Source organism: Python bivittatus, unplaced genomic scaffold (assembly GCF_059951505.1).
Source record: "Python bivittatus isolate LINGU-HERP-01145 unplaced genomic scaffold, Pbiv_v1 ctg000590_np1212, whole genome shotgun sequence".
NCBI classification, from domain to species: domain Eukaryota; kingdom Metazoa; phylum Chordata; class Lepidosauria; order Squamata; family Pythonidae; genus Python; species Python bivittatus.
This window is the reverse complement of record NW_028277086.1, coordinates 23,919,720-24,055,792: the sequence shown is the minus strand read 5'-3', so window position 1 is coordinate 24,055,792 and position 136,073 is coordinate 23,919,720. Positions and strand designations below refer to the sequence as shown.

The 136,073-nt window shown below is 38.2% G+C and overlaps 4 protein-coding genes and 1 long non-coding RNA gene across 15 annotated transcripts; 2 read left to right on the top strand and 3 right to left on the bottom strand.

Annotated features, from left to right (window-relative positions):
• Positions 1-17,414: 17,414 nt before the first annotated feature.
• Positions 17,415-73,870, bottom strand: RAD54B (RAD54 homolog B). 2 transcript variants are annotated; one of them, XM_088149125.1, is made up of 15 exons: positions 73,746-73,870; positions 72,482-72,615; positions 71,036-71,210; positions 42,109-42,291; positions 39,090-39,362; positions 37,464-37,626; positions 34,242-34,467; positions 33,161-33,368; positions 32,505-32,644; positions 31,315-31,605; positions 28,364-28,539; positions 24,351-24,612; positions 21,020-21,086; positions 20,669-20,869; positions 17,415-19,540 (listed from the first exon to the last, which is right to left on the bottom strand). In XM_088149125.1, the coding sequence occupies exons 2-15, from the start codon at positions 72,605-72,607 to the stop codon at positions 19,359-19,361; spliced, it is 2,673 nt and encodes an 890-aa protein (XP_088005251.1). In that variant the 5' UTR covers positions 72,608-72,615; positions 73,746-73,870; the 3' UTR covers positions 17,415-19,358. The 2 variants fall into 2 exon arrangements, with proteins under 2 accessions (XP_088005251.1, XP_088005252.1); XM_088149126.1 differs by lacking the exons at positions 71,036-71,210; positions 72,482-72,615; positions 73,746-73,870 and adding an exon at positions 43,812-44,864.
• Positions 43,558-59,072, top strand: LOC112542965 (uncharacterized). Of its 3 annotated transcripts, XR_015797592.1 has the most exons (4): positions 43,558-43,770; positions 44,952-45,042; positions 56,935-57,684; positions 57,765-59,072. It is a non-coding gene; the product is annotated as an uncharacterized LOC112542965 (long non-coding RNA). The 3 variants fall into 3 exon arrangements; XR_015797593.1 differs by lacking the exons at positions 56,935-57,684; positions 57,765-59,072 and adding an exon at positions 47,938-48,502; XR_015797591.1 differs by lacking the exons at positions 56,935-57,684; positions 57,765-59,072 and adding an exon at positions 46,467-48,502.
• On the bottom strand, positions 56,677-62,348 carry FSBP (fibrinogen silencer binding protein). Its single transcript, XM_007444501.3, has 2 exons — positions 61,908-62,348; positions 56,677-57,277 (listed from the first exon to the last, which is right to left on the bottom strand). Exons 1-2 carry the CDS (start codon positions 62,276-62,278, stop codon positions 56,749-56,751), a joined length of 900 nt encoding a protein of 299 aa, XP_007444563.1. The 5' UTR covers positions 62,279-62,348; the 3' UTR covers positions 56,677-56,748.
• A 118-nt stretch (positions 73,871-73,988) lies between the features above and the next one.
• LOC103055463 (E3 ubiquitin-protein ligase NRDP1-like) lies at positions 73,989-114,607 on the top strand. 5 transcript variants are annotated; one of them, XM_025169511.2, is made up of 6 exons: positions 73,989-74,853; positions 83,870-84,094; positions 85,727-85,866; positions 86,429-86,591; positions 90,560-90,680; positions 96,878-98,549. In XM_025169511.2, exons 2-6 carry the CDS (start codon positions 83,889-83,891, stop codon positions 97,109-97,111), a joined length of 864 nt encoding a protein of 287 aa, XP_025025279.1. In that variant the 5' UTR covers positions 73,989-74,853; positions 83,870-83,888; the 3' UTR covers positions 97,112-98,549. The 5 variants fall into 5 exon arrangements, with proteins under 5 accessions (XP_025025279.1, XP_007432870.1, XP_025025280.1 ...); XM_007432808.4 differs by having other exon boundaries at positions 73,990-74,801; XM_025169512.2 differs by lacking the exon at positions 73,989-74,853 and adding an exon at positions 74,870-75,011.
• VIRMA (vir like m6A methyltransferase associated) lies at positions 100,843-135,813 on the bottom strand. 4 transcript variants are annotated; one of them, XM_007432804.3, is made up of 25 exons: positions 135,717-135,813; positions 130,566-130,681; positions 129,359-129,445; positions 128,364-128,412; positions 127,247-127,415; positions 126,753-126,875; positions 125,890-126,204; positions 123,375-124,524; positions 121,732-122,223; positions 120,943-121,097; positions 118,729-118,811; positions 117,798-117,891; positions 116,990-117,534; positions 115,770-116,005; positions 114,836-115,088; positions 113,534-113,620; positions 112,646-112,863; positions 110,329-110,461; positions 109,194-109,346; positions 107,123-107,283; positions 106,071-106,167; positions 104,964-105,130; positions 103,120-103,451; positions 102,527-102,688; positions 100,843-101,170 (listed from the first exon to the last, which is right to left on the bottom strand). In XM_007432804.3, the coding sequence occupies exons 1-25, from the start codon at positions 135,777-135,779 to the stop codon at positions 101,013-101,015; spliced, it is 5,598 nt and encodes a 1,865-aa protein (XP_007432866.1). In that variant the 5' UTR covers positions 135,780-135,813; the 3' UTR covers positions 100,843-101,012. The 4 variants fall into 4 exon arrangements, with proteins under 4 accessions (XP_007432866.1, XP_007432867.1, XP_007432868.1 ...); XM_007432805.3 differs by having other exon boundaries at positions 102,527-102,670; positions 135,717-135,812; XM_007432806.3 differs by lacking the exon at positions 113,534-113,620 and having other exon boundaries at positions 135,717-135,812.
• Positions 135,814-136,073: the final 260 nt, after the last annotated feature.

The following is a 136,073-nucleotide window of genomic DNA, read 5'->3' as shown; positions in this document are numbered from 1 at the left end:
CAGAAGAAGAATACCTAGTTTCTCAGCAACATATCCAGCATCTAACCAAACTTGAATTGGGGAAAGGGTGATGGTTTCAAGTGATGTTAACATAAAAACAGCACTTTGATAAAGTCCTCTTTGTTATTCTTTGTTAAAACCTAACTAAAATTAAAAGCACCTCCCAAGCACACTTGATATGAGATTCTGATTCTGAAATAGTACTAAAAGCCCAGGAAAAACTCACACAGCCATTCAACAAGGAGTCTAAAGAAATATAGTAAGGACATTCTCTGATGCCAGTCCTTAAAACGTTGTGAGTATTGTTACAGGCATGCACCCAACTTCCAAGCAGTGAAAACTGCCAGGGGTGCCATTGCTTACCCAGAATTATGTCCTTGTGAGGAAATAACTGGAGGCTAATACTGTGCCTGTACACACACGCACACACACGCGCGCGCACACACAAGGGATAGGCATATGATAAGTGGTTTGCAGCATTAACACTCCACCTAATTCCTGTTCCCCATTAGATATATTAGATCACTGAGGAATATTGCCAGCTGTCTTCCTCCTCTCTGTTCCACGCTGAATTGCCTTTTCACTACCTCTCTCTCTGCACATTTGCACAACCCTCGTTCCCTCCCTCCCCTAGACTTTTGGAAGCAGGAAGGTTTGTTAGTTTTTTAATTAAAACAAAGGTGTGTTTTTTAAAAAGGTAATATCCATGAATAGACTGATAATTACCAGTGATACAATGAATGCTCAGTTAGAACATTTGTAAACATTAATTTGTTAATTAAAAATTTTAATTAAAAATTTTCTAAATTTTTCAGCTTAACCCCAAAATCTCCATTATATTATTATTTATAAATGTTAAAAAATGAAAAGGGGAAAAAGAAAAGAAAAACACTCCTAAAAATAAATAAAGATAAATATTTAATTTCTGACTTCCCTGATCCCAATCTGAAAAGACCCACAGCTGGTGTGCCAGCCAGAGCTAGGCAAAAGCCTGCCTGGCCATGGCTGCTTGAGTAATAACCCAAAGTTCAGGAAGACCCCCAAGTCACAGTCCTGTTCTTTTGGGGAGAATGACACGTTGTCAAGAGCCAGTGCAGAGACTGGGAGTAAGCCAGGGCAATCACCTACAAACAGCAACTCCATCTTGCAGAAATTGAACTTGAATTTGTTTTAACCTCTCCAGCCCCTTACAGACTCCAGAACATAAATCAAGACTTCCACAGCACCCCCAGCCCAGCCTGTGATGGTGATATACAGTTGTCAGCCTTACTAGGTGGACCAGACAGGAAACACGACCAGATGAGCTAATTTACTTTATTGTAAGGCTACATTAACAGAATCCTGCAAGTCTGAAAGTACAGTTCTCTCCCATCTCCTTTACACCTTGAGAAATTAGGGAGGGTTTATTCTGAGCCTCTTGCCCCACCCATCATCCAGCTGCAGACTATGCTGTCTCTTCTCTGACCATTCCCTGGGCATCATCTCTGGGCTCAGTCTCCCAAGGTCATTCCCACATGCCATTACATCAGTTTAGTGTATCATCTATATCTTCATCGAAGCACATGGGTGGCATCCCCCAGTGATAAATATTAAAAACAGACAGGGAAAAGGGCTGAGCCCTTTGAAACCCTACATTAAAGGAGCCAAGACATGACCCCTTTGGTTAAGACTTTGACCCAGGACTTGGTAAGAGAGAGTGAAGCCCCTCACTTCATCGCGCTTGTTGTTGTTTATCTTTTGTGTTTTATTGATTTGATTGTAATTTCTTGGATTGTTGTGAGCCACCCAGTGTCACTGAGAGTCAGGCAGCATACAAGTTTAAATGATGATGATGGTTGGTCACACAGTCAGTCAAATGTTTAGACTGGATTTGGCATTTTTGTCCACCGATCAAATCCTTCCCAAGGACCTGGGATAGGCAGATGCTGTTGTTTGATGGTGTTAAAGGTATCATTGCAGGATGTAAGCTGTTCCAAGTAAAGCTGCCTTTTGCAATTGACTGATGGTGATTTTGTCAATGATGGTGTTCAAGTGGTGCTCCAGATGTTTTGGGATTGTACCCAAGGTACTATCTTTGCTTTCTTTTGCCAACATCATTCTACTTTTATTTGCAGGTCTTTATATTATGTGATCTTCTCCAGTTCTCTCTCTTCTATTCTGCTGTCTCCAGGTATTGCAATGTCCACTATCCAGACTTTTTTGTCTTTCTTATCAACAATTGTTAAGTCTGGGGTATTGTGTGGCAGGTGTTTGTCTGTTTGAATTCTAAAGTCCCAGAGCACTTTAGCTTCTTCGTTTTCTATTACTTGATCTGTTTTGCAGTTCCATCAATTCTTGCTTGCAGGCAAATGGTATTTCTTGCAGATATTCCAATGCACCATTGTTGCTACTTTGTCATGCCATTGTTTGTAATCAGTCTGTGTGATCTTCTTGCAGCAGCTAACTAGGCGGTCCATTGTTTCTTCAGCTTCTTTGCAGAGGTGGCATTTGCTGTCTGTTGCTTCTTCTTGATTCTGGCTTTGTATGCATTTGTTCTTAAGGCTTGGTCTTGTGCGGCCAGAATTAGCCCCTGTCTCTTTCTTCAACTTTTCTGCTCTTAGCCATATTATTATTGTTATTATTATTATTTTCCCCAGGCACACTACAACTTGAATTGTCTACAGTGTTCCACAGAATGGGGCTTCCCACTACCAACTTTTGCAGATTACCCCAAAAGTATACTATGATTGCTGGTATGAATGCTGGTGAAAGGTCTAAACAGGATCAAATGCTCCTCCTGGATGCCCTTGCACTCCATCCAGATCCCAAGTTAGATGATTCACCAGGGCAATCAATGCTGTTTCTGTACCATGCACAGGTCTGAATCCAGACTGAAAGAGGTCCAGATAATCCATTTCCTCTAGGATCCTCTGTAGCTGAAGGTCTATCACCTTCACCAAAGCTCAGAAAGAGAAACTTGGAAATTTGGAAGAAGTTGTCCAATATGGCTGGATCAAGAGACAGTCATATTAGGAAGGGGTACATCACCACAGAACACAGTATCTATTTCCTCAGTCACTACAGACTCAAAAGAGTCCCAGATGATCTCACACAATGTTGCCAGAGTAATCGTGCCAGATGCTGCCCAAGTAGTGTCTAACTCTGTGTAAATGCAAATCATTTTTGTCAGCAAAATCCATTATTATTTTAGAATTGCATTCTGCTTTTTCTCTCCAGGAGCTTATGGCAGCATGTATAGTATTCCCTCCCTGCAAACAACAGCCCTGTTAGATAGATCAGATGAGAGATAATGATTGGCATATAGTTACATAGTATACTTTTATGGCCAATGGGAGATTTCAGCCTGGGATCCCTGGTACTAGTCCAACATCTTAATAGCTACATCACACTGTTTCTTAAGATTGCATACACTATTACCCAGCTTTCTCTCATTCCTTTAGATCCCAACTGTGAAGTTATTTCCAAAATCCCAGAAAAATGTATTAATGTTATGATGTACTTAGACTTAATTCCATTAAAGCTAGATTAATGTGGGGCTAACACAAACATTCTCAGTCAGTTGTAGAATACACCTAAAATGGGGTTGATGTGGATATCTAGGATTTGCATTCGTAAAGCCTTAGAATTAAGAAAGCATCTTAAAACCAACTTTTAACTTTGAAAATACTTGAAAGTTGCCAACTATACACAGATTTGCTGATGCAATGGGGACTTCTAATTTTAACCATTATTGCTGGCTTGATATCTCTCTCTCTACACTTTCTCAGAATTGCTTGTCAACATCTCCTCTAGAGAGAACATTGGTATCATCCTGAATTCTTCTATCTAGCAGAATCATGCCTTACTTTGAGTGGCCTACAGTCCTCCAAGATAGTAATAATAGTAAAAAAAAAAAAAATCTAAACACTATAATATCAATAGAATAACAGTATAATTTCCGAGGCCCTGAGGAGCAAACCTAATCATTCTCCAAGAGAGACAAAACAACCTTTCTGATCTCAAAGGCCCATTGAAAACAGCAGGTCTTAATAACTTTAAGAAAAAATTAATAAAGTTGGGACCCTTCTGATATCAGAGGGAAACCCTATTCCAGAGAAGTAAACTAAATTGGCTTGACTTCAGGATCCCTGCAGATGACATTCCCTAAATGCCTGTACCTGGAGGGAGCCTTATCTTCCAGATCTTCAAGGATAGACAGACACTGCTGGGAGAAGATAGTCCTGCAGATATCAGGACCTGAGCTATGAAGAGCTTTAAAAGTGATAGAAGTGAATTGCTCCTGGAAACCAATTGGTAACTGGTGGACTTCTTCAAGCAAAGTATTACATGGGCAAATCAGTCTATGTCCATAACTACTTGAGCTGCTGCATTGTAAACGTATTGTAGTTTCTAGGTCGTCTTCAAGAACAGCCCAGGTGCAGGCCCATGGTTGTCAGGGAGGCCATGAACTCACAAGCCACCTCTTACCCCTACTTTTGAGAAAGCAGATTAAAATCCTCAAGCACCATTCACCTAGGGAACTCCACCAAAAACTCTAAGCTGAGATCCAACAGGGATCAGGCTGTGCAGCAAGAGAGATGGTACAACAGCAGCAATCCCAGCTTATCCCTGGAGCCCAACTTCGAAAACAAGGCCTCCAGATCTCTGATCACCTCCAAAGCTTTCCACGTGACAGCTGCCACCCTGCCCTTCCTCCCCAGGGTCTATGCCTAGTGCTAAACCACAAACCCAGATGGGTACACTCCTCCTCACTCATCCAGGTCTCAGCACTGTAAGACAGGTCTGCCCTTTCATCCACAATCAGACTGTGGATGAGGAGAGATTTATTACAGTCAGACCTGGCATTAAGCAGCAGCAACCAGATCCCAGGACTTCCAAGGACATGATAACCTGGCACTACGGTTGAGAACGGGAAGCCAGGAGTGGGACCTGGTTTCAAATGCACAGACCCCCTTCCCCGACAGCAGTCTGCTCCCTCCACCTCCATATCTCACTAACACTACTCAACCCATCACTACTGCTATCCCACCTCCTTTGCTCTCCTTTGCTCTTCTCTAGTTCAACAGTGCCTGGTCCATCAGTGAACCTGCAGAGTTCGCCTTAACATCCTTTCCTCTTTTCCTCTAACCACTTCTGATATATACCTCCTCCTCCTTCAAATCACTCCACACCAGCGGGGTGCATTTGAGAATCAATAGGTCATTAGGCAACCCCCTTGGGCTGCTTTCAATTACTTCCAGCCTGATCTAATTTACACAGAGGTCCCTGAACCCCAGTCCAAATCCTGGGTCTAACGTGGGACTTGGAGGGATTTAGTGCATATTCCCTCCTGGATTTTCAGTTCAGGAGTCTGAAGTGCCACTATATATGGCAATCAGTTTTGTTTTTGTGCCATTTGTCTGGAAAACCATCCTCTAAGTTTTCACAACATCAAAGGGAATATACATTTAAAATATTCATTTCAAGATTATTTTCAGCAATGATAAGACAATAAAGTTTAAATATACAAATACATTAGAAGGTATGCTAAGATTAATAAGTGCAGTAATAATTAACATTTCTATTATTCTAAGAAAAGAAACGGGTAGAAATGAAACAGTAGCAATAATAATAATAATAGTCTGGATAGTGGACATTGCAATATCTGGGCACAGCAGAATAGAAGAGAAAGAACTGGAGAAAATCACAAAACACAAAGGCCTGCAAATAGAAATAGAACGCCTATGGCAAAAGAAAGTGAAGATAGTACCAATAGTTATAGGCGCCTTGGGTGCAATCCCAAAACATCTGGAACACCACTTGAACACCATTGGCATTGACAAAATCACCATCAGTCAATTGTAAAAAGCAGCTTTACTTGGAATAGCTTATTTTATTTTATTTTATTTATTTATTTATATTTCAAATTTGTCACCGCCCATCTCACTACAGAGTGACTCTGGGTGATTTACAGTAAAACCAGAATAAACTAATTAAAATAGATAAATATTAATTAATTAATTAAAATATGCTAGAAAACAAACTTCCTGTATAATACTTCCAAGAGGCTGATGTTTATTAGGTGTTAATAAACTCAGGGAGCATCATCAAGGCGCCAGCCATCCCCAGGGTCGGTTGTATCTTTCCTCACCTCCCACAAGTTGGCAGAGCCAAGTCTTTAATTGCCTCCGAAAAATTGGGAGGGTAGGGGCCCGCCTCACCTCTGGGGGGGAATTTTCCATAGGGCAGGGGCAATGGCAGAGAAGGCTCTCCTCCTAGGACCCACCGATCAACATTCTCTCACCGACGGGATCCACAACGTGCCTTCTCTGCCAGACCGGGTGGGATGGGTCGATATAATGGGGGTGAGATGTCCCTCAGGTAACCTGGGCCCATGCCATGTAGGGGTTTAAAGATGATAACCAACACCTTGAATTGGACCCAGAAACAAGCTGGAACCCAGTGCAGCTCCCGCAGCAAAGGTGTTACATGTGCCATCCTTGGGGCACCCAAGATTGCCCACACAACCACATTTTGAACCAGCTGTAGCTTCCAGATATTCTTCAAGAGTAGCCCCATGTAGAGCGCATTGCAGTAGTCTAAACAAGAGACTATTATATCCTGCAATGATACCTTTAACACCATCAAACAACATCTGCCTATCCCAGGTCCTTGGGAAGGACTCAATAGGTGGATAAAAATGCCAAATCCAGTCTAAACATCTGTGTGACCTACAATAATAAAAATAACAATAGATTGCACAGACTGACTACAACAACGTGACAACAGCATGGAAAAGTAGCCACAACGGTACATTGGAATATCTGCAAGAAATACCATTTGCCTGCAAGCAAGAACTGGTGGGATCACAAAACAGACAAAGTAATAGAAAATGAAGAAGCTAAAGTGCTCTGGGATTTTAGAGTTCAAATAGACAAGCACCTGCCACACACCACTTCAGACTTAACAACTGTTGATAAGAAAGAGAAAAAAATCTGGATAGTAGACATTGCAATATGAGGAGACAGCAAAATAGAAGAGAAAGAACTGGAGAAGATCACAAAATACTGAATAAAGACCTGCAAATAGAAGTAGAATGATGTTGGCAAAAGAAAGCAAAGATAGTACTTTGGGTGCAATCCCAAAGCATCTGGAGCACCACTTGAACACCATCATTGACAAAATCACCATCAGTCAACTGCAAAAGGCAGCTTTATTTGGAACAGCTTATATCCTGCGACAATACCTTTAACACCATCAGACAACATCTGCCCATCCCAGGTTCTTGGGAAGGACTCAGTAGGTGGATAAAAATGCCAAATCCATTCTAAACATCTGGCTGACTGTGCAACCAACCACAGCCATAATAATAATACATTTTCTCCTAAGCTAGAGGGAGCAAGTATGGATGGAAAAACAATGGAAATTAGGGTCCTTCAGCTGGAACATAAATGATTGAACAAATCTGTTCTTTTTTAGCTCCAAAAGACAGAATCCAAACTAAACTGAGTTCATATTTTAATAAAAGATTTTGAGTAAATATGAGTAAGGCTTCTTAATGGCATGAATTGTTCAGTGGTAGAACAAACTGCCTTGTAAAGTGAGGACCTTCCCTTTGTTGGAATTCTGAAGGCAAAGGCTGGAGGACCACCAATTGAAGGTGCTGTGGTAGATTATCCACAATGGTAGTAGGGTGGACTTAAATCAATCCCTTCTACTTTTCTAGGGACATCAAAAGTTGTAACGCAGAATCATCTTATCAAACCATACACACCAACCCCACATTGGGGATGATCAAAGGAATCTTCAAAACATGATCCTGACAAACTGAATTAACAGGATTTTTCATAATTGCTAGCACAATACGCTAAGCAAATCTGTCAAGAGGAAGTCTAATCTAAATACTAAGAATTGGGATAACAAAATTAAAGCAATAAGAAAACTTGAGACAAAGCCTAGATGCTAGGGAAAAATCTTTCTCCATGTCTTTGTCCTCAACCCCAACCTCCGTTGCTTAAAATTGCAGCAGTCCAAAAGTTTGCCTGGAGTTGTTTCAACAATATCAAAATCCCAAAGCATGTCATGTAATTAGCATGTTCTAAGCAGACTTTTACAGTTCCTGAATACAGTTGCTTATTACACCATGTCACCAATGATATGATCCTTTCACCCAGACTTTCACCACCCACATGTCTCCAGAGAGTCTGCATTAACAGTCTCACCACCCCTGCCCATAGTGGTGGGGATGATGGGAATTATAATTCAATGGCATCTGTAGATATAGTGGATAAGATTGTATAAAGTATTTGAATCCTTTAAGGAATAAGTTATCTAATTGCAAAAATTATTTTATCTGAGAGAAAGGATTCTAGGAGCTTAGTTTTCAGATACTATTCCTCCAGTTACATGGTCTCCAGATGTGAGGGTTTCAACTCACAGAATTCTCAGCAATAGCCATGCTAGCTGCTGAATTCTGAGAGGTCCAGACCTGGAGGGCCCCCAGTTTGGAGAAGGCTGCATTAGGGAAACCATTCTTGCTTGTAGAATTATGTAATGTAGGCTGAATACTTTTGCCTATATTGACCTTGACCTCAGTATTAAAGTCTATTAGGATGATGTTCTACAAGACGTAGCCTGCCAAAGTTGTTAAATTTCTATTCTCCTTATTCCCATGCTAGATATAGATTATGGATACTGAAGTCCAATACAGGGAAGGCTGTTGTCCATTATCTTCCCTTGTTTTTAACATTCCTGCAGGACCAAAGCTATCATTAGGAACTGAGGAAGCCACATCAGAGTGCAAATGTTGTCACTCCATTCAAATTGCCTCTTTATTTTCTGAACACTGAAGCTTTTATTTCCCATACAACTTTTCTCCCTGATTCTTTAGCACTCAAGGAAAAAAGCCAAGGGCTCGAACAGAGGCCAAGGTATTTTGACAGCAGCAATTCACCTTCCTTTTCTGGAAGTGTCTGGGGAAATCCAGCTTCAGATTTACTGCAGCCTGCAGAATGGGTTCACACTGGCTGCTATCTTGCCAGAGTGTTTATTTCAATAATCCCACAAACCGTAAATATTAGACAGTCGGCATTGTCGGCTAGAAAAACAATGTTATAAACCCCAATTTAATATGTTAATGTTATAACATATACAATGTTATAAACCCCAATTTAACATTCTAATGCTCCTTTTGAATCAGTAACACATTTTCAGTTAGATTTTTATAACCCTGAGCAGGCAATTCATATAGTAGGAACTCCAGCCTGGTCATTCTCCACGTTCAACTCTGCCATCTTATTCATATCTCAGAGCCTTGTTGCAGCGTTTCATTCAGACGTATACTGAACAATGGACCTGAAATGATGTCTAGTTCTAATTCACTTTCAAATGGAGATTCCTCAAGCTTTCTACAATTCTTTTTCTACTGAGACCCTGAATGAACCAACTTATTCTTTGACAGAAGACTAAAAGTATAAAGATGCCATAGTATCCCTGAACTATTCAAAAGAAGCCTCTGAATCAGACCAAAAGTGTATAGTCCCCAGCCTTCCCAACTGGGTGCCCTATGATTGGGTTGGACAGCATTTGTCATCATGGCCCAACCAACTGCACTTGGGGGAAACAAGATTGGAAAAAATGAGTCTAGGCCAGTTTCCTGCTTCTCATAATGGCCAGATATTTAGGCATGTCCTCAATCAGAGATATGGAGCAAGAGCTGTCTTCTACTATTGCTTTCCAGAACTTGCTCTCAAGACAAGTGGTGGCTGAGCATGAATTTTCTTTAAAGTTAGCAGTCTTGGCAGCACACTGCAGAAGGCAACGTCTAGCTGATCCTGCTTGATCACAAACAAATTAAGCAGGGTTAGATCTGATTAGAACTTTGATGGGAGACTACTAGGAAATCCCAAGGCTATAGCTTATGAAGTCATCAGGAAACGGAGTTCAACTTGAGGGAATCCTAGGAGTCTTGATAAATAGTCAATAATGTAACTGACCTCCATGAATTTAGAATTATTCTCAACCTTTCCAACCCATGATATTGTAGACTAAGGCTCACATCACATCTGCCAGGAAGGTCAATGGTAAGGAATAAGATAACTGTAATCCAATACCAGTTTATCTTACAGCAAGGCATTCTGTATGCTCTTTAAGCAATATCTCAGCAGATTGAACAGTTTGCTGTTTAATCATATACAGATGTAAAATGGGGAAGCTATAGGGTATTATCCCCTGCTATTTGATACCTCCCATTTCATTTTTTGAATAGTTTTCTTTTTCATTAAGATAGGATTAAGATAGGTAGGGAAGCACATGATACAATCTCAGAAACAATCAGGAAGAAATTGGGGGTTCAATTTAAGGGGGAGTAATTTAAGTCAGATATCCATAGAGCAGGATTTCAGTTTTCTGTTCTAGTTCCTGGCTAGCACAATAAATTATGCAGAATATATACAAATAAGTTGGATTTTGTAGGTTGTAAAATTCAATTTTTCTTTCTGAATTCAGCTGTTTCACCAAAAAAAAAAAAAATGGTATAACAGTATAAAGCTAGCAATATTTGACAAAAGCATCAAGATATATAAATTGAGTGTCAATGTAGAAAGCAGTGTACAGGCAATGAAAAAATACTTTGTGCAAGCATCTTCATGCTGACAGTAGAAAACAGTGCCTTCAAGAAGCTCAGGAGAGCATATATACCAAACTTTATCTTTAAATCAATCCTCTGAGATACTGTAAACTGGAGATGATGACTAGCTTCATCATGGCGCAATGAAGATTTTAGTCTAATTGTCCTGGGATTTAAAATAATGTCTCCTATGAGTTGAACTAACGCAATTTTCTTGATAAAAGTAAGGGAGTGGTTTGCCATTATCCTCTTCTAATTTTTTTCTTTACTCCCCAGTCTAGCCTAGATTTTCTGGGGATTTCCCATCCAAGTATTAACCAGCATTTTGAGAGCAGCCAAAGTTAGCTAACTCTTATTGCAATGCAAAACTTTCATGTAGGTGACTAGCTGTTTATATGAATCTACATATACCGGCATACTTATATTTGTTTCCTTATCTCTGTGGTAACTAAAGGCAGCCCCAGTGGTTTCTCTTAACAGCAGCAGGGATTTCGGCCTGGAATTCCCCATGTAATTATAGTACTGATACCAAGCAGAAAGCAGATTACCTAATTCACGAAGTATGAATAGCATTACTTAGCCAAGTGGGGCTGTTCTCCTTGTTAGCATTCAGAGGGTCAAATGAGTGTACATGTGAATCACTCAGATGAGTGTACATTTGAATATACAACAGGATATTCACAATAATTTTGTGTTCATAAGTTTGCAAGAGTTGAAAGGAAAGCTGACTCATCTCAATCAGAAAAGGCCATCTGCAGCCGCAGGGTCGCATATCGTCTTGAAAATATTATCTCTGGCCATAACTGTGGAAAATGGACATGATTTCCTGCTGTTCTGAGGTATGAAACACACTAAACTGAAGTCAAAGTTCTAAACTAGGTTTAACATAATGAAACAAGGAAATCCCACCTCTCCCCATGTTCATAAGACAGCCCCACCTACTGCTGATGTTGGTTGTCCATTCCTGAACTAAGTGTACTTCCATCCAAGTTCTTACAAACACTTACTCTGGTGCAGACAACTTAGTTGGCTACAAAAAGGCAACTTAGATGGCTCTGATAGCAGGGGAATTAGGTCTTATTACCAAAGGATAGATTCTCTTGCTCTTCCCAAAACACTGTTTATTTTAATATCTTATAATATTGTTCTAATTCTAAATAAAATGGTATTTGTAACCACTTGCTATAATTAAACAAGTAAAATTGCTTTTGGTCAGGGGTAATAACTGGTAAGTGAATGGAACAGGAGACATACACAATTTAGATTTAAGTATGCAGAGTCTTCCTTCCATCCATTAGCAAGCAAAGACTTTTTAAACAAGCTGATCTCTTAATGTTCAAAAGTTTCATTTTCTTGCCCTGCATAGAAACTCTTAAAACAGAATCGTATTATATTAATTATTGCTAAGGATTGGTTGGTATACATACACTTAGGAAAGAGAGCAGCTTGAAGGATAAAAGATCTACAAATAGTATTAAGATGATGGTGAAATAGTACCTTTTAAGGCTGGCGGGGAGAATGAATGGAACACTACAAATCAATTCCTTCAAGAAAAGTTAAGGGGTAGAAGTTAATAAAAGAAATGTATAGTATCCAAGAACTCTATTCTTTATGAAAGAGACTGACAAACTTTAACTATTGAACCACAGACTGTGGTTTAGGAATTGGCAGAGGTTAGTTACCTAAAACTGCTGTATTACATAACATATATCAGACATGTGAGTTCAAGCATAGCACTAGATACAAGATGAATCTCCATAGAATACATGCTAAATCCCAAAGGAAAATAGAGCATTAAAGTGTGAGTTTCCTATTTGTTACATACACACACACACATTTTCTCCTGGAATCCTCTATATACTATAGAATTTATTTATAGGTGGTCCTCGCTTAGTGACTACAATTGGGACCAGCAACTCCATCGCTAAGCATCATGGTTGCTAAGCAAAATGTCATGTGACCATTACTTCTAATTTATAGCCACCTTCCCCAGTGATTCTGCTTGTTGCAAGCCAGTTGCAAAGCACACAAATAGCAATCACATGACTGTAGGATGCTGCAACAGTGGTAAATACCTGTGGCTGCGAAGTGCCCAAATGTCAATCACGTGACCATGGGGACACTGTGACAGTCATAAGTGGAAGGACTGGTTGCAAAGTTACTTTTACAGTGCTGTTGTAACTTTGAATGTTTGCTAAATGTAATGGTTGGTGTACCATATTTACTGTATTTTTCCCAGTTTATTGTAATCTACATGGGATTTCCCCTTCATTTTTCCCCAAAGAGCAGCCCTCTGAGACAGGTTGGGTTGGGACAGAGTAGCTGCCTCAAACTTACCCATCAGCTCCATGCTCAGATAAGACCTGGACCTGTTTCCTTAGTCTCACTTCAACACCATACTGCCTTTCCTCTCTTTGTATGTGGCTTTCTCCCCTTTCTCTTGTTCTTTCCTTGGTTACTGTTCCTGATGACTGTTTATTTTTTTGTAAGTAACCAACAATCCTGGTTATGTCAGGATCAGGAATGGAATTGGGGCAAGGGAGACTAAATTTTAAAATGGCAGGTTGCCAGTTTTCAGCAACTGTGGTTGCAAAGAGCATTAGAAGCTGCAAAATGAGGGTGGGGAGAGATTTCAGGGGTGCACAGATACCTGGGCCCACGAGTTGTTCATCTCCGAACAAAAGATTCCCATGTACCTATGACAAGAGTTGCCACATTTAAGACAGTAATAGAAATAATTAAAATGATGGCTGGCTTGCGAGTACTTGTGGCAAGCTGCGAAAAAGGCATCTGAGGGCTATAGGCAGGTTATGGATTCCCTCACTTTTTTTATAACCTGAAAACATTTGACATGTCTGCCTCAGGGCAAAAAGAAACTTTGTTTTGAAAACCTTCCTCTTATGAATCGTCTTTAACCAAGAGTATCAGGTTACTCTGCATAGTTGGTGCAAGAGTGCAGGAAATACAGATGTGAAATTTCAGACGCATTCAACTGATCTCTGCCAGAACAGAACTGACTAGTCACAAGTGATTTTTTTTTCCTAGGAAGAGGACTCTTTAAGGTTTTAAATGATAGCCGAGGGAAAAGAGGTGCAGATTAGAAAAGATAAGGAAAGCCAGTGCAGCAAACTTCTACTTGAACAAGATGACGCAACTCTGAACTTATCTCTAACTCCAATAAAACCTGAAAGACCAGTGCAATAACGCCCTGCTGCTGCCACCTTCCGTTCACTCTAGGGAAAAAAGGATTAAATTGTTTCAGCCCTTGAGTCTGATCTACAAGGAAATCATGAATTACCTTCGCTGGACAACATATTCTTATACTGTATATACCTCAGCGATAAACTATCAGGCTTTTGGACAGAGCAATTTTACGCATGTGTATTACAAACCTATATGAATGTGAGAAAATTTACTTTTTTTGAATCACTCTAGGAGGAAAGCAATGTTCTCTGTGGTGGCCAGAAATCAGGAGTCACTTCATTAGATGCACAGAGTGACTAAATGGATGTAGTGACTGTTTTGGAAAAATGAAATTTTAACAGTATGCTTGACCGAGCAATTGTTGACCTTACATACTCGCATACGTCAAAAGATTTCAGGCAATCTTAGAAGGTTTCAACCAACACAATGGATTTTTAACTTGTTACAACTGTTCATTGATGAGGTGCTTGTCATCTGTCTCATATATAACCTCATTGGAACCAACCAGTCTTCACCCCAATTTAAATCCTACATCAATCTAGCCACACCATGCATCTGATGAAGGGAGCTGCGTATGCTTTTAATAAAAACTGACTTTTTTCTGAATTAGGGAAACTATGAGAAAATGAATAGCTTGAATTATGGAATGTGTTCTGTGAATATGGAGTTGAAGGTTGAATGCTGATGAAAGTGATAAGAGTGTATGAGATGGAAGAAACGTGCACACGAGAATAAACGGAATGCTTAACAAATGGTTCAGTGCTGAGCTTGCAGTAAGACAAAGATCTTTGGTGTTTCTTTGGTTGTTTAATGCATTTATGCATAAATATGTGAGTAATGTTTGTGGTGATGTAAATGTGTATTTTTGTAGGTGGATGCTGTGTTGTTGGCTGAGAACCCAAATTATCACCTGAGAATGTTAGACTATATGATGCAACAAGGAGTATGGATCTGAAAATGTATGCATCCAAAACCAAGATAGTTGTGTCAGACAGGGAAATTGAGTGAATTGCAAGTCATATATAAATGGCAAAAAATTAGAGCAAGTTGATGAATTTGTGCTTCTAAGTAGGATGTTTATTAAAGACAGAACAACAGATGGAGGCATCTCTCTCTCTCTCTCAACAATACACACACACACACACACAATAAAAACTAATACAAACTAAAAAAAATAAAAGAATAAAAATAAAAAATAGAAAAGAAAAATATTTTATATTTATATTATATATATATATATATATATATATGAGACTTCCCTCAAGTATAATCAATTTTAGTCACTTATCACCTTCTCTTAAAATATAACAAATAATCTCTTCTTTCCATATCCCATCTCTTATCTACAGACAAATCCTTAAAGTCTCGTCATTTCAGTCCTGATTGTCAGCAAAAGTCCATTAAGGTTACCAAAAATAACAACATATCTATTTTAACCTTGATCAAATAAACCAGCTTTACATTCCTTCCTCTTACTTTTAACAATCTTGATCTTTAGTCCCTTCAAATAATGTCCTAGAATTTGATTTTTCATTTTTTTTTGTCCCTTCTCACAAAATTCTTCAAAGCTTTAACAAGCCTCTTTTGTAAATCCAATATACTAAGAGTATTTTCCAGGTCACTCTTGGTTTGTTATTATATATCCCTTGTAATTATTAAGACATTAGTCGGTTCCTTTTGTACATCCAGTGTAACATCTTTTTTCATGTCATTCTTGTAGCCTGTCATTTTTAAAGCCACTTTCAAATCAGTTTCAATCTTGTCAGGTAAAACATATTCTTATTCCATAACATCTTTTAAACAAAGTCTATCTATAGAGCACACACTCTTAAAATTAACTTCTGGGTCCATTGTTCAAAAATATCCTTCAATATGTCCAATGTTAAAATATTTTGCTTCATTCTGTATTTGTAAGTCAAATTTAAGTGTTCTTCTCCTTTAATTATAATTTTTAGTTCCTTCTAGTTCCCTCTAGTGTCCAATTTTTAAAGCTTTATCTTATTATTAAAAAAAAAAAAGAATTCAAAACAAAAGCATTTTCCCATGAGAAGAATTCTTATAATTAATTCCAAATTCTTATTTCAAATTTATCTGGAACCTTAGTCCATTTGTAACTTTCTAAAATCAAAGTTTAAATCACCCTTTTGCTGTTTATCCCCCCCCCCCAATTTTTAAAGTCCTTAAACTTGTATTTAAAACTTCTTTTGCTAAGGATAGAAGGAAACTCACCCAGTGCTGTCAAACCTATCAATCCAAAGGTTTCAAATAGCTGAAAAGCAGTTCACAAGCGATTTCTGAAAGTGCATAGAAAAGGAAGTATGCAAACTTAGTATCCTTTTAAAGGCACCAACCATAGTTTGAGCAAGATGGCTATTCCATCATCTCTCAGAGCTCTAAACCTGCTGAAGACCACTGTCTTGTGGTCTCCTCACAAGAAGCAACTGTCTGGAGTACTTGTGGGTGATCTCCTCTCCTTGTCTGGAGAGGTTTCAAAGAGCCCGGTCTACTCGCCGGCTCTTCATTCCACCGCAGTCATCAGTTCCACTTTTTGTGGAGCCATCTTCAGTCCACCCTTTCTTCCCTGGAAGTCAGTTGAAGGCATTTTAAGATGTTCAGATGGTGATAGAAAGCTAGTAGTTAACATATTGTCTGCTGCAAGTAATGAACAACTGTGTATAAATCTATGCTTCTTTGCACTTTTTATATGGAAGGGTATATCAAGAGAAACATAAAGGTTGAACAGTGTGAACAGGTTACTTAAGAGATGTAATCAATAATGAATGGGTGCTGAATGAATGTGGACTGAATATAAAAATTGAGTGAGAAACCACAAAAGTATGTTGAGGAAAGGTCATGTACAGAGAATGAATGAGGACTGAACTGCACAAATATAGGAAGCTAGAATGAATGGGTGAAGAAGGGGTAGGCTGAGAAATTCCTATTTGGATAAAATTGGTCAGTTTCTCAAAAAAAGGTGAAAAGTTGAAAAACAAAAGGCATTGTGTGAATTGCTTTATGGACAAGGTGGAAGTAAGTTTGGTTTGCAAAGAGAGAAAAGTATGAAGAAGTATCATGAATGGTATTAGTGTAAATTAGATTTAGATATATTTTTCTTTTATGAATACTTTTACCTGTTTTTTCTTACTCATATGTTTCGCATACCTTTGTTTATGCTGCAGGGGAATAATGTGATAGGTCTGTATGCACATGTTTTCAGCAGGCCCTACTCTCAAGTAAGCCTGTGAAAGATTGCAAACTAATTCAATAATATAATCTGTGATGTAAATATCTGTCTGACCTGGTTCGCACATCAAAAGCTATGGACTGTTTGCCCAGGGTTTAAAGAATAAATGACAATGACTGTTTTTATCGTATGCCACCCAGAGTCACATTCGTGAAATGAGTGGCTATATACATTTGACTAAATAAAATAATCAATGGGTATAGAAAACAGTTTGGTTCACAAAACAAACTACATTATGGTTTAGCTTACTGCATGAATCAAGCCTATTTCCATTCCAATCCATGTTTTTATTAGATGAATGGTACAACTGAACTAATTAGATCTCTTAGTTTTAAACAGGTCAAAGCAAGTGTACTTTTATGGCATGATTATGCCAAACAATATAACATTATTTATTATAATTTATTGTACATAGTGTATTTGCAGTTACCACTGGTTTAAATAACTGAATCCAATTAATAAGTTTAGATAAACTGGAGAGACACTGTTTGTACAAACGGGTCAGGTATCATTTGAAAGACTATTAAAAACAAATGAACTTGTTCTCTTTTATGTTTTAAAAATTTTATTAGTAGCATAAACACTGTCTTAACTTGTGGTTAAAAGCATTGGATTAGGACAGATATGGCTGCATGCTGTTGTCCTGCTTGTGAAACCTCTGTCCAGGTACATGGGAAAATAGCCACTTGGTCATGGCTGTGAGAAAAAGTCTCCCAGCTGGAATATTCTTGGCCAGGATCAATGGTCATGAGATGAGATATAAGAGGATTTGTCCTCCCAGCACATCTCCATAAGGCAGTGTTTCTCAACCCTGGCCACTTGAAGATGGGTGGACTTCAACTCCCAGAATTCCCCAGCCAGCCATGGAAGTTGAAGTCCACCCATCTTCAAGTGGCCAAAGTTGAGGAACATTGCCATAAGGACTTCAACAACTTTTGATTTACATTCCCAAGAGACTGTAGAGAACATTTGAGGATGGAAAATATTTGTTGACATCTTGCTGATGTAACTCACCTGAAGCCTTGAAAGTTATGCAGCCTATAAATAAGCCTGTTCTAATAGCCACTATTACAGCAACCTTTGGATAGAAATAAACATGTAAAGGGAATTCCAAACAAATACAGGGATGGATCTCTACATGAGGGAATGGACCCGTCAGTGTATTTTTTTTAACCTTTGCCTCACCTAATCATACTTTACAAATCTCTACATATTCAGTTGTCTTAACAGATTTACTTTACCAAATGGTATATCTAAGACATCAGATGGGAAAACAGAACAGACCAGCATAAATCAGAGAGGGCTAGCAGTTTGGGGAATGTTTAAGAATCTCCAAACAATCCTTTTCTGTAGATACCACCCACCCCTGCATTTTGACTATTTCAATAAAGACTGAATAGAATCACTGTATTTAAAGAGGTAACGTATTGTGGAGTCAAAGCCATAGACTTTCAAAAGAGTTTGGCTTTCTGCAGGCCAAACATCTGTTCTCCCACTGAGCAACAGCCTTCTTCCTAATACATATAACAGGAGTGGAATTGAGAAGCTAAGATTGGGATATGAAATCCCATAGCTTTAACTGTGTCTAGTGGCCATAACTAAGCATTGGGCACTCGGATCAATGGATAGAAATAATGTATTATTTGCTATTAACTCATTATTACCAGGATGATAGAAAAAATACTAGTGAAGGATTGGTCCCCCGCCACCCCAGGAATGGATGCAGAGAAAAATCATGCCAGTCCTCATATACTGCATCAAAGGCACTATCCAAGAGATACATATGACATAGGAAAATTTCCCATTGTGGCTGTAATAGTATCTGATGAAGTCTGAGTTGCTAGAGGGACAAGGGCAGAGATATTTCTTCACCTAAGAAGAAAATAGTGCTTTCCCACTATTTAGAAAATATAATAATCTCATAACTATATCATGCAATATATCTTCTTTGACATACCAATTCTGAGAACAAATCCAAGCTTATTTATTGATGAAGGAGGAAAGCAACCATGATTGAAAGAAAGCCTCTTTCTCAGTTTAAGAAAGTGTCTTGGATAGGTTAGATTAAAGTATAATTTATTGCAAAATTGTTATAATGAGGTGATATTGTGAGAATAAGTGGTAGCAAAGAATATTTTCCCCTGGTTTATCTTAAGGATTAAAAGAATAATACAGTGTCAGCCTTGATATATGCTCTTTATCCTCAGTAATCCTATTATTAATAATGCTGCTGCCACCATTAAAAAAACGATAATATCCTAATGAATACAAGCTCACTGTGACTAAGGAGAAGCTAACTTGCCCTCAACTGGTCATGTTTTGGAAAATGAATGTAATGTTGTCTTTTATCCTGTCAAGGAAGGGATCAGGGAGATTTTTGTGATCCACACAAAAGTGTTTCCATTGCATCAGCTGTGACATAGATAGAGACTTTTTGGATTTCACATCACTTTGGCTACTCTGGCAGTCTTCTTCTACAGGACAACCTGAGAAAAATAAGAGGAAGAAAACATAAGCTGGTGAGAAATATTAAACACTACTTGAACATTTAGAAATAAAGATGCGTATGCCTGTGAAAAAATCCCTTTGTTTGAACTCAGGTACTCTAGATGTATGAGAGAAAGAGCAAACCATGATTAAGAGCCTTGTTGGATTAGTCTTCTCTAATCTGACATCCTGTTTCCCAGAGTGCTTAACAAAAGACCAACAGTCCTCTCCCATTTTTTCTCCCTGCAGCGGGTATCAGCTGATTATTCTACCCAGTAGACATCAGACTAGTAGATCCTGGTAGCTTATTTTTCACGACTTTGTTAATCCCCCTCTGAAACACAGAGGGATCCCACTGTTTTGCAGCTCTAAAACTCAAGACGAGTTACCAGATGAGTAACACTGGAGGGATTTTCTATGTTTTGGGGGCTCAAGAATAAGTAAAATAGAATGAAATCAGCATATATCATCCGAAATTTCTACTTTTAAGAATCAAACTACTAAACTGGAAAAGTAACTAAGTATTCCAACCCAAACCTCTCCAGTGATATCACATTGCCCATAGCCCTGCAGCCCTGCAGCCCTGCAGCCCTCAGTGTCTGAAAATTGTTTCTGAAAGTGCAGCTGCTGGCTGTAAAATGGCTACTGACTCTTATTTTGTCTAGACCAGTGGCTGTTATCACATCTGGAACATCAAATTCATCATTTATCTAAGCACAATGTGAAGAAATATTTCCTTTTGCCTGCCCTGAATCTATTACCTATAATTAAAACCAAGTTAAATATTTGCACAGAATAACTTAGGTTTCAACCCTCCATAAAGAAACAATATATCAATGTTATAAAATTGCTCATCAAATCCACCAACCCCAATTTCTGGAACAGAGGGGCCTGTAAGGAGGAGGGGGTCAAAAAAGTCAAGATGGCAGCCACAACCATACAGTCAAAGCTGTACTCTTTTTTATATGCATTGTGGCTTTGATTGTATAGTTGTGGCCACCATCTTGACTTTTTTGACCCCCTCTCTGCAGGCAACCGTTCTGCAATTTGGACAGAAAAAAGTACAGTTAGCACTAAAACTGTATCCCATGTATGAAATAAGACAGGAGCAACTCAAAAAAGGTCACCTTGATTATCTTTCTTTCCCATACAATTACACTCCAGCAAATCATGGGTCACGCAGTTGGAATCTTCATGCAACGTAAAGAGGTTTCTAAGTTCTTCAATAGAAAAACGGATGTGCTCAGATCCCTTGGAAAAGTCTACCACTGCCCCAGAGAGGCCCTGCTTACTGATCTGTCTCTGATAGATCTTCTCCTCTATTGTGCCTGCATTAAAGGAAGCATATGAACATTCATTATTCCTGAAAATAATGAGCAGAAATAAGCAACAAGTATACATTCAAGAATGGTTGAATCCAAAGTTACTTGGTACTAATCTGATGGGGGGAAAAGCATTACGATTATGAGGTAACAGACCTGTAGTGAGTAGTCTGTAAATGTGCACTGTATGCCTCTGTCCATCTCTCCAGACTCTGGCCATTGCCTACAAGAGAGAATGAGGCAATAAAAATGATTGGTACGGCCTTCCAGCTAATATGCTTGGCAATATTATTTCACTCTGTTTGCTGTTTCCTAAAATTTGGTTGCCAGATCTTGCTACAGCCAAGCGCCTGTTTTACTATGAGTGACTTCATGAAGAAAACAAGGAAAATGTAATTTTTTGCAAGTTTTTGGCTGATTGACTAATTGTGTGCCATCAAGCCAGTGTTGACTCTTAGCAACCACATAGATTGATTTTCTCCATGACAATCTGTCCCTAACCTGGCCTTTCAGGTCTTCCAACAGCATACTCATCACCAGTGTAACTCAGTCCATCCACCTTGCTGCTGTTTGTCCTCTCCTTCTCTTTCCTTCCATCTTTCCCAGCATTACAGATTTCTCAAGAGATGTTGCAGGTTTACTCAAAATTAAATGGATTTATCCTTGAACTAAACACCAAAACTACAGGTAACATGAGAATTCCATTAGTGGACATCTCAATTTCTTTTATTTTTCTGTTTTTCCGCTCCCCAGAACATGTATGTTGGGAAGGATTTGAATGGAGGCTGAAGCTGAGGATGTTTAACCATCTGATAAAAATCAGTGCTTCTCACTGAAATGTCTATTCACTACAAGGAAGAAAAATATATACTGCATTTGCTAATAGAAGCATCAAGGAAGAGGGAAGTTATATCAACCCTACAACATGAATGGTTAAAACTCCATGACATAGCCCCACTCCAATCAAGACTCCCCACAGCTGCAGTTTGCAGAAAGAAGTGGGAATCTCAGCTGAGGGAACTTTTAACTCTCAAGTGTTAACAACAAGGAGGGTTCAAACTGAGAGCTCCAACAAATTCCCCCTGCCTGATTTTGCACATAACTTGCATACCCCACAAACTTCACACACAGAACTTGGATGAGTACAGAGGGGTGAACATCACATTCATTTGCACATGTGAAGGCTTCCCTGTGGGCCAGAACCCTGAAAACACATGGTTCCAGGCAAAGTGGGGCTCTGAGAAAGCACCCTTGCTACATTATTTTGTGTTCTAGGCCTATAGTTGGAATGGTAGATGTAACCCAGGGGCTGGAGCTACTGAGTATAGTCCCACTTGCATATAAACTACCTACTTTCATGAGTGACTGAATAGAACATTAGAAAGACACTAATAATATCAGTGGAACCCCATGTCATAGTTGGGTAACAAGTTCATTAGGATCAACCAAATCTTAACATTGATTCCAACTGCAACACACCCAAATCACCACAATTTTGCAAACTGGATTGCCAAACTCAGTTTGACATTTCCTTTATTTTCTTCTTTTGAAATGACAGAATCTGTACTTTTTTTTCCTTATCCCTTCACTACTCTTGGGTAGAAAACCATGGAAATGCACATCTCCACGTGATCACGGCAATTTTTTTCCCCCACACATCCAGTTTTCACATTGAGTTTTGCCTTTACCATAGGTAATCCTCAGCATGAGGCAATTATGAAACAGAGGCTCCTGGCCACTATGTGAAATACTATCTGGGATTCAAAGAACAACTTTATGACTAGCCTTACAGTTCATGTTTTCTTAACCACAATTTACTGAAGAAACCACAATTGGCAGGGTTCATACATCATGCTAACTTCTAAACAAGCAACTCACATTCTGGTTTAATGTAATGTGTGAATCCCTGTCTATGGATCAAAGGACTGGACACCTCTTGTAACATTTATTCCTTTCTTTAATAGCAGGTTCCAATACCAGAAACCATCCATTGCTTTTCAACGTACTTCATTTTCAAAAGCAGCTTGCTTGGAGACGTGAGGTGTGCAAAAATAGCTGCACTATTTTGGGCTCTATCCAATATTTGCTGATCAAACAATACCGTCTAACAGGTTTTTCTTACTGCTGGCACTGCTACTGATATTTTTTTTTCACCTGGTGAGAACCAGGTGTCATTAGACAGATGTCTGTGTTGCAAGACAACAGAACTATCAAAGGACAAACAGCAGGTGAGACCCAATTGAGTGCCTATGTTTATGAAAATACAGCAGCAGGATCAAAGACAGGCAAAAAGGGTTTGATTTGTGTCTCAAACGGCAATCAAATTCTATATCACACTATAACATAATAGCTGTAACATAGTTATGGGAGTTCCATGGAACCTCACTTCTATGTAGGCCAAGAATAAACAACTACAGCCTTCATGTTTGTCAAATGTGTTACTAAGAACATCTGGTTATGAATATACTGATCCATATAGCCATTATTTCTGTTTACCTGCTTTTGTAAATGGTAGGATTTTAAAAAATAGTGTCTAATTTCTCATATTAGGGGGACGCGGTGGCGCAGCGGCTTAATGACGCTGAAAGTTGCCGGCCAGAAATGGTCGACGCTTCAGCGGTTCGAGTCCAGCCTTCGCGTTAAACAGGGTGAGCTCCTGTTTCCTCCCCAGTTCCTGTCAACCCAACAGGTCGAAAACTCACGTGAGTAGATAAATGGGTACTCTCACTCCGGTGGGAGGAAAAATGCTGGCGGCACCTTGCAAAAAGGAGTTGGGAGCAGTTGCCGGTAAGCGCAAAAAACCGTGCGCGCCCAAAAAGGGCGCGAAGCAACGGAAACCCCGCCTCCTACGCTCGCCAGCTGGACTCTGCTCTAGGAAGGAGGCTCTGGCAAACCACTTCCGAAAAAACAATTGCCTTGAAAACTGCAAGGACTCGTCCAAGCAGTCACTGCAGGGTCAGCAATGACTGAGCGCAGACAAAAAAAAAAAATTTCTCATATAGATGAAGGGGGAAATTAAAAATCCCAGTAGATATGCCCAAGCCAAAGTAGCCAAAGTAATTTTTTCCCCTTAAATTCTATTAGTGAAGACAATGCATAATAAACTAACAATATCCCATGAAGTTAACAATTGTATAAATGGCTTGGTTCAAAGTGTGATTCAAAGATGGAATGGAAGAGGAATGTTTAAGTGTTTTACATTATTAAAAGATCTGCATAAAGCGATTATAGTTCTTGTTTTCTCATAGCCAAAGTTTCCTCCTGTGCTGCTACTTCTTCCTAAAATTACTCTTGATAAACAAAAGCCTGACTGATTCAATTTCTTCTAAGAAGTCAACCCTTGCCATAGAAATAGCAATTTCACTCACATTGGCCTTTAATAAATATATTCATCTATCTAAATAGGTTTACATCATTAAAAGGACTTCAGTTGATTATGACTGATGCTAATAGTCTTGCGGTCCCAATAGTAAAGAACGTAACAAACCTGAATATCAGTTGCTGGATTCCAGTCAATATCATACAGGATTAAATGAGATGCTCCGACAAGGTTCAAACCTACACCACCAGCCTTTGAACTTAACAGAAAGATAAAGGCTGGGCAAAATTTACTATTGAAGCTATCGACAATCTGTTGCCTCTGGGAGACAGGGGTGCTGCCATCAAGTCTAGTATAGGAATATCCACAATGTTTGCACACTTCTTGTAATATATTCAACGTCTGTGTATAGTTAGATACCACCACGACTCTGTAAGCATGGGACATGGAAAATTTGTTATTAACAGACTTCATCTTTGTCGACGGAACAAAATTACTCCAATATCAGTTTTGTTTATAAACAAACTTATAAACAACTTATGTAAAAACAACTTACGCTTATAGTACAGTAAACAAAATCTTTCAGTTCTGTGACAGGAAATACCAGATGAATTATGGACTATCAATTATTCTAAAGGAGGAGGAGGGCGGAGCTGGCGTCGTGGCGATACGGCGGGCGATCCTGGGCTCCCAGGATGGCAGCCGATATCTCCTCCCCCGGACAGTCCCGATGGACCTAAGCCGTCCCGTAGAGATGGCGATCGCAAAGGGCACGTCCCGCGGATCTCAGGGACGCCGCAAGTCCCAGATTGATCCGGGGAGAAGCTTTTGAAGCCGGTGGAGGAGAGCCAGCCAAAATGGCTGCGAAAGCCGGGGCAGCTCCAAAGGAAGAAGGAAGAGAAGGGTGTCAACTGGGTGAGATGGACTTTTACTATTCAACTATTCTTAGAGAACACCTTAAGTAACTTAAAGAGATTTTTAAAAGTGAAGAAAAGTGGATTAAGCGGCGAGATCAAGCCTTATAAAAAAAGGGGGGAAAATTTTTTTTTCTTTTCAACTTTCCCTTTTTAGTGGAATTGGCAAGATGTTTTTCTCTTAAAAAAAATATATTTTTAACTGGATTGGCTTTTTCTTTTTAATACTCAATAACTCTTTATCTTAAGCCTTTTTTTTTTTGACTAAGATTTCTTTATTGTTGTAAGAAATTTATACTTTTTGATTTTGAAATGGGGAAAGTGGAGTTAAGAGAAAGTAAATGAAAGAAAGTTGCACTGCCATCTAGAGGCTCAACATAGTGCTCTTTTTCTTCTATTGTGACGCATGCTCAAGGTCCCTGTGCTTTCTAAAAAGATAGTGGGATGTGCATGTTTATACAGGTGCCATCCGTAACTATAAACAAGAAAGTGGAGTTGAAAGCGATTTTGAAAATATTAAGATGGAAAGTTTGAGCTAGTCACAAGAGCCCTGATTAGTGGCAGTAGCTCTTCTTTCTGCTAGAAGCTCTGCTTTGCTCTCCATTCCCCCCTCAGTTGGATTTTTTTAAAGAGACTTAGTCTTTCCCTTCCTCTCCTTTTTTTTTGTTTTTTTTGTTTTTTTGTTTCTTATTTTTGGCAAGAACAAAGATAAAGAATCCTTTGACTCAATGAAGGTTTATCAATATAATAAACTATACGAGAAACACAATGCAGAAAAAGATCTTTAAACTATTGAGGATGACTATAAAAAACTGGAGGAAGAGCTGCAGAAATTCCCGCAAAAAAAAAAAGAAAAAAAGATATTAAAGCTAAAATGGATTTAATTAAACATAAAACGGGATCAATGGAAAAGGAAGAAATAGTACAAGAAATCAGAAACATTAAACAGAATTATTGTGAGGCTTATAAACTGAGAATTAAAAGGGTTAATCAACTGATAAATGAAGAGGGACAGACTTGTTCTTGGCACTGAGGGTGAGAAAAAGATTATACAAGATTATAATGGAAAATCGTACTAAGAGAATGCACAAAAAGAAGAAGTAAAACAATATTGAAAGAAACTACTTCAGATGTTTAAAGAAAAAACGAGGGGAATACAACAGTGATGGAACTGACAGAAGCTTCAAAAAGCAGAATGTTTGAAAGGACATTTATTATTGCTTTCTCTTATCCAATAATATAGAAAAAGGAATAAACAGCTAGATATTTTGGGATATTGAATGAAAAGGGTGAACTCAAAATTATGCAAGCGCTGGAATAAAGTATAAATCTGAGATATATAGTTAAAAATTGTGTTTGATTCTAAATGTTTTAAGAGATTAGACATTTATATATGGTTGAATATAGTAACATATAGATTTTAAACTAGAGATATTTTTGTTGAAACATGTAGTGAAGAATCTGGTTAGAACTGTAACCCGGTTAGAACTGTAACTGATATTGTAACTGATACTGGTTAGAACTGTAACTTTTAAGAATTGGAAAAATTAAAAATTACTTATGCAGGAGGAAGTTATTGAAAATTATGAAATGTGCAGAGATGAGTTAAACTGAGATTTGAAATTAGAGTAAGAAGATACGTAACTTGTTTTTATTAATGATTGGATGAGAAAATATAGTAATGTAATGGATTAGGAAACTTTATAATAGAAATTTGATATTAATTATTATATATATACACATATAATCGATAGATGAAAATGTATTACTAATCCTATTGAAAGTTAAAATTTCTTGTAATAAATGATTTTATAGATTAGCTATGAATGATTAATAATTGTTAATTGATAAGTATACAAGTATATTTTGAATAGATGATATGAGAATTTAAGATTATGAAAGGGGCACCAACGAGTTGGTAACTGGTTGACACACGCTATAAAATGGAAGATGTTTTTTTTTTATGCCTTTTTATGGTTTTGTTTGTCCATGTATGTTTTGTGTTTGTTGTAAAAATAAAAAAATATTTAAAAAAAAAATTATTCTAAAGGAGATTGTGCTGAGGGAAAAATGTACTCCATACGTTTTGTGTACTTGCTATTTATTCATATGAAGGACTGAACACTGGAAGTTTGAAGCAAAGAGAAGATGTCATTAAACCAAGGATGTACAGCACTGGTGCCTTAGTGGACTTCGTAAAATGACAGGGCTAAGGGTATTAGAAGGCCAATGGGAAGCCTTGGGGACTTTTGGGGGCAAGTCAAGTCCCACCACAGTGAAACGGGCAGAGTCCTGAGGAGATAGCACAGATGCAGTATACTTCTTTTGTAACAGACATGAAGCAGGGAGGGCATTTCTGCTTTTGTTTCTGTAAGGAAGAACATTTGCTCCTCCAGGAAGCCCGTGTGAAACCAACCTTTATTTGATCTGTGAGATTAGACCAGAAAGAAAGAATTTGGTTTTAGGGAAAGAATTTGGTGGGAAATGCCAGAGATAGTTATTAAAAGGAAGTTAGCTTGTATTTTACATATGGAATGGCACATCCTCAGCTATCTTTCTCTCACTACTCCACCTACAATGTTTGTTAAAGTTATTAAGCACAAACACCATCTGTTTATATTTCCATATTTCTATGTACGCTTTGTTAATAATGAATTGTCTTTTGCTGTATTTTAGATTCTGCCTCTCTGCCATCCATTCTCCAACACTGAAGTAACATGCTATCAAGAATGTAGGAAAATTACTGGCAAGGAAATATTGGGTTTTTAAAAGACAACGGATGGATCTTTTTTTTCCTGGGACAGGTTTGAAATAAATGTACAATCCATCCACAAACAACAATCAGACAAGAACACAGAGAATTGGTAACTGATGAATAAAGTTCACCCACGTTTCCTGAGCAAAAATCTAAAAAAAGGTATGAGAATTTACCTCAGTCTTCTGAAGAGATCAGCTTAAAGAAAAGTAAGAACAACAACTACCAAATTCCTTGGCACTGGAGGTGGTTAGAACAATAGCTAAGAACTAAATTATAAGCCATGATGTGTCTTGTTTAATCCAGTATGTCATTAATTCTTCAAATGACCTTTGACAATCCACTTATTAGCATTTTGATTCCACCCAGAAGTTATCTGTATGGGTGAGTGCTTGTGTTATTCCCAGTATACAAAGTGAGTGTGTCTTAACTAGCATAACAGTTGAAAAAAGGCCTAAACCATAAGATTCGACTGCACTCAAAAAATGCATCCAATTAAATCTCCTTCCTACCTTTCTGAAGGTCCAAGTTCATGAATTGCTGCCAGCATCTGCATCAGCACCTTCAACTTTCCTGAGTCACTCTCACAGGAATTTGTTTGAGCACTTTCTTGAGAAAAAATATCACATAAACCACCATAATGGTTTGGCTGATCTTGATTATCACAAGAAGATTCAGATTCTTTCTTCTATGGAAAAGAGAATTTTGGAAAAGTTTGCTGGCTGTTCCAATGACATTCCAACTAAAGCCAGATCCACACTTTCTGCTTGCCCCATTGTCAGGACACACCACCCACTATTTCCTCAATGCAAGAATGGACTACTTCATCTTCCACGTACTCTGAGCCCATTGCAAATGTGTCTCCCAACCATGTTTTGAAACTTCACTTCAAAAGTTCTGTTTTCCATCCTGATGCATCTGGAGCCCTTGCAAGCAGTTAGGCTACCATGCTTCGTTCCAGTCTAACGATATCCCCAGCTCCGATCACCTACAGAGCCTGGCACACCCCCTCCTCTTCAGCAGCTGGTCACTGCCCTGTGTGGCTATTTCATCCTGGGCTGCTATGTTCTCAGCTGCTCAGCAGCTTCCTTTTTTTCCTCTTCCACTTGTTCTAATAATTGCCCATAAAGATCATGAAGTATGGTAAAGTCTCCTAACCACTGTGTTTTCCCCACGTCTCCTACCAGTACACCTCTATTCTAATCTTACATCTCCCAGCGCGCACTCTTTAAGTTGCAGTGTGGGCACATTGGAACAAAGCGGTAAAGTTTCAACAAATACTATTTCTTGGCTTCTATGAACTGAACTATCCATTCCGTGTTGCCATAGTTTCTATAGATCCACAACAGAATGAAGGGATAAAGAACATCCTGTTCTCTTTGCTTGAATCATTGTAGCATTCAAGCAATGATGGTACAATTGGGAAGGGGTCAGGGAGGGAAGAAAGGGTCTGTGTTAGGGCCAAAGGAGAATGTGAGAAGGGGCATAAAAGCATCCATGGGTACAAGCCTCTGGAAAAGCAAAGAAAAAGAATGGGAATAGTGAGAAGGAAGCAATTCCGAAAAGGAAAAGGCAGACTATACAAGAGATAGCCAATGAGGCTTAATTTCCCTGCATGGACAGGGCAAGAAGCAAGGGAATAATTAATCAGGGCCTGCAGCTGCCATGGTTCGGACTAAGCACCAGCCCAAACCGCCACCAAACCACTGAAACATGGATTGGAATTTTTTAAAGTTGGCTTCAGGAAATGCCAAGAGCAATACGGGAGAGAAACCGCTCAGACTGCCATGCCAAATTGCTGCAAGATGGTCCCATGCTTTTCAGTACACAAACACATATACCCACGTGCACATTTTTTAAGGAACTTTTTTGCAAAAAGTCACACAAAGTCTATCCACTTTTCTTACTCTGAAGTAAAATCAAGCACAAATTAAGCCATCCTTGAGGAGTGCAGGTAAGGACCACCTGAAAAATGGCAGATCTACCATATGTTTTACATATCCATTTCAATTGATTATGTGCCATCAAGTTGTTTTCGACTCCTAGAGATCACAGAGATAGATTTTCTCCATGATTTACATATCCCTATGAGGTACTGTCAACCTTGTAAGGTAGTCCAGACAAGAAGCACACCCAGATGAACTAACTCTACTCTATTGTAAGGTTACATTAATAAAATCTTGCAACTCTGAAAGTACATTTCTCCCCATCACCTTTATAGGCCAAGAAACTAGGGAGGGTCCCTTCTGAGACATTTGCCATGCCCCCCCCATTCCTTCTGCAGGCTCAGCTGCCTCTTACCTGACTGTTGCCCTGGCTGTGGCTCTTCTCCCTGTCTCCCAAGGTCATTCCCACATATCATTACAGGTACAAAATCCCATGTCAGAAGATTGGATTACATATACTAAATATGGTCAGCGATGTATGCTTATGCAATGTTCCCAGTTCAATACCAGTTCATTGATTCTTAGTCAGCCAGACAGTGTCAACATTCAGCAGGAAGAACAAAAGGTATTTCTCCAGATTTTATGCTATTTATTTGGATGTCATTGATGACAGCCATCTTTTTTTTTTTTTTTTGATAAATAAGCAATAGCATTTGTAGGAAAAGGGCTATCAATAGGGTAATGACTCCACAAGAATTCACTTGTGCAGATGAGAACAGGCTATGAAATGGCAATCCTGTCAGTCTATCTGAAAATAAGGGATTTTGGCTTCAAGAAAACAGGAAAATGGTACAGCTGTTCAACCCCCATTCTAGGATATTATGAACATGGCAGACTAGCCAAGATCAGACTTTAATGTAGAATGACACCAAAAGGAATTATATCCTGGAGGTGGTCTCAGGGCAAGAGTGCTACTATTCAGATAGTAATTCAGGGTAAGGGGAAAAGATTTGAACCCTCAGTAACAGCTGAGAAAAGGGCTGAAAGGAAGGCCCAAATAAAAGAGAGGTTACCATAGTAAAATGGGGCCATCTTTCAATAGATGCACATAATTTGCATCATGTTGATCTTGCAACTGACCTTTCAGTTGACCTTTCAAGTTGGTATTTATTTCTTACTTTGCAGATATGCTTCTATTGCAAGGTGGTTCATCTGGATCTTCTTTTGTATTTTGTTTTTTAATCAGATTTTGTTAACATCATCTTGCTACAGCATTATTGTTTTCAGTTTTACTGACAATTAGGAATATTTATACTGTTTATTGATTTTTATGATGAACTATTTATTGGCATATCATTGTGATTTTGGATATTGATGTTTGATTTTTATATTGATTGAGAGGTCATGTATGACTTTTTCATGGAACTGTTATTGCCCCTGAGTCCTTCTGGAAGGAGCTGGTTGGAGAAAGCAATGCATATTTTAAATCAGATCAAATCTATAATGATTGTAGACTTAAATGCCCACCAAATAGATTGTCTAAGAATCTATGTTCAAACAGAATTCAATATGCATACCTGTATTGCTTTCAAAAGAAGGCAGGGATGATTGCAAAGTTTTTTCAAAGCCCCAATGCATATTAAATGTGGACTATTCTCTAAACTTCCTTGTAGGCAATTTCTAACAACCTGAGAGTTCAACAGAGCTCGATAAAGAGCAAGTTGCAATGGTGCTGGACGACAGAAAAGTATGCTCTCCTTTTTTGGGGGGAGGAATTTGTTGATGACCTCTTGTGTTCTTCTAAGAATGAAGAATCCCGTTAGATGCATGAGCTCTGCTGCCCTCCTCTCACCTAGATCAATTTCTTCCTAGGAAATAACATGATTATCAATTAGTTCATATGAGTAAATTTCTTGCCATGGCCCTCTATTTGTTCTTGCTTACCATCAAAAGATCTCTTCCTTCACACAGACTCCTTAGAGTCTGAAACCCTGTCCATGACTCTCCTCCCTCTTCCCAAAGTTCATGAATTCTCCTTCTGGTGTCTGCCCTTGCACTCTTGTATCATTTTCCCTTTCTCTGGAGTTCAGACAGAACATAAACTTCTAATTAGAAATCCCAATCAGTTAAACAAAGTTTTTATGCCTAAATTATTGGGAATAGGATTGCAGTCTAAATTACTGTTCTTTAAATTTTATATTTCCTTGCTCCTCAGATTTGCACTTAACAATTTTGCCATAAACTCAGCATCTCCTCAATGTCTTAATCTGATTTATTCTTAAATTTGTACCCTGCTTTCCTAAGCAATCAAGGCAGCTTAGAATAATAAAACTAAGTACAAAATATAAAACTTGACAATAAAATCAATAAACTTGTTAAAATCACTATAATTAAAACCAGTTAACACCTTAAAAGCTTGGTGAAATAAATACTTTTTTGCCATTTTCCAAAATACTGGGAGGGTAGGGCTAAACACCCTACCTTGGGAAGAACACTTCATAAGTTGGAAGCCATGGATGGAAAGGCCCTCTTCCATGTACTAGATGATCAAGGTTTTGGTAACAGAGAGCTTCCTCTCCCTTTTTTAAGAAAGCCTTCAGTGGTTACTCCTTGTAACTGTAGTTATATAATAATGCAAATATAAGGTTTGCATTGCCTCTAACAACAATCAATTACTTATTCCTCCAGTAATAAAGAAACCCTGCATGCCTCTTAATTTTATCCACTCCGTCAGAAATCTCAAATTCCAGTTGTAGTGATAACAGACCTTAGCTGCTGAAGGTTCTCGCGATCTGAGAATAGGCTCCTCATACACCTTTTTGTATGCAGACAAAGGACCAAGTATTCCAGGATTTACATATTCTATTAAAGCATAAAACTCCTGCAGATCATTTTGTACTGGAGTACCTTGGGAGGCAAAACATAATTTAGTAAATAATACAAGAGAGCCAGTTTGGTATAGTAGCTAAGGCACCAGACTAGAAACAGGGAGACCATGAGTTCTAGTCCCGCCTTAGGCACAAAGCCAGCTGGGGCCAGAGACTCTCTCTCAGCCCTAGAAGCAGGCAATGGCAAATGCCTTTAAAATCTTGCCAAGAAAACTGCAGGGACTAGTCCAGGCAGTCACCAGGAGTCAACAATGACTCGAAGGTACAAATACACACACACACGGGCCTCCTTCCCTAATTAGAATTTTATTCATTTTTATATTACCACGTTATGAGGGATCAACAAATCTAAAATTCTTATTTACTGTAGGTTAAACAACAATTTCAGGTCACACCACAACTTTGTATACCAAAGCACCATTTTCAGATATAATCCTGAGAATGTTTTGCTTTGTTTCTAGCTATATTCTTCATTGTAACAAGCACTTTTTGTATTCTCCAAAAGCTCTTGGCAAGTGAATAATGATATACACACCAGTAAGAATAATTCTTCTTTCACAGGAGAGGCTGATAAGAGCAGCAGTTGTCTTAATAGAACTGTTTTTCAAACGATGACCTTCATCACAGATGACAAGGCTGAATTCTGTCTTCTGAATTTGGTCCACAGACCGTAGAAACATCTCATAACTAAGGATCAGGACTGAATAAAGGGGGGAATTGATGAATTCTTCCACTTTGTGATCCTGAAGATCGTAAAGAAAATTGAATGTTTTGTGGGAATGGAAAGGCTGGCATTCTAAATAAAAATGAATCCATGCCTAAATGTAGGTCTTACACATACACTTAAATGCATGTATTACTCAGAGTTAATTTATGAACATTCATTGACAAATAAGACAATTTATGAACATTCACTGAAAATAAGATGGAATGACTAGCTTAATTTAGTTATTAACATTAGTTATTTTTCTGCTGCATGCCTCCAATGTCTAGTTTCTACTTCTGAATACCAATGAAAAAGACTTCTGCTCCAATATCCAACTTGGGGACACCTTTAGGTTCATTTCTTTCCTATCCACTTTCCTACTAATAACAACTGGACATTTCAGCACATACAGTATTCCCATGCCACTGCTTTTAGGAAGAAATGAAAGAAGGAAAATGTCTGTACTAAAAAGTTATTTTTTAATCACAAGCACTGAAAACAAACAGGTATTTTCAACCAGTTGAGTTGCAAGCCTGGAGTGGCTCCATTCATTTGACTACCAATGGATAATTCATACACTGAGTTAAAACTTAACCACAGTTTGTTAAATAAACTCCAGTGGCTGCTCATAATGCTAAGCTACGGTCTCCGCATTCTGGCTCAGTGCTTCCCGTGAGCCCAGGAAGTAGATGAAGAGAAGGAATGTAAAGTTACATTTAGATTATATTGTCCCACAGAGGGAAGTAACAAAACAGAGGGCTCATGACAATGAAATTAAATTAAAATGGTCCTATATAAATATTTATTTACATAATAAATAAATAAAAGATGGACTGAACTTCATCTAAATATTTGAGAAGTATCTAAAATAGTTATTAAGGATATGAGTGCAATTCCTTCCTTGGTTCACCTGATCAACTAAGAACACTTTGATTCTCTCGTTTCCCAACCATTTTTGAAATTCCTTTCCCCAGTTCTTCACCAGACTTCCAGGAGTAACTATCAAGGCTCGTTTTATTACAGGCTTGCATGCATAAGGTCCTTGACGCAGGAGTGTCCAGATGAGTGAAATACACTGCAGTGTTTTTCCTAAACCCATTTCATCTGCAAGAATGGCACCAAATCTATTGCTCACTCTAAAAAAAACAGAGAACAAAGAAAAAGAAAGCAATTACTGTATATTGTTAATATATATATTTTTTAAAAGCCTTGGCCATTTAATGGAACATCATAGGTATCTATACTGTTTGGCAATATAGCAAAAGAGTCTTGCATTCACCGAGGATGGATTAGCTTTTTCATTTAGTAGATTTATTGTTTTTTTATTATACCATGTCCATACAACATAAAAAAATAGAATTAAAGACGATTATTGATGGTTATATTTTTAGGTAATGTTATTCATTTTTGTTATAGGGTTGTATTTTGTTGTGCTTGTATGCTGGTTAAATTGATTGAAGTGGCATAAAAGTACTTGTAGTAAAATAAATAAATAGGCATATATACTCAGACATGAACTCAGAAGGGTTAGAGAAAGAGGCTACAAGTTATAGTCTTCCTTCACTCAAATTGCATCCTTGAGAAAATATGCCGAACTTGTCCACTTGAGGATATTACAATATAATATTTTAGGTGAGGGATTTTTCTATAAAAGGGTTCTGCTTGATAAATGAAGTTTGAAGAAAAAGAGCAGAGAATATGAAAATTTGAGGGGGGCTGATGGGTGATCCAGAAAACCCAAGATAAACATAAATGTTTCCTTCATGAAACTATAGTACTTCATTATTATCTGTATTATCTTCCAAAACCTCCATCAAATTTGGCAAAAGCTGTCCCATTTTTTGGAGAATGAATAACCAAGCTATTTTTGGCAAAACGTGAACCAATAGAACTGCTTTGTGCTCTTCCTTGTGGTGGATGAAGTCCCTAATTTGGTTGCAGAACTGAACACAATAAATTATGTGGAATTATTAGGTCACATTCACATCATGCTTTTAATTTTGCTATAGAGTGGTCTCACCAGCTTCCCTGTTAATATACAACATGTTGAACAATATTGCTAATTATTTCTCAGAAGGCAGAATTTTCCAGGGGAGAAGCTGTTGCATTATTCATGAACAGAACCTTCACTTTGCAAACAGTCCCAATACAATTCAACAAAAGATCTGCCAGGGCTTCACTGACTTGTTGCTTGTATACTATGACTTCTAAAAGCTTATTGGAAGTAGATTTCAAATATGTCCATTTTTGCCATATTTTTAAAGCTTGTTTGTAATATGCAGGGATGGAGGTGGAAGAGACAATTATCTCTGTCAAAAACATAGGTAGAATTACTTTAGTTTAAAAACATTATAATTATAGGATTTGGAGTTTTCAACCAAACTAGATAACAAGTAACTTCTCCCCAGCCTAGATCTCCTTGTTTTCTACCCAAGAGAGAAAAATGCCTTATAGAAAAGCTTTAGCAAAGCTGCATAAATAAGGTAAAAAAGATAGATTCCCCCAAGCCAAGTCCAACTGCTGGTGACAACATGGACAAGATGATACAGTTTTCTTGGCAACAATAGGAAACAATCTGCCATTGCCTTCTTCTACAAAGTTTATGGATCATCCAGTTACAATTCTGGCATTCCTGCTGGTCTGTCACCCAAATACTAACCAAGCCCAAGCCCTCTTAACTTTTTTGAGATCAGCCAAGATTAGCTAAGTATGACCCCTGGGCTCCAGTGTGCCTGTGTGACTTTTTTTTAACTTTCAGAAGGTCTTTTAATTTTTTTAAAAAATGGAAGTTAGAATGCTGGAAAGCAAAGCATCAGCTTCCAAGATCATGTTTATATCCAACAATGCTAGTGTTTCCCCACAGCTGCCATTTTGTAAATGAAAAGGCCTCCAGCAGTCATTTTGTGACACTGCCCATGAGATACTCTGGAAATGCCAAATGTGCCTACCAGCTCAGAAAGATGATTTATCAGCTGTGAAGGAGGCAAAATCTGCTGTTTTCCATAGGCCAGACAGACAAAAGCTGACAGGTACATGTTGAAGCAAATGTTCTCCCTTGACTGTATTTAACTGCATTATACATCTTTGTTCATTTGGTTTGAGTTTTCTTGTGTGAGAAAGATGGTATGCAGTTTTAAGATGATATGCAGATTTTATACAAACCAAGAAACCGCAATAGTTCATATAAACATGCTATAGGAGTAGGCCACTATTGTTAACCATAAATTGCAGATAGGATGATGCTGAGAAAATGGTAACTTGCCAAGGGACACTTAGCAAAAATGTGATTAAAACTGGGCAGGGGCAACCATTTTCCATACTATAAAAGGGCACTATTGGTTTGCCTTCAGATATGGCAATTGCTATAGAGAGCTTTTCTCTCCAAGAGCATTTGAAGATGCAGGAGTCCCTAAAGGAGGACTTTCTCCAAAATGTATTAGGCTTCATATAAAAAGCCCACATCATCCTCACTCTCACTCTCCTTTTTTTTTTTTTTTTTGCTATTTGCAATCTGCACAGTTGATACCCTACAGAAATTTTTGAGGAATCAGGAACATCTAGGACAAGTTTTGCACAAATGGTGTTTCCCAGCACTATGGGAGAAAGCAATATAACTCTACATTTAAGCTAAGACTAAAGTTAAATACATCAGCCCCTTTGACATAGGACAGGTCAGGAAACAGACTCCATAAAATCTGACTGAAACTACTGTATGCTTTACTGATGTAGGCTGTAGTAACTGAACCTTGAAAGTCTGACTGAGTTGCCCTCTCTCTCCCTCTTATACTATAGTGAATTAGGGAGGAGTCAATCTAAGCTTCTTTCTCACACTTTTCACTGTTGCCCGGGCTTAAAGTTTGCTTTCGTTTTTGTAACTGTTACCACCTTTGCCTAACAAAGTCATCTCCCTGGTTCTCTACAGACTAAAACTGTCTCAATACGATCATCACAAAAATGTTGCTGAAAGTGGCGCCTAGATGGCATGCCCCTCCCTCCTCGGTTTTAGCATCTGCAGGTTTTTGCACGTTCTCTGTATTCCAATGGCAAACTCACTGACCTTTCCTAAAATCTTCCAAGGTTCTGAAAGACTGGGAGATGTAAATCAAAAAACAGAAAATCATCCTCTTCTTACCTCATTCCCATCACACATTCATAAAGAAAGAGAATTCCTTCTCGCTGATGTGGGCGAAGATGGCTTGCAATGTAAGGGTCTACAACGACATCCACAACAGGCAAACCTGATTTGTTGAACAATTGCTGGTGACTTGGGCACGGATATGGCATAACTAAGGAATCTTAAATTTCAAACATAAGTGGTGTCAGTGCAAAAGCATTGCTTTTTAAGCAAAAACAACCAGTTTTCTAGGTGAAAGACAAAAAACCCCCACTTATTGGCCAAATTCAGACCAAAACATGCAAATAAGCCTATCCTTTTAATGCTCAAACTGACAGAGTAGTTAATTAATACATAATTAGCAGCATCACATAAACAGCCTTCACTGAGGTGTTTAATATTAAACAAAGGAAAAATGTTTATAACAGGTATTCTGAAATATGTAGTGAAATTTGTTCAACAATTTCTTAAGATGAAACCATCATTTGCTCTGCTACGTAATAAATGGAAGATATACCAGATTTGCGAAGCAGGTCCCATTCATGGCAAAACAGCATTTATCCTGACTTAATTGGAAGTTTTCTTCCAACTGTAATTGACACTCCAAATAATCCAACTTTTAGAAATGCATCAAACATTTTGAATGAGAAATGGTCTCTTCCAATTTTCCTGGAAGTATTCTGACCTTGAAACAGGCTGCTCGGACCTCTGTTTTTAAGTGGGTAGAGTGTTTGAGTAAAGTTGGAAAAGTAAAGAAAACTTTCTGGTTGTTCTGACTTTGGAAAGGTCATTCTTAAGTTGCAACAGGATGCCCCCAAATGACCCCACATTTCTACTGACTATTCCATTTGGTTAAAAGAAATAATACTTGCAGATACATGGATATCCTAACTAAGTATAGGTTGAAGACACTAAAAGCGCTCTTGTTCCAAGATCCATTTTATTGAACAACTAGTTTAACATTCTACTGTACTATGGCCTGAGTTCTCAAATGTTCACTTTTGACCCCATTTTCCAGAGGCTAAGCATGTTGCTCCAAAATAATTATGAGGGATCTCAGGCCTATACTGTACTCTAAGTGAGTAGCAACCTAAAGCAAAATGAGTTCACAACTGACTAAGAATGACACTTGTTGAAGAAGCAACTACATTTCCCATAAGTCTTGATCGCTTTGTTCCTGGAATTTATATTTGGAGGACGATATGTTGCATACTCATGAGCTATTGGCAAGTTTCTTATCTTTGCTGCAAGTGTGATGGCATCTTCTCCAATCTATCAGGTGGGGAATATCCTCTACTTGTTCCGTTTAAATTTGATTTCTGTTTTAATATATGTAGTTTTTCAATCCCTCTAGATTTCATCATAACCACAGTGCCTAGCTTTGTTTTATACCGAGATTCTGAGAACAGGAGAAAAAAGTTAAATTTTGGTTACCTAATTCACCCATTCAACTAGCTCTGCCATCCCCAACTGAATTTCCTCTTTATATTATGAGACTATGACTGGAGTGAATTTCAATATTCTGAGCGCAACAGTCTGAGGGAGCATGAGTTTGATTTGGATTACTAATTCACCTCCTTTAGAAGAGGATAAAACAGAGGTAAAGACAGATTAAAGCATATAAACTCAAAAAGAAATCCTTACTTGGAGCCAATGGATCATGACGTGGTTTATAGTTAGGCCAATTTTCTTTAGTATTGGGTTTGCAAACATTTTTGAAAGGATTACAAAATCGCTTTGCAGAAGCAACTGGGGAATTCCAAACATCCTCCGTGCTCTCCAGACCAGATTGAAAGCACTTGCCACTTTTAAAATCCTCTTCCAGTATCACACCCATCACTTCAATTTCTTTGCTTCCAATCATCAGACTTTGACCTTCAGTGAGTTTTTCTAAGTCTCTGATTTGAGATCCAGTGCCTAAGAGAAATTGCAAAGGCTATGTTGAGATCTATGGATGTAAATAAGTCAAGAAGAAATTTGGTCAAGTAAATCTGACAATTTTAACAAAGAAGGCATTCTGGCCATATTGTGCAAGAAGTACAGCCAATTTTTTTCAACTAAAAAGCTGAATACTGATGATTGTTTATATCTATGACCACTACCCCATTAAAAAAAAAAATTAAATAGTTCTATGGGAAGGAAATCTTCCTCCCGCCATACTGTCTTCCTCCCTCCATACAGTCTTCCCGCTGTAGTCAGGGCAAAAGTTGAGAAATTACAATTAGAATGGGCTCAACACAAAGATTAAAATGCAGCAAGAAGCGCCAGTCTGATCGGGTGAACTTTCCTTTCTGTCTGAGCTTAAGCAAATGTTTCCTTGATTAAATAAGAAAAGATCCTTTCCCTGAAGAGACTACCATCTCAATCGACAATGCTAAGTAAGTAGAAACCGCAGAAACCACAACTCAGCAGGGTGCCTGATTGCAGAGTGCTCCCTCTCTGGGCAACGACTAAGTGTGCTTTTTTGGAATTCCTAAGGGGTGCACTTTTGAGGAACCAAAGGCAAGGTTTCCCTATATAAAGGGTTTTCAAAGGAAGACTCACTGCGGCCACCTCGACAGCTGACTCTGTACATTTGCTCTTGGAAATAAACTTCATCTCTGATTCAAGCAACTGCCTGTGCATTTTATTCCCGGCTTGGAAACAAACCTGGTAAGATTTCTTTCTAACAGTTCCATAAGTTTTTGAAGGACATCAAGAACACCCTTAACATGGCTCCTTTATTTTTATGGTGCAGTACCATTAAAAAAAAAAAAAGGCAAACATTAACCCTGCACTTTGAGAATATGTGGAATAAAAATTAGTGACTCAAGATACCATTATATGACAATCCACATTTGATGCCACAAGACTCACTGCTCCAAAATACAGATTGCATGCTAGAAACCTTCCTGGGGTCTAGTGCTCATGAGTGATGGAAAAAAACAAAGAACCTAACCCCAAAGTCACAAAGAATAGCCCATAATTTGAACACATTCCTGAAAATATCTGACATCCTCCTGTTGTTCACTAAATGAATTCCTAACTTATCCAATCCTACCAGCAAAAAGAACAAAAAAGGGCCCCAAAGCTTGATTAACAAGTTAATGAATAATACTTGAAAGCTAGCACTCGTTGCTAGGCAATACAGTGCAGGAAACGGTTGATCTCTCTTTTATTTATGATTGTGTTAGCAGCACCTATTATTATTTTTCTGAAAACAAAGAACTTTGTAGTACCTTACAGACAAACACATTTATGGAAATAGTTGTGGTGAATGGGTCACTGTGCTTATTGCATAGCCATGTAAGTTTTGATTGAAATGTTAAGAGACTGTCCTTGCTACCTAATAATACCCTGTACGGATCACCTCCCATCCACCACTCACCTTTCCTGGCTACTGTAATCTATCACCCTTCCCTAGAATAATGCTATTCAGATGTAATAGGCTTGGATACCCTTGACTCCCAGTTGGGAATACTGACAGTTGAAACAAATACATATGCACTTGCCAACTGAGAACTGAACGTAAGGCATCTGATGAAATGGACTTTACTAGACAAAAGATTTTGTCAAAAGACTCTGGTGTTATAAAGAAATGGCTTTAAGGCAAGCCTCCTTGTATACTGTTTTCTTGCATATTTTTGCAGGGGAAATCTTTATAAAAACATTTGCAATTTCACTGAGCACATGCAGACTGTTTTTCACCCCTGTGAACTGGGTTTAATTTGCAAATACATAAATGTAGGGAGGGGTGTTGTGGCTATGACAGATGTTAAATTCTATTATTTATCAGAAACATTCTTAAAAGGCTAGCAGTAAGAAAAAATATAACCAGACTGAAATAGAATATAGTTTGGGGGTGTGCATGTAAGACAGAAAGACAGAGAGAGACAAGTGGTGGATAATACTCTGTATATGGAATGTTCGGGCCGTATCTAATGGTAGGGCAGTACTTTGGATTTGATTTAAAAGATGTATTTCAGAACAGGTAGCTCATAATAATACTTTCAAAATACTCTTTTTATTGAGAGAGTTCTGTTTATTCCTTCCTTTTTAGGGGATAATAAATATACTCTATTCATGCACAAGGAATTTTAGTGCACATTGAGAGCATTTCACTACTATTTAAATCTTTCAGCTGCATTTGCCATCTCGGTCCCTAAGCTGAGTCCCCAACCCACTTATGCAAAGATCTAATCATTGCCATTTTTCCTCTCACTTGACCATTCCAACTCCACTGAAATACTATTTCCCCAGCTAGCATAGAGAATAGCTGTAATAGCTGGAGCTGATAATAACTGGGGTGATAGCCCAATACATCTAGAGGACACAAATTTGGCCAAGCCTGGCTAAATGGATCATTCATAGGTTAGCCATCACAAAACTACCTCTGAACACACATGTTCCAATTAGCTGATGTGGCTATGTAATACTCTATCTACCAATAGATAAATAATTCCTTCAGAAATTCACAAATCTTAAGCAGTGGAAGGTGCCATTTGAACCTCTGAGCTCATTTCTTGGCAGCTCCACCTCCTTTATATTCCTCTACCTCCCTTCAAAGTGTGGCCCCCAGTTATCAAAAGGTACCTTTTTCTTCTTTTGGTCAAAAGTTGCACAGCAATATTTTTTCCCATATACATCCAAACAATTATTTTCATTTCATTCTAATTTGTCTTACCTCTTCCAATGTCTTTGCCTTCCATATCCTTGAGCATCACTGACTTTCCTTTCGCTATAAGAACAGCATCACCTTCCCACTTCTTATGCTTTTTCTTTGAGGCCTTGCACCATACAACGCTGAAATATTTGGTAGGGCAGACAGGATCCTCTGGGCGCCCTGCTTTTTCTGTGGCTGCTGGATCTGTAAGAATGAAGATGCACAGGTCGTCTCTGAACTGCAAGACTCACCCAGGGGTGCAAACTGAAAGACAGTTGTGCAGACCATGAAGCTGAATACTAGTTCAGTTTTTTAAGTCTATTCCTTCCTGCATGCATTAGGAGGCAGCACGTCTTTAAAAAGAAAAAACGAAGTTGCCAAGGAACTCGTCTGAAAGCATCAGTAACACAGGCTCCCAAGTAAACAGCTATATAAATCCAGAATAGCATTACACAGTTTATATTTCTTCGTTCATATCTATATATGTGTACATAAACCTATTTCTGCATATACCGGTAGGTCGGTAGGTAGGTAGGTAGGTAGGTGGGTGTATGTGTATGTATATATGTGTGTGTGTGTGTGTGTGTGTGTGTGTATGTATATATATATGGAGGAGGGGAGAGAGAGCTAGAATCAATGTACCTATAGCAGAATGTGTATACAGAGCAGTGTCTGGGTTACAGCCCAAACCATTTGAAGGGCACCATGTTGCCTGCTCCTCCCAAAGGCAAGCAGCCTTGATGCATAGGCAACAGGTACTTCTGGCTGGAAAGGAACATAATGGCAGAGAGAAGGAGCAGCTGAAATATTTCAGGATAATATCCTAGGTCCCAATGCATTTTGCCCTGAGATTTAAATTCAGTCAGCTAAGTAAGTATTTCTTGAGCATGTCTATATCTTCTGCCCTGTCCCTTCACCTTGCTCTGCCCTACTGCCTTCTTGTTACAGAAGACAGAACCAAAATAGGAGCTGAATAGCTTTGCCTTCTGTTCTAGGTAGCAGTTTACATTCTTTCCTGAGATACTAGTATAGTGATCCTTTTCTCTTCCTTTTATGCTGACATCCTCCTCCTCCCATTCTATTGCTTCTGTTTCCTTGGAACAAATTGGATCATTTAGTTGTGACCTTAGTTCATACCAGCCGGTCTCATAACTATTAAATCATAATTGCCTTTCTGGACTAAGAGTGCAATCTCATGTTTTTATATCCTATAGTCAAAGCATTAGTCTATAGATAACAAAGGCTGTAAACTTTATGCAGCAATGTTTTCTCATTGAGGAGTTTAAGGGCCCGATTACAGAAACAGTTCCATTTCTTTCTATAATACACACATTTTTTTTCCTGATGTCTTTATCTTTCATCTCCAATCTCCATTAAAGCCCTTCCAATCAAGTTCTCCATACTTCAGCCAAGGACATTTTCCCCAGTCCTTGTGAAGTACACCCTTCTTGTGCCAGCAAACCAAATCTCTTCCATCAACTGTTTGATAGCCAGGCATTCATGTGCAGTATTCTTTCTTTTTTCAATACACTTCTATGGAGTAGAAGGAATAAGGACAACCCCACCTGAGCCCAAAGGTGCTGAGCTTCCTTCAATATCCATGGGGATATCGTTATAAGATTTTTACAGCATTTTCCCCCCAAACAATGGATTAGCAGAAAGGAATAACTAGCAGTGGACCTGGTAAGTCTTGGAAAGTGTTCGGTGACATCCCTAATCCTTACTTTGGTCAAACAGGGCACTTTCTATGATTCTCTGCCTTATGAAGAATTGCCTCCTTCTTTCTGTGATCTCTTCATCTTCTTTCATCAATCTTTCACTGTTCCAATCCTTTGTTTGCCACCAGCTGAAAATAGAGGCTGGATTCTTTTCAGGCAGGAACAGAAACATGCCACAAGCATTACAGGTCACAGCTGCAAACTTCTGTCCATCTGTCTTCATTTTTTTAAGGTTCCACCAGTAGAAGATGTTTTGTTATTTCTTGTTCCCTTCTCAGGCTTTCAGCTAAAACTATCAATTTAAAGGGAAAGATAATTAGAAAATCACCTTAACTCCCCTCCTAAATTGCACTGGCAAAGTCCTGTTTGTTCTCATTGTTTGCTTGCTCAATGTTGCCCAGGCTTTTCATGAAACATATGTTGCAAAGTCATTTGCATGTTTCTGTAGTTGAGGTCATGATCCTGTGTTATAATTTTAACTTTCTAATTTCGTATGGATTTTTGGTTTGTTCTATTGTATCATACTTGGGATTTAATAGGAAGGCTAAAAATCTATATTAAATAAATAAATCCTCCAGCTTGAGTATTTGTGCCAGACAGTATCATTCTTTTCTTCCGAACGTTTCAGAAAGAAGCTGAACTGACAGCTGCAACTTAGGAACAAGCCTTGTGTATAACGTATTATCATAAAATGGACATTGTAATTTGATTTCTTGCTTATCAGCTTCCCTTTCACAGTCAGACTTAAGCACAGATAAGTTCCCAAAGCAGTTCATGGGGATTTTGGCAGGCAATGAGCATCAATATAAAAGAGAATCATGCAGCTGAGCTAAATCTTGTACGTCTTTTTCAGGCATTTTTATGCAACATGATCTATATATTGTTGTTATAAGGGGAAGAAAAGACCAACATGGGAGGGAAACAAAAATTTCAGAGCCAGCTCAAGCTGGACTTTCCCCTTCCCTTTCAGGCAACTGCTCATTTAAGAAGGAACCTAATAATGTAGGTTTTTCATTGCTATTTTCACTGTTTATTATAATTCTATTATTGCATTTTTATTACAATTGGTAAGCCACATTAGAAAGTTCTGTACTGTACGTGTAAAGACAAGGCATAAAATAAATTTCTTTTATTTTTATTATTCAGATGTGAGCTTTTCCAAATCCAATGAAATGGCTAAAAGTTTGACTTTGTTGCACTCACAACAGCAAATATGCCCATGAATAGCTTGCAAACAGTAAGTAGGAAAAACTAGTATTATGAATAATTAATATTAGCATTTAATGTTAGCATGCTGCTGGCAACCTACTAAAGATCAAGCTCATTGCCCAGAGCTTTCATTGATCTATCATTTACAGCAAATATATTTTCTTACTCATGACAAAGAAAATAATTTCCAAAGGAGACACCTCAAAACACACAGCACACAGACAGACATATCATTATCTCTGCTGTAGATCTGAAATAAGCAATGCTGCAATAAGCCATTTAGATTACTGAAATATGGTTGCTTAAAATTCATGAGCATTAGAAAGATTTGAGCCTTGTTATGTGATAAACAGGAATGATTACTTTTAGATAAGCTGAAGACATTCTTGGAAGGAAAAGATGTAATCCTTTCAAGCCACATTACATAAACCCAATTTACAAAAATGCAATGTATTCAATAATTCAAGCAGGACAAAAACATGAGAGGTCAAATTTAATAGGGACTGTGCAACTGTAGTTATACGTATTAAATACATATACATACATATTATGCCCTAGCAGAGAGACTTTTTTATGATCATGATTACTTCAGTGCATTTTAACAGAGAACATGTCCAGAGTTAAGTAAATGAAACATTATATATACAAATATTACTTAACTAATTAACATGCAACTTGGTTAAATATCATGCAGTAAAGTGAGTTTATTATTTATTTATTTATTAAATTTATAAGTGGCCTAATTCCATCCTGTAGTTGGAAAAGGTCTGCACTATTCCTATCCACATGAATTAATTCTTTGATTTTACTTGCAGAAATAGTTCAATAACTTGAAGTGAAGAAATGAGAGAAACACATGGATATTGGGATTTTATTTTCCAACAAGAATTGCTGTGGAATGTTGTTGTGTGAAGTTAGCTTGGTCTGTTCCACCCCGCCACCAAAAAAAGATTGCTTTTTGATAGAGGTCCCAAACTTATGAAATAATTTTCCAGAGGAATTGTGATAAAGCATTTTTCTTCTGGCTTTCTGAAATGAGTGAAAGATATTTCACTTTAGGAAAGCTATGGGTAGTCACTGACATTGGGAGTTATTAGATGAGTTATTAGATGAGTCAAACTCTGGGCTGGCAGTTTGTATGACATTTTATGCCATGCAATTCTCATGATATTTGTATAGATTCAGGAGCTGCTGCACCTGGGCATGACTGCAAGAGAGGCAAAACACAAATATTTCAAATTTAAAAATATATGTACTCTAAAGGATTTTAGAGTTTGTAGAAGGATGAGGCTACATTTGCACACAGATGAAACAGGCTTTGTTTATGCTCCTGAGACAAAATTGACTGTTCCAAAATGTTTAAAATCTGTACAGTAGTCTGTCACAAAACAGGAAAAACGAAGTGTTCCTAAACTGATTACAAACTTTCTTAAAAGCCAGTTTCTTTCACAGATTAAAGTAACAACAGAAAAATAGGTGAATTTTAAAAAAATCAAGAATCCTCCCTAAGTAAAGGTAAGAGGAATCATGGATGAAAGACCAAAAGCAATCTCTTTTCCTATCTCTTCTATATACAGTATAGCAATAGCCTCTGTGCATATAAGACAGAGAAGAATTATTGAAAAATAGGGGTTCCCTGCGCAGAAGCCAAATTCAAGAGTCACATACCAGCTAGCTACTTATAGCTAAAGAAGTCATTCTATCTGACTTATCTAGAAGAAGGAGGCGCTCTTCATAAATGGTTCATTTTCTATTATTAGAGAAGTTGTGTTTGTAAAACAGTGAAAATCTATACAGCCATTTATAACTGACTGGCATTTCAAAACTGGGGGCTTGGAATTTATAAAAATACCATCACAAGAGTACAGAGCTATACAACATTCAACATATCAGTAAAAAGTGGGTAGTATCATACTGTATTTAAATTTCTCTTTTGGAAAGACATATTTAAAAGGATGTGAGATAAATTAATTTTATTTGTTGCAAATTCAAGTTTCTTTTTTACTTCCTTTTTTATACTTTTGATGAATTAAAAAAGAATCACAATCTAATTTCACAATTTAGCTGCATTATAAAGCACCTTATTTACTTCAGATTTCCCCAGCAAATCACACTCCAGGTAGGTTGAACAGTTATAATCCCATCATCACCAGTCTCTTGGACTGCCCGTCAGGTTGGCCGAGGGTGATAGGAATTGTAGCCCACTATATCCAGGGGACCAGGTTGGGTAAAAGCTGAGCTGATGTCAGGTTCAGCCCAAGAAACTCAGTGGGACAATTCAGGAACAGTTCAGTTACTTTATTAGCTTACACCTACTAGACAGAATCTCGCCAGACTAACTCTAACCCCAATGACCGCAACTAAACACTCTGAATTCCTTAGGGTGGTGCCAGTCTCATCCTCTTAGTTTTCACACGCTCAGGTTGCAGGCTGAGGAGATGCTTGAGATTCCTCTCCAACTCCCAATGACCTTGGACCTCCTCACTCAAGTCTTCCATCACATCTATAATTTATTACAAGTTCAATCCAGGCCTTTTCCCTAAGGCTCATATGCATCTTCACAGCACACATTTGATGCTGGAGGGCTCATTTGGAAGGTTGAGAATACTGTATGTCTGGAGCAGTGTTTCTCAACCTTGGCAACTTGAAGATGGGTGGACTTCAACTCCCAGAATTCCAAGTTGCCAAGATTGAAAAACACTGTTCTGGAATGTTCTCACAACATGGGTGCTGTGGTAGGAGTGGCTAGATACCAAATTGCCTTTTGGCAACTGGGTTGTTGGTAAGGTGAATGACTTTGAATAAACATGCCAGTTAAAGAAGAGGAACAGGGAAACCCATGTTCAAGATCATCCTCAGCTATGAAAGCTCGCTAGGTGACTTTGGATCAGTTGCCCTCTCAACTGAACCTTGTTTTCCTTAGGGTGAAATGGAGGAAGGATTGCTATGTTTGAGGCCCTAAAGGAAAGTTAGAATGTAAGTCTCATTCATGGATGGATGGATGAAAATATTTAACCTTTTTTCTTTTCTTTCAGATTAAAAATCACATTTAGGCACCAACCTGGGAAGGAAATCTGGGGGTCAGATGTATGTTACCTTCAGACCTCACGTTGCTCTCCCCTGCCTTAACAAATTTGGCCAACTGTTAATAGCTTTCTAATTTTTTCCTGTAAATTATATGCCCCACTCCCACCCCCAAAATACTCAACCAAATAGAGAATAAATTACCTCTGCCAAGTAGAGAATCTGTCACTTGTGGCAACTACATCACACATTAACTACAAGATGGCTGAGAAAAACAGCTGATGTCCTATACCAGTTGAAAGAGACTAAGGGATGACTCAGTCTAGTCCCAATAGAAGGGAATATGTGTAGCTCAGAGTTGAACTGTGGAGTGGATGCGCTCTGCAAGCCTTCTGCCTGTCTGTCCTACATAGTGGTTGTTACAGTCCTTACACTGTATGTTGTAGATGACTCCTGTTTTTTCTTCTTGGGGTGCTGGATCTTTAGGTTTGCTTAAGATGTTTTGGAGGGCTTTAGTTGGTTTGTGTGCTACAGAGATGCCATGTGGTTGTAATAGTCTGTTAGTAGTTTCTGAGACGTTTCTGATGTATGGCAGTGTGATCCTTTTCATAGCTTGTGTTGTAGTAGGTTGAGTGATCAGGCACTTTGATAAAGTTTCGTGGATATCCATTTTGTTGGAAGATGTTGTATAGGTAGTCTGTTTCCTTTTTCTGCTGTTCTGGATTGCTGCAATGCGTTTGTGTTCATCTGAATAATGTTCTTACACAGCTCCTCTTATGGGAGGTTGGGTTGTTACTTTGGTAATGGAGTACTTGATTAGTGTGCCTAGTCTTCTGATAGACTTGGGTTTCTAATTTGCTGCTGTTTCCTCTGCTGATGAGGATATCTAGGAAGGGTAGTGTGTTGTTGTTTTCTTCCTCTCTGGTGAATTTTATTCCTTTGAAGATGTTGTTGATGGTTTCATGTGTCTTTTCTAGTTGTTCCTTTTTTAATATAACAAAGGTATCATCTATATACTGGATCCATACTTTAGGTTGTATGTGTAGAAGTGCTATAGCTTCTAGGCACTGCATTACAATCTCTATGAGTCCTGACAGTGGTGATCCCATGGGTGTGCCTTTGATTTGTTGGTATATTTGTCCATCAAACTGAAAATAGGTAGTGAGGCAGAGGTTGATGAGATCCATGATTCTGGGTATTTCGATCTGGGTGTATCTGGTTAGGTCATGTGTGTTGTGTAGTACTGCTGATATGGATTCTTTTGCTAGTTCTGGGTTTATGGATGTAAAGAGTGCTGTGACATCAAATGAGACCATAATTTCATCTTCATCTATGTGTACATCTTTGATTTTCTGGAGGCACTGTAGTGAGGAGTTGATAGAATATTCACTCTTCTCTGTGAGATGTCCAAGCTTTTTTGTCAGTTCTTTCGCTATGTTGTATGTTGGAGTCCCTGGTAAAGATACAATTGGTTGGAACGGTATGTCAAGCTTGTGTATTTTTGGTCGTCCATAGAAACATGGGAGGATGGGTCCACTGCTTTTCATCTGCCACTGTTCTTTTGTAATCTGGCCTTTCTTGGTTAGGTCATTAAGGGTTCTCTTGATTAGGTTGTCTAGTTTCTGTATTGGGTTGGTGTTAACTGGAATGTAGGTTTCTTTGTCCTCTAATGACTTTATGGCTCTTTGCAAATACAGTGGAACCTCGGTTTACGAACTTAATTCGTTCCGTGACTCTGGTCGCACCCTGAATTGGTCGCAACCTGAAGGAAATTTCCCCATAAGGTTCAATGTAATTACCGTTAATCCGTTCTGGCGTGGAGGACAGGGAGGCGGCTATTGCTTGGAGGGAGAGTCCCCCTCCCTACGACCACGTGTCAGGGGCGGAAAATGGCCGCGGACCACGTGTAAGGGGCGGAAAAATGGCCACGGACCACCTGTCAGGGGCGGAAAAATGGCCGCGGACCACGTGTCAGGGGCGGAAAATGACCGCGGACCACGTGTCAGGGGCGGAAAATGGCCGCGGACCACGTGTCAGGGGCGGAAAATGGCCGCGGACCATGTGTCAGGGGCAGAAAAATGGCCGCAGACCACGTGTCAGGGGCGGAAAATGGCCGCGGACCACGTGTCAGGGGCGGAAAATGGCCGCGGACCATGTGTCAGGGGCGGAAAATGGCCGCGGACCATGTGTCAGGGGCAGAAAAATGGCCGCAGACCACGTGTCAGGGGCGGAAAAATGGCCGTGGACCATGTCACGGGAGGGAAAATGGCCGCGTATCCTGTTCGTACCCCAAGGCGGAGTTCGCAAACCGAGGTAAATTTTTGCGGCCGGAGCTGGTCGTAACCCGAAAAGTTCGTTAACAGAGGCGTTCGTAACCCAAGGTACCACTGTATTGTGATTTATCCATAACAACTGTGGTTCGGTCTTTGTCTGCTGGGAGTATGATGATGGTTTGGTCCTTCCTTAGGCTATTGAGGGCTGCTCTGTCCTCTGCTTTGAGTTGGTATTGATACTGTGTTCTTCTGATCTGTGGTATGATTGTCTGCCTTATGATTTCTTGGGTCTCTGTGTTTAGTCCTGTAGTTTTAAATGCTTCTTCTAAGGCTGCACAGAATTCTAGCTGATTAGCATTGTCCATGTTATAGTTGAGGCCTTTCTGGAGGATATTGCGTGCTGCAGTGGACAGTGGTTGGCTGGACATGTTCATTACCCATTCTGGTTCAGGTACCTCTTTGTTTCTGGGGTTTAGTTTGAGCAGTTTAGTTTGAAGTTTTGTTTTTCTTTTCTCAGCTTGTCTTAGTGATGTGTTCTTGATGGTGGTTGTCAGTATATTTGTATCCTCTGGGATCATGGTTTGTTCCAGTTGCTCCTTGAGGTTGTCTATGGTATGCTGGTATGTGTTAAGTCTGAGGTGTGCATCCATGATCATTAGTCGTAACGTTTTACAGCCGCTTTGTTGCACTATTTTCCATCCAGCTGTGCAGTTTATTGAAGGTTTATATTTGATGCTGGTGGACAAAGTATGCTATCTTAGGCATTCATGTAGAAAGAGTAGTTGTTCCTTGGTGGAGGTTTGCCTGCGTGCAAATTTATCCCATCTGCATGCTTTCTGAGGCGCTTGACGCCCATATGTGGTACCACAATAGGTACCACATATGGGCAGAAGGCGTGCACAGCGCATCCATGAACACCAACTAGTAGTCATAAGACATGATGAAAACTCCTTAATCTCACTACACATGGACAGACTTAACCATAGTTTCAACTGGGAAACTCAGCATCTTAGACCAAGCTAAATCCAAAAATGCGAGGGAATTCTTGGAAGCTTGGTATTCAGACAAGGCAGCCATCAGCAGGCACATAGAGATAAACAACATCTACACACTATTCAAAAGAGAGAATAGAAAGGAAAACAAAAGACCAGAACATCTCCTCACCAGCAATCATCACCCAGAGGAGCAGAGATTAACACCAAGATTATCACCAGACATACAATCAAGCAGTAAACAATACCCTAATCAAGGAACTACCAAAGGGAAAAAATAAAACAAAACAAAACCCCCACCCCCACCAACACTGACAGGGCATGCCATAGTATATAAACAGAGAGCAAACCCCATTCCATTCTAGCACTGACAATGTTACCTAGCCCGGTAACAAAATGTTTGCAAGAAAACACCAAGCTCAGAGAACCCCAAGGACTGTCTAGTCCAGTGTTTCTCAACCTTGGTAACTTTAAGACATGTGGAGTTGAACTCCGAGTTGAAGTCTACACTTCTTAATGTTGCTAAGGTTGAGAAACACTGGTCTAGTCCATCATCCTGATTTCACAGTGGCCATCCAAATGGCTCTGAGAAGCAAGGACCCTAAAGCAATCATTCAGCCTTCCTGTAAACTGGTGGTTTCCAGGTGTATGGGACTATAAATTCCCATCATCCTCAGCCAATATGCACATTCTGACACTGGATATTGGAACTGTCCAACACAGAGAAATGGCTGCTGGAGTAGGATGCAATACATCATTATGGACAGCCCCTCACATGCAACATGTTTCTATCTTTCTTAATGCCTCAGGTTGGGTCATCTTAACTTTCAAAAATATGCCAAAGAGTAGTTTATATAACAGGGCTGTACAGCAGTTGGATTCAGTCTCCAAAAGATGGTACAGAGCATATGGAGCATGAATGTGGCACCTGTTTCCAGCATTTTAAAGCAACTATGACCATAACAATTCTAGGAAAAGGAGCAGTTCCTTTAAGGTTCTAAAGGTGGGTGCTACATTCCCAATCAGAAGTATTTTTTTGGAGATAGAATCCAAAGCCCTTCACAGTTAAGTTAATATACACGTACAATAATACATTTTTATCATGTTTGATTAGAAAATATTATTTTTTAATTCTGATTCAATTCTCTGGGATTTCATTACCTACATGCCCATAACAGCAACAACCAGAGGCTAATGGGCAGTATCATCAAATACAAGGTAAAGAATAGCTAAGATTAAGAGGCAGAGAAAATGCAGAACAATTTTGATGGAAATAAAGAAAAATGTTCTGGAAGTAGAATCTCCATCAGAATGAATGCAGCCTCCAAAATGAATGGAATTAAAAATAAAAGTGATGAAAATATTTGGGATTAAATTAAAGTGAGCAAATATTGGAAGCAGTATTTAGAGATCTGCAAGGGAATGAAAGTGATTATGTTGAAGGATAGAACTGAAATGTTAGTGCTAGAAATGTTAGTGTCGAAGAAAAAAAAATGAATGAAAAGTTATAGATCCTGTAACAATGTGATGCAGTTGGTATAATTGGAGAAATATAAAGCATGGAAGTAAGAAAAGGATGTGATATCCCCTAGAGCGTTTAATGTATTTATTGATAAACCTATAAGGAATGTTTTGTGGTGAACTGGTTGGATAAATACATATGCACCTTTTTATGCAAGCAATATTGTATTGTTAGCTGAGATCCTATGTGATTTGTCATGAAAGTTATATGGATTGTATGATGCAATGCGTACTTTGGATCTGAAAATTAATATAGCAAAGACTAAGCTAGCTTAGCTTAGAGAAATGGAAATGTAATGAATGATTGCAAGTTGTAAATGGCAAAAACTAGAGCAAGTAGTAGAAATGTAATGAGTATATGTGGTTTGCTGCAAGGAATATTTGTCAAAAGAAGCAACTATGGCTGTGTATAAAAGTATGGTTTTTAACTCCTTTATTATATGAAAGTGAGAGTTAGATATAGTCAGGTCCAGAAATATTGGGACATCAACACAATTCTAACATCTTTGGCTCTATATACCACCACAATGGATTTGGAATGAAACAAACACAATGTGCGTTAACTGCAGACTGTCAGCTTTAATTTGAGGGTATGTACATCCAACTCAGGTGAACGGTGTAGAATTACAACAGTTTGCATATGTGCCTCCCACTTGGTAAGGGACCAAAAGTAATGGGACAATTGGCTTCTCAGCTGTTCCATGGCCAGGTGTGTGATATCCCCTCAGTACCCCAATTACAATGTACAGATAAAAGGCCCAGAGTTCATTTCAAGCGTGCTATTTGCATTTGGAATCTGTTGCTGTCAACTCTCAAGATGAGATCCAAAGAGCTGTCACTATCAGTGAAGCAAGCCATCATTAGGCTGAAGAAACAAAACAAACCCATCAGAGAGATATCAAGAACATTAGGTGTGGCCAAAACAACTGTTTGGAACATTCTCAAAAAGAAGGAACGCACCGGTGAGCTCAGCAATACCAAAAGACCCGGGAGACAATGGAAAACAACTGTAGTGGATGACCGAAGAATTCGTTCCCTGGTGAAGAAAACACCCTTCACAACAGTTGCCCAGATCAAGAACACTCTCCAGGAGGTAGGTGTCTGTGTGTCAAAGTCAACAATCAAAAGAAGACTTCACCAGAGTGAATACAGAGGGTTCACCACAAGATGTAAACCATTGGTGAGCCTCAAAAACAGGAAGGCCAGATTAGAGTTTGCCAAACGACATCTAAAAAAGCCTTCACAGTTCTGGAACAACATCCTATGGACAGATGAGACCAAGATCAACTTGTACCAGAGTGATGAGAAGAGTATGGAGAAGGAAAGGAACTGCTCATGATCCTAAGCATACCACCTCATCAGTGAAGCATGGTGGTGGTAGTGTCATGGCGTGGGCATGTATGGCCGCCAATGGAACTGGTTCTCTTGTATTTATTGATGATGTGACTACTGACAAAAGCAGCAGGATGAATTCTGCAGTGTTTCGGGCAATATTATCTGCTCACATTCAGCCAAATGCTGCAGAACTCATTGGACGGCGCTTCACAGTACAGATGGACAATGACCCAAAGCATACTGCAAAAGCAACCAAAGAGTTTTTGAAGGGACAGAAGTGGAGTGTTATGCAATGGCCAAGTCAATCACCTGACCTGAATCCCATTGAGCATGCATTTCACTTGCTGAAGACAAAACTGAAGGGAAAATGCCCCAAGAACAAGCAGGAACTGAAGACAGTTGCAGTAGAGGCCTGGCAGAGCATCACCAGGGATGAAATCCAGCGTCTGGTGATGTCTATGCGTTCCAGACTTCAGGCTGTGATTGACTGCAACAGATTTGCAACCAAGTATTAAAAAGGGAAAGTTTGATGTATGATTATTATTCTGTTCCATTACTTTTGGTCCCTTAACAAGTGGGAGGCACATATGCAAACTGTTGTAATTCCTACACCGTTCACCTGAGTTGGTTGTACATACCCTCAAATTAAAGCTGACAGTCTGCAGTTAACGCACATTGTGTTTGTTTCATTCCAAATCCATTGTGGTGGTGTATAGAGCCAAAGATGTTAGAATTGTGTCGATGTCCCAATATTTCTGGACCTGACTGTATGTCAAGAGAAACAGGAAGGTTGAATGCAGTGGGCACAGGGTACTTAAATGGAGAAAAACAATTGATAGAATGTGAATTGGATAAGAACAGTGAGTGATCAATACAAAAATAAGTACTCTGAGATGGTTGGTCACACAGAGAGAATGAATTAAAGTCAAATTGTAGAAAAACACATGAAAAGTGAATAGGTTGAAGGAAAGGAGAAGAATGAGGAAGCCATGATTGGATGGAACTGATGAGATCCTCAGTAAGACAGGAACAAGAAGTTTAAGCAATAAAGGCAATGTGTAAGCAGTGGATGGACATGGGAGAAACAAGGATGGTTTTTAAGGATCCAGAGATAAGGAAAGCTACAGTGAACAGAACTGGTATAATATTTCCTTTTCTTTTTTTCATATCATGCATTTAATTTCTTTATCTATTTACTACTCCTTTTCTGCACTCCATATAACGCTGCTTAGCCTGAAAGGGAATAGCACAATGGGGTATATATATGTATCCTGATACTGATTTCATTGCTTCTTATGTAGCCAAAATACAAAATTCATCCAAAAGAGAAGTACTAGTATCATCAAGCTTGGGGAAAAAACAGTTTTGCAGATGCATAAGATGTTTTGAGGAAGAAAGGTTGTTCCTAACAAGAGAGAAAGGGCAACAATGATTAAATGTGCTAAATGAGTACAGAATTCGAATTATTTATTGGGTAAGAAATGGAAAGTTCTATGCAACAAAATGGAAAAGGTAGAGTTCTGAATGGTACATCAATTGCAACCTTTAAAAAATTAATGGAATACTCTGTTCTCTCCCTGAAGTATCTACTTGATTGCATACAGATATATAAACATTTATGTTTATACACACACACACACACGTTTATATATATAAACATTCAGATGAGCCCTACATGTTACACTGTTACGCATATGGATAGGGACCCATCAATACCTCTACATATATGCAAAATTTCTAGCCAGGAACTGTGCATACCAGTCCCATATTCCACCAAATGACTACCCAAGCAAAATGGCAGTAATCTTTATTCTTCTTAAGACATTTTATGACAGACTACAGCTTCCTCTAGAATTCAGATGGATTATGCACTTGTGGCTATGCATAGAAATCATGTATAAACTGACCCTGAAAATACTGAGCACTGTCTAGATTTATTTATTCCTCAACTTGCTCTATCAGACTCCCATAATTCTTAACTAGACTGCAGAATGTTTGACAAAAACAAGGAGAAAGTGTCAGAGATATTATTTTTATTCTGAACTGTTTACCGATTTCAGAATTATAACATTCTTAAATATTGTAGAATCATATTCCAACTGTTCAGCTCAACAAGAAAATGCACACTAGCATAAGGCCATACTAGTTATCCTTTGTCTTATGAAAGAAGGAAAAAGGAGCAGTCATTTTCTCCACTTTGCATATATTTATTTACCCACAAATAAATATTTTGAATGGATAGGTAAGAATTGTTCCCAGAAAAAAAAATGAAATAGAAAATTAAACCAGAACCTTTTACAAGAGCTTCATAAATCAATATTGGCTTTCACTAACAGTATTAAGATCACAAGATTTCAAAAAGGATTATTTTTTAAGTCTTAGATCTGGTTTTCCTTCAGATCTGAAAACCTGGGAAAACCAGTGGAAAATGTCTTTGAATTTCTTGCAAACATGAATGAAATCCAAAATGAAAAAAACATAAATTCTTTTGCCCTTCTACTTCCAATCCATCCAAATAAACAAAGTAAGTGATCTTTTCTAATCAAATATAAAATAACCATGGTTTTATGCAGCAGAATTGCTTTATATTCAAAGACTGTTGAATTCAGGAAGATCACGACGTAACCGTATTGCCTTTAATTTTTCCACTTTAATTTTTGCTCTCAAAAGCTCTTCTTCCAGCTGTTGCCTCCTTTTCAACCCATCCCTTTTTTCTTGGATATAGAGCCCAATTTTCCTCTGATTTTCCAAAATTATGTGATGTTCTTCTTTTAGCATTTGCAACATTTGTGGATCATACCCTCCACATGCTGGCCTAAATCGTTCTCCACTTTCGAGCCTGAAAAACTCATCTCGTCTGGGGATAGGCGATGGAGATAGCATTCTTATATCCACAGAAGACAGGGAAGTTGATGGAGATCTCTCCATGACATGGACCATATGTTGCTGTTCTCTTTGTTCCAAGTTCTCCTGTGTTTGCAATTCAACTATCAGTGAAGGTGGTGGCTTGACGTCCTCTTCTTCTTGATCCAGCTCCAGTGTGATAGCAGCAGGATGGGGCTCCAACACTAGCTGTGGAGAGCTTGTAGTAGCAACGGTTTCTTTTACCAGGGTAGCACTAAAACAGAGAAATATTTTAGGCATTAGGGAACAGAGTCTTTTTTATCCACAAAAGACAGTGGACACAAAGCAGCACAGAATTGACATTACTGAGCCCATAAAAGCTAAACAGTGCAGACCTGGTTAGTAATTGGATAAAAGGCTACCAGGAAAGCCTAGGGCTGTAGGCTACACGGGGCAATTGAAAAAGTTTTCCATAAGAAGGCAATGGCAAGTACCGTAACTTTTACTGTGGCTAAGAAAACTACGTAAATGTGTCCATATAATCACCAAGAATCGAGCTCAAATCATGGGAGATTAACATTTTTAATCAACTACTGAGCTACTTGTGTTCTGATAAAAAGAGACTCATAATTGTCTATGTGTATACCTGCCGCCAACAGAGGCAAATATGTGTAGCTCAGGGTTGAACTGTGGAGTCCTTGGGGTTCTCTGAGCTTGGTGAAACATTTGCAAAAAAAGAACCAAGCTCAGAGAACCCCAAGGACTCCACAACATCTGCCACCATCAGAGACAAGAGAAAAAGAGAGGACAATATTATTATTATGAGCCATTAAACCTTGAATGCTTCTTGTCTGTATAATTCTCTTTGTTCAAGATGACTTTCTTCCCTGAAGACTGTTTTTCCTGAAAGCACGGACAAGAAGCCTGTGGCTCTTGAGAAGCTGCAGAATTACAACCCCCAGCAGCCACAGGTAGCATAGCCAATAGCGAAAGATACAGCAAGTTGTAGTCCAGCAAGTTCTGGAAGGCCACAGGTTCTTTCCCCATGTCTTAAATTATTTATTTCCATATCTGCACTGCACATATCCTCCAAAATTGCTTACTAGTCAGAAGGATCATGGACAGCATTAACCAGAAAAAGCCCACATAGAGAGAGCCAGGTTGGTCTACTGGTTACAAACCAGGAGACTGTGAGTTCTAGTCCTGCCTTAGACATGAAAGCTGGCTGGGTGACTTTGGGCCAGTCACTCTCTCTCAGCCCACAACATCAGGCTAGGGCGACAAGCTAGTCAGTTAATTCCTGTTGCAGCCAGTGGATCAACTTTCAGTCGATCTGAAAAAAGCAGACCCTGCAGCTGCGGAAAATGCTAGGAAGAAAAAAAAAGTCCACATAGGTTGCTATTATTTGAATTCATTCCAACTCTTCCCTTCTCTCAAGGCTGTGACTCCTGCAGAGGACTTCAAGGAATGTCAGGGTCAGCTGCTCACCTGGAATTGGACTGAGAAGAGCACTTAGAAAGCTGAGCAGCTTTCAAGTGTCTTCCAATCTAGCAGTAAGTCAGTAAATGATCCTGCCATTTTCAGAAGACAGTGAAAGGAAAGGAGACAGGGAAATCATCCTCTTGCCATATAGTACACTTTTTCTCAAGCTTGGGAACTTTAAGATGTGTGGACTTCAACTCTGATATAGTGGCTTAAGAAACATTGAAGGTAGAAGCAGTGAAACACTGAATACACTGGAATGAGTGGCATTATATTTCCAGCCCCTTTCCTTCCCATGTTTTGGGGAATTACTCTTTGTTAAAGATAAAACAAAAGTATTAAGCTTTCCAGGGACTTAACACATCTATTAAGCAATAGATAGGTTAAAATGCCTCTAAAAAACTCTCTTGGCCGCTGGTGCAATTTGGGAAGAGGCATACATGGGGCTAGGTATCTGTGTAACCCTTAAGCCATAGCACGTTGACCCCTGGTAAAAACAACTGTACCAATATTTTGAAATAAAAACAAATTTGGAATAACATAACTTAATCTAGGTCTACTTATTATTTGTTAACTCCAAAGGATCTCCTGGATCTTCCTGTTCCCACTACAAAGTTCACATTATATACAAAGATATAATTAGAACCTCATTGTGATACAAGTTGGATGAAAGGGCAATAAGGATTTCCTGGACAAGGAAAAGTTCTAAAAGGACAGATATTTTCATCCCCTATCATTGCTGCTCCATTCAAACTCCTCCCTTGAAGGAAATGGTTATTTTTTTCAAATAAATTGAATAATTAATTATTCAAAAATCCTCCATTATTACTGCATGTTAGGCCATAGTTTTTCCTTCAGCTAGATCTTGCAACACCATCCAACGTGCTCAGTTCCTCTACAGAAAGGCTACTCTAAACTTTCTAACACTAAAGAAAGGAACATTTGTTGACATCATTTTCTTAGAAGCAAGCTACAATAATTTCAACAGAACTTGCTAAGTTTAAGTTTGTTTTTTAGCATAAACTGCCCAGTCACCCCACAGTGAGATGGACGGTGACAAATCTGAAATATAAATAAATATTTTAATTAATATTTATCTATTTTAATTAATGTTTATTCTGTTTTTACTGTAAACCGCCCAGAGTCACTCCCCAGTGAGATGGGCGATGAAATATAAATAAATAAAGTGCACGTCAGGACATTCAAAATGCAAAGATCCAAGCAGGGGTTTCAGGTCACAGCAAATCAGCAGCTGAAAGCAATGGAGCATTACTCATATGACCTTGCGTAGCGGGCAACTCACAGAGAAAAAACTGGAGTCACACCTAATTAGTTATGAAAGCAGCTGGCATCAAATTGAACCACTAAGATTCATCATGTAACATTGCCAAGCAAAGTAAAATAGCTTGGATAGACAAGACCACTGTGCAACTTCCACCCAATTTTCAACTGGGAAAAGGATAAGTCCCTTTTTCACTTTAATGGCTAGTTCATCTCCTGATTCATTAATTCTAGCAGCTGTCTTTCTCATAAATAAATATGATATCTGGCAATGCACAAATTATGGCTGCAAGGAAAATGAGAGCAATGTAAGAGTAACAGCCATGGAAAGAGATGGAAAGATGAAGAGACAAAACCAAGCTGGTTGGGAAGGCAAACTCTTTGTGGCCAACTAGATCTTTGGTTCTCTTTTAAACAAAAAGCTTTTACATTTTCCCCTTATTTTAAAGATCTACATGGAGGGACAATGGAATAATTTATATTAATGAAATTTATCCCCACAAAACATGTTTAGAACCGTGACATTCAATTTCCAGTGGTTAATATTCCAGATAAATTATTCTATAACACTGACCCACAGCGATAATCATTATATTTCAAGAGAAAGTTTAAGCAATGTATCACTGTGGGTTTTAAAAAAATAAATATTTGGGTGCTACACAGCATCTAAGCCAGATTACTTAACAATAATGGTACTCTAGCCATTATTACTCAACCTCAAATCTGTTACCAAGATAATACCTGCTTCACTGGTTCAATAGTTTAAGTAACGTCTTTCAACCAAAGTGGGTGATTTTGGCCCAATTTTGAACATTTCAGCCTGAATAACCACTGTGAAAACCCTGTATCTCAAGGATACTGCGGCAGTTTTTAGACTACAGTCCCAACTGAACTTATACACTTTTAACTATATGTGTTAGACTGCAAAACACCATTTTTGTAGGCGTATTTGGTATGTTTGCTGTTTTGAGTTATATAAAAAAGCTGGGATAAAAATCTAATTATTATTATTTTATTATGTCATTTCTTGTCCTATAAACAGCTGATGCAAAATTCTTACATCAAAAGAACTTACTACTGGCATATCTTTATTTCACAGCATCTTCCATGGCTGTGATTTAGAGAATAGTACTGTTTAATGTAACCGGAGGCAGGGCAAATCAAGGGTTGACTAGCATGCCCATACATGCCAGCCTCCCTAGATCTAATTCCACTTAAGTTTATTACATTTGTTTAGCACAATAAATGGCATAAATTTAAATAGTAGCAATAGGAGCCAGAGAAAGAGATGTTCACTTTTCCTTAAGGCGTTTAAAAAAAAAACTAAGGGCACAGGGCAGATGTGGGAAGCACGCAGTGGAGAAAAGGGTAATAGCAAAGGCCCTGCAAGAAAGGTCGAACACAGCTTGCCTGTTGTATGTCTGGCTCAAATCTAGACAAGCTTCAATTTGATGAAACACAAAAAAGCCTGCTCTAAAAATAAAAGATTTTGTGCAACTGCAGCATCCTTATCTTTGTAAACCTGTGCACATTCTCTTTGTAAGTTTAATTACAGCTTTATCTTTATTCTGCCTTCAGACAAAGCAAAAGAAAAAAAATGGTTTTTTAATCCACTCGTATTGTTAAAAGGCAAAGTAGAATACCAAGTAAAATCATCTAAAAAGTCCAAATGCAGTTTAAAATGTATTCCGCTCTGGGAGATTAACATAATCCTTGTCTGGGCACATGCAGGAGTGAGCTCCTTTGTTCTCCAACTCGACTTTATGTAGATTTTATCCAAAACAGGCAACAGCTTCTGTTTGCAGGCAGAGGACTGCAGCACCGTACTACCTTAAATGTAGAACAGCCGTTCGCTTGGTCAATGTTTGAATGCTATGCCTATTAAAAGGGGAGGGGTAAAAGTTGGAGCTCCTATTTCACTTGGATTTTTTCTTAACCCTCACTTGCCAAGGGTCTGACAATAAGATCCCTGAAATACAGCTGCAAGCTAAACTGACCAGTCGACCCGTTTTGAAAAACCAACTTGAATTACAGCGTTTTTAGTTTTTCTAAGCTAAAGCGTTTAGCTCAAACAAGGACTGGAAAACAAGGCAGGAGATGCTCGAGTTGGCCATTCAAGCCCAACATAAAAGACAACTTACCATGGCAGATTATTCCTCTCTCTCAAACACACAGTGGAAATCTGGGGGATCATTTCCACAACTTTCTTAGTCGGTTCAGAGATGTAGCTTTTGTAGTCACAAAGGGTCTCCTTTTGCTGTAGGAGTTCTTGCTTGGCATATTCCTTGAGCCTTTTGTATAGTGTGCGCAGGCCCTGGGCAGTGCGAGGAGGGCGGTCAACTCCAATGGCATTGTAGTTATCAGCTATGATGTCCCAGCACTTGTTTTTTTCCACTATGACTGAATGTTTGTTGGTGTGTTCCTCGAGAATGTTAACATATGGCTTGACAAGTTTCAGCAAATCGAGCTTTTCAGACAAAGTGAAATTCGAGGATCTGGCCTTCCCAACCATCGTCCTCTCCAGCCTGAAGAAGCAGCAGTTCCTGAAACCACCACACAGATCCTAGCTCTGCTCAGCTCTTTTTCACAAACAGAAAAAAGATCAGGCTTAACTAGGCTTGTCTCATTTAGGCCCACGCCTACAGGGGAGGGTTTATTAAAATTCCTTCAGCTTAAGCTGACGCAGGTTCGTGAAATCTGGTTAAGCCGAGCCTGACCTACATAAGGCTTCAGACTGAAGGAGAGGAGAAGAGGGAGGGAGTGTGCATGCACAGACACTTTGGTGCCAAAAAACCTACATTTAAACAGGATTGAAAACATAAAGGTTTAAAGATTAGCACATTACCCTGCCAAATATCACCCAATACATCCTGAGTTTATGAGCTGACACACATACATCTCTTTTGCTGATAGAAAAAAGGGAACTGCACGGAAGACTGGATTTATTCATACCCAAGAAAGGGTCAACTTTTTTAGGTGGAAGGGAGGCATTTATTGGTTATTAAGCTGCACCACCACTGCAAAAAGGAGAAAGAGAAAAGACAACGAGCAAGGGGACTGGATTTAGAGGAGGCGTGTGTAGAGAGATCCCTAACAGAGCCCCTGGATCACGGTTCTGTTCCCCAGCGGCTCTTCTCTCAGGCTCCATTTGCATAATGCTAGTCCTGCTGTCAATCAGGAATTGCAGATTGCCTAGCTAGTTAGGTTTCACGCAGGGTTGGGCTTCGCAGCAAAGCTAAGCTTCCCCAGCACTTTGCAGTGTGGCTTTGGCTTTATGCACACACACACTTTTTAAAGAGGCAGATGCTCAACAGAGCAAGGGCACGAATGAGCGGAAAATAGGGTCCCCTCCATGCAGCTGCAGCTTGCCGAAAATGTACTAGTCATTACAGCCAGCCATCACGTGGCAGAGAAACAGTTCTCCAGAGGTGCATGTTAAGGACAATCATCAGTCAAGATTCCAGTTGCCCTTCTGATGACCTCCAAATGAGTTAGGCTAAAAGAGACCCATCATCTCCAAGCAGCAAGTAGCTAGGATTGATGGGAGTTGCCGCATACCTCGATGCTAGCTTGGGAAAGGCTGCCATAGTACTCTCATGATAAGAAATTCAATCACTCTGCCAACTTACCAGCTTGTAAGCTAAGAGTAGTGTGGCACTTTAAGAATTAGCCAAACTATTATCAAACAACCTGTCCCTGGTCACAGTTCTACTTTGTCCATGGAGCACAGTCCTGAGGGGTATTATGCTTACACATCACTTCAAACTGTTTTTGTAACCCTTCAGGGATGTAGGAGTCAAATTCAACTCACTTCCATCTTTACTTCTATCTCCAAATCACACAACACTCTCTCCTTCTCAGGGAAGTTATATAAAGAAGAGGAACTGGAGACTCTGCTAGATTTAAACACAGGAGACCCACTCCACATCATTAAGGTCATAATATTGCCTCCTGGCCTAATCTACCTCTTTGGATTGTTGTGATAAACAAATGCTATCACTTGCCTGTAAGAAAAGCATTCACTGGGATCACACAACATAAGTCACGGTTTGTTTAATCACAGTTTACTAAATCACAGCTGGCTGAGTTCAGCCAAAGTAACTACAGGTAGTCCCCAACTTAAGAATGAGTTCTGTTCCCAAGGTCTGTCCTTAAGTCGAATTTGTATGTAAGTCGGAACAGTATTGTTGTATAATACTATATAAGTAGTATTGTGTATTTAACTTGAATCAATGTGTATTTAACTCGAATTTTGCTACAATAGGCTCCGTTTTTAACTATGGGTTGTCTGTAAACCAGGCATTCTTAATCCAGGGACTACATGTTTAAACATTTTTTGCAATGTTTTCAAGTTTCCTAATCCAATGGCTACATTCACACGATATGATAAGTCAAAATCAAATAAATTACATTATAGCTTATTGCAATGTTCAAAAATTGATGTGCAACATAAAATCTCCCCAATGAATAATGGAATACAATTAAATTGTCTGTCTCCTCTCAGTCTTCCTTTATAAAACTTAATGATCAAACACAAACCCCATGACAATTAACTTAAAATAGAATGTCTTCCCACAACAAATCTGAGAAACAGTCCGGGAAAAGTCAGAAATCTGTTTGCTAATAAATATATTAACCAAATATAGATTTTAGAATAGGTTCCTTACAGATCAATAATGCTTTTTTCTTGTTTTTTTCCCCAGCTTTTTTAAATTTAAGGACTATAGATAAAAAGTATTTCTTGGAATGCTCTAGCCTGATTCAAAGTCTAAAAATCTCTAACCCACCACTACTTTAGATGTAGCAGTTTTCTTTATATCAAGGTGGACAATCCATAAACAGATTTAAAAAATAATATTACAAGCCACAGTCACCTTTATGGAAGGATCTTCCCTTCATTTTACCATTATGAATGTTATTTCTCTTGTATGAGGAATGTTATTATTTATACTTAAGTTCAGGCAAATGAAAGCAGAATCTTGAAAGACAGTGAAATACAATTTTGTAAATGTGAAGAAAAATTAATAACTAGGCAAGCAAAATATGTAGAAAACTATTCATTTATTATTATTCACAGGTAGCAGTTACACATCTATTTACATTTTAATAGAGTCACATGTTACATAATGCCAACACTATCATGTTGCATAACACAGCACTTATCTGCAACTCTTTAAAGCTGCTGTGTCTTCTCCCAGAAACATGTGGCTGCCCTCCACAACTGCTGTACAATTCTAGGAAAAGATACAACTGCTTTAGAGAGCTATAATCAAATTATACATTCATATACCTCTATGCTCTGAAACATATTTTTTGGGATATAATCAGGATCATTGAACATAAAACTGTAGTTAGAATCTGGACCGAGTAAGACACCTTAATTCGAGTCCCATTTTATCCAGTGAACTTTACTATTAGAGTATGACAAAGCCTGGGATAAAATGAGAAGAAGCAAAGGAATGAGATGTAAATTGCTGAGCTCCTTAGAGAAAAAGTAGAATACAAATGTACTTAATAAAACCTGGACCAATTGCTATCATTCATCTTATGTCACTGAATTATTGAAATGATATCATATAATGCTGCAAGTTCTAAGCTGTTTTGAAGAAAGGGTAAAATTGTGTAATGATGTAAAATAAATGGCATATTAATGACAATAAATAACAAAGTATGTCTGTTAGTAAACAGGATATTCCATTCTTACTGTTTTTATTACTGAAGTACCTGTTATATATTAGGGACAAACTTTACATTATGGTAGTTATCATTACCTCCAACCAGCCTAATCAAATGGTCTATATTGTTGTTGTTGTTATTATCCATAATAATAATATTTTATATTTCTAAGTTAAAACTGAGCAATGCCTGTCAGAATGAAACTAGGTGAATTCAATGTAAGCTTTCTTACAGGTGAGTAAAAGGAACAATGCGGCACCATCTCTTGCCACCACAAAGAGGCTGACAAATACTGACATTTGAAGAACAAGATCACAAAAGCAAATTTGAAAATGCACTTACAAATCCAGCAGATTAAATATAAATGGACAGAACCATTAAAACAAAGGAAATCAGCAAAATTAACTATCCCACCAGTCAAATGTCTCCTTTAAAGGACATCTTCTCAAATGCAATCCTTACAGCAAACACGGAGGATAGAACAACTATTCTGAATGGAACACGCAAAAAGCAAGCCAGCAAGAATCCATTTTATATTTAGGAAAAAAAGCTTCCACACTATCATGAAACAGTACAAAACAGAAAATATTTTTTCTGCATCATAGCTACTGAATGAAAACAATATATCTTAAGTTATTTTTTTCAATGGATGTCTGTCTTTTCTCTCCCAAAATAAAGTTCTTGGAAGTTTTGGTTCTTGTCTATAAAAGGCTCCAGTACAGAGTTTCCCCATTCTAACAATTTACAGCCTCCAATGCGTATATAAAACCCTATAGGTTAAATGCTTGAATAATCCTTTAGTAGTATGAAGAACTGGGATGTATGAAATGTTTTACTATTCAGACAACGCAAAGCACATCTATTCATAAGTAAATCTGATTGTTTTTAATCAATGGAAATCCCTTCAGTGTAGAGCCCCAATTAGGAGTTACTTAACTAAGGACACTCACCACTTGAATGCTTCAATTAAGGTTCACCAACATCACACAGACATTGTCAACTACTTGCAAGCAATCACACATTCAGCATGGTTGTCTGCAGACAGAAAGTGTATTTGCATACTGTATGTCTTTAGGCTTTTATTCCACAGACACCATGGAAGCAGTGTTTCCTGAAAAGGGATGGGGGGTGTTACCCAGAACATTCAATGGTTGAGTCTTTTAGAACCTGAATATCTGAACAGAACTTAAGTGACTTGAGGCTTGCAGCCTTCAGCAAACTGTAAATGCCTGGGTCTGAACAGTGGCTCTTGTTTTATATTTCTAATAAATAAATAAATTCATCGCAAGAGAAATCTGAGCTGCACTCTAATGCTAAAAAATTTTCCTTGAAGAATTCTATGAAATCCAACTAATACTAAAGGGGAATCATCCACTCCAGGCACTTGAAAATTATTTAAAAAATGAATGAAACTTGACATATATAGCTAGCTGTAGGCCTTTCCAGGTTATTGCTAGGTTCCGCGCAGTCTACATGGATTATAGCTGAACTAAGAAAGATCCTGAGAAAGAGCTGGCTGAGAGATTTCCCTGTCCTGCTTCCCATATGCATCATGATGATAGGCCAACAATCAAATGGAGTCTGCAACAGAAACTGGGCTAAGTTAAATCCAAGTCATTGATGCAGCTAATTATTCTGAGTCACAGTCTTCTACTGTAATGAGAAATACTATCTCTTAGTCACAGTATGAATTGTGCATTCCCTATTACTGCACTATTGTTTGGCTCAATATACATAGAGGGGGCTTTCTTCCTCCATTTATATTGTAGACACTATGTTTTCTTTGACACATATCTTTTCAATAGGCCAGATCCACAAAAGCACTCTTTTACCTTTCCCTAAATTGCTGAGATCTCACACATAAAATGGAAAAATCTCAAAAGATGGGTGGCTTTGCGAGGGGAAGCATTCTGGCCCTCATGTGATGGTGCTTGAGGCCAGAAAATTTTGTTGATCCCTTTAATACAAAGATTGCATATGTCAGGATAACAGTATTCCACCAATTCTCACTGTTCTCCCAATTTGTTGATATCCCTGTTAACTTATATACTGTTTCAATAGCAACCATTCTTCTTTCCTCAGCAGATTTGGAGGCCTCTGGTATTAGCAGTAAGAAAACGCATATATATATATATGAGAGAATGATTTTATCACACATTCTTGCTGCTATTTTTAGAAATGGTAGCTATTTGTTTCTATATAGGTATAGCCTAAATCCCCTTCATGGATCACTGCCTTGTTGTGGCGAAGGGGCTTGCGTAACTCAGTGAAGCCATGAGCTATACCGTACAGGGCCACCCAAGACGGACAGGTCATGACAGAGAGTTCGGACAAAATGTGGTCCACTGGAGAAGGAAATGGCAACCCACTCCAGTATCCTTGCCAAGAAAACCCCATGGACAATGTTAAAAGGCTAAAAGATATGACGCCGGAAGATGAGCCCCTCAGGTCGGAAGGTGTCCAATATGCTACTGGGGAAGAGTGGAGGGCATTTCCAAGTAGCTCCAGAAAGAGTGAAGCGGCTGGGCCAAAGCCGAAAGGACGTTCAGCTGTGGATGTATCTGGAAGCGAAAAGAAGGTCCGATGCTGTAAAGAACAATATTGTATAGGTACCTGGAATGTAAGATCTATGAACCAAGGCAAGCTGGATGTGGTCAAACATGAGATGACAAGATTGAACGTCGACGTCTTGGGAATCAGCGAACTGAAATGGACGGGAATGGGTGAATTTAATTCAGGTGACCATTATATCTACTACTGTGGGCAAGAAACCCTTAGAAGAAATGGAGTTGCACTCATAGTGAATAAGAGAGTGGGAAAGGCAGTAATGGGGTACAACCTCAAAAACGACAGAATGATCTCAGTGCGTATCCAAGGCAAACCATTCAACATCAAAGTAATCCAGGTCTATGCCCCAACCACTGATGCCGAAGAAGCTGAAGTTGACCGGTTCTATGAAGACCTACAACACCTTCTAGAACTAGCACCAAAAAGCTGTCCTTTTCATCATAGGGGATTGGAATGCTAAAGTAGGAAGTCAAGGAGTAATCGGAATAACAGGCAAGTTTGGCCTTGGAGCACAAAATAAAGCAGGGCAAAGGCTAATAGAATTCTGTCAAGAGAACAAGCTAGTCATAGCAAACACTCTTTTCCAACAACACAAGAGACGACGCTACACATGGACATCACCAGATGGTCAATACCGAAACCAGATTGATTACATACTTTGCAGCCAAAGATGGAGAAGCTCTATACAGACAGCAAAAACAAGACCAGGAGCTGACTGTGGCTCAGATCATGAGCTTCTTACTGCAAAATTTAGGCTTAAATTGAAGAATGTAGGGAAAACCACTAGACCACTCAGGTATGACTTAGATCATATTCCTTGTGAGTACACAGTGAAGGTGATGAATAGATTTAGAGGATTAGATTTGGTAGACAGAGTGCCTGAAGAACTATGGACGGAGGTCTGTAACATTGTACAGGAGGCAGCAACTAAAACCATCCCAAGGAAAAAGAAATGCAAGAAAGCAAAATGGCTGTCTGATGAGGCAATACAAATAGCTGTGGAAAGAAGGAATGTGAAAAGCAAGGGTGAAAGGGAAAGATATAAGCAACTGAATGCAGATTTCCAGAGAATAGCAAGGAGAGATAAGAAGGCCTTCTTAAATGAACAATGCAAAGAAATTGAGGAAAATAATAGAATGGGGAAGATTAGAGACCTCTTCAAGAAAATTGGAGATATCAAAGGAATGTTTAGTGCAAAGATGGGCATGATAAAGGACAAAAAAGGCAGGGACCTAACAGAAGCAGAAGAGATTAAGTAGAGGTGGCAAGAATACACAGAAGAACTATACAAGCAAGATCTTAATGTCCCTGATGTCCATGCTGGTGTGGTCACTGACCTTGAGCCGGACATCCTAGAGAGCAAAGTCAAGTGGGCCTTAGGAAGCATTGCTAACAACAAAGCTAGTGGAGATGACAGTATTCCAGCTGAGTTATTTAAAATACTAAAAGATGATGTGGTTAAAGTGCTGCACTCAATATGCCAGCAAGTTTGGAAAATGCAACAGTGGCCACGGGATTGGAAAAGGTCAGTTTACGTTCCAATTCCAAAGAAGGGCAATGCCAAAGAATCCTCAAACTATCGCACAATTGCACTCATTTCACATGCTAGCAAGGTTATGCTCAAAATCCTACAAGCTAGGCTTCAGCAATACATGAACCGAGAACTACCGGATGTACAAGCTGGGTTTTGAAGAGGCAGAGGAACTAGAGATCAAATTGCCAACATTCGCTGGATCATGGAGAAAGCACGAGAGTTCCAGAAAAACATCTACTTCTGCTTCATTGACTATGCAAAAGCCTTTGATTGTGTGGATCACAACAAACTGTGGCAAATTCTTAAAGAGATGGAGGTACCAAACCATCTTACCTGTCTCCTGAGAAATCTGTATGCGGGCCAAGAAGCAACAGTTAGAACCAGTCACGGAACAACCGATTGGTTCAAAATAAGGAAAGGAGTACGACAAGGCTGTATACTGTCACCTTGCTTATTTAACCTATATGCAGAGTACATCATGAGAAATGCCAGGCTGGAAGAATCACAAGCCAGAATTAAGACTGCAGGGAGAATCATCAATAACCTCAGATATGCAGACGATACCACCCTAATGGCAGAAAGTGAAGAAGAATTAAAGAGCCTCTTGATGAGGGTGAAAGAGGAGAGTGCGAAAGCTGGCTTGAAACTCAACATTAAAAAAACTAAGATTATGGCATCTGGACCCATCAATTCCTGGCAAACAGAAGGGGTAGAAATGGAAGCAGTAACAGACTTCATTTATTTGGGCTCCAAGATCACCGCAGACGGAGATTGCAGCCATGAAATTAAAAGACGCTTGCTCCTTGGGAGGAAAGCTATGGCAAACCTAGATAGCATATTAAAAAGCAGAGACGTCACCTTGCCAACAAAGATCCGCATAGTCAAAGCTATGATTTTTCCAGTACTAATGTATGGCTGTGAGAGCTGGACCATAAAAAAGGCTGAGCGCCGAAGAATTGATGCCTTTGAACTGTGGTGCTGGAGAAGACTCTTAAGAGTCCCCTGGACTGCTAGGAGGTCAAACCAGTCAATCTTAAAGGAAATCAACCCTGATTGTTCATTGGAAGGACTGATAATGAAGCTCAAGCTCAGATACTTTGGTCACCTAATGCGAAGAGAGGAGTCTTTGGAAAAGACCCTGATGCTGGGAAAGATTGAAGGCAAAAGGAGAAGGGGACGGCAGAGGATGAGATGGTTAGATAGCATCACTGAAGCAATGAGCATGAAACTGAGCAAACTCAGGGAGGCAGTGAAGGACAGGAAGGCCTGGCGCAATATGGTTCATGGGGTCACGAAGAGTCGGACACGACTTAACGACTGAACAACAAATAGCCTAAATAAACTTACCTTATTTTGAAGAGCAAAAACACTGCCATCACAACCCTGAGACGCAGCTATCCTGAAGCCAATGTTGCTCAGTTTCTACCAGCTTTCCTTCAGAAGGTATTTAAAAAGCTATTCTGCTTTACATTAAACCATGCATATTCCTACCTATTTTTGTTCTGCGTAGTGATTTCATTCCAGTTTTCAAATGCTCAATCACCATATTCTCACTTTCACAGGGAAATTCTTCTTCCTTAGATTTTACAGCCACAGAAGAACGGAAGCCAGAAGTTATAGAACAAATGTTTGCAGACGTTGAGCTACACAACTGTCTCTCGCACACCTACAAGACAGAATATATACATATCTATTCTGGAGTATTCATGCAACAACTTCAGAATAAATGCATGCCTTTCCTGCCTGAAGCCCCTGAAATATCAAAGCCATGTGCTGGGAGGGCATCCTCAAAGGGAAGAGAACTCACATGCAGACAGACCAGCCTAAATAATGTTCTGTCTAGAATTTCCAAGCCATAAAGGCATGAGTGCATGTCCATGAGTTAGCTATTCTTAAACAAAAAGCCACTTAGAACATGAAAATTTAACTATCCTAGGAAGATCTCTGGGAGCAGTTCTTGACACTGATCAGATGAACAGCAAATCCAAGTGTACAGATCTTATCTGCAGTTCCTCAGATGCTCAGTTGCAATACAGTGAACTAGTTCAACAAACAAAAAAGAAGAGACTCTCTTGAGTTGAACATAGTTCCCCATGACTACATTGACTGGTACATACAGATTTCTTGGCAGTAATATGGACCGGGACACAAGAAATACATGGATCTAGAGCTCTATTCAGGTGTCTCATTTCAATGGGTGATCAATTTACAACAGGCAAATGTGGACAACATCACTAATTTGTGATTTATTTCTCCCTAAGTGCTGGATTGATAACTTCTCTTTTGTGTACACTCCCCATTCTATTTACAAACCAAAAAAAATCAGAGGATCTAAATTATGTGGGAAGCCTACATAGTAAAAAGGAAGATTTTCAGAAGTTATGCCTCCAAATGCTGGACAGCAAGGGATATCAATGGGGGATGGAGCTAGGACCCATTTGTATACTCTTCCACAATGCATCCTGATCAAATAGAGAAACAGAACTGAAAAATGTGTAGGAGTGCAAATGAACCCACGATTGAGGAAATAGGATTGGGTAATCTGTATATTTGCCCTTTGAAAGAATATATGAACCAAAATGGTTTTTGCTGAAGTCATTAGCTAATTCTCTTTTTGTTGAAGACCATATTTCAAATAGTTTGTTTGCCTAAACCCTAAATGTGAGGGCAAATTTCTGATAGGCCAAGATATTTCAGGGAGTGAAATAAGCAATGTTGACAGGCTGCATGGTGATTTATACAACCTCCAAACAAAACAAAATGTTATATAACAAAAAGATACCTGTGCTCCTGATATCTAATATTCTGTGTGGAGAAATTTTTTTTGTATGGAGGAGAATTTGATTGAGCTCCCACTTAGCTAAGAGTCAAGTTTCCATGAGTTGTTGACATTAGTAATGTTAATATATTTGTGGTCTTCTCCTATTTTAATATTACCTCATCTGTTTTAATTACTGCATCTACACACTCAGATGTTTTCTGTAGGATTTTTCCTGGAGGTATAAATCTTGGCTTTTTGGCTGAATTCCCCAGCAGTTGACTCGGAGCTGCTGATCGTCTCATCTTTGGCTCTGTTGATTTGAAAAATAGCAATCAGGAAGTGTGCAGCAAATTCAGAGCCTTGGAAAGAACCCTGACAGGACCCAAATACCACCTACAATCCAGGAACTATAATTTAGAAATCAATGGCAGCATTCCTGACATAGCACCATTCAGGTTCTACCTATGTCTCCAACAGAAGAAAGTTCATCACTTCCTGAAACAGATTCTTACACAATCAAATACACCTATCATTAAGATGTTTCTACTAATGGTAACCAAGTGTACAAAAATCTCAAATTGTACAACATAGGCTTCTAGCTACATTACATCTAGATATTAAGTAAAAAGCTGAAGAATTAAGTAGTATCACTCTCCTTACTCCTTCCCTAATGACTATATTATATTTTCTGAGGTAAATGGTAAGGAAGAAAGGACGTTTCTCAGATCCTTTTGGAATTCCAAGCAAATCATGTCAGGAGCCAGGTTGATGTGGTGGTTTTTGTTTTTAGGGTTTTTTTCCATCATCCAGTTTGATGTCTGCATTGTGTTTATATGTTGCTTACTTATTTATTGCAAATTTCATTGCAATCATTACTGTTAACCAGCCTTGGAATGTGTATCCTGCAGGGTTGGGGAGCAGTGCTTCAATAAAATGTGTGACATAAACGTGATTCTTATTTAGGCACCATTAACCTGGCATTTACTTGAAGGAAGCTCAAGGTTTCTGGGTCAGTCCAATATGCTTTCTCGCCCATTTTTAACAATATGCTTCTGGATATGAACAAAGCAATCGTGATTATACCACCAGGTCAACATTTTCCATACCCACTCCCTGCTCTTTGTAACATTCCGCCCCATAAAAATATCTGATGACCTCATTCTTGTAAGGTTTTAATTATTTTTTTAAAGTTGCCATAATATGAAGTATGGAACTGAAGTAAGGTAGATCAAAGAACCAAAGGCTCCTGAGAACATGCAGACTGCTTTTCAAATGCAGTTTCAAAAATACAAATCTGAAAAATGAATCCAACCTGGATATAGTCGTACTACGCACAGAATATCCCACATCGCAAGCCCCAGAGAACGATGGACCTAGACCAGCTCCCTTATCCCTAACGATGCCCGTTTTCTACCGCACACAACGCAAAGCCGGACTTACACCGCAGTTTAATTGTCCCGCCATACAGCTTACGCCTCTCCTCCAACTAGTGACTAGTTCAACAGTGCATGCGCACACAATCATAAGCGTCTCAGTTCCGTATTCCTCCCCGCGGCCTCTTCTCGCTCTATTACGCATGCGCAACGACCTCTGCCGGGCATTTGCTGGCCCCAGCATAGTTCGAATACCAATGCGAGAGAATCTGTACTGCGCATGCTCTGCTAGTGTTTCGGACGCCTTCAAGATGGCGCTCTAGTTTCGGCTATGGGTTCTGTGTCAGCCAATCATCGAATATAATGTCGGAACAATGCCTCTGTTTACTCCTTGTTTACTTTTACCGAAATTACAGCAGCGATGGAAATCAAGGCGGAGAAATAGCCACAGAGAAAGGCCTCAGAGCAATAGCGAAGAAGCGCTGTCATTTGCATAAAAATATAGAGCTACGCATTGAAGAGAGAACATTGTGAGAGGAAACTTCTTGATTACTTTTATTCCTCTTATTCGCTCTCTCGGTGTGCACTCAAAATCTTGCAAGATATAGGGGCTACTATAATTGGCTTCAGCAAGTCCATTCATTATGAAAATTTAAATTCAATAATGCTTTGTTTTCCTCTGTGTGGGTCTCAGACCCGCGTTCAGGTATCCACGTGACCACGAAGTTCATGCAGTTTAAACTGAGTTTAAGCTCGTCATCCTAGCTCAGCCTACCTCACAGGGTGGTTGCTGTAAGGACAAAATGAAGAGGGACTGCCCCTTTCTGCGTCCGTTTGAGTGCCTGGAGAAACGTGGAAAATAAATGGAGGATGGAAGAAAACAACCTATGATGGTACTGCAGGTTTCCAGAATCTGTTTCCCATGCAGCCTGCTGTTTCATTGAGGAGAAACTCTGAAGTTAAATATGTGCGCGACTCTACTGTTGTCACTCTACGTTCTAGTGGACCTGGACCAATGAGAAGCTACGTATATAGAGGCCGGTGTACTTCCTCTCCTTTTCTCCTCCTGGCTGCGGGGCAGGTGCTACGTCACAAACTCAGGAGTTGGACCTGGACTGAAGGGGTGAGACGCAGAGTAGAGAGGGGGTGGGCAGCCTTGCACAGGAAACGGCAGGGTAGGCTGACTACATGGGAATTCCTGGGAAACATGACTCTCCTCTTTTAAAAAAAATAGTATAATATATAGTATACTGTATAGAATTATATATATATTCTATATATGTAGTAAAAAAAAAGGAAGAAGCAAATTTGCAAAAGTGGACTGGGTATGTTGGTGAGTGGCAAATAAAAACGAGTTTTACATCTTAATGGGTGGGTTGTGGCATACCTTTCGTGCACTAGATCAGTCCTGGTTTCATGCTGGTTGGGGTGGATTCTGGGAGATGAAATCCACACATCTTAAAGTGGCCAAGTTTGAAAAAAACTGCACCAGGTTGACATTGTCGAATGCATGAAGTTGGCTGCTTCCAAAGGTGGGGGGGGAGGGGCTCTGTTGCAGTCAAATTCATCCGAGGCCTGTGGTGCTCTTTTAACATACAATGATATCATATCATTGATTATTTTTAAGCCAGATTGCATTTTCATGGCTAGATGTCTCTGTCCTTGAGAATTTCTTTTCTATATCTCTGTGTTTTTCTTTTACATCACACACACACACACACACAAAACAGGTCAGTTGAGGATTATATTTCTGCATTTGGTTCAGTGGTGCCTAGTCCATAAAAGCTTATGCCACAGTACTTCTATTGAACTGTAATGTGCTCCAATACTTTGCTTTTAGTGAAAATGATAGATTTTAGATAGATTCTGTAACTATAAATAGTGAACTTTACAAAGACAAACTGTACCTCCAGCATTTCCTTTGCTTTTGGTTTCATGTCTCATTTCATTTTTCCTATTCTAGCAGCCTTCCGATTGTGTTAAGAACTCCCAGTATTCCAGCCAGGGTTTCTGTCTGAACTGAAATTGTAGTCACAAATCATCTGGAGATTATCAGGTTCAGATAAGCTGTATTACTTTTTGTCCCTTTGTATCTTTCTGTTTGGGGTTGTATAGAGCTCATTATTGCTAAAAGAAATAACATATCAGCACCTGAAAAAGGAGTCTCCAGTCCATAAATGTAAGTAACAGTAAGATTCCTAGCTATAAGGCTTCTTGTTGTTGCTATGTCATGTTGTTGTTCAGTCGTTAAGTCAGTCCGACTCTTCGTGACCCCATGAACCATATCGCTCCAGGCCTTCCTGTCCTTCACTGCCTCCCTGAGTTTGCTCAGTTTCATGCTCATTGCTTCAGTGATGCTATCTAACCATCTCATCCTCTGCCGTCCCCTTCTCCTTTTGCCTTCAATCTTTCCCAGCATCAGGGTCTTTTCCAAAGAGTCCTCTCTTTGCATTCAGTGACGAAAGTATCTGAGCTTGAGCTTCATTATCAATCCTTCAATGAGCAGTCAGGGTTGATTTCCTTTAAGATTGACTGGTTTGACTTCCTAGCAGTCCAGGGGACTCTTTAAGAGTCTTCTCCAGCACCACAGTTCAAAGGCATCAATTCTTCGGCGCTCAGCCTTCTTTATGGTCCAGCTCTCACAGCCATACATTGGAATAACCATAGTTTTAATTATGTGGATCTGTCGGCAAGGTGATGCCTCTGCTGTTTAATATGCTAAGTTTGCCATAGCTTTCCTCCCAAGGAGCAAGCGTCTTTTAATTTCATGGCTGCAGTCTCCATCTGCGGTGATCTTGGAGCCCAAATAAATGAAGTCTGTTACTGCTTCCACTTCTACCCCTTCTGTTTGCCAGGAATTAATGGGTCCAGATGCCATGATCTTAGTTTTTTTAATGTTGAGTTTCAAGCCAGCTTTTGCGCACTCCTCTTTCACCCTCATCAAGAGGCTCTTTAGTTCTTCTTCGCTTTCTGCCATTAGGATGGTATCGTCTGCATATCTGAGGTTGTTGATGTTTCTCCCTGCAATCTTAATTCTGGCTTGTGATTCTTCCAGCCTGGCATTTCTCATGATGTACTCTGCATATAAGTTAAATAAGCAGGGTGAGAGTATACAGCCTTGTCGTACTCCTTTCCCTATTTTGAACCAATCGGTTATTCCATGACAGGTTCTAACTTGCTTCTTGGCCTGCATACAGATTCCTCAGGAGACAGGTAAGATGGTTTGGTACCTCCATCTTTTTAAGAATTTGCCACAGTTTGTTGTGATCCACACAATCAAAGGCTTTTGCATAGTCGATGAAGCAGAAGTAGATGTTTTTCTGGAACTCTCGTGCTTTCTCCATGATCCAATGAATGTTGGCAATTTGATCTCCAGTTCCTCTGCCTCTTCGAAACCCAGCTTGTACATCTGGTAGTTTGGTTCACGTACTGCTAAAGCCTAGCTTGTAGGATTTTGAGCATAACCTTGCTAGCATGTGAAATGAGCACAATTGCGCAATAATTTGAGCATTCTTTGGCATTGCCCTTCTTTGGAATTGGAACGTAAACTGACCTTTTCCAATCCCGTGGCCACTGTTGCATTTTCCAAACTTGCTGGCATATTGAGTGCAGCACTTTAACCGCATCATCTTTTAGTATTTTAAATACCTCAGCTGGAATACTGTCATTTCCACTAGCTTTGTTGTTAGTAATGCTTCCTAAGGCCCACTTGACTTCTTCAATTTAAGCCTAAATTTTGCAGTAAGAAGCTCATGATCTGAACCACAGTCAGCTCCTGGTCTTGTTTTTGCTGTCTATATAGAGCTTCTCCATCTTTGGCTGCAAAGTATATAATCAATTATATAATCATATAATCAATCTGGTTTCGGTATTGACCATCTGGTGATGTCCATGTGTAGAGTTGTCTCTTGTGTTGGAAAAGAGTGTTCGCTATGACCAGCTTGTTCTCTTGACAGAACTCTATTAGCCTTTGCCCTGCTTCATTTTGAACTCCAAGGCCAACCTTGCCTTTTATTCCAATTATTCCTTGACTTCCTACTTTAGCATTCCAATCCCCTATGATGAAAAGGACACCTTTTTTTGGTGCTAGTTCTAGAAGGTGTTGTAGGTCTTCATAGAACCGGTCAACTTCAGCTTCTTTGGCATCAGTGGTTGGGGCATAGACTTGGATTACCATGATGTTGAATGGTTTGCCTTGGATTCTCACTGAGATCATTCTGTCATTTTTGAGGTCGTACCCCATTACTGCCTTTCCCAGTCTCTTATTGACTACAAGGGCTACTCCATTTCTTCTAAGGGTTTCTTGCCCACAGTAGTAGATATGATGGTCACCTGAATTAAATTCACCCATTCCTGTCCATTTTAATTCGCTGATTCCCAAGATGTCGATGTTCAATCTTGTCATCTCATTTTTGACCACATCCAGCTTGCCTTGGTTCATAGATCTTACATTCCAAGTTCCTATACAATGTTGTTCTTTACAGCATCGGACCTTCTTTTCGCTTCCAGATACGAATTCCAGATATGCTATGTCATGGCTACCCCTAAAACATGCCGTTAGCAAAGATGCTATTAATAAATCTTCTGTATGGCCTTGACTGTGTTTCTTATGGCAAGATCTTTGTCAGCAGTAAGTAGAAAATGTAGGGGGATGGGGTTGGAATTAAGCTATTTCTTTAGGATAAACCGTACAGGATATATATATACATTGTGTAAAAAAATGTATATTTACACATTGTGTAAAAATAGAGAAATCTCCACCCACTCCAAGAGGAAGGGTGAAAGTCATGTACAACCCTGTACATGGAAACATTACATAATATGTGTTTCACTGTGTTTCACTGCTCTGAATGCTTAAGGGAAGGCAGACTGTATCTACCATTCTGATAGCGCTTATTTGTTCAGGGTAATAAGTCAGAATGCTTATTTTACAGCTGAATATTGTGAATCAGATTATATGGAAGGAGGTCATTACACTTTAATGTGGGAGTTTTTTCCATTTATTTTACTTTCCCCTATACAGACCTTTTTTCTGTCATAGCAGTGATATGGTGATTTTCAGTAAAGTCTACATATGTAAGATGCTACCAGTAACAGTCCTTCTTTCCACTTAGGTTTATTTGGTTTTTCATTCTGTTTGCACTAGATACCTTCAATCAAAAATTTGCTTACTGTAATTTGAAATAACTGCAACATTCACATACATGCAAAATAATTTAAATCAGCAGTATCATTTTAGATTCATACATTTTTAGCCTCTAACACTGTCCTTGGAGAAAGCATGGTTTCTGGAATTCTTCCCAGCCTTTTTTTTTTTTTGCAACAAATGGATGAAGTTCTTTATTGTACTTGAGAATGGAGAAATAATCTGGAAATAACATCGGAGTAAAATTTAAATAGCTAATCCTTTGCTATCTTTTTTATCTTCAATAAATTATTAAGAATTACATGTAACAAATAAAACTAATACAAAAATCTAATACAAAAATACATTGAGGAAAAAAAAAATATTTTAAAAGTGCAGAAAAAAATCCCCCCCCAAAAAAAAGGAGAGGAGGAGGAGGAGGAGGAATTAACAACTTATCATTGTCTCTTAAAATACAACCAAATACATCTTCATTCCATACCTCACCCCATTTTTTATAAACTCATCTCTAAATCTTCAGCTCTTCTTATTAATCAGCAAAGGTCCAGTAAAAGTTAACAGAAATTCCAAACAATGTAAGTATATAGTCTCTCTTTTCATTTAGTCAAAAAAACCCTAATCCCTCTCTATAATAATCAAAATCTAATCCCAATTAACAATTAAACATTACAAAAAATTAAAAATTATTAAACATCAGAAATAGTAATTCCTTATTTACATATCAAAAATAGTAGATATTGCAAATCCATTACAACCAGTTGAACATTTCCAAAAAGAACTGTCCAGTCAAAATAAACAGTAAACATCACCAAAGAGCAACTCATTATTTAACCATAATCAAATAAACCAATTTGGTTTTTTTTTTCTTGTTCCTCCCAGCAATCCTGAAGTCCCATAAATAAAGTTCTAACTTCTGCTTTCTCTTTTATCTTCGTCTCTTATCTCAAAATTCTTGTCATCTTTATCCAAGTCCATTTGTAATTTCTGTGTAGTAACTCCAGTAGATCTCTCATATTCCAAATTAAAAAGTAATCCACATCATTCTTTTTGATACCTTATTTGCATGTCTTTTTTACTTTTTAAATGATCCTCCAGTTCCATTTGTAAATCCAATTTTTCCATCTCTTGTAGGTTATAATTTTAAAGTCCACCTTAGTCCATTTCAGTTATCTTCAAAGGGACTTGTTCCTCTTCAGTAACAACTTTTGGTTCCAGTATAGAGTTAAATAACTCAAGCACTTCTTGGGCCACCATATCAAATGCTTCCTTTAATGTAGCCATCTGGTGCCCTCTAGTGATCAACCTTCATAGTCTTGTTATCAGCTTGGAATGTAAGCAAGAAGAATTATTCCCACACGAGAGGATCTTTCTATTTAACATCAAAGTCTTTCTTTAAATCAATTTCATCCAAACCCTTAGCATTTAAAAGCTTTCCAAAAACAACACTATAATCACCCTTTTGCTGCATATTGCAAAAAATAGAGAACTTACAAAGCTGGAAACATGTAATTTTCTTTCTTTTTAAATGGATTAAAGAGAGGCCCATCTAGCGAATACTAAACTTGCAGTTCCGAAGGTTTTTCAATCTTGAAAAAAAATAAAATTAAACTCCAGAGTGAATAAAAAGATGAGGGTTGAACCTTGAGTCCATAAAGGCTGCATTAACGGCTCAGAGCATGATGGAACCCATGACTCCCAGCTGATTGCAAGCGACTGCAAAAACATCCATTTCTGCTGTCTACTCACAAAAAACAGCTGTCCAGAGTACATATGGGTAATCTCAAGATCTCTTTGATCCAGAGAAAATTTTGGCAGTCCAGATCCTGCATCCAGCTACCTTTTTGGCTGTAATGTTCTCTGTAATCTGCAGAGCAGAGAAAATGTGGGGTGTTAGTTCACCATTCCTCATCAGAAGTCACAAATTCTTCCCAGCCTCTTGACAGTGCTGCTTTGGGTCACATGACTGCTTTGGGTCACATGACTAGCACATGACTAGTGCTGCTTTGGGTCACATGACAGTGCTGCTTTGGGTCACATGACAAGGACGAGGTAGGGGGTTTAGAATGGAGGAATTAGGGACATTATGAGCTATAGCCCATTTCTCCCATAGGCTTTCATTGAGGGATTTTTTTCCCCTATAATTTTAATCTCTGCAACCCAGAACTCATTTTACATTTCAGTCTTTCTTTTGCAGCTCCCCCACACCACCAAATATGGTCCTGTTTTGTTCAGTCTTTGGAGAGTTATCCTGCTGATGGACAGAGGGGCAGATAATTTTGAGCTCCTTCACATAATATTTTCAGCAGTCTGTTGGGATGGAAAGAATAAAAATGAACAAACATATTTTAGACATTAGACCATTGTACAGGCACATACTAATGTCTGTGCAGTGGTGTCAGCCTTTTTGAGGTGGTGATCCCCTTGGCCTTGAAGAAGGCAGTGGTGTGCCCTCTCCTGAAGAGGTCATCACTGGATCCAATGGTCCTGGACAATTATTGTCCATCCTCCAACTTTCCCTTTAGAGAAGGTAGTCAGGCTTCAGGTCTAAAAGTCCATGAAGGAAGTGGATTATCTGGACCCATTTTAGTGGGGTTTCAGGCTGTGGTTTAGTATGGAGATTGCATTGGTCACCCTCACTGATGACCTGTAGCAGAGCCAGGATGGGGTAGTGTGTCTATCCTGTTAGGATTTTCTCATGGGAAGAAATTCATCTCGTTATCTCCACAGAAATGTGTCTAGAGAGATCGTATGACTTATGTGTTAGCACGTATACTGCTATTTACTGCCATCTATTGGCGTGTGTATGCTAGTTACCCAGTGGGGGGGTATGGACTGGCAATATAATGGGAGGATTATATGCCAAGCCTCTCAGTAGAGTCTCAGTATAGTTTTAGCCACCATGTAGTTAATTTTTATGGGTTATGTAGTTGTAACTAATAACCAAGTAGTGTACCTCTTCTCTGAGAGTTTTTAGCTAGAGACTTTGTTAAGCTTGTGTTGTTGATAAGTCTTGGATGCTAAAATACAGGAGAAGATGTTTTTTCCTAAATTTTGTTTGATATTTGCATTTTATGGAGTTTTGCATTTTTTATCAATAAACACCAGTTAGTATATATTTTCTGACTGGATTTCTTTGGGGACCAAGAAATGGACATTGCATTTTATAAATCTTTCATGCTGATGTGCATTTTTCCTGGGCACACTTTCCTGGAAGTATTGCTGCACTCTGCACAACAGGAGTATTGCTGCACTCTGCTCAACATATCCTTGTGCTCCTTGATCTTTCAGCGGCTTTTGTTACCATCCATTATGGTGTCCTTTGGCCCAACACCAAAGGATGGGGGGTGGGAGGCACTGTTTTATGGTGATTCTCCTTTCTCTGTGGCTGGTTCCAATTGGTGTTGGCAAATGGGGAGAGACTGCTCCCATGGTCCCTCACTTTGTGGGGTTCCACATGTTTCTATACTTTCTTCCCTTCTGTTTAATATGTTGGGTGAGATCATCCATTGGTTTTGGACAAGTATCACTCATGTGCTGATTATACCCAGTTGTACATCTCAACCCCAGGCCAGCCAGGTGATGCCGTCAAAGTCCTAGCCCAGTGCTTGAAGATTTGTGGGTCTAGATGGGGAGAAACAAATTCAGGCTCAATCCTGACAAGACCAAGTGTCTGTTTGGGTCTCCCAAGTCCAGAGATAGTCCATCATTAACTCTCAATGGGGTGACACTTTCTCATTTGAGACTTATGCACAATATGGGGGTCCTCTTGGACTCTCAGCTCCTGCTCAGTGAGCAGGTACCAGCTGTGACCAAGAGGACCTTTGCATAGGTACATCTGGCACAGCAGTTATGCCCTGTGCTAGACTGGAAGGCTCTTTAGACAGTCACTCATGCCCTGATCCCTTCACAATCAGATTATTGTAATGGGTTCTACAGGAGACTGTCCTTAAGATCATCTGGAAGCTACAGCTGGTCCAGAATGCAGCTGCACAGGCAGTAAGTACCACAGGAGTGGTGCATTATGTTCATGTGACCCTGCTGCTCTGTGAACTGCACTGGTTACTGGTTAGCCTCCAGGTGCAATTCAAAGTGCTGGTTATCACCTTTAAAGTCCTTCATGGCATGGGGCCTGGCTATCTGAGGGACTGCTTATTTCCATTTGTTTCTGCCCATGCAGTATGATTAATCAGGGTGGGTGTAATCCAGATCCTGTTTATTAAACAGTGTCATCTTGCAATTCCTGCCCTCTGGAATGATATCTCCCCAAAGATTTGTGCGGTTCCCACCGTTATGACGTTCCGTAAATTATTCAAAACCTGTTTGTTCTCCCAGGCCTTGGCTTAAGGTGGTTGTGTATCCCTTTCTAGTTAGTTTAGGTTAGTTTGAGTGTTTGTTCTTCTGGTCAGCTGTATCCTTCTTTTTATATGTGTTGTTCCCTTTTTTTTTTTTTTTATTTGTAAGCTGCCCAGAGTCATCAAAGAGGTGGGCAGCCTTGAAATGTAAATAAATATATATACTGTCCTCTTACTTCTGTCCTATTCCTAGGCCGAAGGTATGTGTGTGAGTCAGTGAGGTAGTATATGATGGCCCTTCATCTCATTGATTGGCTCATTAGATCATATATGCTTTCTTAGTAATCTATTCCTTTCACCTTAAGACAGATAGGAAGACAAGATAGTTTCCTCCTTCCAGCTATGTTGCTTCAGTATTCTCCTTCAAATTCTTTACGTAATTCACTTTATCATATTCCATTTTTTAGCCATGCTGTCTGCTTAAGTACACACCACAACATTTGACAAGTTTAGTCAGTGACTTGAAGAGATTTGCATGCATTAGAAGTTCTGTATGAGTTAAAGTATCTTTCTTTTGAATCTGCTAGATGTCCTTTCGGTATGTGAGAGCTGTTTAAAAGTTGCAAGCCAGGTCAGTCACTTTGTAAAGATGCAAAGGTAATGTCCCTTAGAGAACACCTTGATTTTCAAGGGCAATGTGAGAAGTAGCTGTCCTCTGCTCGCAGCTAATGCTGCATTTCATTCCTGTATTAGGTTAACCGTCTTTAAGAAAATGGGCTATGACATGGAGCGCTTTGTTGGTTATGTTAATGAAGGGCTGCTGTGTTGCATCTGCCGAGATGTGCTCCAGGACCCTCTGCAAGCTCCTTGCGAACATGCCTTCTGCACTTCCTGCATCCATGGATGGCTCGTTCAACACAACAGCTGCCCAGAGGATCGCCAGTTCCTTGATTTGTCTGTCCTCCGACCACTTTACAGGTGTGGGACCACTTGCCACAACTCCTAGTCCTGATCTGGCATTAGTGGCTGTACAGGGCAGGGATTCAGTTTGTTCCATTTTCCTATTTGTCGCTGCTTCTCCTCATAAAATGGGATTGTGAAAGTAACTTAAATCTATCCTTGGAGAGGCCTTCTGAGTCAATTTCACTTGAAAAAGAAAAGATTTTTGGACAGCCATTCTAGAGATTTCTGAAATTGCCTTCTGGTTACCTCAAATAGGACCGTACACACACAACTATGTACTTCCTGGAATTCCCCCTCCCTTTTTTTTTAACTAACCTTTGCTAGGTAAGCACATGTTTTAACTTAAATCTTCTCAAACTGCAAAAAAAGGAAACTGTGACCAATAATTTTTGCTTCTCCTCCTACCTCAGAAAGAGAGAAAGGGAGAGAGAGAGAATAATTCCAGCAATAAAGGTTTTCTCATTCTTGTATAAAAGCAGCGGTTGAACTAAATCTGAGAAAGTGGTATGTTACATTGAAAGACTCAGAACGGCCAGAGGTTCAGTGTTACCTCTTGATTCAGATATCTCATTGTTAAATTTGGAAATAAAAAATTAACAGTGGGGAAACATGCAGTTAAGGGATGGTATTTAATGCATAAGGGATATGCATAAGGGAAAAGATATGCATAAAGGAAAGACTAAACAGCAGCAAATCTGGGAAACAAATTTTCTCCACTTGCACTCAAACATAGCACAAACATGTCTTGGACTTTTCCTTCCTTCGTTCCTTCCTTCCCATACATTGCCTTCATCTCATCCCACATCTGTTAATAAGATACTCTGTAGTTGTCCTTAATTGTAGCACTGTTAAAGAAATTTTTCCTCCATTCTTCTGACACTATCCAAGAGTAGTTCAAAATGTACAGAATTGGAGACACAACAACTTTCGTATGTTTACTATTTTTGTTAATATTTCCATATATGGAGTCATTTCTTAATTATTTCTTATTTACCCCAAAGAAAGCTGACTATGAATTTCAGACAACCTCCTATCAAAAATGAAGATTAGACCACAAAACCCCCTCTCTCATCTGCCTCCAAGAATATATTGGAATCTTTAAACTTTCTACCTGTTGAAAAATAGATTTGAGAAACTCCTCTATCTTTCATATAATACAGTATAATTACAATAAAGTACAGGAGGCCCTTATTATCTGTAGGATTCTTTTCCAGCCTTGAGACTGCAGATAACAAAATAGCAAATAAGGAGACCTTTAAAAAATGAATACATCTGCAAAAGCCTGTCTGCTATTTTGCTAATGTATAAAGCATCAAAAAGCAGGGTAAAAAAGGTGGATATATGTAAATCTTCATTGTGTATAATGAGGTTTGGCCCCCTTTTAGTAGCTACAGATACTCAAAATTAACATGTAATGGAAACATAGATAATGAGGGCTACTTGTATTAGGAAAGATTTCATAATCCTTCATTTCCAATTTTTTCCCTCATTTATTTCCTCTGGATTATTCAACAAAAGAAAGAGTGAGCTTCCCTTTTTTAAAGTATTTTTTTTCCCTGTTCCTCAAAGAAAATCCCAAGGAAACATGTTTTATGAAAGTGAAGCATTTTATGGTACTACAAGAATGACAATAATCTCTTTGTGCAGGTACATGAGGAATGATCTTAATCGACTTCAGCTTCACTGCAGAAACACAGCAAGTGGCTGTGAAATAGTGTGTTCACTAGAATCCATTGGCCGACATGAACGCGAGTGTGAATACAGCCAGATACCCTGTTCAAATAGTGGTAGGTAAAAGGCAGAGATGTTTTATGTGGAGATGGTAAACTCCATTTTTATTAGCTAAACTAGATGGGTGCTTGCTATTAAGTGACCTTTCTTGAGTTCAGTTTTTCTCTTTCTGTGCAGGTTAATTTCTTTCTATTTTGCTGAAGCAAATGTAGAATTTGTGAGGAGCTGATATCAGCCTTCATGAAACTGGAAGGCAACTAATGTTTCTTTCTTCCCATTTGTCACTTAATGTTTGGGGGTCGGGCTGCTTCTCTGTTTATTAGATCAGGGATGAGCAACCAGGGTCTTTCCTGATGTTTTGGGATTACAGAACCTCTCATTCCTGAATATTGGCCATACTGGCTGGGACTGTTAAAGTCCAACTACTTCTAGAGGCTATAGGTTTCCTAAAGGTGCTTAAGGTATGCTGAAGAACAGGAAAACTGAACACCTTTTTCACTATCACTCAAAATTTTCTCTGGGTCAGAACACCTTGATAAGGAAATAATTCTTCTTATCTACAATTTTGAAGATAAAATTGCTTCTTCTGTTTCCATCCATCTTCTCTTTTTCACTCAGGCTGTCCTCTCCAAGTTGAACGGCGTAATTTAGATAGCCATTTGGTAGTGTGTGAATTTCGGAGTCGTGAATGCCCCAATGGCTGTGGATATGCCATTCTCAGTGCTGGAGATGCCCAGCACAACTGTGTGGCAGAGCTGAGAACTGAACTGGAGCTACTCAGGTAAAATTGTACCCTCTTGCCTGGTAGTCAACTGTTGCAAGCCCTAGTAATAACTTAATCATTATATGATTCTGCAAGTGTTTCTGAATATCTGAGAATCAGTTGATTAGCAAAAAGAAAATGCTACAGCAAAAAGAAAACTAACGCTACAGCAATTTCAGCCTCCAGGTGCTAATTCCTAGTAAAATCAGTTTCATAGCTTGAACAGTGTTTTATTACCAATTAGTTGTCTTTTGCTTGAAACAATGGATTTATTGCCCACTACTTGGCAGAATACAGTCTTATTCACAGCTAGATTTGACCTCAAAGCGATCTCGTTTTTTTATTTTACCCGCTTATAGAAAATACTACAACTTTGGAAAGAAATACTTTGTAAAGAATGTTAGCACTAGTGAAGCACTGTCCTTGAGGTTTTGAAGCAGGCATATAATTTGAAAGGCCTTTGTGGCTGTTTTGAAGGTTGTCCTCAGTTACCTCTGCATGCCTATGCAGGATACAACATGAAATAATATGGCTGTGCATGCAGACCCCCACATACAGGCAGTACAGTGGTACCTCGGTTCACAAACTTAATTCGTTCCAGGATTCTGGTCACGAACCAAATTGGTCGCAAACTGAATCAAATTTCCCCATAAGGTTCAATGTAAATAAGGTTAATCCGTTCTGAACCATATGTATTTTTTTTAACCACAAAAATATGAAACAAAGTACAGTACAGTACAGTATGAAGAGAGAGAACACTAACCTTGCTTGAGGCGACACCAAAAAGCTTCACAGCAAGTGTCTGTCTGCAACCGTGATCTCGCCTAGAGAAAGCCACGATCACGTTAGAGCAGGGAAGATGGCCGTGGGTCATGTTCATCACCTGATGCGGAGTTCGTGAACGGAAGCAAAATTTTGCAGACACTGCTGTTCACTAACCGAATTGTTCGTGAACAGAAGCGTTCATGAACCGAGGTATTACTGTGTTTATGTAGGCCTTTAAAATCTTATCTTTGTTTATTTTGAACTAGCAGGAATCAGATATTAAATCAAATGGAAGAAAATAATTGGTTCTCATTTCTGTTTCATAGAAACAACTGTTAGAGCCTCATGGATTAAACCCCTATCTATTCTAATAATTCATGTGTTTCTCTTTAGCAAAAATGCATCTCCTTAAAAAAGACTGGGTATAATAATTAAAGTGTTAGCTAGGACTACAATTCAAATCTATCCTCAGCCATGGAAACTCACTGGGTTACTCTGCACAAGTCACTCTCTTTCAACTCAGCCTGTCTTGTGGGTTGCTATTGTAGGGGTTAAATGAAAGAAGATCTCTATGTAAGCTGCCTTGAGTACTTAGAGAAAAGGCAGAATATAACTGTAAGAAATGAGTAATTGTGCACCATAGACATACTCTAGACATTTTCATACTATGTTAATCAAATGTTTATGCTGTATAGGTATTACTAAAGCCTACAACACCTAGGGAAGAGGGCTAAACTACACAAATCATTTGGAGCTTGAGAAATCATATTTTATTATAAATAGAAATTATTGAGCTCCCCACCACAACTAAATACTATATGGAGAAAGTGGGTTTAATTCTTTCTTCCAGAAATATTGCTTTTGGCTCTGAGGTATACAAATGCAGCCAAAAGTATTGGTACCCCCACTTTTTTCCAAAGAATCCCAATTTATCATGAAACAAGTTGAAACTGACACAAGTAAATGGCATCCACCATTTTTTATTCCATAGTACAGACACTTTGCTTTTGATGTATGACTTAACATATACTTCTAAATAGTAAAACAAATGAAAATGGCATGGACATAATTATTGGTACCCCTTAGAAGTTAAAAGGCATTATTGGGTTTTAGTGATCTCTCAAGTGGGCTGTTTAATTAGTATTACAGGTATCTTCAATCTCATAATAAATTCAAGCCTATTAGAATGGAGAAAAGTACTCGCATAGACTTTTGTATCATTGTGTGCAGCACAGTGAACATGGATAAAAGAAAGAAAAGCAGAGAGTTGTCTGAGGAGGAAAGGAAAAAAGTAATAACCAAGTAAGATAAAGGTAAAGGCTGTAAAACCATCTCCAAAGAGCTTCATATTCTTGTGACCAAGGTTGCTAATATTATCAAGAAGTTTAAGGGCTATGGGACCATTGCCAACCTCCCTGGACATGACCACAAAAAGAAAATTGCCCCCGCTTGAACCGAAGGATAGTTTGAATGGTGGAGAAAGAACCAAGAAAAACTTCAAAACAGATCCTGGCTGATCTCCAAGACCAAAGTACAACAATATCCAGTCACACCATCCATCACTGTCTAACTGAAAGTGGCCTCCATGGTAGAAGATCCCACTTCTGAAAGACAGACACAAAAAGTCAGACTGGGGTTTGCTAAAATGCATGTTGACAAACCACAGTCCTTCTGGAAGAATGTCCTTTGGACAGATGAAAAAAGAATTAGAGCTTTTTGGTTATGTTCACAGGAGAAAAAAATGATGCTTTTAAAGAAAAGAACACAATCCCTATTGTAAAACATGGAGAAGGCTCCTTAGTGGTATGGAGTTGCTTTGCTGCCTCCGGCACCAGTTGCCTTGAATCTATGCAGGTCACAATGAAATCAGAAGATTATAAAGGCATTCTATAGTGAAACATAATGCCTCATGTTAGAAAGCTCTATCTCAGTTGCAGGTCATGGGTCCTCCAGCAAGATAAAGACCCAAAACATACATCTAAGAGAACCCAAGAAACATTGGACTGTTCTGAAACGGCCTGCTATGAGCCCTCATCTGAATCCAGTAGAACATCTATGGAAAGAGGTGAAACTCAGAGTTGAGAGAAGGAACTCATTAAACCTAACACAACTGGAGCACTTTGCTCAAAAAGAGTGGGACAAATTGCCAGTTGAGAAATGTAGAAGTCTTATTTAGAGCTACAGAAAGCACTTGATTATGGTTATTCCCTCAAAAGAGTGTGCTACGAAATACTAGGTTAGGGGTACCAATAATTATGCCCATGCCATTTTCATTTGTTTTATTATTTACAGTACAAGAATATGTTAAGTCACACATCAAAAGCAAAATGTCTGCTCTGTGGACTATGGAATAAAGAATGGTGGATGCCACTTACTATACATGTATCAGTTTCAACTTACTTCATGGCAAATTGGGATTCTTTGGGGAAAAGAGAAGGGATAACAATACTTTTGGCCACATCTGTAAGTTCTCATCTGTGCCAACAATAAGTTTTTTCCTCCTCGAGCTAATTATGTCAAGAGGATGCGACTGTAGTCAGGAGGAAAGTGTTAAAAAAAAAAAATTCTTGTAAACCAGTACTGTTTTGTAAAGTAATATAACCCCCTGCCCAACCAAGTGACACCAAAACAGTACAACTGGTGGCAGAAAAAAATAAAGATTTGTGGAGAGACAAACACTGTCCACCTCCCTTTGATCACTGATTTTTTTACAAATTGTCTACAGGATAAAATCAGTATTGGGCTTTGATGCCTATGATAAAACAAGAGCAAATATGGAGTAAACTCCACTTAATAATGCTATGATTTTGATCAGATCACTCTATTCTGATCTTATGTTATTGCTTATTTCCCAATGCATATACATTTAGGGAAGAATTGCTAAATTCTTAGCAAATTGCCAATTTAGACTAGGTCCTAACATTGAATTTAGTGCTCTGTGTAATGCTCAGTGACTTACTGCCAAAGATGAAGAAACTACTAGTTCTGCAAAATCTGTAATATTTTGTTTAGCACCAATACTGGAAACACCACCACTTATCGAGGAGGAATTAGACAGTTACTTAAAGGTTGTTCAACATGAAGAAATTTGACAAGCTGCTGATTCTTGTTTTTCCACATCTGAAGTACTCTCAAAATAGCTAAGGGGTTATTTCAGCTTTTCCAACTGCAGGTAAAATTTATCAGGCTTAATAAAGGAGAATGCATTTTCTTTTTTTCAGATCAGAGATGATCTGCCAAATAGAAGAAGCAAAGCATGAGATGCAGTCTCGCTTAGATTCTCAAAGGAGACACATGGTGCAAAAAGAGAGTCTTTTGCAAAATGAAATTGAAGAACTTAAGGTAACAGTATTGTCTTTTGCTACTAGTAGCAGACTTAAATTGTTGTTAGTGGACTGGTGCTCTGACTGCTTTACTCCATGTTGAGGTCCAACCATTTAAAAGCATGAAATAACTTTCTTTTCTGCTGATTTATGAGTTCTCCCCAAAAATAACTTGGAGAATGTTTACTGCATGCCTCACTTTTTTTTTTTTTTTTTTAAAAACAAAAGTAATATCAAGCTGGTTCCCAATTGCTGTAAAGCTCTCCTTGCCATGACTCTTTGATCTGATGAGAGCAACATTCCCTAAATAGTATGGAATGTTCATTGTTTGTAATAGTTTTCAGCTGTTGCCATGCTAGCTGCCATGGCCTCCAAGACCATCTGAAAGCTTCAGTTGGTCCAGAATGCAGTGGCACAGGTAGTTATGGGTGCAATCCATTACACCTGTATGACATTGCTACTCTGCAAACTGTAGGCAATAGGCTTCCAGGTGCAATTCAAAGTGCTGATTATCACCTATAAAGCCCTGTGTGGCATAGGACCAGACTACTTGTTAGACTGCCTGCTCCCAAAAAAATGTGCCCACCCCACACTTTCCCATTGGGGCAGCATGCTCCAGGTTCCCTCAATTAAGAATTGTCATCTTATGGAGCCTAGGAAGTATGACTTTTCAGTGGCTGCCCCTGCTCTCTGGAATGATCTTCCCTCTAGCAAATGATGACTCCAACCATGCTGGCCACTAGAAAAGTGATCAAGACCTGGATCTTTGGGTTCAGATGAGCAGGGTCCCCCACTATTTTAATATATTCTGTTCAGTTCACCATTTTGCACATCTGGGTTTATCTTTTAATAATATATGGTTGGGTTTTGGGGGGGTGGAATGTTTTTTTGGGGGGGTTAATATTTATTTTGTGGTTCTTCCCAAGACCTGTTGTGCTGCCTCATTGTGGCAGGGGAGGGGGGTGTTCCAAGAGATGAGTGAAGAATGCCAGGAGTGTATGCCAAAAGTATATATACCCAGCAGTGTCACCCAAGGTGTGAAGGTCATTTCAGCTAAAGCAAGCAGGCATTTATATTAGGCAGCAGCGATATAGGAAGATACAGGAGGCTGATGATCACTTTAGTGACAATGGCAAAGGCATCAATTCATACTACACAGGAGAAAGTAATAGTAAACCACTCCTGTACTTTACCAAAAAAAAAAAAATGGAAAGAAAATATGATTGACATCATAGTGCCAGATGATGGGCCCTTCAGGTCGAATGGTACTCAACATGCTACTGAGGAAGAGCTGAGGATCTTTTGGAGTATTAATGGTGTTTATGATGTGGCTAGATTAACGCTTTTGGAATGTCTAGTTGCTGACGTTGTCATACAGAAGAGAAAATCCAAAGCTGCAACAATAGAATTATAGTGCGAACATGGAACATAAGCATGAACACAGGAAAGCTCAACACAATAAAACATGAAACAACTACAGATTGACATCTTAGGCATCAGCGAATTGAGGTGGACTGGTCAGAAGATCACACCGTTTATTACTCAGGACATGCAAAACAAGAAATGGTGTTGCTTTTATAGTTAGGAACGATATAGCAAAAACAGTATTTGGCTACAGTGCAGTCAATGACCGAATAATATTGCTTAGACTTTGTGGACAACCCTTTAATATGATGATCATTCAAGTTTACGTTCCAACCACCAATGCAGAAAAAGAGGAGGTTGATCACTTCTGTGATCAAGTTCAGTTTGAAATCAACAGAACATGCAAGCAAGATGTGCTGCTTGTGATTGGAGACTGGAATGCCAAAGTTGGAAACACAAAAGAGGAAAATGTGGATTGTATGGCTTAGGAAACCAACATGAAGCAGGAGATTGACTTATCAATTGCTGCCATTCCAGTGATTTCTTCTTTGCTAATGGGGTCTTCAAGCAACCAAAACAATGCCTGTATACATAGACATCACCAAATGGAGTACATAGAAATCAAATTGCCTATATTATTACTGAAAGGAGGTAGAGGTACTCAGTTATAGTATCAAAAACGTGGTCAGATGCTGATTGTGGAACAGATCATGAACTGCTCATGTGCAATTTCCAAGTTAAGCCAAAGGAAAAGAAGAAAGCCAACCAGTTTCCACAATATGATCTTAAGCATATACCCACCATTTTCAAGGAAAACTTCAGGAATCACTTTGAAGTTCATTGACAGAGAACTAGAGGAACTCTGGAATGAACTTAGGATGAATATGAAAAGAGACTGCAAAAGATGAAGAAACAGAATAAAGCAAACTGAATGTCAGAACAAACCATGAAAATTGCCAAAAAGAGAAGAGAAGCCAAAGCCAAGAAAAACAAAAATCTCAGAAAGGAACTTATTAAAGAGTTTCAGAGAGAGAAAAAAAGACAAGAAGCATCTGTAAAGACAAAGATGGAAACAAACGTGGAAAGACAAGGGAAGTCTTCCAAAAGATCTCTGAATTCAGAAGGAGGTTCCAACCTCAAATTGATATGCTAAAGAAGCCAATGGACAGATAGTAACTGATTCAAAGAAATCAAAGATACAGAACATTACAAGATATTCCCTACTTTCAAGAACTTCTAGTACTAGAAGATGAAGTTAGATCAGCACTCCACTTCTTACCAAGTCAGAAGGCTGTAGAAACTGATTAGTACTAGAAGTTCAAGTTAGATCTGCACTTCTTACCAAGTTGGAAGGCTATGGGAACTGATGGAATACCCACAGAAATATGGCAACAACAGAATAAGAATCAGTAAAATTTCTAACCAACTTATGGCAGTAAACCTGGAGACGGACACAGTAGCCAAGAGATTGGAAGAAGTCAATCCACTGTCCAGTACCAAAAAAAAAGACTTAACAGAGTGTACAAACTATCATCCAATATCCTTAATTTCACATGCTAGGAAAATAATGCTTAGGATCATCTAGATTAGAGCCTTACATGGAAAAAGAGATGTCAGATATTCAAGCTGGCTTTGGAAAAGGGCAAAGAACACAGGACATTATTGTTGATGCACACTAGAGAATTGAGAAACCAAAGAATATTAAAAAAAAGGTCAATATGTGCTTCATTGACACAATTGAAGGCCTTTCTATAATCAATCATGTCAAGCTATGGAATGTGCTTAAAAAATGGGAATTGTAGAACATCTCATTGTCCTCATGCAAAACCTATATACAGGTGAGGAAGCCACAATATGGACAAAACTGGTTCCAGGTTGGCAAAAGAGGTTGTATAATCTCTCCTTATTTATTCAATTTATATGCTAAATATATATTAAGAGAGGCTGGATTAGAAAAAGGTGAGTGTGGTTTTAAAACTGGAGGAAGAAACATCAATCACCTGACTATGCTGATGATGCTATCTTGATAGTTGAAAATGCAAAGGATCTGCAAGCTGTAATAATAAAACTCAAGGAGCACGGGGGTAAAAAGGGGACTAAAATTACAGGTAGTCCCCTGGTTAAGAACACCCAGTTTAAGGGCAACCTATAGTTAAGAACGGAGTCTATTGTAGCAAAATTCGAGTTAAATACACAACAATTTGAGTTAAATACACAATGGTTCAGGTTTGTGAGATGGGTGGTATCTAAATTTGAAATATAAATAAATACATTAATTAATTAATTACACAATACTACTTATACAGTATTATACAATAATACTCTTCCGGCTTACATACAATTCGACTTAAGGACAGACCTTGGGAATGGAACTTGTTCTTAAACTGGGGACTACCTGTAATAACAACAGGTATCAGCTATAGAATTGGCAAAGAAGATATCAAAGTGATAGATAGCTTCTGCCTTTTAGAAACAACCATCTATTTTTACTAGATGGTTGTTGTAAAAGAACAAGTAGTCAAGAAACAAGTAGTCAAGAAACTTGTAAAGGAACAAGTAGTCAAGAAATACACCACAGACTAGCACTTGGAAGAGCAGCCATTAAGGCTTTGTAAAAGATACTCAGATGCTGTGATGTGTCTACACCTACAAAAATCAGTATAATGCAAACAATGGTATTTCCTGTGACATTCTATGGAAGTGAAAGTTGGACTTTGAAGAAGCAGGATAGGAAGAGTATTGACACTTTTGAATTTTGGTGTTGGAGAAGACTCCTGAGAATACCATGGACAGCCAAAAAAACAAATCATCAAACAAATCAACCCAGAGTTCTCACTCAGGGCACAAATGAGTCCATACTTCAGATACATTATGCAAAGACCCAGCTCGTTGGAGAAGGCTGTAATGCTGGGAAAGGTGGAAGGAAAGGGAAGGATGACCAACAGGAAGATAGACAGACTCAGTTACAGTGGTGATGGTTGCACTGTTGAAAGATCTGAAGAAACTAGTTAGGGGTAGAGAATATCAATGTGGTCACAGAGTTGACAATGATTTGATAGTACATAGTCAATTATTTTATATGCTACCAAAGTCATGTTGTTTGTTGGGCAGCTATATAAATGCTTGAAATAAAGAAATAAACTGAAAACAAGGGTCTTCCAGCATGAGGATTATACTTCCTGTGTTCAAAGTATCAGGTACTCAGCCTAAAACATGCTAGGGCTGCCTACCTTCTTACATTTTTTGTGAACTTGGAAAAGCATAGTTCACTAAAATTGATCTAATTTATATCACAAAGGGGATAGATTCAAAAAGGAATCTGTTCATGTAATCCAGGTGACTGAAACCTGTGCTCCCTTGGATTCCATTTCATTGCTAAAGGTCATTTATTGCAGTAAAATTTGCTCAGTATGTACTGTATGTCTCACATAATTGTGTTTGTGGCTTCAGGTTGCAGTGTAAATCGGAATGATTTGATTTATTGCCTAATAAGCCAAAAAGGATAGATACCTATATAGGATTTCAAGTAGTTTTTTGAAAAAAAAATTCCTACATTAAAATTGTCTGCAAGTGGCAACAAATAGAGAAAGGAAATAGCTGGATCTGTTTTAAAACTAATATACAATGCCTTGACATTGAATGGTATCACATCCTGTCTAGGTCAAAACTTGAGTCTCAGGATCCAGATTGCTCAGCAGCTATTTGGGTGTGATAAGGCTATGAATGACAGCCTGAAGTGAGTTTGACAGGGAAGTATGAATCTCATTATTAGTGTAAAAGTTGTCTGGCAAGTTGGATAATTGCTAAGCTACACCAGTCTAACTTATCTGCACTATTCAAATATCATTACTTACTTTGGCTACCAGTTATTAGTGCCTAATACCCACTTTTTAAAAAATCTAATTCAAGGAAGCAAACTCTGAAGGAGCAAAAATGTATACAGATAGTCCTCAGCTTACATCCATTCATTCAGGCGGGGTGCTATGGAATACAAGTTCCCTGCAGGCTCCTCTGGAGAAAAAGCTGTGGGGACAACTTGCAACCTTCCCTGCCAGTTTCCCCATTGCTTTTGTTTGTGGAAAGCTGGCAGGGAAGGTCACGAATGGCAATCACATGATGCAACTCACTGTGCCATCATAATTGTGAGCTGGGCACCCAAGTACCTGGATTGTGGTCACATGATCACAGGGATGCTGTGATGGCCAGAATTTCAAAGACCAGTTGTAAGTCCATTTCTTCAGGGCCGCCGTAACTTTGAATGGTCACTCTCTAGCACATGCCTGCACGACCACCCTGCCCTCCCATGGCTTCCAACCCACCCACAACCCCCAGTGCACTCCATGGCACTCCCCTACTCCCTGCAGCACCCATACATCCCCTTTGCTCCTTAGCTGAGACTCCCTCCTCTTCCCACTTAACAATCCTGGGGTTACAACAGCAACCGGGGACTGCCAGGATTGCCATTGTTAAGCAGTGTAGTCACATGACATCGCACTTTAAGACCACATTGCTTAGTGATGGTGATCCTGGTCCCAATTGCCTTCAAAACCCGAGGACTAACTGTAACAAAAAATCTAGTCTCTGTTGAACTTAATCAAGTAGACAGGTCACATCATTAATGAAGAACATAAGATAACTTAGCTACTATCGTTCAACTTTACTATTCCCTCACATTTGATGCCTGGATAAAATTGTGGAGGCAGTTCCTAAAAACATCACATCGTTGTCCTTACAGGATAGGGAAGAAGATGCCTGTGTGACAGAAAATGCAATACTTGCCATTCTTTTTTAGCAATAGGCAATATTTGTTCTATACTTTCCAATAAAATTAACTCTTTAAATGCTTTTTAGAGTCAGATGTCCAAGATGATGTCTAACATACAGGCTCTGATGGCAACAGAAAGAAAGCACCGCCAAGAGTTGGAGCAGGCAGAACTTGAAAAACGCGAAGTGTTGGAGTTAATGAAGAACTTCCAAAAAGATTGCCTCTCACCTCAAAATGGAAGCAAGAAAGCAACACATTTCCAACCTCTATCACGACTGGAAAGTATGAAACGAAAGACATGGGAGGCAACAGCCATATAAGCTGAAAGTTTTAAAACCACTTTCACTGAACTTTGAAGTAATTTTTAGAGGGCAAAATTGTTAGGTTACCTTATTCTAAAAAAATATCAGTTCTACTCATTTATAGACTTGCTTATTTCCTTGGGATCCTTTCAAAGCTCATTGAGTTTGGGAAGAACTATGCTTAAAAGAGAGTACTCTCAAGTGTTAATCATTTCAGGAGTCAGTGGTAGGAATTTAAAAGCTGGGAAATGATTTAAAAATCTTGTTCCACATGAAGATACATTTGTCTGTTTTTCCCCCTCAAATGAGTAACAAAACTTCTTTGTGCTATTTATGAACAGGGTATTCAAAAAATCTTAGAGATATGAAGGTTAAGGGACAAAAGACTTTAGTTTTAACATGAAAATTATAGGAATAAAAGTTTCAGCAAAAAACTACATCCTTTCTTCAGTAGTTGATATTCTAAACTATGCAAGATAAATTCTGATTCTGATTATTACTTTACTTCAGTGGGGGTTTTTTTCAGGTAATTTGGAAATCTCCAGAATAGTCTAATTCTCAGTTTATAGGTAGAAGACAAAGTAATAATAAATTTAAGCCTTTGTATTCAGTTTTTAAAAAGCTACCCCCTACAGTTAAGATCTAAAGAGAAGATTTTACAGTGCCTTTATAACCCTAACCCTTACGGGACACTACTGCAGAAGTGCAATATAGTTAACGTGATTTATAAGCTAACCTTACAGCCCAACCTACCTCATATGGTTGCTTCAGGAATAAAATTGGAGGAGGAAATACTACATATTTCACTTGAGCTCCCAGAATAAAGGTTATGTTTTGATTATCACCCTAATCAAAAAACAAGCTCACACCAGAGCAGTTCTCCCATAGCTACATTTGAACCAAATCTATTTGTTAATGAGCATATCAATTTTCCATTACCATAAGAACATAAAAGCTCATTTCTAATATAAACTAGTTTTTTTTTTCATACTGATTTCTCTTTTAATGAAGATAGTGCAGAATAGCATTAGATTAACAAGTTTTCCAGTATTGTAATACTTCAAAGAGATTTGTAAACATTGTAATGGTTTTTAATGTTACAAATACTCAGCTGCTAGAAAATTAACATTACAAATACTCATCTACTAGAAAAAGCATATCCAAGAACTAATAAAGCTAATGAGTATTTTTGCAAGTATGATCAAAAACTGGATTTTTGGAGTCAAGGACTGTTTAATGAAAAATTGTCAGTACATAAAAGATGAAGGGTCATACAGGAATTTACCCTTTGGGAATCTGGAGCTGCAGAAAAAGAAATTAAGACTATCACAGATTTGGTCATGTATGCAGTGTGAATAATGCTTGGCAAAAGAACACTAGAAGAGGTGTGACTGCAGACTGCTAAAATGTACATCTTTGTGCATCTTTCTTTGAAATAAATACTTCCTTTCCAGTATTTTTATCCCATGTGTTCTGAAAGTGCAACTCTGTTCCAGATTAATTTTATTGCCATTTTGCTGCCACAAATAAAGGGAGTTCATTAGGTCTTGGCTGGTTTCAGTAGCCAGGCAAAACTTGTTCTTGCAATGACTGTAGCACTAGGGTTGTGCACTAAAAAGAAATCAGACAGTTGTATTCATGGTGCTATAAATACTGATACTGTTTGATGGAAGTATAACAAGTGAAACTATGCTAACCCAAGTCACAACTGGCACGTGAAACCAAAACTAAACTATATTATGACTTAACATGTGAATGATTAGGTAAAAGTATTACAGTTCTAACACTGCCTGATATAATCCTCAACCCAATAGGGATACTGTGGCATATGGGTTTTGTGCCCAGGTTGGCTGCTTTAGTGCTGGTGTGAGACAGGAGAGAAGGAAAAATGGGGAAAAGATGCTCAGGTATGGCCTTGGAGCACAACTGTGCTGTCATGGGAGCAAATAAGTTGCCCTGGCTGCTAACCAGGACTATTGTGGGACAGATGGAGGCAGCATTCCCATAGGCCAAATCTAGTACTTATATCAATGTTCAGGACTTAAGCCCTGGAGAGAAACCCACCTTCTCAGTTGCTGGGGAACATGCTGTGGGTTCGAGCCGTTAAGGGGCAGAGAGAGAGAGAGGGGTCATGTTTGAACCTGTGCTGCTTTGAGGTATCAAGGCAGGAAATGGCTTTGGAGAGACTGCAGGAAGTTGCTGGCTGTCACTGTGGATATGCTGATCCACTGGACTGTGCAGTTGCTGTTTCTTGGCCCCAGAGGGAGAAGAGAGTGAAGATGTTGGCTGGAGGCTTCCCTAGAAGAAGTGAAAACCCAGACAGAGGGACGTGCTTTGTCCCAAACCCAAGGCAAACAGACACCTGGAGCCTCCAGGGAAGCCCCAGACCAGGAAAGGCAGAAGACCCAGAGAGAGGCATGTCCCGCAATGTCTATGCAAAAAAAAAGCATCATGAAAAGCTTTAACTGCACTCCAAATTGACTCAGCCAGTTCCCTTTCTCTCTCTCTTAATGAACCACCAAGGAGCAAGAAGCAGGAGAAAGAGGGAAATTGGTAACTAAGCAACAGAGTAGATGATTGCTAGCAAATAGCTGTGGGAGAGAGGTAGAGAAAGTTAGGGACTGAAAAAGTTTGGACACTGCTGTAAATCTGTTTTTTTTCACTAATTCCTGTAAATTTACCTGTATGTAGTAAAACAACAACACTAAACAGTTTCTGTCTCAGTGAAGCAAATGTCCTCCTTAAAGAAACACCCAGCTATAAAAAACCCTCAGTGATACTGTGACAGATACTGTGACAGATACCAATGAAATTTGGAACGATGGGATTTTGGTAAGTGATATGGAAACAGCCCTATTCAGCCACTCAGAAAACCGAAATGGAGACACAGGATCCTAACCCAGTGCCTCCATCTCAAGTTCTTTGGTTGATAGGGAAGATCAGAACAGCAGCTGTACTGCTGAATACAGGCAGTCCTTGTTTAGTGACTGCCTGGTACAGTGACCGTTCAGAGTTACGATGGTGATGAAAAGTAACTTTGTGACCAATCCTTGCATTTACGACCTTCACAGGTTGTAAAGCAAAGAAAAGCTGAAGTATGATTATAAGCACAGTCAGTTTCACTTAGTGACCCCTTCACTTAACAGAGTTGCCAGTCCCAACTGTGATCACTAAAGAAGGACTACCTGTATAGCTGTAGTTTTCCACATCATCAGGAACCCTGACTGCAGTTTCAAATACTCTGTGAAGTACTGTAACCTTATGTTGTCAAAAGCAGCTATAATCTCCCTTCAGATGTACCCTATCCCCAGGGACTGTAGGCCATGAGCATATACCTTTCTCTTCTTCATGTTAGGCTTTTCAAACACCTGAAAAGAACTGATTGTTTTAGGAAAAAAGCGTGCTAAGACATATAGCATTTACAAGTTGCCTAAACTTTCTAAAAGGTGTCTTCCTTCTGAAAAGCTTCACTGCCCCTGGAAATGACATTGCAACATCCAGAGTTGCTTGGTGAGTGGGGCAGCTTTAGAAGATGAATGAAATAAATAATGCAACAGCTGGAGCTTTAGGAAAGTGCTGACAGATCTTGCTATCCCAGAGCACCAAAACGTTTGCTCTATTTGCTGCACAGCAGCAGTAGTCTCAATGTTTCCTAGGTGAGAGCCACACTGCAAATCCACTGAAACAAAACCTTTACTTCTGGCACACTGCCATATTGTGCCCCAAACACAGGCAAATATATACACACACAAAAAAGACAGTTTTATTGAAATCTCAGATCTTGTATGAAACAAAATTGAATCCTTAAAAAAAATAGTATCTTGCTGCCCCCAGATACCAGAAGGTCTAGCATTGGTCCTCAAATATTTTTCATCATCATCTTGAAATGTTCACAGTCAGAGCGTTCTCAGAGATCTATTTATCGAGTAAAGGAACGAACATGACGTCCTCTTCCACTGCTTCCACTAACAAACTTTCCTCTTGAGCCACCACTACCACTGCTATTCGCACTTGCCCAAGATGGTGTAATTCCACCACGACCTCTGGAAGCACGATCACGAGGACTTGGCCGGTAGCCTTAAACAAATGGAAAAGTTATTGGTAACAGTACCTATGGTGACTTCTAGTAGGAGCTACAACCTATACATTATAATCTTCTTGCTGAAGCCCCTTCAAATGGCCAAATCAAAGCTTCTTAGTATACAGGAAATCTTGCCACACTATTTAAAGAATTAAGATGATGTAATATAACAGGCAGAGGAAAAATGTATTAAGACAGTTTGGCTAAAACCAAGACTTGCCTCCAAAAATATAATCTGACTGAAAATATATAAAATTACTGAGGCTGAAAAAGATGTGTTAATTCTGACATTATCTAATACATATCTACAACTCCCATTTGAATTAATTAAAAGCTATGTACTTTACCAATTAATAGGTAAAACATGCAAGTTGTCCTTCTGTGGATAAGGTGAAAGCTTGTAGCAAGGATCTCATGCCGTTAACTCTTAATGGGTGTCAGCCCAAGAAAATCTGCTTTCATTACTTTTTAGGTTCTTTATACTTTTTTTTTTTTAAGTATATTAGATTATCTAAGGTGCCTTGGCAAAGATAAACAATGAAGTAAAGCTCAAGCACTGGAGAGGACATAGACATGTTCATGTCATTTTCTTGGCAGCAATACAGAAGGAATTGGCACTGCCATCTTCTGGGGTGTTTTTTCTAGATCACAGCCCTGGCATTTACTGTTGGCCTCCCACCTAGGCCCTTTTTTTTTTTTTTAATCCATTCAATCGTGTCTGATTCTTGGAGACTGCCTGGACAAGTCCCTGTACTTTTCTTGGCAAAGTTTTCAGAAATCGTTTACCACTGCCTCCTTCCTAGGGCTGAGAGAGTGACTGGCCCAAGGTCGCCCAGCTGGCTTCATGCCTGAGGAGGGAGTAGAACTCACGCTCTCCCAGTTTCTAGCCTGGTGCCTTAACCACTACACCAAACTGGCTCTCTTACCCAAGGTACTAGCCAAGTCTAAACCTGCTCTGAAAGCAGCCAAAGCTGGCTAGGTGCCAATACCTGCTATGACATAAATGTAGTCAAATAAAACTAAACCAGGGGTCTCGCTCCAACAATTGTTGCCTATGGCTGTATTCTGCCTGTCACAAAATGTGTGGCCTGGAGGGCATGCCTTGCCTTCTCTGTGATGTTCTCCCACTATCTCAGGGAAATAGTCTGACTGCCAAGCATTGACAGGTGCTTGCTTTCTAGTATTTGGAACAAAACTTTCATCTGCTATTTGCTTCTCAATTTTGCATTCAATGGTGGCTTTGTGATTTTACCCTTGTTTTGTAAGGCATCTTGAGAGTTTCATGCAAAGAATAATTAGATTTGAAATGTATAAAGGAATTAATTATACTATGGAGGAAAACAATCACTTACCCGCCGAACTTAAGGGCCTCAGAGGGGGAAGAGGGCCTCGGTTGAAATTGCTCTGGCCACCTCGACTTTCATTGTAGGTCCCTCGAGGGGAGCTTTGGGCACTCCAGCTTGATCCTCTGGCTCCTTCACGGCGACTGTAATTTCCTAAATGAAAAGTGCAACCTAAGCCAAATGCAGATTGCTTGTATTTTAGTTTATTTAGATTTAACTTCACATCTCAGTTTAACAGCATGATATTTACAAAAATGACAAAGGTGGCACAATAGCGTGGGAAGTGAGCAGTGCTAAATTCTGATTTATGATGCAAGATCTGCATTTACCACAAACTCCCTGAACAGCCTGAAGCAACATCTATTATTATTTTATAAATGAGTAATTAAATATTAAATAATTCATTTATAAAACAGGCATAGGAACAGGGAGGGCAGGAGGAAGAATGTGAAACTGCTGTAGATTCTGCTTTTTTTCACTTGTAAATAATATAGTAGCATGACAATGAACATCACTTTAAGAAAGACATGAGATAACTGAATCTCAAGCTGCTTTCCTAAGAGCACAAAGTTCTCATGTTGCAAATGAATCACAGAACTTACCTTTTGAAGCAGGTGGTGTGAAGAATCTGTTTTGGCTGTGAAAGGCTCCCCTCCCTCCACGGTTCCCTGAGAAGCCACCACGGGAAGAAATTTTCTGTGACACTTTAGGTGGCCTCTTGGGAGGCGGGATCCCATCTGGTGGAACTACCTCTTTGCTCTCTGCAGCTACAAAGTCATCAACGTGCATGGAAGGCGGCCTGCTAGTATTCTGCTTCCTCTGACGAAAGATATCATGCGGGCGGATGCCTTGGCCAAATGCTCCTCTGCCCCTTCCTCTAGGTGGGGGTACAATATGAGCCCTCTTGGCAGGTTCAATGTATTCCGACTTTCCACTATGGAGACCCAAAAGAGAATGAGAATTTTACAAATTCTTCACAAACCAGCTAAAATAACATCAAGTATACAGCTTTCCAAATACTCTTCTTCTTGTTATTTTGTAGTCACTTTTCTGAATAGTTCTCAGTATTGAACTATGTTGACATTGCTAGTTCAAGCAAACATTTTCATACCAGTTAAGTACAAACAGTATTATTATAACATATTGGTGTATTCTATATAATTTGTCAAATCTCAGAGCTAAGCCTAAAGGGAATCTGTTATAGTTAAAATCCTTATTTCATTCTAGCACGTATATTTGCAACATCTTAGAAAGGGAGATGCTTTTTCCATTGCAGCCCACTGTATGTTCTTCATGACCAAATCATCCTCAGGCTGAAGCTCACCCACACTGGTTAGCTGCATCATTTTCAGGAACTCTTACTTTTCTGCTTCTTTGTTTTGTTTCTCAAACTAAGAAGCTGGAAATTTCAGGGTCCATTTTTCTAAATCATGTGATATAATCCACACAGAATTTGAATGTTTTAATATAGTTCACATAAACTTTCAGGCTTGTGAGAAGTGTGCTGCAGCAATGCAAACAATGTAGTGGATACTTTCAAGTGACCACAGTTCAGTTAATCTCACCACACCATGCTCACAAAATTACAATTTGTGCAGTGAAGTGATTTTATTCCATCTTTTGTTGCTGTTCAGTCATTAAGTCGTGTCCGACTCTTCGTGACCCCATGAACCATATCGCGCCAGGCCTTCCTGTCCTTCACTGCCTCCTGAGTTTGCTCAGTTTCATGCTTTCCATGCATTCCATCTTTAGGTATACATAATGCACATATATAATTGGATATACAGGTAGTCCTTGATTAATGACCACAGTTGAGACTGGCAACTCCATCACTAAGTGAAATATCATATGATCATGAAGGACTTATGACTTCACTTCTGCTGAGTGATTAAGTGAATCACCCGCGGTCATTAAGCAAGACATCAACTGACCGTGACTTGCAATTTTATTACTGGCTTCTCTATTGTTGGAAACTGGCTATGAAGTGCACAAATGGCAATCAGGTGACCACAGGACACTGAAACAGTCATAAATACCCACTGGTTGTGAAGCACCCAAATGTTGATCACATGACTGCCAGGATGCTATGACAGTTGTAAATGCAAGGACCGGTTGTAAAGTTACTTTTTCAGCACCATCGTAACTTTGAACAGTCACTAAACAGGGCAGCCTTTAAGCAAGGTCTACCTGTATATGTGCAGAGCCAGTTTGGTGTAGTGATTAAAGGCATCAAGCTAGAAACCAGGAGATCATGAGTTCTAGTCCCGCCTTAGGCATGAAGCCACCTGGGTGATCTTGGACTAGTCATTCTCTCTTAGCCCTAGGAACTAGGCAATGGCAAACCACTTGTGAAATCTTGCCAAGAAAACTGCAGTCACCAGGAGTTTTATATAACAATAACTCAAAGGCACACAAAAAAATGTGCACAATCAAGGCCACTGGTTACCTGGAAGTTATAAATGTCTCATGCTTGTGTTTGCCAAGTTTAAAGCCTTTTGTGGTTTTGGTCCGACCAGGAGAAGAAGGCTCTGTGACAAATGACCTCTCCAGCTCTGCTTGCAGATCAAAGTCACTACATCCTTTTTCTGACAGTTCAATTAAGTCAACTTTTACCTGCAAGAATGAGAAAATATTCCATTTTAGTAACTTCACAAGTAATATGCTAATACTCAGTATTATTAGAATGGAAAATATTCTATACCACAAAATAGAAGAGGAAGAAGTAAACTAATTGAAGCATTTGCTTGATATAACATAGTTACTCAGCAAACTTCATAGTAGAGTGGCAATCTGAATCCAAATCTCCTGGTCACAGTCTACTCCTTTACAAACCAGACTATAGTAACATGCAGATCAGATGAAAATTATCTTCAGATAACAAGCTCTCCAGAATTATTAGTTGACAGTTTGCGGAATTTGTACTAGAGGCATTTTTTAAAATAAAAGCATTTCAAACTCAAAGCATTTCAAATTCAAAATACTTTGTAGAATGTACTATTCAGACCTGACACTGAATGGACAGATTTCCAGTGCTGATCAATGACCACAAGAATGACAACCATGTAGAAAGAACAGTTATCAACTGAGAGACATAGAAGTTCAAACCTAATTGAGTCGTGAATAATACCAAATCTCTATAGATAAATCCCTCTTTGTCAGCTTTATCTAATCAAAGGGATTTTTGTAAAATAAAACTGGGATCAGCTATTACTATCAGCTCTGTCCCCAAGCTGACAAAAAATGTAAAATATTAAGGCTAGGGTCAAAAGGAAAAGTCAACTCGTTACATGTACACTACTCAAAGAAGCTTTCTATGGTATCCAGTAAATTATTTTTCAAACCAAAAAGAATTTCCAAAAAGATGCTGAAATATATAATTCAAGATTTTAAAAATAGAAATTGAAAATAAAATTATATTGGATAAGCCCAAATGCTAGAGACCCTAAAATAGGAGTTTGAATTCAATATTGTGTTACTCACAGAGTTCAAAAAATACTATTGAGAAATATTACCCAGAGATATCAACTCCAAGAATTATTTATTAATCATTTACCATGTCAAGGTCAGTTTCAATTTCTTCAGCCTGGAATGGTGAAAACCACATAGACTTCAGCTGGTCATCCATGACATCTGCCAAGATGTACATAGTCCTGTAAGGTAAACATAGCTTTTATTATTGGTCAATATTTTTTGATCTTTGGAATAAGTTGACTATACTAAAATTCATCAACACCTTTTCATCTCTTCCCTCAAACCACATATTTACTAAAACTTTTCCTAAGACCATAGTTTCACCAAATTTCTACCTATTCTGCCCAAAATCATCTTTTTTTAAATAATTTTATTAAATTTTAAAAACAGAAAGATAAAAACTAACAAGAAGAATCAAGAAAAAAATAGAAGAATGAATAAAAAGAGAAAAAATGCCCAAAATCTTCTTGTAGCCCACATTGTTACATCTTTATGAAGTTCTGTTCTTAACTAAAAACAAAATGACAGCCCATTAGGAACACAAATTGTTGCCATTTTCTCATTCAGCAGCAACTATTAGCTATTTTATTATTTTAAAAATATACCACACCATTTTACTTGCCAAGAATTATGTCCACAATACATGGTATAATAGTCACAAAAATTGTAAATAAAAAGCAAACAGATTAAATAGAATGCTAGAAGCAAAAATACACTGGGTTGATATGTAATTATGGAACAAAACATTAACAGATAAAAGAAAAGGGTGGGCTCCATATTTTACAGAGATAGGAAATTAATTTGATAAACCATTTAACAACAAATAAATGTGTAAGATTAACAAGGAATCTCACTGGTAATATTTGAAGAATCTGAACTAAATTCAAATCATCAGGGCTTCATGGGTTTTAAAACCAAATGATTATAAAAGACTTCATTAGACTTTATCAAAACCATAAAAATCTCTGGGAAAATTGGAAATAGTATTAAGAATTATACAATAGTACCGGGGAATTTCTACTGTACTCCGCAGTGCCTTTGAAAATAAACTCATTCATTTAAATGTGATCCAAATATACCAATTTCATATATTATAGTTCTCTTGTCCACACAAATGTCTTTTTGTTATTTTACCTATTATTAAAAAGATGCTGGAGAGATTCTGGAGCAGGCAAAATTGGTTCCACGTCTTGATCACTTAGAGGACAAGCATCTCCAGCAGATTCCAGCATCTGCCTAAGTCCAGCAACATTATCTAATAACGATTCGAGGCTATCATCTTCCTTAGAACACTCCTGGGTAAAAAATTCTACAATCAGTCAATCATAGAAAATCTAGCATTCTGGGCAGCTAACACGATATACAGAGAGACCATTTCACCAGAAATTATCTCTATATTTATTTCAGATTCCCATTAGAGATTATCTATTAACAGCACAATGTAAGGAGCAGTTGTGTTAACATACTGCAGCAAAAAGTGGCTAACAGCTTTAACAATTGATTTATGTAGACTAGGAGCCATTTCATCTGATATACTGTACAAAATGCTGTCGGCAAGTTATGTAAGATCAAGAGGTTGTGTAGACAATAGGGCCAAATAACCATGAAATCTGAGAGATGTAGGCAGACAATTCTGTGAAAAGCTAAATGAATACAGGATGGCAACCATCATCAAGAAAATCAGGATAACTGTGTTATCCATTAACAATTGTGTAAATCTGCTTTTTGATCCCAGTGTTTGCCTTTTTTATTCTAAACACACACACACAGACACACACAGAGTTTACACAAACATATACACGCACCCTTCTTGTTACCCAAGGATAGCACTTCAGGCATTTGGCACAATAAACTCTAGTCCACAAAAGGTTACACATAAATTTCAAAGAGAGCCTATATGTGTCCTAGACAGTTACATCAACTAAAGTGCATCTTGGCAAAATGTCAGCTGATTAAGAGGAAGGCCAAGAATTGGAGACAATCTGAACATTCAATAAATGGATATGAAACATCAGTAAATATGTCCCCTGCCATATTGTGAATTGTTCTAAGTCTGTCCTTTTTTCAAGTACAATTCTCCAAATTGTTGCTAACCATTTGGACCATGTAAATTAAAATACAGTTTTTCCAATTAGCAGCAATTTCCATGCTTGGAACTACCAGGAAAACAATAATCAGTTCTTTGTATAGGAGACTGATGGTCAATTTTTAAAAGTTGCATTTGAAATTTTGTCCAGTTATATCATTTGTAACTGATTCTCCAGTTACGAACTTTCTAACTAAACCCAGATTACTTTTAGAAATTGATTGGTTTAGTAGAATCACAAAATCTAGAGTAAAAGTTTTGGAATATCATATTGATACTTTCTGATTTGCCACCATTGTCATCTTTATTGGTATAGCACAAATAAAATGTTGGCTGTGTTTCTTAGAACACTGAAAGTTTAAATTGTTTGTTCTCAATGTCAAAATAATTATGCTCAGCAGTAGACTATTCATCTTGGTGGAAACACCAAGGATTTTTGTAACGTGTAGCTCTAAATGAAATAACATTAGATGTTCCAAAATGATCAAGTACATTTATAGCCTCCTTCATGAGGTGAAATATGATGCAGAAGCACATCACCAACATGTCTAAAACAGCCTCTGCAGGTTTACTGCAAGGATTTTAGAGGACATATACATACATACTTAGATGTATTTATCTTGCCATATGATCCAGCTCCTTTTTTAACAGGTAAATAGCAAGCATTAGATTAATTCATGATAGCTATCTGTTTTTTCATAATTAAAAATAATCCCAAAGGAGGATAAAATTAAACTTTCATTTAAAACACCTAATTATAAAATATTAATTCAGAACTACAAATGTATAAACTCTTGAAAACTGAAAATACTCTAAAATGTGAGACAAGAATAGATATAGCAGCACCAATTTAAGCAAAAGCACATTATGTTTTAATCACTAGGATTATGTATGACTTCATTAGACTTGAGCAGACATTAGCAGATTTGATTAAAATCTAAAGCTTGTGTGTCGAAGGATGTTTTTGGTCATATAAATATTTGCATGCTCTCCAAAAAATGTGATAAAATTAATCTTATATTTCTCTCACTAGCTACAGTAGCTATTCAGTCCAAATAATCTACATACAATATCCAATATTACTACTGTATAGGTTTTAACTACTGAAAGTTACATTACCAAAACCAGTTTCTCCAGTTCAAGGAGCAGATTTTCAGGAGTCTCTTCTTTGGTCTGCAGCTGATATTTTAATTCTGCAGTACTAAGACCCAGTGTTCTAGTGGGATGACTTCCATCTACTTCCACAAGACTTCCATCATCCCCACAACATCCCTGAAGAACATGAAGAAGAAGCTAGGTGAAAAAGTACTGCAAAATGTATAAAAAGCCATGTTATATGCAATATAACATTGCCAATAGAGGATACATAAAGTAAACAGCATTCAACATAATTTCCAAGGTAAACAAAGGCTACATAAGAATCTCTACAACTCTGTAAAAACATAGCTTTGTGTACACTTGCTTTTTATCAAGAAGTATGCACTTGTTCTGTTCTTTAAGAGAAATCCCCCTTTGGATGCTAAATGGGCCAATATGAGATGTCCTTCCCTTTCAATATCCACATGAAAATAAGTTTATAGAATATACATTATAAAATCATTTTCAATACATTGCAACTTGTAGATCTATCATATGAAGTCCTTCCATAAAGCCATATTAATTGTTGACTCTGAAATCATAAAGTAATTGTTTCTAGAGCTTTTCACCTCTCTACATTCATTATAATTCCAGGTAGCATTTTCAACATGCTGGGAATAGTGGTTTGAATTACTTGATGGATACATCCCAGCAACTCTGGGCAGTTCATAAAGTAAGAAAAAATAACAATCAAACTATATAATAAAGACAAAGGAGCAAAAAGATGGCAAAACCAGGCGACAACAAAACATACGCACACTACTCAGAAGGGGCTTCAACCACCCTATCCAAAAGCCTGGATGTTTTCCCCTACTGAAAACCACCTGCTATTCCTATTGTTTCACATGTTTTATTATTTGTTGCTTTGATGGACCTTGAGTTTTTTTAAAACTGAGGAGATATGCCATAGCAACAGAAAGGAAGGTGTAAAACCTCTTCAATCAAATAAATAGCCTTAAAATCAATCCTAACAAACTAAATTGACACTGTGATTAGAAAGCATCTTAGCTATTTAGATAGCACAGTAGTCTACTCCAGAGGCATTTTGCTAAATTGCAGGCCAAGGCAGCAGCAACAAGGCAACATTGCTGAAAAATGTCAGCCTGCATTTACTTACCAGTGTATCAGAATTTAGTATCTGTCTCATGAAATCCAGAAAGGAAGAGGCAAGTTCTCCTGTGTCCTTACTGAAGCTGCTCACTATTCTCTTCAGCACACTTTGCAAAGCACCACAGTGTTTTCCCAGAGAACTAGGTTTGTTTCAAAAAGAAATATTTTAGCTACTCTATTTAACGTAGCACATAAGTGATCAAGAGACTAAAAAGCAGCTAGTTCATGTCTTCATAAATTATTGCTAAATATCGCTAAATGTGAAATAATTTAATTATACTTAGTATTCTTAGGTGTAGCAAACTCTCATAGATTGCTACAATATTTTTCGATTAGTCAGCCAACTAAAATGCCTAAACTAACAAGAAAAAGAAAAAATACTTTTAACTGAAATGCTTGCAGAACCGATAAACATAAGCTGTCACCTATGAGGCAATTCTTATACCTTCATATGCACAAGAGAAGATCTCTTCTAAAATAATTACCATAGCAACTGTTAGCCAAAACAGCATCTATCAATACTCTCTAAATGCCTGATAGCAATTTTTATTATTGAGGAATATCCCTATCTCCTTTCTCCTAACTGCACACCACCAGCACAGGGCCATCCCCACCAACTATTCTATGGGAAAGATCCCTAAAATTTGTTTTGCTTTTGAAAACACTGTATTTTTATTTATTATTTCTGCTTCTATAAGCAGTCCGGAATTGTATGATAGTTATAGAAAGGTATGGTAGATAGATATAATCACTGTAATAATTAAAATGTTATGCTAGGAACTGAGATGCAGAAACTGAACAAAGACCACATGATAAATTGATGCAGAATTTAAACAGGACAATTGATAAGCAACAATGGGAAATATATATTAAATTTATTGTGATGAATACTACATTCAGAGAAAACTATAAGATGTTCTTTTGTTGGCATATTACTCCAGTGTTGATTGCCGACATGGATACTACATATTCAAAAAATTGCTGGAAATGTAATAATCAGGATTGAACATATCTGGTGGCAATGTCACAAAACTCAGCAACTCTGGAAGATGATTGATCATAAGATGAAATTAATTTTAAATACTAATTTTGCTTTTCTTGTTTTTCAGTTAAGTATCATGAAGCCTTATATTCCTACAAAATATAACAAGTTGGCTTTATACATTATAACAGCTGCTAGGATATTCTGTATCTCACACTGCAAATTACATTCAATTTTTTCATCAGAGGAGTGGCAGATTAAGATTTAGGAGCTTACATCGATGTTAAAATTAAATTCATATCTAAAAATATAAGGCTGATATTAACTTTAATTTAACCTGGAAACCATTTATGAGCTATAATTCTACACATAACTTCTAACAGATCCAAAGTTCAGGTTTCTAAAACATTAGATTCTAATTGGTCATAAAGTTAAGGATGGACTGCTTCAGATTAGTTAGATTTTTATAATTCTTCTCATCTCAACTGATACATCTTATTGTTTTGGTTGTTTTTGTCAATCTTTCATTTGACTCTAAAACTAGTTCTTACAGTGCCAAACATATATTTCTATTCCAGTTAAATGTAAGAATAATGGTGGAACAATTTTTTTCTTTTAACTTTTTGTAAATTCGTGTATGTTTAATATTTTTGTAAATTCTTAAAAGTATTTCTATTTTTTTTCTTTTTCTCATTCTTTAATTTTATTTTTTTAATTGTTTATGTATTTATATAATCATTTATATGGCTGTCCAACTCAGCAAAGGCAACTCTAGGTGGTTAACATAACACTGAAACCAAATATAAACACCAACAAAAATAAAAACAAAGAAGCATGATATCATTGGGGCCAGCCTACAATCTTTCCACATCAACCAATACAAATGGGCTCATCCACCATCATGGCCCAATGCCTGGGAGAAGACACCAGGATGTGGAATGAGTACTTGATTCTCTTCATAAATCTGCAAATTGGCGCAGATGTGATGACATCATTGAACAAAGCATGTGCAATCAACTAAGATTTGTAGTCCTAATTATACCTCTGGGACAAAATTTATATACCATACTCTTCCAAGATCAATTTTTAGAATTTAAAAGTGAAGAGTTTTATTGGAATATTAGTTCTAAATATTTCTTGCAAGAAACAGAACATGAACAGCACTGAAAGGTATGAAGCTTGCTTTCGGAAGCTGATTTTCCAACTACTGATTCTCACTGTAACTTTTCCTTTGGTGCTGGACTGGTATGACTGTCTATTTTGTAATCTCCACCGAAAATCAATGGGAATTACACAAAACATACATGTACTTTTAGAAAGATTTGGAAGGGAGAAATCATACCTTTTCAGATGATAGAATCCATAATCATGCTCTGTAAGGAACATCATTGTCCTGATACAAGTCAGCAAGCAAGTATAGCTGCTTTCAGCATTAGTACCTGTTTCTATCAGGCAGTCACAGATGGGAGCCATGAGTTCCTTGCCTGGTAATGAATTGGAAAGCTGCTCCAACTCAGAAAGAGTGCCTTCTGAGGAACTGGGCAAGATCAGTGCAATGTCCTGTAAAAAGAAGCATTACTGAAAGGTAGGGGCATATTTTATAGCCATGGCAATGAGAGCAATAGCTGAGACTCAAAGAGCTATTTTAAAGTATGCCTTGGTCCAGGGGGAATGCCCAAAGGACCTTCTCTTCTTTGAACAACAGACCAACATGACATATTACAAAAGATTTCTGAGACTGCCCACAGTGGTAAGGTTGTTGCCATAGAAAGCAGATTTACAACTCACAATAATTAATTCACTAATAGGTAACTCTTTTAGGTTGGTGGGCACACTGGGGATTTTGAAAGCATGTTGTATATACTCTTACAAAATGCTAACACAGTGGAAGGTGCCAGTCCCAAAAAGCCAATTTAAAAGATGGCATATAACAAAGATTCCTCTTTTACGTCTACTCTATTGCTTATTTTCTGGGCAGGTAATATCATTGCGTTCATTTAGGATGTGAATTATTACAGAAATCTTAGAGTAGCCAACTTTTGTGTCATTGCTTTAAAAACATGACAACAGATTATTCAACATAATGCCTTGGATGGGATAGGCTCCTGTTAGAGATTATTAGCTTTTTATAAATTTGTAAAATTTGTGTTTGATCATAAATAGTTTGCTTTTCTCAGCAGAAAAAAATATGAACATACTTTCAAATAAAGCACTGGATTCAACTACCCACCATTTTTATTTTCAAAGAATCCCTATGGAATCTACAGTATTTGGGACTTGAAACATCTGGAAGTCCAGTACGCATCAACAGAAGTATCTGTAAGCACAATAACCCCTAGGAATCAGTTGCTTATTGCTGCATTATTTCAAATGCAAAGCGTTCTAAACAGGAAGGTCTTTTGAATCTTGACCAGTGAACTTAAGAATTACTATACTGTTCAATATTAGGGGCTTTTTCTAAGGGAATGCACATTTAGAATGATTGTTTTTTGCACAGAAGCAAAATCCACTCAACTGAAATTTAATTCAGTAAGCCCAGCAACAACTAAGCCATTTCATCACTAGAATGTACAAAATAATAAAGGACAAGAAAATTCAAAATTCTAATTGCTGAAAAACTTCAAACAGAGAAAAATTAAAACACAATTATTAATATCCATGAATGTAGCATATTAAGAATGAGGAAATCTTAGACACATAACAAAATTAACCCAATTATTACAAGGGCCAGCAGGAAATTGCAAATCCTTATAATTCACTCTACTAATCTGTCCACATGCTAACTTACTTGGAAGAAAATAATATTGATAAATGTCAGCATTTAGATTTTGGGAGGTTTCCAAGAGGGGAAAAAAATCACAAACACACAACCCCATAATGTAAACACGCATGGGTTAGTTGCACTGCCACAGACAAGATCCTGAATCTGTTCCAATAAATGGCACAACTATTCCCAAGAAAAAGAATGTCTTTACAGGTAGTCTTCACTTAATGACCACAATTGGGACTGGCAACTCCATTTTGCAACACTAAGCGAGACATCATGTAACTGTGACAGGCTCACAACCTCACTTCCACTGCAGTCTTTAAGTGAATCACCTTCAGTCGTTAAGCATGACATCACGTGACTGCCACTTACAATTTTACTGCCAACTTCTCCATTGACTCTCCTAGTTGGAAGCCAGCTGTGAAGCGCACAAATGGCAATCACCTGACCAAAGGATACTGCAACAGTTGTAAACACCCGGTGGTTGTAAAGTGCCCAAATCTCGATCACATGACCATGGGGATGCTGCGACAGTCATAATGTGAGGACCAGTCATAAAATTACTATTTCAGCAGTGTCGTAATTTCGAACAGTCGCTAAACGGCAGTTGTCAAGCAAGGACTACCTGTATGCCATTCCCTCACAACCTACCAATGCATAACAGTACATTCATGTATTTAAGTGTGTGTAAATGTAACTATGGCTACATATAAAGAATAAAGAAAATAAAATTAAAGTTTTCTTTAGATTTTCTATTTTAAATACCTGGTCACAGAGGGACTGTAAAATAGAAGCTAAGTATTCCGCACACTGCTGGTGAATTATGTTTTCCCCTGCAGTTTGCATCAAAGACAAAAGCTCTAGGAAAACTTCAGTATATTTTTCATCGCCTTTAGCAGTTCCATTGATCAGGTGCAAAATAGCCAATTTACAAGCTTTGTGAGAAGCCAGAGCATCAAATAAAGCAAGTAAGCGGGTGGTCTGACCAGTGTATTGCTTCTCTTTATCTTCTGTGTTGCTGAAATGATGAGAAATTTCTTTATTAGGATGACAGCACACTTAAGTAGAAATGTAAATCAAAACAAACATGCGAGTTTGAAAATTTTCATTTACCCATCTGTATATAAACAATGTTCATTCTTGCACAACTGTCAAACTGCCACCTAGCTGAAAAGTTACAGGCATGAGGGATTACTAGCTACAAAGGGAATAATACTATTAGTAGTATTTAAGTGACTTTAACTAAAAAAAAAATTCCGGAAATTGGATCAAATTTTGAAAGTTTTTTTTCCTGTTTCCCCCACTTCTTTTTCCTAATCTTACTAACTTGTTATTGTTCTGGGACCATAAAGAAATGAAATGAAATGAAATGAAATGAAATGCTTACTTTTTGGTGTGTAGTTCCCTAGCACCCGGTACACTATTCAAGGATCAAACCTGACCCTTGCCCCCCACCCCGCAATACACACTGTTGCTACAGGACACATTCAGTAGCTGGATAGATGATCACATATCTGAAGAAACAGAAGGCCTAGGTCCAAAGCAGTTGACTAAGTGTTGAATAAGACAGTAAAGGAGGAGATAGCCCATTTCCCAAAATACAGGACCTCTTAAGTCTACATTCAACTGTACAGGCAAAATTGTGACCAATGAGATCTACTTCTACTTCTTAATCTTTAGACAAAATACTGCTATGTACCTTTGCAGATCTTCTACAAGTAGATCTAAGACAGTTCTCATAATAAGGAGAGCTGTTGGTGAGGCCAAGTCACACAACTGTACACAAATGCGTCTTAGCATATGCTGAATAGGCTGACAAGTGGAGCCAGAAAAGGATCGTACTATTTCTTGCAGTAATTTTGCTTGGACATGAAGATGCATGCTCCAAAGTTTTCTAGTATTGAGAGCTACTGATATGTCGTGTGGTTCAATAACCTATGGGAAACAAAATAATCTTTTGAAATGCACAATAAACATACATTTACAGCATGCTCTGCCACTCTCCACTCCGGAATCTTCTAGAAAATGTACACATAGTGACGGTCTATTTTCCCCAGCAAAGAAAAGATAGGAAAGTTACCCAGCATTCAATAGGCAGCATTCAATAGGATGTTCACTCAGATTGTTATTAGCAACAGTACCTAGACACCAGGACCAATACTTTGACATAAATACCAAACTAGCTCAGTCATCAGGTACTGAGCTTGACTTGAAGGATATTTTACCTTTTATCCTCATCCTGTAATAACTTCTGCTCATTTTTACAACTGTATTGTTTAAAAATAAAATCAAGGGGAAAAAATTAAATAAAATGGAAAAATCATTTGAAATTCTGACCAAAAGAAAGTTTAGAAAAATTGGCTTGCCTGCTTTAGATTTAGCCAACACTTTGTAAATAATGGTTTGAATCTCCAGTTCAAGAAAAGTACATTTCTGAGTCACCAGAAGAACCTAAACCAGCTGAATTCCTAAATTCTATGGACATAAAAAGCAGGAAGTTAAGCTGAATTTGAATCAATTTACTTTTACCATTAGCTAGCTTCAGCCTCTATTTTACATTTCAATGATCTTTGACTGAAAACCATGTACAAGGAGCTCCCAGCAAAATTGCCAAGGAGAATATGTCAATTCAGCTGAATTCATATTCAAAATTCTTCCTACAAAACAGCCCTGTAGGTACACATAAATGGCAAAAAGTTTATACAACCAGGCACTCCATACTGATGCCTGTGGTACTTGGTCCTATATTCTTCTTGGTTCTCCAGACTAATTTATTTAGTGATTCTAGCCAGTAATAAAATGAATTTCCATGTATATAAAATGTCAGTATATTAATGTGTCAAACTCACAAGTATGTTTCATAGCTCCTCAACCTTCAGATCAGCTAATTTTTAAAATCAATTGATAGTTTTTAGTTACCTGAGTGGTCTGCATAGGCAGTGGAAGAGGCAGTAATTCTGAAAGCAATATAAGGCCAGAGAAAAATCCTTCTGGGATTCTTAGAACAGAAGTAAGAACCTCTTTTAGCATAAGTGACCAAGTATTATTGGCTAGAGTTTCTTCTGAGATAGTTAACTTCTCGTTAACACCCTGGGTGAAAGTCAACAAGATATCAACAATATCATTCTGGATTTTCTGTTCATCACTGTCTAAACGTCCAGAGAGTGTTATAGAACACAAAAGCATGTGTAAAGAAATAAGTGCTGAAGGTACGCGCATATCTTTAAATTCAAAGGATCCTCCACGTAGCAATTCAGTTAACATGGTCTTCAAAAGTGTGAGGGTACATCGGGCCATGGAGATTGTAGTGACTCTATGAAGAGTTGTTCCCATGTTGACATGGAGCCTCCAGGGCTGAATAAGAATGCTGTTTAGTTTTTGCAGAACTCGAATAAAAGTGTCCATTCCTTCAGAAGAGAAGAGCTGAATAACTGCAAGGTTCCATTTAAGGTCCTTCTGCTGACCTTTATGAATGATGGGAAAAATAAAAAGAAGTATATTTTATTTTTTACTTTATTATTAAGTAATATAGACTGGAATGCAATAACTTCTGCTAGTACCAAACATAAATATTCCTACTTTTTTTTTTTCACTCAGCAGAATGAACTGAGAGTTACTCCAGGATTTACATGATTGGTATCCAAGATTGTATTTTAAAATCTTTGTGACAGTGTAATTGAATACAATACATTCTAATGAATGAGAACTAAGAAGTTAAATATTGTACCTTCAACAGGAGGTGGAGGACATGCAATATGACACAAGACACGAAGTGCAGTAGGAAGACCAACTCCTTCCTGAGTCATCAAGCTATCAATGTTCTTTAAAATAAAGAAATAGACTAATGATTAAAAAATAAATATTCAAAAGGGACATACTTGATTTAATAGACAAACACTGCTTGTGTGCAAACAATGGACAGATCAATTTAAGTTTTGCATGTAACCAAGACTGTTGCACAAAAGCCACAATTCCCCATGTTGACTAGTACTGTAGATTTTAGGACTTGAAGTTCACATATATAAAAGGCTAGAATGAGGAAAGCCTGACTTATGTAATTCACCAGCAACTGTTCAGCAGTCTAGCAATGGATTTGGTTCAACATTTGGTCCTTCCTTATTGTGCAATATATCCAGGTTTGTTTTAAAAAGAGAACAATTTGTATGTGCTCTGTAAAGTCGCTATTCAAATATTTTAAATATTTGGATACCAAACTAAATGTTAGCATGGATTGTTTCATGAATATTTAAGTAAAACAGTAAACAGGAAAAGGGGGTAGGGTATGAGGACCAATCTAGAGATTTAAGTAACCCAAAGTAAACAGCAATCATAGGATTGCCAATCCAATTTTTTCCCTCCCCCAAACATTTTAATTGACCAGCACGTCTGTTTGGAATATAATTTGAAATAAAATTAACTTCAGAACACATTTGTTCAAAAAGATGGGTATTTTGCTATTCTAATAGGTCATATGTAAAGGAAATCATCTAAAAACTACAACATTTGTTTATAATACAGCATTCCAAAATATGTGCTTTATTATTTAAACCTGATTGAACAGCGCTATATATGTGTACTGCAAAAGGAACAAGGGCTGAAAAAAACACTCTCCCCCATATATATATAAATGCAAGTGTTTGCCTATTTATTTTACTGACCTGTTTAATATATTCAATGAGATTTGGAATACAATTAATTTCAAAACGGAGTGTTTTCAATGGCTCCAGCCATTTGCCAAGTTCTAAAAAAACAAACAAGATCATATGATGAACGTTATATGATACATTCAAAAAATTGTGAAAAGCATTACAGTAGTAGGCCTTTCAGTACTAAAACTGATTGAATCTTAATAATGGGGGCACACTGTGTCACACACACATGCTAAGAACACAGTACTCATTCTTAAACAAAAGTCTAAGAAATTTTTATAAAATTTTACTAATTCAGTTTAGTTTGAATATTTCCCACTATTCATTCTTACAATTCTGTATTGATGATGATGATGATGATGATGATGATGATGATGATGATGATGATGATGATGCCAAACCCAGTCTAAATATCTGGCTGACTTTGCAACCAATCATAATAATAAAGAAACAACCAAGCACCAAGGATTCCACAGTTCAACCCTGAGCTACATATATTCTCTTCTATTGGAACAAAGTAAAGCATCAAGTACACTATTAAAGAACTATTTTGGTATGTTTATCCTAAGATAAGACTCTGATAAACTGGTTAATCTGCTGGTCAGGAGAAAGCCATGTTACTACAAGATTGGTGAAATAGAATTTCTTGTGGTGTTTGGTTCCTGATCTGTCTACATCAAAAGGCTGACAAACATACACCCTTTGCGCTTTCTCCCAAGGACCAACTTCTTATCCATGCACTGAGCCCTTGAGCTCTGCTTGCATGTGAACCAGATACCATTTCTGAGAACACTACTTTGGAAGCTGTGGACTTCACTCTGCTACATTGCATCCCAAATTCGGCTTCCAAGGCTGGATGGCTATATTGCCCAATATCATAGATGCCAACATGGAATACAAGCACTGTTTCTTTCTGAGCATTATTTATAACTTATCTAGACTGCAAATAACACCCATCACCTTCACACCAGGCAGATCTATTTTCTTATCACAAACCCTAAAAATTGAATGACCCACAACAAAAGCCCTCTGTTTCCTAGAGGAGTATTTTCAGCACTAGAGCATATGGGTTCATCACCTGAAGACTGAGTCCCAAATATGGGAATACCTCCTTTATCTTTGAAATCATGTCCTCCTTCCCCAAGACTCTCATTCTCCCTGACGACAAGGTGCTGTCATTCTGGGGTACACATCCCAGAAGAACTCGTCTGTATACTTCTATGGTTCTCTAATCATCTCCAGCTCAGCCACTTTACGTTCAAAAGATTGGACCTGTTCCCTGACAGACAGGATTGTGGGCAGACACTCACAGTTTATTCCTAACAGATGTCTCCCCTAGTGTTTTATTCAATATCTGTTTTTTAAAAACAAAAACAAAACTTGATTCATTATTTTGCTCTAAAACTTTATGTAACAGAAATAATATTGTTTTTTCTATCTAGCTGGACTTCACAGCAGAAGGAAAAACTATTCTTTACAACTGTTTGAGCCGCCTTATTCACAGTGTGCATCTTGCCATCAATGAAGAAGTATAACGCACACAAATCATTTCAACCACCAACCTAGATGTTTCATGAAAGGCCCTAAGCAACAATGGACATTGGGCAGCACTGAAAAACAAGCTAAAACTCATTTACACAAATAAAATTAAGAACAAACTTTAAATAAATAATGTTCTTAAAGGAGACAAGATTCCTGGAAGTATACTTCATGTATGAAAGAAATCAAATGTATCTGTCAGGATTGTTGTTTCCATTAAGCAGCAGACCTCCAACCATATTGCATACTGCTTTTGATACCCCCTTTGATATTAAAATCAATTTATAATCTTGGGAAGTGGCAGGTGATACTATTCAAGGAACAGAAATCCCAACACTGTTTGGGAATGTAGAATGTAGGATCAGCCCACTGCATTTTAAAGCTGTACAGGAGTAAGTGATGCATTAATGGAAACAATAATTGATTTAAAATATCAAAATGGTTCACCATTATAGAATATGAGTCTATTTCTTTCAATTATTTTATGATCTCTGTCAATGAGTAATATATTATATAAACCAGGGTTTTTTTCTGTTTCAAAACCAATTTTGAAAGAAAACTAAAGACCTTTCAATGATCCAACCTAGTAATTTTAATATATACAGTAGCAATAGTGAAACAGAATATCAGTAATATTTCTCCTATATCATTTAAAATATTTTCCAATAACAACAAATAGCGTACCTTGCAATTTGGTGTTATTTTCATCAGCCTTGCAAAGCTTCAGGAGGGGTGCTGAGTACAGCTCAAGCATCTGGACATCACTGGAAGACTGTACCACCAGTAGAACAAGGATGCAGGCATAATTGTAGGCAACTGACTTCTTTGATTTGGAGTCACTGAAACATTAAGTTTAAAAAAAAAACTGCAAGCAGTTTCATCCATCCATCCATCCTTACTAATCTACTTTAGGAACATTTCATATTTTAATTTTCATACTAAGCACAAAATCCAGAGATTAAGTTTTCATCAGTTGCTTCCCACCCTCCAGAGATTTAGAGGACACATAGAAATTACAGGAGAAGAAAAGCCAACTGTGCAAGAGGATTCCCACCTGCCCAACATTGGATTCCATCTTCTATTAAACATAGGAGAGCAAAATAGTATTATTAAAATTGAAAGAGATATTATCAAGCCATCCTATTCTTTCATAACCCTTCCACTTTTAAAGCGTGCTACAGTCCTCGGAATTTAAAGAGAAAAGTAGTTAGAAGCAAGTGATGATATTTAGAATTAATAAAGAAAAGCACTGTTCTAAACTCATTTGACAGTTTCTATCAATCCTGTTATGGCAGCCTACAGAGATCTCTCTTAATGTATAAAACTTAATGATAATGCTAGTCACACTCCCTCAGCCCAACCTACCTCACAAGGTTGCAGTTGTGGAGCAAACAGGAAGAAGCAGTAATACGTACACTACATATTGAGTTGCACAAAATAAAAGAAGGATATAAATCTAATAATAATAGTTACCCTAATGCTTCTTTGGAATAGAACTCCATTAAAGTAATAAGGCTCTGGAGATTCTTCTCAAGGCTGAAGACATGGGCAACAGCAGCTCTTCCTACAGGGTTAAAAGTGATCAAGTAAAGATTATGAAGTGTTCCCAGGAGATCTGAATGGTCAGTTTCATCAGTGGCTGTGCAGCGTTGGAAATGGCAGAATAGTTCTGAAATGCACTGCAGTGTCTGGGTTGAATGAAGAAGCCATAAGGGAAATGCTTCATCGCCTGCCCCATCTGTTTGTAGACCTTCTTCTTGATCAGGATCAGAAAATTGGCAAAAAGCTCGAACCAGCAAATTTGTGGCTTCATACTCAGAGAGGAAAAAAAGGAGACCTTTCTGTGACTGTGCTAAAAACCTCAGAATATCTCTGGCAGATTGAAGTACCCCAGGATGCACATTTGTTACTGGATTTGACAACAGCAAAGTGACAGACTCCAAAAAATTATGATTATGAAGATACCTGGAGAAATGAAAAGAGAAGGATAAATCATTCTATTTGGAAATAACATCTATCCACTCAATTTTTCCCAATGGCTAGTTTACCTGCAATATCATGGGAAGGTTACAATTCTACATTTGTATTATAAGGCACCATTGTGGTTTGGAATAGAAGGCAAATCCCACAAATACAAGGTGGGATTAATTAATATCACAAATATTAAAAGCAAAACTGATATCCATCTAAGCCTGAGATTTACATTTCAATAGATCTGTACCAGTTTGTATATTTTCCCATTAAAAAAGCAAAGTAAAAATTATTTAAACTTTTGATTGCTATATCTTCCTCCAATTCAAGTTACCAAAACTATTTGTTAAAAGCTACTTATTAACGATTTTGCAAATCAGATAACCTCAAATGTCCCTGCAAACTTAGAGAAATTAATAAAGCAGTGGCTAATTATTACTATTTTGTCAACATAAGCAGAAAGCACCATCATGGTAACAAGGAGATTACTACAACTTTCAAGGATTACAAATTGGAAAGACTGAAGGATTTTCAGGGAGTAGATTATGCACGATTTAGAGGGCAGAATCTTCTCATAAATATCTTACTCTTCTGAAGAACTCAGAATAGCACACTAGTTAACCAGTATTATTATTACAAATGTCCTACAAAGTGTGCTAGTTTGAGAACTCGTGACTCACCCATAGCTACTTACTAGTCTTCAGTTCTAAGTAAACATTTGAGTAACTCAGATCTTATCATGTTTATATTATTAATTTAACTGGGGAAAGTGAGCTGACTTGGAAAGGAGTTATGACATGACAGAGAAATAGAAATGAGAGTAAAAAATATATTAAAATATTTCCTCTGTTAAATAAACAATCCTTATTAAGCAATGGACATGCATTATAAGCACACATTAAAAATTGGGAAAAGAAAACTGGTAATCTTCTGGAACATATAAAGCAGACTTTCCCAAACTGGGTCAGGCTTCAACTCCAATTTATTTGTTTGTTTGTTTGTTTGCCCAAGTATGGCTTTTGAATATGCTGTGCAGGAATAATGGAAGTTTGATGAACATATCTGGAAGGTACCAAGTAGACAAGGCCAGAATAAGCATAATTAAAGCCACCTACCAAAATCAAAATACATGCATACATACATACCTGAACAGGACTGGAAAAGGATCATCCCTTTCTGGGGGCCCTGTAATACGTGCTGTTGTTGGAAAAGATTTCACAGGTGGCTGGACCGTGGTGTGTGGGGCTGTCTCCATCAAATGCAAAATTTCATCTAAAAGGTTAATGAGTTTTTCAATTTCTCCTTCATTCATAGTGGAGGACTCCAAAAGATTGTCCATATCCATTGGAGCATCTACATCATTTTCATATTCCTGGTTGCCTCTTTCAGGTCCAGCATCTGGATCTTGCTCAGACTCAGAATGATTTGGAAGAGGTGGAGAATTTTCTGCTAGCTGGTCAGCAATTTTTTTTACCTCAGACAGAATCTCATAGAAGTGACATTTCTGTAAAATGGCAGAACCTGCAGTGACTACCCTTACAGTCTGATCCAGGAGAATAAGCTCCAACAGTCTCTGATAGCCACTTTTTTCATTGGCCTCCAAACCATTTCTCAAAAAAATCTCCATTCCTTCAGTCATGCTAACAACACTATCCAAAGCTTTGAAAGCATTGAGTTTAAGGGAAGAGGACACGTGATCCGCAAAGAGCAACTCAAATAAAGAATCAATTACTCCCGCTTGCAAGAGTGCTTCTATTCCTCGAGTTCCACATTCTGCCAGTGAGGAGACAAGTTTTGTCCCAGCTTTCAGCTGACGGACATTCAAAGCAATCGGTTGTCTCAAGGCTACTTGCAGATTTAAAGACTGCATTGTCCAGTCAACCAACTGGCTTATGTAATCTTGACTTGCATCCTTTAACTGCAAATAACTCAGCCCTTTGACTATTAAACTGGGTATCTCTTCCAAAGCCGTGACCCACTTTGCACCTCTCTCCTCCTGATATAACTCAAGGAGTTCAGTCAATTTAACAGAACTCTCAACTGCCCCACAGTTTTCCTTGTCTAGATCTTGATCTCTCATCTTAGCAACTTCCATCTCAAAAGTGGTCTTGTAGGGGCAACTGAAATACAGAAGGGGCCCAAGCTCCCTATCAAAAGGATCATAGGTTACAGGTGGCACTCTGGCTAAATCTTCAGCAGTATATTCAATGTCAAAGCTTGGGTACTTAAATGTCTCACGCTCCAAATCAGCAATTCCATCTTCATCACTTGAAATCTGCTCATAACCATCATCTCCTGAAATGAATGTTTAAAATAACCTTGTTAAAAACATACACGATCTATAAGGCTCATTGTTTTAACTGTCGATTAGATAAAATAACATATTGTCTCCCAATCTTCCTGGGTCCTTATATACATAGATAGACCAAGCAATAAATAATCTGTTATCAACCAAAGCACATATTAAGAACAGAAGGCTATAAAATGCTATTTAATGATATTTTCCCCACAATTAAGATTCTTGGGTTTTTCATTCCAAAAATTTCTATAAGTTTCAATTACATGGACAGCTAAAAAGGTGCAAGCACCACAGAAAAACTACTACCAAGTAAACAAGGCCAAGATCAGGCTTCAAGAGTTCAAAGGGAAAACAAAGAGAAGTATTTTGGCTAGCAATGGTTTCTCATACTTATAAAAGCTGACACAACTAACTCAAAATAGAATACAGATGTTCAAATACATATTAATATGCAGAGACAAATTCCAAGAGCCTTTGCAAAAGAATTATTTGAATTTACTGGCCTACAATCCCAACAGCCCTCACCAAGATTGCAAACAATCTTTATTGCAGTCATACTGAAGGGTTACTAAGGCATACTGAACAGCCCCATTGCTTCCTGGCCCTTGTTCAGATGGGGTGCTTGTGTTTAGAGCTATTTGACTCCTGTTGTATTTTTAACAGAACAGGGGAAGAAAATTTAACACATAAGAAAATAATTATTAAAAAATGCAGAAATACTGCTATTGTGAGAACAGCGTATCTCATTATTAATGTCAGAACAAGTGCTAACTAGCCCTTATAGAATGACATTAACTAAAGCACTTACTACTGGGTGGAGTACAGGAAGGATATCAGTACAGCAAATAAATATTGCAATTTAAACTTTGCAAAAATTAGATATGCTTTCAAGGGAAGCAATACTTTGGGGCTCATCAGTAACTCACATAAATGACTGAACTATCGCACAATATTATTGGCTGGAAAAATTATATATCCAATTACTCCCTTTTCATCTACAAATATTTGCAGCCCCTCCTGTAAAAATTAATTTCTGGAAAAGAATGAAAAAATATATTAACGGTTAAATCTTCCTCTTTAAATTTTTTTTGTTGCCAAAATTGCTTCCTAAATTCCATATTCTCAGGTTGCATGTAAATCAATGATTCACTGTTAACATCAAGTGAGGATTCAACTGTATGCATTGGCCATCATAAGCTAATCAAAACAGAATTTTCACACGCTCCCAACATTGCCTCAAGTACAGTGTTCTTCCAACAGGGTCAGGCCAGATATTTATCTGAGTGTCAATTCTTATCAAGCAAGATCAGCATAACATATGCATGCATGAATCAACCCCTAGTAGCTTTCTATTTGCCTACCTTCACCTTCTTCCTCTTCATCACCTTCTTCTTCTTCTTCCTCATCATCATCATCATCCTCATCTTCATCATCATCTTCATCTTCTTCATCATCCTGAATGCTGTCTACTGTTTGACCATCATCATCCTCTTCCTCATCCTCTTCCTCCTCAACATCCACACCTTCTTCATCATCCTCCATTTCTTCTGGCTGCTCTTCTTCCACTTCTGCCTCATCAGAATATGGACCTTCTTGATGAATGGAAGTCCGATCAGGAGAAATGGGCTCGAAATAATCCTCTCTGTGATCAACATCATCATCTTTTTCTCCAGCAACTGAAAAGAATGTCATTAATAGCAAGAGAACATACCGAATGCTTGAGGTTTCACTACTGAAAAGTCACCTATAATGAAAGTTTATTTATTTATTCAATTTATATAGCTGCCCATCTCAGACCTGTGACTCTGAAAAATTAATTTATAAAAATTAACTCTGAAAGTTAATTAATAAAGATATCTGATTTAAAGTTATACTGAAATAAAACTATTGACCAATCAGCTACTGCACTACCAGATTTAATTTTCCATAATGCAGATGTGGGGATGTGGAGAAGAATTTATTTTTTTATTTTAAAAATGAATGTCAATTTTTTATTAAACATTGAACCATGTAAACTATAAAGTACTGTATGTGAGAAGGAAAAGTCTTAACCCAATGCAATATATAAAACACTCTGTCAAGAAAACAAATATATTGTTTGTGCATTGTATATTTGGTGCTGTAATTTAGACATCAAAACCTATTAGCGAAGTTATTTTAGAAAGATCCAAAGCTTTTCCCCTCAGAGTTTACATAAATGGGAACAGAATCTCCTTCTGGCTACCTGATACAGGCATTGGCTCATCATCATCATCATCAGGAGGAGGGGGGCCTGGAGGAGTCCTTGGTCCTCTAGGTTGAGGCCGTGGAGGGCTGCCATTGAACTGCTCCTCCTTCTCTCCATCAGCTATAAAAGATGTTTGAGTCAAAGAAAAATCACATTGCATAATAAACAAAAGCCCAAACTGTTTTTGCAATTCCCTTCAGTTTTCAAAGTGGTAGAAACAGTGGGATGGGAGAAATGAAATAACAATTGATAAGTAAACAAAAACCTGCCCCTGGTTAACCCAACTTTAAAGGCTTTAAAATCAGGAAGAAAATTATTCAACAAAATTCTGATACATGTCCTGCATTCATGGACTTACAGAATGAATTCTACTGAAAGTAGCACTGAAGAACACAAATGTTTAGCAATATATGCTTGACTGCTATGAAAGTTTTGCTTTTCTGACGTGAACCTTTTTGAAGAGAATTTAAAACTAGAATAGCATTGCTCACCTAATTTTGGAGTTCTTTTCAAAGCTGGTTGTTGCTGAGGAGGTGGAGGAGGAGGTGGTGGTGGAGGAGGAGAGTCTCTATCGTGGCTTACTACTCTATCAACCGAGCCATATATTGCCAGTGTCAAGCAATTATACCAGCCTCTTAAAACTAAGCCATCAGTGTTTATCTGTTTTATTTAAAATAAAACACAGAATGTAAAACGTGACTTATTACATTTGGATTTTTAATTTAGTAACAATATCAACATGCAACAAAAAAGCATAGTCCTGTTCTATGTGTATTACTTGTTAAACCACTTGAGCTTTGAAAATCCTATATATCCAAAATTCTACAGCAGTTTTGAAAATATATGCTTTTTATTTCAAACGTTTTCAGCTCTCATAACCATGATGCTTCTAAACACATGAAGCCCATTTTTGCCAGGAACTTCTCTCTATTAAACTAAGTATCATATAATGCTATGGACAAAGAATGTGGTTTGGGAAAATATCTCTGCCTCTCTCCTGAATGATTGTAATATAATGAAGTTTAACAACTCCATACAGCACAGGGAAATCACAAACCATCATTACACATAGCTTTTCCCAAAGTTTTCAGTATGACAACCAATTGCACCAAAGTACCCTTCAGTTACATCTCTGATGCCTGCCACATCCCCAGACGATAACCTGGGGCAAAAAAAAAAAAAGCCAAAATTTGATATTTTAGAGTTCTCACTTCATAAGATTTTAGACATTGTTTAAACAGAAAAAAAAATCTGCACCAATCCCTAAGCTATTCAATATCCTAGAAAGGCTTCCAATGAAATTTTTAAGTTTCAGATAGGCTCATGTGGTAGAATATAGTTCTTCTGATAATAACACTCCAAAGGCTTGATAGCCAGATAACTTTGAATTACACCTGGAAACAAACTAGCAGTGAGAGATGTTTATAATCATTTCCCTTTAGTAACCCTTCAGGATCCTTTGAACCAACTGATAAGTTTGAGAAGACTTTGACAGGAGACACTGCAAATAATCCAGTATCTGAAGATTACCTCTGCCCAGAACAGGTTGTTAAAAAGTATGACACTAATTAGCAAGAGGGACAGCATTAACATTTACATAACAATTACCTTTGCATTGGGCCTGAAAATAATTGAAGAATTTTCATCATACTCCAGGCTGTTAACAGAAGAAAATTAGGTATTAGGTAATAAACATGCATACTTTTCTCTAGCATCTTCTGTCACTAGCCAGTCTTGCAATAGGACCTTCTTCCAACCTATGCATTTAGGATTAGGTTGACAATTACAGCGGTACCTCAGGTCACGAACGCTTCTGTTCACGAACAATTCGGGTCACGAACAGCACCATTCGCAAAATTTTGCTTCCGTTCGCGAACGCTGGATCGGGTGACGAACAGGATCCGTGGCCATTTTCCCTGCCATGACATGTGGTCGTGGCTTCCTGTAGGGAGGAGGACTCTCCCTCCAAGCAATAACCGCCTCCCCACCCGCCTTCCTGTCCTCCATGCCAGAAGTCACGTCGAGCAAGGTTAGCATTCTCTCTCTTCATACTGTACTTTGTGTCATATTTTTGTGGTTTTAAAAAAAAAATACATATGGTTCAGAATGGATTAACCGTAATTACATTGAACCTTATGGGAAAATTTGATTCGGGTCGCAACCAAAATCGGTTGGCGACCAAATTCGTAGGGGTCAGAATGGATTAACCGTATTTACATTGAACCTTATGGGAAAATTTGATTCAGGTCGCGACCAATTTGGGTCGCGACCAGAGTCACAGAACGAATTAAGTTCGTGAACCGAGGTACCACTGTATATATCTTAGAGGAACTTTGTGCCCACATTTTATTTTTGTAGGCTGCTCATCCTCAGGATTGCTTGTAAATTTAATGTTATGTAATAATACAGTTGGATAGAATTCGGCAGTTTGACAGCTGAGAAGAAGCCACAGAAACTAATGGTTACAGGAAATGGTAAGTATGCATTAGCAGAATCCCTTCTTGAGAAATAACCAGCAATTTTATTTTTTATACTCCATAATTTTACAGCTTTGAGGCTAAAGTATATTCAGTGTTTTATGAAGGAATGTTCTTAGTACTTACCTTCCCAGCCTGTCAAATACAGGTGCGCTTGGCTTGCTGACATTGTTGAAAAACAGGTCTAACTGAAATGTATGGGGAGATGTCTCACTGGGAATAGAGCCAAAGTGGGGAAAAAAATCATTTTTTAACCAAAGTCTGGTTAATGAGAAAGTCAAGCCTTGAAAGACTGCTAATCAATCTGCAGGAAGATAAACTGCAGTGATTATCCCAACTGTTTAAACAATACTCAGTATTTACATTATTAAGCTACTATTTCATTTTTTCTGTAAGATAAGGTCCATTCTTTTCTCAGATATTCTTATGACATGAACAGAACTTCAATTGTATGTTCATATTTGTTTATGTATAATACGTATAAAATTACTAATATTTTTATTTTTGAATTCAAGCTTCTAATATTCAATAAAATCCAATAAAATGATAGTATAAAATTTTGGTTGTGGTCTTTTTTCTTTCAGTGTGACAATTTCTATGACATTTGGCAATGTGCGTGATACTGTTCTTTAACCCCAGGTACTTCGCTAGCTTGCTGGCTAGTCTTGAGCACAAATGTGTCCACATAAAATCCTAAAGTCTCAAAATGTCATTTTTGTAGTACACTTCATTACACTGAATGCAACTGTAAAGGATCCTCTCTTCCAACTATTGGAAGTTGCTTTTGGAAGGAGTGTAGGCCAAGGATGTAAGAAGCAAAAGTCTACTTCTTCCTCCTTTTCTAGCTTATTTGAGTCATCCTTTGTAATATCTGACTCAGGCAAACAAGAATTTACTTTAGCCAGAATTATGGCCAACACTATGGCCAACAAATCCAGCTCAAAAGAATATTATTTTCTCACAGCCTGCACTATTCTTTTATCAGCATTTCATAAATCCTGCCATTACTTCCTCAGGGTTCAAAAAATTCAGATTTCTGGCTATAGCTGTCTCAATTAATACACAAATCCTTCTCCAAGTTCTTTCATATCTTCAATTTGTTACAGTAGCAGTATATTTCAGTATATAATGTTGGATGGGCCCAGGAAGTCTCAATTCAATTCTCTCTATTATGGACTTGGCATGTACTTTCACTCTCCGATTCAGTACCCCATTTTACAGAAGTTAACAGCCTATCTCATAAGAATAATAGAACATGACAAAGCACTCTGCAAGCAAAAAACGTGTTGTACAAAACAGTCCTGGATAAACTCTTACAGCATTTTTCACTTACCCATAAGCTCTACTTTCAGGTAAGTTAGAGTGAGCTCTTACTCCTGGAGGAATCACACGCACTTCATTGATGTAAACTACACATGGAAAGCGAACCACGTCTACATTAGTGCTTTGCTAGAAAACAAAGTGAACAAAATTCATGAAGGTTGAAAAATATCTTTGTTTTGCTTCACTAGCACTCAAAAATCTCAAGATATGCATTTCACACAAATGAAACATTAACCAGACATTACCTAAAAGGCAATGAACGGTATAACAACTATAATTACCCATTCTTCATGACATGTCCAGTTGTACCATGCCATCTGCAGCAGAGAAGACTATTAAAAAATGACACTGCAGAGTTCATTTTAATTTGGCTTTTGTCATCTCAAAAGTTCCCCACTTTTCTTTGATAAACATTGGAATTCTATGTACTACATATGTGGACACTTAACAGACTTAGATACTTGGCTCACAATTAGTTTTTACTTCTTTTATTATACACAGAGATGTCCTCAAGCATGGAATGAATTTATGACACTGAAATACTCACAAATACTTTCTAATTACTGTGGTAAGATCTAATCACAACACTAATGACCATATGGTTGTTGTTATGTAACAAATATGCTACACAAGTTGTGAATAGGAGAAACATTTTATTTTATTAATTAATTAAAATTCATTATAGCCGCCAAACTCCAATGGACTCATTAGGGCCAGAGACTGAGGTCATGTTAACAAGCTGGATGATGTGAAGGGACAGGTCCACGAGCTGGTTTGAACAAAGAGGCCAATCAGACAAGAAATAAAGATCTGAAAAGCATATATTCAGAGTGACAAGCAAAGAAAAGGAAGAGGTAGCAGCAGAAGTACATACAGAGATTTTAATACTTAGCCAAAACATGGAAAAATGCATTATTCGTATTATTGACACAATCTAACAGTATTTTACTTAATGTGTTACTCAGTAGTCAGCCTGTAGCAATTTAAAATCACCTAATAATTAAATTAAATAATTAATTTGATTTAATTTAATTTAATTTAAATAATTAAATTAAGTTGGAGAAGACTCCTAAGAATATTGTGGACAACCAAGAAAACAAACCAATGGATCACTGAACAAATTAACCCAGAGATCTCACTTGAGGCACAAATGACCAGGTTCAAATTATACTACTTTGGACACATTATGTAAAGATCCAGCTCTCTGGAAAAGGCTCTAATGCTGGGAAAGGTGGAAGGAAAGAGAAGAGGACGATCAGCAGCAAGATGGACTCAGTTACAGTGGCAATGAGTATACCATTGGGAGACTTGAAAGAACAGGTTAGGGATAGATCATCATGGAGAAGATCTATCCACGTGGTCGCTAGGAGTCAAAAACCACTTGATGGCACATTATCAATCAAAATTTAAATAATAAAGAATACAATATTATTAGACACAATAGTCTATCATCTTAAGATGAATACAAAGCCTTTTCGTATTGCCATATTCTTAGTTTGCTTACACTTAATAGGCAGTAAGCCCACTTGAACAGTCAGACTTGTTTCTGAGCTTATTTCATTCATGGACTGCAGTTAATCCAAACTGAACCTAACTTGTGAATATTATCTCTTTACAGGATTTAAATATCTGGCTGGTTTTATTTGATGTTCAACAGGGAATTTCAATTCCAATAATTTCTCAGCAAATTATTTTAACATTAAAGAGATACAGTAAGTAATTTTTAAAATAAAATGAAAATATTATAGGAAGCACAACTTTTCCTTCCATTTTTATATTTTTAAACACTGACTGCTTTTAAAATTCTACACACTCTAAAAGCTTTTAATGGCTTCCGATGTGGGTCATGGCTGACTGAAGAAGTCCCTGCGAACAAGCAGAGACGATGACTGCTGTGAAGAAAGAAAGGCTGGCAAGTAGACGGGTCCTTCCAAATTCTCCAGAGAAGGAGAGATCGGGAGACCGCCCACAAGTGCTCCAAATGGCAGTTCCTCACAAGGAGACCATAAAATAGCTGTCTCCCATGGGTTTAAGCACCAGGAGTTGAGGGAGACGACATCTTTGCTCTCAGCAACAGCGGAGCCTTTCATAAGGACACAAAGCCAGCCAAACTCACTTTCTAATCACTTTTGGAAATGTTCAATTTAACCACTTTATGGATACTAGTGACCTTCAAAACAATGAGTTTATTTTGACACCTGATAAGTTTTACCTTCTTCTTCTTCGGATTTAAGAAACTTTAAATAAAGTCTTAAAAATTTAAAATATACAATTAGCAAAAAGCAAAAAAAAAAAAAAGTATTTTGATTTAAGAAAGTTTTAAACAGGTTAGGAGGCCAGAGAGATTTGGAATATTGGTTATTTTTGCTGTAAGATTTGAAAAACAAGTATATAAATAAATAATATACTCATGGGAAATGACTGAAACAGAACTAAATCCATATTAGGAACTGAGGCTTGATGAAGGTTACAAATGGACACTAGAGGGAACTAAAGAAAAGAGTCAGAATGGCTAAGCCAGCTATAACTTTTTCTTATCATAAAGTGTTTTTTACATGGGCTGAAATATTAATAACTAATATTTCAGAAAGGATACAGATTTCAATCGATAAACTTTTAGAAGATGATTGGAAAAACTTAAAAAACCTTTACCTGACACAAACATTATAGAGTTTGAAGGCATGGAAGATAACAAAACTGAGATTACCAAAATGGGAATACAGTACAAAAGACAAATAAAAAAAAAAGGATTTGGACATAGAACAGCTGCGACAAGAAATTCTGGATGATGCTTCTTTATGGGATTTACAAAGTAGGCTGGTGAAAACTTTGAAGATTTCTTTTAAATACCAAAGAATGATGAAAGATCAAATCCTGCAATGCCATAGGAATGATTTAAAGGTCAAGACTGTGCAGAACAAAAAGAAGGAATATCAAGTTGGACTATTTGACCAGGAACAAACTATTTGTTTGATATTTCTGGTAACTCCTAATGGACTTTTTGCTGAACTACTGTGCATAGATAAAAGCTATGGGGAAAAGAGTTTTTTTATTTGTAACTTTAAAAGGGGGTGAAAAGTTAGTATATTAACTTATGCTCACGTGATGGTTTGAAGCCACTTCTTTATTATTGTCTTTGTTGTTTTTTTCTTTTCTCTTCTATTTTTTTTCTGCACTTTCTGCACTTTTTTTCTTCTAGTTTAGTTTGTATTAGTTTTTACTATGTTTATTAAAAATTTCAATAACATTATTTAAAAAGAGAGAGCTTTCAATGAAAGGGTACATAGACATAAACATTTATTTGTTTATTTAATTACACAAATGAGTGATCTTCCAGAAAAACATAGCCTATGGTAACTCACTAAACTATAAATTCTTATGCAATTACATTATTAACATTCTACTGGTGTTAGAGTATAAATTGGAAAGATAGAATACATTTTTAATAATAAACTAGTAATCATCAGATAGAATCATTCAGTTGGAAGACCTTAGAGGTTATCTAGCTGAACCCGCTGCTCAGTACAGGATCCACTAGTGCATGTCTGATAGATGACAATCCAACCTCTATTTGAAGGTCTCCTTATGCCTACCCTGAATGTATTTCCTTGTAGTTCTAACCCACTGGTTCTGGTTCTACCAACAGAGAATAGGTCCTCTTCATGTGACAGTCTTTCTGATATCTGAAGACCAAGGTCATATCTTCCCTCAGCCATGTCTTCTATAGGCTAAATGGTCCCAGATCATTTAACCATTCCTTTATATGGCTTGCTTTCCAGATCCCTCACAGTCTTTACAGCCCTCCTCTCAACTCCTCAAATGACAAAAGGAAATTTGACTTTTTTTTTTATTTGTGCTGCCCAGAAGTGGACATAAGTGCGAAGCATTCAAAGAATGCAGATGAACATTTGACAGAGCACCATACATAGAAAACAAATTAATTTTAGAAGGTGAATCCAGATGATGTTTGACAGAATGTCTTGTAATTCTGTTGTAATTGTCCTAGAATTGTAGGCACAGCATAAAATACAAAAAGCATACACCAGGCTTTTCTTCTTTAAAGATGAGAAATAATATTTTTAATTTGACATAACTGCTTTCTCCCTATTTCAATATATTTCATATATTCTTTTTAAAACTGAGATCAAAATAAGCTATCTATGAAGTTTTACATGCTTATACTGAATTAACATAGCAAAAAAAAAAATCTACGTCCCACATTTGTGGGATACACATGTCTTGATGGGTAAAAAGCATACTAAAAACTACATTACCTGGCATTCCCCCAATATGCTTCAATTACAGTACCCAGAATAATCTAACCACCTGGCATTGGAAAAAAGGTTCCTTTTACCTATGTCCTAGCATAAGAAAATAGTGTATTAAATTAAGTTCCCACATCAAGAGATCAGAACTCTGAAGCTACATGCATGTATGTAATCCACACTAACTTCACATAACATAACACAGTAAACACCACCTGCAATTCAATATCTCAGAAATCAAACAGCACACAAATCTGATGATTTTATGTTGAGAAATTTACATTCAAAGATATTTAATTTATTCTTGCTTATTGTCTCTTTTTCAGTGAATCCCATGATTTATTTCATGTTTATGAAATAAGATATGAGAGACTCAAGGAAGGCTAATCTAGAGAGCTACATATTTTAAAATGCTGATTCTACTGCTGTCGTTATTTAGATGGATTACTCAGACAGAGATATTTCTCCCCTTCAAAACTTTACTAGGGGATAGCTAGGGACGCGAGTTATATTGTTATGAACTACAACCAGGAAGCATATATTCTGGGTGAAACGACAGCGAATAGGTAGGCATAGTTAGACAGGGGGGGGAAATGTACCAAAACAGCAAAAATTTGAAATATCGCCTCCATATCCACACACGGCCACACACTTATGCATGCCTCAGCCAAATCGCCTTATTATAAAAAAAACAAACAAAAAATACTATCGCTACCGTTACATAAAGCTGAGTTCCTTTGTGGGGAATGCAGTAGGAGCTTTCGCCCCGCCCTACAATTAAGATTCATTAATTCCCGACTGAAAACGAACATCGACTCTCACAGCCCTATTCCGTCCCTTCTGGAAGGCTGGGGGAAAATGGGGTGGGGGGGAGAGACCCACACTGCCTCCGTTACCTCAGTGCTCTGATGTTTGAAAGTGTCCAAAAACAGAAGCTCCGTTGTTGTATCCGCCGCCATCTTGCGTCGGCGGAAGCACCGAACCTTTGATTACGAGCACTTCCGGAGCAAAAAAGGGCCGCGCACGTGCCTTGAAAGGCTTCGTTCGCTTCTTCCCTCCCCCGCCTTTTGTTTATATAACAAGAAAGACGCACATACCTGGAGGTTAAAAATCAGGAAGAGGGAACTCCTCCTGATTTTTAGGCACCACAAACTAACACGGTTCTGCTACAACATCTGGAGTTTGAGAGCGAAGTAGGGGAACGGACGGGACGGTGGGGGTGTTAGGACCGCCGTACAAGTCTTCCTTTATTT

Coding starts and splice junctions, on each gene's coding strand:
- FSBP (XM_007444501.3), bottom strand. CDS start 62,278: ATGGTTGGGAAGGCCAGATCCTCGAATTTCACTTTGTCTGAAAAGCTC. Junction 57,278..61,907: donor GAGAGGAATAATCTGCCATG/GTAAGTTGTCTT, acceptor TCTCTGTTTTAG/TGCTACCCTGGTAAAAGAAA.
- RAD54B (XM_088149125.1), bottom strand. CDS start 72,607: ATGAGACGATCAGCAGCTCCGAGTCAACTGCTGGGGAATTCAGCCAAA. Junction 42,292..71,035: donor ACTACGCAGAACAAAAATAG/GTAGGAATATGC, acceptor TCATTCTTACAG/ATCCAGCAGCCACAGAAAAA. Junction 32,645..33,160: donor AAGAAGAATTATTCTTACTG/GTGTGTATATCA, acceptor TTGCCTCCCAAG/GTACTCCAGTACAAAATGAT.
- LOC103055463 (XM_025169511.2), top strand. CDS start 83,889: ATGGGCTATGACATGGAGCGCTTTGTTGGTTATGTTAATGAAGGGCTG. Junction 84,095..85,726: donor GTCCTCCGACCACTTTACAG/GTGTGGGACCAC, acceptor CTCTTTGTGCAG/GTACATGAGGAATGATCTTA. Junction 85,867..86,428: donor GATACCCTGTTCAAATAGTG/GTAGGTAAAAGG, acceptor TTTTTCACTCAG/GCTGTCCTCTCCAAGTTGAA.
- VIRMA (XM_007432804.3), bottom strand. CDS start 135,779: ATGGCGGCGGATACAACAACGGAGCTTCTGTTTTTGGACACTTTCAAA. Junction 113,621..114,835: donor TACAGTCCCTCTGTGACCAG/GTATTTAAAATA, acceptor TTGTGCTTACAG/ATACTTCTGTTGATGCGTAC. Junction 101,171..102,526: donor GAGGCCCTTAAGTTCGGCGG/GTAAGTGATTGT, acceptor CATTTGTTTAAG/GCTACCGGCCAAGTCCTCGT.